Source organism: Theobroma cacao, chromosome 4 (genome assembly GCF_000208745.1).
Source record: "Theobroma cacao cultivar B97-61/B2 chromosome 4, Criollo_cocoa_genome_V2, whole genome shotgun sequence".
Lineage (NCBI taxonomy): Eukaryota > Viridiplantae > Streptophyta > Magnoliopsida > Malvales > Malvaceae > Theobroma > Theobroma cacao.
In genome coordinates this window covers 28,181,349-28,289,935 of record NC_030853.1, presented here as the reverse complement: position 1 = coordinate 28,289,935, position 108,587 = coordinate 28,181,349, and the positions used below count along the sequence as shown (strand labels likewise).

At 35.5% G+C, this 108,587-nt stretch overlaps 18 protein-coding genes and 1 pseudogene across 21 annotated transcripts in view; 7 read left to right on the top strand and 12 right to left on the bottom strand.

Moving 5' to 3' along the window:
* The window catches only part of LOC18603068, a 6,561-nt gene extending 5,568 nt beyond the window's left edge, over positions 1-993 (bottom strand). Inside the window, exon 1 of the mRNA XM_007034819.2 lies at positions 124-993. Within this exon, the coding sequence (XP_007034881.2) occupies positions 124-695 (572 nt within the window). The 5' untranslated portion in view covers positions 696-993. The remainder of the gene's footprint in view (positions 1-123) is intronic.
* LOC18603066 (meiotic recombination protein DMC1 homolog) lies at positions 4,533-8,309 on the top strand. Its single transcript, XM_018119546.1, has 15 exons — positions 4,533-4,617; positions 4,704-4,786; positions 5,382-5,473; positions 5,565-5,636; positions 5,730-5,768; positions 5,869-5,926; positions 6,021-6,066; positions 6,212-6,257; positions 6,724-6,785; positions 6,930-6,996; positions 7,078-7,170; positions 7,254-7,322; positions 7,411-7,489; positions 7,632-7,798; positions 8,040-8,309. The coding sequence occupies exons 1-15, from the start codon at positions 4,601-4,603 to the stop codon at positions 8,082-8,084; spliced, it is 1,035 nt and encodes a 344-aa protein (XP_017975035.1). The 5' UTR covers positions 4,533-4,600; the 3' UTR covers positions 8,085-8,309.
* Positions 8,393-11,451, bottom strand: LOC18603065 (stem-specific protein TSJT1). The gene is made up of 4 exons (XM_007034815.2): positions 10,994-11,451; positions 9,568-9,808; positions 9,327-9,447; positions 8,393-8,843 (listed from the first exon to the last, which is right to left on the bottom strand). The coding sequence occupies exons 1-4, from the start codon at positions 11,194-11,196 to the stop codon at positions 8,653-8,655; spliced, it is 756 nt and encodes a 251-aa protein (XP_007034877.1). The 5' UTR covers positions 11,197-11,451; the 3' UTR covers positions 8,393-8,652.
* On the bottom strand, positions 12,436-15,942 carry LOC18603064 (transmembrane emp24 domain-containing protein p24beta3). The gene is made up of 4 exons (XM_007034813.2): positions 15,594-15,942; positions 14,915-15,101; positions 14,601-14,708; positions 12,436-12,922 (listed from the first exon to the last, which is right to left on the bottom strand). The coding sequence occupies exons 1-4, from the start codon at positions 15,801-15,803 to the stop codon at positions 12,789-12,791; spliced, it is 639 nt and encodes a 212-aa protein (XP_007034875.1). The 5' UTR covers positions 15,804-15,942; the 3' UTR covers positions 12,436-12,788.
* LOC18603063 (perakine reductase) lies at positions 16,059-19,444 on the top strand. Its single transcript, XM_007034811.2, has 7 exons — positions 16,059-16,242; positions 16,991-17,161; positions 17,522-17,725; positions 17,826-17,998; positions 18,114-18,210; positions 18,349-18,502; positions 18,807-19,444. The coding sequence occupies exons 1-7, from the start codon at positions 16,189-16,191 to the stop codon at positions 19,019-19,021; spliced, it is 1,068 nt and encodes a 355-aa protein (XP_007034873.2). The 5' UTR covers positions 16,059-16,188; the 3' UTR covers positions 19,022-19,444.
* Positions 19,631-26,692, top strand: LOC18603062 (annotated as a pseudogene).
* LOC18603061 (perakine reductase) lies at positions 26,820-30,613 on the top strand. Of its 2 annotated transcripts, none has more exons than XM_007034809.2 (8): positions 26,820-27,147; positions 27,294-27,388; positions 28,368-28,538; positions 29,064-29,267; positions 29,366-29,538; positions 29,686-29,782; positions 29,920-30,073; positions 30,200-30,459. In XM_007034809.2, the coding sequence occupies exons 1-8, from the start codon at positions 27,018-27,020 to the stop codon at positions 30,226-30,228; spliced, it is 1,053 nt and encodes a 350-aa protein (XP_007034871.2). In that variant the 5' UTR covers positions 26,820-27,017; the 3' UTR covers positions 30,229-30,459. The 2 variants fall into 2 exon arrangements, with proteins under 2 accessions (XP_007034871.2, XP_017974893.1); XM_018119404.1 differs by having other exon boundaries at positions 26,825-27,147; positions 30,213-30,613.
* LOC18603059 (early light-induced protein 1, chloroplastic) lies at positions 32,802-33,804 on the top strand. The gene is made up of 2 exons (XM_007034806.2): positions 32,802-33,149; positions 33,245-33,804. Exons 1-2 carry the CDS (start codon positions 33,000-33,002, stop codon positions 33,674-33,676), a joined length of 582 nt encoding a protein of 193 aa, XP_007034868.2. The 5' UTR covers positions 32,802-32,999; the 3' UTR covers positions 33,677-33,804.
* LOC18603058 (dymeclin) lies at positions 33,960-40,056 on the bottom strand. Its single transcript, XM_007034805.2, has 18 exons — positions 39,566-40,056; positions 38,838-39,077; positions 38,643-38,706; positions 38,430-38,559; positions 38,205-38,352; positions 37,842-38,090; positions 37,627-37,711; positions 37,139-37,241; positions 36,576-36,701; positions 36,387-36,500; positions 36,035-36,153; positions 35,839-35,920; positions 35,653-35,745; positions 35,465-35,554; positions 35,191-35,310; positions 34,884-34,975; positions 34,605-34,662; positions 33,960-34,302 (listed from the first exon to the last, which is right to left on the bottom strand). Exons 1-18 carry the CDS (start codon positions 39,750-39,752, stop codon positions 34,222-34,224), a joined length of 2,181 nt encoding a protein of 726 aa, XP_007034867.2. The 5' UTR covers positions 39,753-40,056; the 3' UTR covers positions 33,960-34,221.
* On the bottom strand, positions 43,547-45,947 carry LOC18603055 (heat stress transcription factor A-6b). The gene is made up of 2 exons (XM_007034802.2): positions 45,327-45,947; positions 43,547-44,762 (listed from the first exon to the last, which is right to left on the bottom strand). Exons 1-2 carry the CDS (start codon positions 45,621-45,623, stop codon positions 43,977-43,979), a joined length of 1,083 nt encoding a protein of 360 aa, XP_007034864.2. The 5' UTR covers positions 45,624-45,947; the 3' UTR covers positions 43,547-43,976.
* LOC18603054 (1,2-dihydroxy-3-keto-5-methylthiopentene dioxygenase 2) lies at positions 48,116-51,360 on the bottom strand. The gene is made up of 7 exons (XM_018119550.1): positions 51,196-51,360; positions 50,230-50,341; positions 50,044-50,138; positions 49,347-49,461; positions 49,135-49,259; positions 48,543-48,613; positions 48,116-48,437 (listed from the first exon to the last, which is right to left on the bottom strand). The coding sequence occupies exons 1-7, from the start codon at positions 51,211-51,213 to the stop codon at positions 48,371-48,373; spliced, it is 603 nt and encodes a 200-aa protein (XP_017975039.1). The 5' UTR covers positions 51,214-51,360; the 3' UTR covers positions 48,116-48,370.
* LOC18603053 (1,2-dihydroxy-3-keto-5-methylthiopentene dioxygenase 1) lies at positions 52,131-53,990 on the bottom strand. The gene is made up of 5 exons (XM_007034800.2): positions 53,751-53,990; positions 53,548-53,635; positions 53,372-53,466; positions 52,575-52,814; positions 52,131-52,473 (listed from the first exon to the last, which is right to left on the bottom strand). The coding sequence occupies exons 1-5, from the start codon at positions 53,760-53,762 to the stop codon at positions 52,345-52,347; spliced, it is 564 nt and encodes a 187-aa protein (XP_007034862.2). The 5' UTR covers positions 53,763-53,990; the 3' UTR covers positions 52,131-52,344.
* Positions 54,158-58,335, bottom strand: LOC18603052 (protein TIFY 4B). 2 transcript variants are annotated; one of them, XM_018119549.1, is made up of 9 exons: positions 58,037-58,335; positions 57,712-57,872; positions 57,485-57,636; positions 56,915-57,005; positions 56,664-56,829; positions 56,087-56,146; positions 55,417-55,480; positions 55,099-55,313; positions 54,158-54,654 (listed from the first exon to the last, which is right to left on the bottom strand). In XM_018119549.1, the coding sequence occupies exons 1-9, from the start codon at positions 58,173-58,175 to the stop codon at positions 54,638-54,640; spliced, it is 1,065 nt and encodes a 354-aa protein (XP_017975038.1). In that variant the 5' UTR covers positions 58,176-58,335; the 3' UTR covers positions 54,158-54,637. The 2 variants fall into 2 exon arrangements, with proteins under 2 accessions (XP_017975038.1, XP_007034861.1); XM_007034799.2 differs by having other exon boundaries at positions 55,417-55,474.
* Positions 62,462-63,487, top strand: LOC18603051 (EPIDERMAL PATTERNING FACTOR-like protein 5). Its single transcript, XM_007034797.2, has 2 exons — positions 62,462-62,724; positions 62,836-63,487. Exons 1-2 carry the CDS (start codon positions 62,631-62,633, stop codon positions 63,078-63,080), a joined length of 339 nt encoding a protein of 112 aa, XP_007034859.2. The 5' UTR covers positions 62,462-62,630; the 3' UTR covers positions 63,081-63,487.
* LOC18603050 (DNA-directed RNA polymerase III subunit RPC9) lies at positions 66,656-68,955 on the bottom strand. Its single transcript, XM_018118810.1, has 5 exons — positions 68,800-68,955; positions 67,831-67,927; positions 67,558-67,675; positions 67,308-67,460; positions 66,656-67,121 (listed from the first exon to the last, which is right to left on the bottom strand). The coding sequence occupies exons 2-5, from the start codon at positions 67,836-67,838 to the stop codon at positions 66,888-66,890; spliced, it is 513 nt and encodes a 170-aa protein (XP_017974299.1). The 5' UTR covers positions 67,839-67,927; positions 68,800-68,955; the 3' UTR covers positions 66,656-66,887.
* Positions 73,687-75,838, bottom strand: LOC18603049 (chlorophyllase-2, chloroplastic). Its single transcript, XM_007034794.2, has 2 exons — positions 75,417-75,838; positions 73,687-74,480 (listed from the first exon to the last, which is right to left on the bottom strand). Exons 1-2 carry the CDS (start codon positions 75,669-75,671, stop codon positions 73,803-73,805), a joined length of 933 nt encoding a protein of 310 aa, XP_007034856.2. The 5' UTR covers positions 75,672-75,838; the 3' UTR covers positions 73,687-73,802.
* LOC18603048 (VAN3-binding protein) lies at positions 77,576-81,580 on the bottom strand. 2 transcript variants are annotated; one of them, XM_007034790.2, is made up of 7 exons: positions 81,149-81,580; positions 80,666-80,785; positions 79,425-79,866; positions 79,098-79,313; positions 78,854-78,903; positions 78,556-78,613; positions 77,576-78,383 (listed from the first exon to the last, which is right to left on the bottom strand). In XM_007034790.2, exons 1-7 carry the CDS (start codon positions 81,473-81,475, stop codon positions 78,169-78,171), a joined length of 1,428 nt encoding a protein of 475 aa, XP_007034852.2. In that variant the 5' UTR covers positions 81,476-81,580; the 3' UTR covers positions 77,576-78,168. The 2 variants fall into 2 exon arrangements, with proteins under 2 accessions (XP_007034852.2, XP_007034851.2); XM_007034789.2 differs by having other exon boundaries at positions 80,666-80,782; positions 81,149-81,579.
* LOC18603046 lies at positions 93,075-96,043 on the bottom strand. The gene is made up of 6 exons (XM_007034787.2): positions 95,723-96,043; positions 95,399-95,557; positions 94,574-94,654; positions 94,363-94,488; positions 94,107-94,202; positions 93,075-93,514 (listed from the first exon to the last, which is right to left on the bottom strand). Exons 1-6 carry the CDS (start codon positions 95,823-95,825, stop codon positions 93,444-93,446), a joined length of 636 nt encoding a protein of 211 aa, XP_007034849.1. The 5' UTR covers positions 95,826-96,043; the 3' UTR covers positions 93,075-93,443.
* Positions 104,375-107,037, top strand: LOC18603043 (protein IQ-DOMAIN 14). The gene is made up of 4 exons (XM_007034784.2): positions 104,375-105,133; positions 105,251-105,487; positions 105,832-106,521; positions 106,637-107,037. Exons 1-4 carry the CDS (start codon positions 104,681-104,683, stop codon positions 106,655-106,657), a joined length of 1,401 nt encoding a protein of 466 aa, XP_007034846.2. The 5' UTR covers positions 104,375-104,680; the 3' UTR covers positions 106,658-107,037.

Genomic DNA, 108,587 nt, shown 5'->3' with positions numbered 1-108,587 from the left:
AAACCAAAAATATAATATAGCATGCACATAAAAACATATAAGAAAAAAACTGAAAATTTTCCTAACCCAAAGGATTATAGAATTATAAATTCAAAAAAGATAAATTGTTGATAAAACACATACCTAATGGAAAAATAACAAACAGAAAGCTTGGTCAACCACTTAAGCCCGGCAATCTCACTCAACAGAGTCAAAACCGAAGGCCGAGGCGGAACCCTACTAAGTTCCAGCTCTTTCAACCCTTTTAACTTTCTTAAAGCCATTCCATTAAATCCCGGCAACGATATCTTCACCTGCAAACATTCTAATCCTACCAAACCCCCAACCTCTGCCGGAAACAAATTAATTTCGTTTCCAAAAAACTTCAAATTCCTTAACCGACTAAACGCCCCGACTGATTTCGGAATCAAATTGAACACGTTTTTGTATAAATAAAGCCCGTCCACGGACTCCCCCGACTCTTCCAATATCGAAAACTCCACGCTTTTCCCGGAAACATCGAGAACCGAGTCTTCAACCGTACCACTACTACTATGGTTGTTGTTGCTGTCAGCTCCGCCGTCGACAGCGGAGGTGACGGCGGTGCTGTTGGTGTCATTTTCATTGTCGTCGTTTTCCTCCTTTTGTTGGTTGGGTTTTGGGTCCGGGTTTTCCGGTAGGGTGTCAACGACATCGGTAGAATGAGGGAGCTGCATTGGGGTTAGGGGGCAAAGTTATACTCTTAGAGAGGGGAAACGGGGAGGGGAATGAAGAAATAGGGATTTGCTAGGGAAAAGAGGGTTGGGGATAGGCTTTGAACAGGAGATCTGTTTGGTAAGGAGGAAAGACTTGTGAAAATTGGAGAGAAAGTTACAGGGAAATTGAAGAGAAGGAGCGGAGAGGGAAAAAGTTCGAAAGGTACCCCTCCCCTGGCCTTTTTCGTTGAAAGAAAGAGAAACCCTAGAATCTAGAGGAACCGTAGTACTTCTACAGTTGTTTTTTTTTATTATTATTCTTTTTAGAAAGAAGATGATATGTAATTTCTTATGATTTAATTTGATTTTAGTGGGATTTTTCGGAATGACAAAAATAACCTTCAGCTGAAAGTGGAGCAGTCTATATTGGTGGCCACGTGAAATATAAATTGGAAGGTTTTTTTTAGTCTTTTACACACAGTCTACTTGCAGATTTATTTGAGGTATTTTAGATTCGAACTAAATATTTTTAAATTAATATTTTAAATTTTAATTATTGAGATATTTTAAAGTAAAATTTATTTTAATGACCGAAGCTTCTCGTTATTAAAATAAAAAAGAAAGTAAAATGAAGGAAATTGGTAAGAGGATGAACAAAAAAACAAAGCAATCAACAAATATGGCATATGTTTTGTCATTTTTTTTTGTTAAGGATATTAATTCGATTCGTTTTGTTTTTTAATAAGGTAAATTTGAATTTTTCAAATTTCAAAATTTTAATACTTATCTTATTGAATTGACCATTTGTACATTTTCATGTTCTGATCATTAAGACACATGTGTATGTAAAAAAAGTAAGAATATAAAATTATAATTAAATTTTTTATATATTCTCTTAATAAATAAGGGCGGATCCACCTTGTTTATTACTAAAAAAGAATTTTATCCTAAATCTTAAATAAAAAATAACAAATGACTTGTATGTTTTATTAATTTTTTCACTCTTTAACTTTTTTAAGTTTCTTTACATTATTGCCTTTGTTTATTTTCTGGTTCTTATGGGTTGATAGGAATGATGCAAAGCATAAGGACCTAGGCATGAATCCTGATCGAGTTATTTGGCGAATTATGAAAATATTGAGACAGCTTTTTCAAGGAGGTTTATTATGTAAATGACAGTGGAAAGGAGACCTTGACATTGCTATACACTGGGGATTTAAATTTGCACAAGACAACCAGGCCCTGATCAAAAATTATTCATTGGATTAAACCATTGATAGGCGAACTTAAGTTGAATGTCAATAGTAGTTCTAAGGACGATTATCAGAATGTTGCTGAGGGAGATGTTTTGAGGGACCATATAGGTAATCTTATTTTGGATTTTTCAAAAAACTTTGGCTCACAAAATTAATTGCAGGCGGAATTAATGGCACTTCATAGAGGCCTACGTTTATGCATGGAACATAATGTGTCAAGAGTGTGAATAGAGATAGTTGTGTAGGTTGTCAACAAATGATACAGGATAATCATAAAGGCTCATACAAAATTCGTTATTTGCTATAGTCTATTAGAAAATGTTTGCAAGTCATGTCTTTTCGTATATCACATATTCATAGGGAGGGAAATCAAGCTGCTGATTATTTGTCGAATTGCGATCATACTCTTCAAAATCTCCATGTCTTCACACATGCGCAAGGTGAGCTCCAAGGTATTCTGTGATTAGATAAAACAAATTTACCTTATGTCATATTTAAATAAATGTAAAGGAGTAGTACTCATAATTTAACTTTGTTATATTTATTTATTTATTTTAATTATTTAAAATCTTGTAAAATGGAAGTGTTTTGATTTTATGATTGCATTCACAAATATGCACACAAAATGAAACTCTCCATTTTAGGTACTTTTCGAAATTCTTCTCGATCTAATGTAATTCTGAAGGTTCAGTTTATGTCCCCCTCCCTAATGTATTTAATTTTTTCTATTATTAATAAAATAATTACAGGATAACTGGGCCTTGCGAAAATTTTCAGCATAAAAAAAAAAAGTTTCTTCACATCTCTTTCACTCTTTTTTTTTTCTTTTTTCATTTTTACTTTACTCTCTTGTATGTAACTCATTATCGAAACACATTTAATTCTTTATGAGGGATTTATGAACTTGACAATTTAAACAAAAAGGGATGGGGACTACTCAACACCATAATGTGAAATTAAAAAAATGTAAAGTTTTCTTTTGTCTTCTCATTTCAATTTATATTATTATTTTTATTTTTATTTATTTTTTTTCATTTTAATTTTATTTGTTTATATGTTCTAAGTTTTTATAAATTTTTTTCTCTAAATTTTTACTCTTTTTTTATTATGACATATGTGGATTTTATTTTCTACATGTCATGTTTTTTTTTCTGTTATCTTAATTTTATTTTTTATGAGTTTAATTTTAAAAAATTAAAAAATTATTATATAATTTTTAAATATAAGTTCTAATGTTGTATTGTTACTTAAAATTTCATCAATAGATCATTTTTTATTATTTTTAATAATATAAGAGAAAATTATTAATCTTGTATATTGTATTTAATTATTTATATTTTATGCATTATAGTTTTGTATTTAGTATTATAAGTTTAAATAAAAATATTGCATGTTGACTGCATTATTTTTTTTCTCAAGTTTAATTAAGGTATGAATAAGTTGAAAATAATTGACAAAATTTTTAAAATAAATATACAAATTGTTTAAATAAATCTCCTACGCTTGAGCTAGTAAACTTTAATGCTTTAGCTCATAAACAAGAGTAATGTGAATCAAAATATCCAAAATTTAATCTCGAATAGATGAATGTTCTTCAATACAGAGTTAATAATTGATGAATTTAAATCCAAAATAATCGATGCGCACAACTTTATTAAAAAATTATTGTAAGTATTTTTTTATTAATTTACATGTGATATCAAATTATTTTTTATTATGAACTTTTTGATTATTGGTTAATTTAAATATATTAGTTTTTAAAAGTTTTAGTTCTTATTTTTTCTGTCTTTGACCCGTCAACAAAAATTGACTAATTTCATTGTTATAGTAAATTTCAACAATTAAAAATTTATAAAATCAAATTTTAGTATCTAAATAAACGGACTTTTAAATTTATCCACAAACAGGTAACGCTAATCAAATTTCCCATAGAAACATAAAAATCCGCAAATTAAGTATAGGATTATTCAACATTATTGGTCATTTCCAAATTCTTGGTCTAAGGCTAGATATGGTATTTTAAATTTTTAATTACATACTAAAATTGTCAAAATGAACCATAATTTTTCAGATTGTAAATTGATCCATCCTTCTTAATGATTGACTCTAGGGTTAATATTATGCCCACTCTTAAAATCTTGTAATCTAAAAAAAATAAAAATTTATTTTTAATATATATAAATACATATATATATATAGTACTTTATTTGGTTCAAAGGTTGAATATTAGGATTAATCCATCACTATAGATTCGATGACCATCATCATATTAACACATATTCATTGACCCAATATCAACTTTTTTTTTCGTTCTTTAAGAAATAAGGAATTTGATTTGACCAATAAATAGATTTCAAGTTATGCTAGTTTACTTAAAAATCATGTATTATTACGGGGACGATGGTTGACATGGCAACATCAGCGGCTCATTGTATCCATCGTATAGATCATAACCGGCTCTGAACTCTCAAACCAAACGGCTAACAAAGTCGTTCTCATCTCACACATGCAAACGCGGATCTCAGGCGTCGTTTAGAGGACATTCCATTGCACAAATATAATATAAATAATGTCCTTCGTTAATTCAGTCCCATTCAAATAAAAAATCTCCCTCTCTTTTTCTCTCTCTCTCTCTCGGAAAACAAAGAGCAATTATCTACTGCAACGAAGATGATCGCTACTCTCAAGTAAGTTAGACATTCCTTTTGCATTATTGTTCTTCCTTTTTCTTTTGCTTGTTTGGATCGTAAACGAGAATTTGCATGAAAATCAGAGCTGAAGAAGCAAGCCAGCTGCAGCTGGTGGAGCGAGAAGATATCGATGACGAAGACGATCTGTTTGAAGCCATCGACAAATGTAAACTATTCTGATCCTTCAGATTCTCGTTTTGTCCTATTCACTCTTCGTCATTCTATGTTTTTCTGCTATTGTTTTTCTTTGACGTATTAAGTAATATTCGCATTGATTTCGTTTTGAAGATTTTTGAATCATTTCTATTGTCTACGATTCTTCATGTTCTCGCTTTAGCTTGTTCGCTTTTTCAGTCTACACTTTGATCGTCTTTTTTTTGGATAATTTTGATCGTATATTTGCGATTTAAGTTTTAGACTTAGTTGTTGTTTTGAAGATCTATGAGTTGTTACGATTTTCAGGAGTATTCTAGAAATTCTATTTCTTTCTCCGTTCGTTTGAGATTAATTTTTGAGCCTCGGATCTGCGTTCCGTTTTTCTTTGTTTCAACACAGTTGTAAATCTAAGCATGTTTCGTCGACATCGCTTGAAAAATTGTCGTTGAAGTAGATGGATTTGAACATCTCTCTTTGCTATGTCATCAAATTTCATTATACATAGAAGATCATTTAGATTTTTAGTATTTTTCCATGCTTTAATAAGATGGTCAACAAGCTGTTCAGTCTATTGGATTTGAACTGCAATTTTTTTTTTTGTGCAGTGATATCTGCAGGAATCAATGCCGGAGACGTGAAGAAGCTTCAAGATGCAGGAATCTACACCTGCAACGGCTTGATGATGCACACTAAGAAGGTAAATTTAAATTTCAAAATAATTGGAGTTTTTAATTTTATGGCGGTTATTTTTTAAAAATTTATTATTTATCTTCAATTTTCTTTTGCAGCACTTGACTGGAATCAAAGGTTTATCTGAAGCTAAGGTTGATAAGATCTGTGAAGCTGCTGAGAAAATAGTGGTTAGTTAAATTAATTATTTCATTGATTTGTTTCTCTTTTTTGCCCTTTATCAAATTCCTGACTTCTAGCTTTTCCACGTTTTATTGCCTCAGAATTATGGTTATATCACTGGAAGCGATGCTTTACTAAGAGTAAGTTCAAATTGTATGTTTTCTTTTTAATTTATTTATGTTTTACGGTTTACGGTGAAACTAAATGCGATTTGGGTATTTATTGTTTTTGGCTTTGTAGAGAAAATCCGTGATTCGCATCACAACTGGAAGCCAAGCCCTTGATGAACTCTTAGGGGGTAACTTTTGCCTTTTGGGAGATGTTATATTGCTGTTAAATGATTTCTTGATTAGAGTTCTCTGTAAATGATTTTTTTGCCTAAACCTTCAAAGGTGGCATAGAAACTCTGGCTATCACAGAAGCTTTTGGAGAATTTAGGTAAGGAAAACAGCACATAGTTTACTGCTTTCTTCATATGGACATTAAATACTACTATATCATTTGCTTGTTAAAATCTTTCCTGCTGGTTCATGTCTACCCTAATGCATGATTAAATTGCCTTCTAATCCCAATGTTGATTTAGGTCTGGCAAAACACAGCTGGCACATACTCTATGTGTTTCTACACAGGTTCCTTTCTCACCTTTGTGATCCATAATTGTGAGATTTTTATAAATCCTTGGGAATTGGGAATGAAAGAAGATATTTAATTTTCACTTTGTTAAATAAACTTCAAACTACGTTTGTTATACGGTTTGATTTGGAGGAGATTCGATTTGTCCCAAATTGACTCTTGGAGTGAGAAAACCCCTGGATATGCCACATGTCTGAAACATAAAAATACATAATAAATCACGTTTGTTCATTGATTTTTGGATTTGTTTTCAGCAGTAGGCAGGAGTGCAGGAGTATATCATAATTGAGAATTTATTTGCCGACCAAATGAATTGTTTTCAAGAGCAGGTTTAGAGAACATAAATTAATATTGCTAAATTGTCATGCTCCGTGGATGGTATAGCTTTAGTTCAATTAGCTGACTATATTTACCATCTCCATGTTGAACTTTGTTGATCTGGTATTTATATTGCCTTTGCAGCTCCCTACAAATATGCGAGGTGGGAATGGGAAAGTGGCTTACATTGATACTGAAGGAACTTTGTATCCGTTCTGTTCTTACTTTTAATATTTTAAGTTACGTATTATAGTTTCTCTTGCGTGAGAAGCTAACAAAAATAAGAGTATTATCTACAAAGAATTCCAAACTAGAGTCACTATGTTTTCTTCAACTTCACACACTTGCAGCCGGCCTGATAGAATTATACCCATAGCCGAAAGATTTGGGATGGACCCAGGAGCTGTCCTTGACAATGTAAGCATTAATATCCGTATAACCTCAATTGAATTGTAGAAACAGATGTCGCGTATTGCTTATTTTCTTTGAATGTCAAAGATCGTTTATGCTCGTGCGTACACATATGAGCATCAGTACAACCTGCTTCTTGGTTTGGCAGCAAAAATGTCTGAAGAACCATTCAGACTTCTGGTGAGTCTCGTTGATAGAATCATTCTATAATGTTGATATTACGGAGTCTGTTTGATCCTGTTTGTTTACGCTCATATTTTCAGATTGTGGATTCTGTCATTGCTCTATTTCGAGTGGATTTCACTGGGAGAGGAGAACTGGCAGAGCGCCAGGTAGAAAAAGCCTATTACAACTTACATATGTAAAACCTTGGTTTTGAGTCTGTTCTCTTTCATCATATGAACCGTTTGTCATTTGCAGCAAAAATTGGCTCAGATGCTCTCCCGATTAACAAAAATAGCTGAAGAATTCAATGTTGCAGTCTACATGACTAACCAAGGTACTTTTAACTCCGATCGGTCCGGTTAACCTCTTTAATTTTTGATCCTTTCCAGAGGCAGCAAATTCGCTACCTAATTCTACCAACTGGGCCCCAAGTAGAGGTCCATTTCTAAATTATATTTTTGGATTGTTTGTTGCAGTTATCGCCGACCCTGGTGGTGGAGTGTTCATATCAGATCCAAAGAAACCAGCCGGAGGGCACGTGCTTGCCCACGCAGCCACAATAAGGTTGATGTTCAGGAAAGGCAAAGGTGAACAGCGGGTCTGCAAGGTGTTTGACGCCCCAAATCTTCCTGAAGCTGAAGCAATATCCTTACCTGACCACTGTTACTGTTTTAAATTCGTTCAGATATTTTTTCAAGTCCTGATTGCCCATATGACTAACTCCAAATAGTATGGATAAACCCAAAATGGCTCACCAGCAAGGTTCATCATGATCAGCAACCTTAATAAAGCCTCCTCATATAAAGGATGTGAAGAAATCTTACCTTGCAAAGCAACATTTAAGTTTAGTACCACTGTTGTTTAGTTATCCTTGACAAAAGAACGTCTTTCAGATAACGCCAGGGGGCATTGCAGATGCAAAGGACTAAACTTAGAGGTGAGACCAAGATTGCTCTCTACACCAGACAGGGCAAAGTAATGTACTGACATTTTCTTACTATCGACAAAACAGTTTTTTTGATTGACTGTTTATAGTCCCTCCTTTAGAACTTTAAGTAGCAGGAAAGGATTTGCCTTTCCTTGTATAATCTACCCATACACTGAGTTCTTTTATATGTGCGGACAAGATGGAATACCTAGCAAAGTTTTCCTTTCGCAAAGAAGTGCACAATGTGAGCAGCAGAACATCAATCTTCCAAAAGCTACTAGAGAGGAAAAACCAGTTAGACAAAAGAGATTTGCAGCCTTTATGAGAAGAAATATTATTCCATGTTATGTACCACGTCAAGCTCAGTTATGATGGTAAGCAAACATGTACAGCTGCATAAAATGCTGTCTTAGTTTTAAAAAAGCTGACAACAATTTAGAGTTTGAATATCCACTAGCTCAGCCAAGTCATTGAGATAGGATATTAGGAATTGAAGACTAAGAAAGATGGATACAACCAGGAGGCTCACTAATAACAAAAGCCTTGCTAAACAGGAGACATTTCTAAGCTCAGTAGTGTGAGGACCAGTTTGCAGCACTTCCAACTTTTTTCATTCCAGTTGGTTCCTTTTTTGTCTCTACATCCACACTGAAAGTTGCACCACAAACCTGACCTGAACTGTCCACCCTTGGCACAGGCTTCAACTCATTAAGGGGATGCTCAAAGCTCCTTAACCCACCAGAGGATGTAAAGAAGCACCCTGAAAGAAATAATAAAAAAAAATCAGCAATAAAACTCTCATACTCCTGAATTCAGAAAATAATCATAGTTAGGGATAACAAAGAAGAAGCTAAAAGACATGCATGAAGATAAGGAAATAGACAGATGATCCCCAATATTAAACTAATGTTGGCATATAAAAGAACATGGAATAATTGTGACAGAATAACAATAAAGGAAATGTATGCAAAGAGTTATATCATATGCTAATTTATGCATAGAAATCTGTATGCCATCCCAGTTTCCATTCCACCTCGACTTTCATCCAATTTCCAATTCACCTTGATTTTCGCTATGTCATTGTACACTAGTCTCAAAATCCACTTCAAACATGCTTTAATCTTTACCCAAGTCTATTCCCCCATTTTGTCCAATCAGATTACTTAAAAAAGTACGAGAGCCTAAGCATGTCAAATAACTTACTAATTGACAATAAATTTAGCATATGTCCATGAAGTCTTACCTTTGGGGAATGGGGCAAAAGACTTCCCACAGCCCTTCTTCACAGTCTCCACATCATCAGCAAGAACAAGATGGCCTTCAGCATCTGTTCCCCAGAAGAAAGGTACACTTCCATCAGCATCCTGCACAAGACAAAGGTAAAAAACTGAATCATATTGGAGACTAAACTTGATGAAAAAAATCAAATAAGCAACATCCATAGCATTAGATGACAAAAATTATGGACAGAAAGGTTTACTTACAGAAGCTATAAATGTGACCTTGGAAGAGCTATCATAGAGAATAAAAGCAAACTTTCCCTGGATATCTCTTACAACCTGGTCAGGAGGGTAAGGGCCTCTATCTCTGAGGGTCCTGTAAGCTTCAATGACAATGATCCCCTCATTTGCAGTTTTGTTCAAGCCATATTGTTGCTTAAGAAGAGCAACGTTCTCAATGTGGCCTTGAAACAGGCAGAAAATGTCATCCACAACTGCAAAAAGTCTGGAAACAAAAAAGGAAGAATATGAAAAGGTCAATTTCTCAATCTCCACGTGAAAACAATAAAAGAACAGAACAACCTTATAACTTTTTTATAATAAATTCTGATATAGGAAATAATTAAGTCATGAAGTTATTAAGTATGATCATACGATTTTAAACTGGCTTCTCAGGGAAGTTGAGTTAAATAAACTAAACAAATTATGCAAAATCCAAAAACATGTTCAGTTCAAGAAGGAGAACAGCGTAGATAAGATGATCATGTTCAATGAAATAATTAATCCAAAAAGAATATAGAATAGAATAGATCCAATCAAGTCAATCTATCTTCTGTGTCTCTCCAAACCATAATATTAGATCTTTAATTTTGGACTATACTCAATGTCTACATCCCATGGTAAAACAATATCATCTAATAAAACAAATCATGCCTGGTAAGGCATTGAATTAAAAGAAAACAAAGAAACAAAAAAAATTGTTATATTAAAAGTTTATCACAAAAGAACTTATGTTGTGCATGATTAAATGACACCCTACTCAAGGGTTTCACCAGCAGAATTTTCTCAAGCTGCATTCTCATCACATAATACTAGAAAACAGAAGACAACTCAAAAGATAAGTCATCAATGACTAGCAGACAGCCATTGATGCCAATTATTCTTTTCTTTAGATATTTCATTTTCTTTTTCCCTTTTCGGTAAGAAAACAATCAACTAACAATTGCATCTATAAATCACAAATCTCATACTGCCTGTAAATAACAGAACAACCAACAAAATATCAAGTAATGTGAAAAAAGATCTAAGAAGCAAATCAAACCAACAAGAACTTGGATTACTCCAATTATATAATCACATAAAATCTTTGTATCACATTATAAGCCATACAAAAAAAAAGCACTATCACAAGTACAACTCATCTACATAGCATGATTAGATTAAAGTAAAACAAACGAAAAAAGAAAACGGAGAAAACAAGAGCAAAAACGCAAGAGAACAAAAGGCGAAAAAAGACGAACTTTCTACAAATTTTCACCGCGCCATGAACCAATAAGCAGAGAAACAAAACAACCCAGAAACGATCGGGACTAGATCAATCAAAAACCACCAAGCAAGAAGAGAAAAAAAGAACCCAAAAATGAAACCTTGTGCATCATGAAGAAGATGAAAAGAGAGAGAAAATTCTTACCTTGGGAGAAGTGGGTTCTGCTTTTCAAGAGAGTAAGCCATGACACCAGCAGAGCCAAGATTGACGGTAACAGAACCAGGGTGAATAGAGCCAAAGTGGTTAGCCAAGAAGCCATTTTGGAGAGCAGACACTGCCTCGGAGTGATCAGGAGCATTAAGAGCATCTGGGCTCTTGGCAACCGATTTGTCAAAAACTGCCAGCATTTTTTTCCCCTTTGTTTGCAAAGATCCAAAGCTCCCACAGAAGCAAAACCCAAAAAAGGACTCTTGATCTTTCTTTGATTGATGGGTATCGAATGATAGAAAATCTGTGACGTTGTACCAAAAATTGGGAATGTGGAGTTTTGTGGGAGAAATTTCGGGGAATTATATAAGCATTTTAGGGCAGTTTTCCATTTCCCATACAGCCCTTGTCTGGCGAAGATTTATAAGAACTATAAGAAAAAAAGATACAATATTCTCAAAGTTTCCGTGAACGGGGTATTTTATCTAGAAAAATCAATGGATATTCTCAAAAAAGAAAAATTGTATTAAATGTAAAATTTAGTTATGACTAGGGTGATTTTAATCTATTTGATTAAGATATCCTTTTATAGTAATAATAAATTAAATAAGTATATTAAAAGCACTTGAAATAAAAATTATAAATTTATTTGAAAATAAAACCATTAAGTTACAGGATTAAACGTGCTTATGGTCCCGTGATTTATGGTTAACTTTTCATGGTAAGTATCATTAATCAGTGATTTTTGCAAGTGCAAAATAACAATTCAATTAATTGTACACAAAATATAAAAAAAAAAAGTCTTTGACTAAATCATAGTTAAAGAATGAAAGGGTAGTTTCGGAACTTAGGATTCATAAATGATTTTTAGTACAGAAATTGTCAGAACCTATCCACCAAAAATTGGTGGAGTGGCAAGTGGCGGTGGTGGACACAGCTGTAGAATATCATAAAAACTATAAAAAATAATAAAGAAAAAGCCTTCTTTTTGAGAAAGTAGATGCCTAATGGGAACAGAAAAAAAATACAAACAAAAGATTTGATACAAACAGAAAGCAGACACGAGAAAGTCAATGATTTGAGGAATGGGTACAAATTTGTAGTCAATTCTCTACTAATTTCCAGAAAATTTCAGAATTAAATGTCCACATTCTTTTTGGCCCTTTTAATGGGTCCCATTTTCTAGTCAGCAAAATATTTTTTTAATAAAAAAATAATTCGATATCTTGGGGCTAACAAGGTTCTGAAAATCTGTTCCCCCACCTGTCACTTGCTAAATACATCATATGTGTCACCAAGATCTCTGACATTTTTGTAAGCTTGCACATGTAAACTGACAATGGTCGGTGGAATGCTGGCTAAATCTTTTATACAATCCTTTTTACTGTATTGACAGTTTTGAGGGTTTTTCCCTGAAGTAATGGTAGCTTTGCAATAGAAGCAAGAAACCAAACTTGGCAAATTCTTCTATTATTCATGACAGCCATTATTAATATTAACTATTAAGCCAGCCCTCCATCAGACTGGATGGAAGCATTGTACAGCTGCTAATGAGGCTCAGGATAAGGAAAAAAAAAACAAAAGGTAGCTCAAATTTGATAATAGTTAGTCTAAAACATTTAGGGTCGAAAAGCTACATTGTAATTGAAATACAAGACTCGAATAACATAAAACACCAAAAATGATCTGTTACACGAATCGGATTTTTGGTGAACTCGTGACTCATCTATAGGATTTGTCCCTGTGACTCTCTGGTTAATGGAACAGAGAACTAAAAGTATAATCAGGTGGCTCAAACTCGGTTGTATGCAACTGATTTGCTGAAGAGCTGGCGGATATAGATGACTTGAAGTGCACTAGCAAGAGCTAGCAGAACGTACTCTCCAACTGTGTAGCCTATAACACGCTTTCTGGTGCTCTCATTTGCTGCAAGCAAATGTCAATCATATGGTATATAAGGAACTATTGCAAAGTTTGCCATATTCACAGACATTACAGCATGGCATTGGTATTCTACAAATGTGATACAGTCATATAGATGCCAGTGACTTCCAAAAAAAAATATAGATGCCAGTGAATCAAATAGGAGAAAACCATCAATCACACAGTTATCCTGTACAGTAGACATTTCTTGCTGCACTAAGGTCTCTTTGAGCTTAGCTTCCATGAATAAAGTGGGGTGCAACTCTCCAAAATAAAGTAAGAACAAAAGGATAAGAAAGTCTACAATTCCTATTAGCTCCAACAATTTGCAAACACATAGAGGTTCCGCTGTTTGAGTGTTCGTATGTTAGTTTCACAACTCAACAAGGCCCTAATAATAAACTTGTTGAAGCATTCATAGGCTACTACTGGAAATTTCGGTGTAGAAATAAAAAATAATAACAATGTTATCAGAGGATACCACAAAGAATGAACACAAACAAAGATCCAAACGAAACTACCATTACACTTGTAATAAATACACATAATCTCTTGGAGTATATCATGTACTTTCTAGAACCTGAGACTTCAATCTCTATTTTCTCCAGAATAATAAATAGATGCCTAAGAAGTTTCATATTGATTACCGCAGATAATTTATTGATCCTCATACATACACACATTCATAAATATGTTGTGAATATCGCAGGAAATCGCAAACCATAGAATTAAGTACCAAAAAGAAATAAAATAAAGCAAACAAATCTGCATATTCATAGACATCTAAGTTGAGTGCAATGCCTGACAAACTTCTGATATCACAAGGCACTGGGAAATTGTATCAAACAGCTTATATTGGATGCACTGTCAATGTATAGTATCTATACCATCACTTAACCACATAGTGCTATCTCATAAATGTAGAAAGGTAAAGTTCAAAAGTCATCCAAAGTAAATATTTTTAAAATTATGAGTATTTATTTTTGAGGGTTCCTAACTATTAAATTTACTATTAACGAGATAGCAACATTTGGTTCACTGATAGTGTATAAAATCCATATGATGACAATGCATCAAATATAAACCCTAAATCATATATGCATTGGTCTGCAAGTTTTTTGTCACTCTAGATCTCTTAGCAATCTGACTATTTATTACATAGGAAAATTTCTCCTTTCATGAGTCTAATGCTAATTAGGCCAAGATTTCTTTCAAATTTTGGAACCATGCAGCCAGTGGCTATCTCGTTAGTTTCACCAAACTGTACTTAGCACTAAAAAGACACATTTCATGGAATTTACTGTCAACTTAACATATCTCCTCATATCCATGCTTATTAGTAAGAATTTCTCATAAAATCAAGCAGGGTAACAAACTATGGGTGGCTGAAAAGAATCTAAATGCTTATAATGGCAAAATTGTTGAGATGGTAGGTGTCTTGTTGGTTCAGATCAAGATTGTAGGCAGTCACATTGTCTGAGAAAGAGATAGAAGAATGAAAAACGAACCAAAATAAAAACATATAAAGAGGCAACTCTTAAATGACAAAACCACCCCAGTAGCCAAAAACAAAGGGAACTTTCTGCATAGATAATATCTGCTGGCGGCTCACAGACTAAAACTAATAAATAGTAATCCCTAATTATCAACTCAACGGATAAGCAGGATAGTAGCAACTTACTATTACGATGCCGAGCATCACGTGCTTTCAAGTACTTTTGTTCTGCTGTTACAGACTCCAAAGCCTCTCTCAGCTCAGCAATTTTCACATTAATTGGGTCCAAATGTTCTGTAACAAAGAAAATCATTAAAGACAAATTATCAACTGTGAAGGAAAATAACAATAACATGCAATGTATTCTACAAACAGGGTACAAAAAACAACTCAAATGTTAAAGAGTCAAAATTAAATGCCAATGATAACAGCGATTCACAGCTTGCACTACAAAGAAAGAGATATAGGCTTCAAAATACGCCAAGGAAAAAATAACGAACCATCTTTGGCAAGATCATGCTCAGTGGGAATATGGCCAACGTGAATATAGAAAGAAACAGTCTCTGGTGTAGAGTAGGGATTGTGAAAACAAAATTTGTACATTCCACTTCGTGGGGCCTTAAATTCAAACTTGTCCCCAGATGTCCCCTTCAAATTCTGAACTGTATTACCCCCAGGAGAAGTCACCTGTATGAAGCAAGAGGTTAGACAGACTATAATCAGCTCCTTTTCAAGGAAAATCAAAAGCAAGCATTCCAAAAGACTCCTTAAACAATACTAGCAACAACAAACTAATATTCGACAAAATTAGATATCCTATAGATCCAATCAAGTCAATTCAAATGCATGACCCTAAACAAGAAATCCCCTTTTCAACACACTACAAAAGTTTACATTAACCTTAAACCCAATAAAATCAATCACCTGGGGATCAAAATTTCACTGATTAAAACCCACCCAAAATGATTCATCAAAGAAAGTCCCCATGATTCCAGCAAAAACAAGATATCAAAACTCTTAAAATATCACAAAAAAAAAACCTGTAATCAATTCAACGCCCAAGCATAAAAAAATAAAACAGAACGTGACCTTTACTGTAAGGAATCCAATACCCAGACATCAAATCAACCAAAATTCACGAAAAAGACATCGCATTTAGAGATCAGGTAATAAACTCACAGTGAAATCAATGCCGGGGTGATCAGAGCTCCAGAAAATATCGTGGTCGACGACGACAAAGTTGCCTGAAACCGTGTCCCCTTCGTAAAGCACGTATTCATACACGCACTCGACTTCGTTTACGGTCACCGAAAGGGAGGAGACGTTACTCACCCAATTCAAAAGAAGCAAAACCATCAAAGCCCACATCTTTCCCCATCCCTTTTCCATCTTTTTGGATTTCGATTTGGAGTTTTTTTTTTTTACTTTTTTTTCCCTGATTTGATTTGGTTCAATTTCACGAAGAAGCCAGATGTTTGGACTTTTCACATTTATTTGAGCTTCCACTACCGAACAGTTAATTACTTCCGTATATAAGATTTAAAACGGCACCGTTTCGCTTGGCTGCATTGTGGCGACGTCGTTTGCCAAACCTTGGCTGCATATTGGCTCAGTTAATAATAGACCGGACAAGTCGTTTGGGTCGGGCCGGGCTTGCAACTGCCAAAATTTGGCAATGGCAGATGAAATAAAAGGTTGTGGGCGTGTTCCATTCAATTAGTAAAGAAAGCATCTTCAAAGTGAAACTGAGCATTGGAGTTTTGGCTGTCTGAAAATGGAAGAGAGGGTCCAGATGCCAAGAGTAAAACTAGGCAATCAAGGCTTGGAGGTAAACAAAACTCAGATTATACTTGCTCAACCAACAACTCAAGATTTAAAATTCAACTATTTACCAATAACTTCAATGATAGGATGATAATACTTTAGTCTGCCTGTTTCTTCGTTTCCTTTTCTGGGTTTTATTTCTTCTTCATGTCTCATGTTTATGAAACTTAAAATTACTAAACTTGGGCAGGAAAGAATTGGAAAAAGGGAAACTTTCTTTTGCTTTCATTCCAAACTACAGTATGAGTGGAAACATGGATAATTGGTAAAGTCATTTGAATCCTATGAAGGAGTTCATGGTCAAAAAAATTGGTAAGAAAAAGAAAAAAGGACTGGTGTATACTCCCTCTAGCTATTTCCCAATTAACGTTCTTAGTCCTTCTCAGCAAACTTACTTCATACTATAAAAAAACTCATTAGTCAATTTCAATTTGGTCTTTACTGTTTTTTGCATCCTATTCTAAGTTTGGACACACCTTGATATGGAAATGTTTTTGATTATTACTTGTTCTATGCCAGAACAAGATCATATGGACAATAACCAATCAAAAATAGGATTCAGATTCTAAAGTTTCATTTGACAGCTCAATTTATAAACAACTTAATAGAATTGGTAGTGTTATTGAATGGTACAAACATAAAATTTTATTTTATTTTGCTATCTTATTAACTGCTATAATTTGTATTTGTAGTATTTTTGTTGAATGATGACTAAAGTCTTTTCCCTCATCGTGTTACCTTCTGGCCTGCAGGTTTCTAGACTAGGTTTTGGATGTGGAGGGCTTTCTGGAATGTTAAATGCCCCTCTCTCGCATGAAGATGGATGTTCAGTTATAAAGGAAGCTTTTTACAGAGGTATCACCTTCTTTGATACAGCAGATGTCTATGGAGAAAACCATGATAATGAGATCATGGTTGGCAAGGTACACTCTCACCATTTCCTCCCCTCCTCCTTTTACTTGTTAAGCTATTACATCTCTTCATTTAAATGATAGATAAAATGATTTACTATACATCAACTTAAATAACCAATACAGAGTAAGTATGAGGAGATGCACCAAAGCAAATTGGAATATGGAATAAAACTGTGAATCAAGCTTCTGCTTCGCTTATATGGAAGGACTTTGATTGTGAATATATAATATTTTTAATGTTTTCTGTCCAAAATCTTTTTATGGTGAAATAGCCTGAGAAACATGTGGAGTCCATCTAACTTTCAAAAAAAAAAAAAAACATGTGGAGTCTAGCACACATAAACAAAATTAATTTTCTTTTACTTTTAGGCCTTGAAGCAGCTTCCCCGAGATCAAATTCAACTAGCAACAAAATTTGGTATTATTGTTTTAGAGGGGCTTCAATTTGAGATCAAGGGTACTCCTGAATATGTTCGGTACTGCTGTGAATCTAGTCTTAAGCGGCTTGATGTGGATTATATTGATCTCTACTATCAGCACCGTGTGGACACTTCAGTGCCAATAGAGGAGACGGTAAGTATCAAGAGACCTTTAATCATCTTACTGATAATCAATTTAATTTGACTCATTAGATCTTGTAACTGTTAGCCTTGATATGCTTTTCACAAGGCAGATGGGGGAGCTTAAGAAGCTGGTGGAGGAAGGAAAAATAAAATATATTGGGTTGTCAGAAGCTAGTGTTGACACAATAAGGAGAGCCCATGCAGTTCATCCCATCACTGCCTTACAAATGGAGTATTCTCTTTGGACCCGTGAAATTGAAGATGAGATAATTCCACTTTGCCGGTTTGTCAGATGCTTACATTGGTGAAAGATTTTTTTTCCTTTCTTGGACTTGATTTTGGAGAGGCATTATTTATCTCACCATGCTTTCAACCGACCCTCAAATCTATTTGTACAGAGAGCTTGGGATTGGGATAGTAGCATATAGTCCTCTAGGTCATGGCTTCTTTGGTGGGAAGGCAGTTGTGGAGAGTTTGCCCAGTGGGAGTTTGATTGTAAGTGACCAGAAACAAACTCTTAATAATGCTTCAATATTTTGTTCGTATGTTGGAGTTTATTTACTTGTGCAATAAGTACATGGCTAAATTTGACTCTTGTTCAACTTACACCAATGTGTGGCATCCCTGGAACAGGGGATGCATCCAAGGTTCTATGGGGAGAATTTAGAGAACAACAAAATCATATATAATCGGCTTTCCAATCTGGCGACAAAGCATGCCTGCACAGTTGCTCAACTTGCTCTAGCATGGCTTCTACACCAGGGAGACGACATGATCCCTATACCTGGTATATCTGAGTTCTCTCACTGTACATAATCTTCATACTTATGGAATTTAATCCACAAGCCTCCCCTCACAGAAGCTACAGGAATGTTGTTAGTTAAGTCCGCTTTAAGGGCTTTGCTCTATATTGCAAATGAATTGCTACTTTTCATAGTGGTGCACATATTAAGCCTTACTTGATGGCTGCTGACCTTCGTTCTCAGCTGCCTAAATTGCACTGCAAAATTTCTTCATGAACATGGTTTGCAGCTTCATTTGAGGTTATAATAGTTTGATGAATCTTTGTTTTTCTACTTTGAATTACACAGGGACAACTAAATTTAAGAACATTAAAGAAAATATTGGTTCCTTGGCACTGAAGCTTACACAAGAGGATTTGATAGAAATATGTAACGCTGTGCCTATTGATGAGGTGAGTGGCCCTAGAGAAGTGGCCAGTTTATCTAAATATGCCTGCAAGTTTGCTGATACCCCATCAAATATGAAGAATGTTACACAAAAAGATAGAGTTCGTCTGGAGTAAAACATACTTGTTGAAAAGGAATGAGAAAAGCTGAACTTGCTTGTAACTGAGAGCAGATCTCTTGGAGAAGCGCTGTACATTTGTGAAGAATAAGAAGTGTTCTAACACCATCATTACTGCATCAGGAATTGCACGCTGTGCCTTTGTGGATATGAAAATTCTCCTCTGTTGTTATCAAGGTAGCTTGTTCTTGGAGAAAATAATGCATGTCATGTTGATAACACAAGGAGGCAAAATCTCCTTTGTGATTGAATTTGTAATGTACTGTATAGAGTTGATCTGCTCAGAACTGTCCTAGTTGCTTCAGGGAACTCTCTCAAAGAAAGGTACAACTAAATAAAATGTTACCTAGTTCTTAAATTAAGAGACTACCTGTGCTACAAGGCACAAGACTCAATTTTCTATAGATTGTTTTTCAGCTAACTCTGTAGATTTCACGGTGCATTCAGAGTTTACAATCCCACACAATGTACCATATGTACCAAGAAAGAACATTTGTTGCTTACCAAATGGTTTCTGGATCCATGATACTTTAAAGTCTGGAAAGTTCAGGTTGCCAGTTGAAACCTATCTTTAAATAAAAAGGATCATGATATACATGTTGCTCTTGTTACAATCAAGGATGATATTTTGGCCAAGCATTCTCGAAGGGAAATGCTCTTGTCATATAAACAAACTAAGTGGGCACCAATCCCTTTATCTCCTCCATCAATATAAAAATGGTTGGGGTCTGGCTGATTTGTTTAAAAATAAAAGGAAAAGTTGGTAAGTCAAACAAGAGAAATTGCTATGGTATTTGAAAGCGGTGAGTCTTCACATTACTTTCCAACTAGAGCTGCTAGCCAGTATCTTAAGACTTCAATCAAGTCCTTTTTTTACTGAAGGCGACTTCAATCAAGTTCTATTTTCTTTCAAAATGGAGAAGGAACCCCAAATTCAATTTTCAAGAGTGAAATTAGGCAGTCAGGGATTGGAGGTAAGCTTAGTTTTTACTCTTTCACAGAATTGGATTAAGTCAATGCTTAGACAAGTATCCTTAAATTTGTTGTACAAAAACATCTATTATATTGGTCAGTTTCCCTTCTTCATCGACATTATCATCCAGCTTTTCTGATAGATTTGGACCTTGTATCAACTGGTTCATGCTAGGATACAGTTTCAGTGAAGTAGTAATTCGATTTCTGATGATTTCTAAACTGCATTAAGTTTTTAACAGGACTTTGGATCTGGTAAATTTAGTTTGGAGTGGTTAACCTACAGAGTTAGGAGCTGGATTTTCTTGGACTAGCAACTTTTGGTATAGCTTCAGTAACTTTGATCGGCTGGAATATCTGGAAGTAGTTTACTCCAGTAGACTGGTATGTAAAATGATGTGTCATATGGATGAAGGTCAGATGAAAATTAAGTAATTTCATGGTGCTTGAACTAAATGAAATAGAGTCCTCCAAGTTCCAAGATAGTTTTTGCATATTCCATTCATTATAGCCATCAGTGATGTTGGAGAAATTTTATTTTCTTATAATATTCCTTTCAACCCTGCAGGTTTCCAGATTGGGACTTGGATGTGCAGGACTTTCAGGAATATATAATGCTCCTGTCTCCCATGAAGATGGATGTTCAGTCATCAAAGAAGCTTTCAATAGGGGTATCACCTTCTTTGATACAGCTGACGTTTATGGTGAAAAACATGATAATGAGATCATGGTGGGCAAGGTACAATTCATCATATCCTCCTCCAGAGTCCAGATTAACCTTCCCAGCTACGATTTCTATATAGAACAATGATATAAAGAATGATTATACAGCAAAACAAATGGGACAAAAGTCAAAGAAAATGCTCCAAAACAAATGATAATACTGATATGAAAAAGTTTACATGGGAAACTTTTGATTCAATTAGATGGAGTATCTTCAATGTGATCTGTCGAAGATACATGTTCTACAGCCCAAGCAACATTTAGATTCTGACATTCATCAGCAAATTTCTTTTATTTGCATTGTTAGGCCCTGAAGCAGCTTCCTTGAGAAAAAATTCAACTGGCAACAAAATTTGGTATCATCAAATCAGAATCAAAGGGGCGTCGTCTAGTTGAGGTCAAGGGTACCCCTGAACATGTTCGGGCTTGCTGTGAAGCTAGTCTTAAGAGGCTTGATGTGGAATATATTGATCTGTACTATCAACACCGTGTGGATACTTCAGTACCAATTGAAGAGACAGTAAGTGTTGGGAAATTGCGGAATTGTCTCTAAAGAATTGCCCAAGATCTAACCCAATCAATAGAATAAAGAAAGAAAGAAATCAAGCACACCCACAAGAACACAAGAATTTACGTGGTTCGGTCTTTGATGACCTACGTCCACAGGCACAACAACAGAGAAAAATTCACTAAGAGAAAAATCAGGAGATTACGAGAACAGTCTCAAACTCATAACCCTTATCCCACGTACACCTAAATCACTCTCTCTAAATCTAGGTGATAATTATTCTTTAACTCATAGGGTCCTTTTATAGTATCAAATACAATAACCTTATCCTAATTTAATTAGAAATCTTATCCTAATAGAATTAGAAATTGTTATTCTAATCTAACTAGATTTAAAGACTATTTATAAGGTATACTAATTTAATTAGAATTAAACAATCCTAATTAAATCACAATTCAAGACTATNACATTAATTGGTAGAAGATCTTGTGGGGTGGCTACAGTCATTAAATTGCTTCTGCTCGAACCCAGTTAACATAATTTGGTGATATGAAATGAAGGCACAAAGGACATAGAAATCAGAAAAATTGTAGTAGTTTTTCTCACCTGTAGTAGTTTGATGGACGTGCAAAGTGAATTGAAAGTTGCAACCCCATTTATGAAAGAAGAAAATAGATGGGTTTCCTTCAAAAATGTGAGATCAGATTAAGAAATCCATATGAACCATGGAGCAACACTTTGTAAGTTCCAAAAGCTTCATACTGGAAACCAAAATTCTAGACAAGAAAGCATTTGTGCAAGGAGCATTTAGAAAGGCCTAGTTTTCTAAAAGCTAAAGTCTGTTAGAAGTTAAAATATTTCACAATTAAATGCAAAAAAATTCAATGTTGGCTAATGTCATGGTTGTGTAGATATATTTGTACATAAAAAAATCAATTAAAATAGTAATTAGTTGTAGGATTAAAATACCTAAGTTGACATGCTCTGATTCTTCCTCTTGATCATTCGTAGATGAATCTACCATCAATTGTTACTTCAGGTATGTGGGCGATGTTGGACCATTGTTTTCCTTCGTCCCTTTTGCACCTTTTCTTTAGCACCGGACATTCCCAAATATGTAGTTGCAAAAGCGAGGGAAGCATTTCCTTTCGGGGAATGGATTTGAGCTTTGGGCAATTGCCGATCCATAAATATTGAAGAGAGGTGAGGTTTTGAAAGCCATTGGAGGATAGCTTTCTTATGTTTTTGAAATTTCTGACAGAAAGATCGATGAGAGAAAGGGGTAGCTTCATTCCTATCTCTTCTTGAGGAAACGACACCACATCGGTACAATTACTACCATCAATGATGAGTTTTGTAAGAGAGGTGAGTCTATGCAATCCCCACTGCATTATTGCCTTACTGATATTGGGATCAAAGAGTGAAAGGGAAGTTAGGTTGGTACGGAAGCCCCCTCCTCCGATGGAATTTTGCACCCTTGGACATTCCCCTATAATCAAATGTTGAAGATGGTGGAGGTTGGGCAGAGCTTCTGGGAGACGAACCAGATTTGGACAGTATAAATTAATCTCTTGAAGACGGCTGAGCTTGTCCAGTCCTTGGGGTAAATATTTAATATTTCTACAATCCCAGAGTGAAATAGATTCAAGACAAGCATTATCCCCAATTTTCTGTGCTAAACATTCAATCTCTGGACACATCAAAATAAGCAAGCTTTTAAGCCCCACGGGTAACTTACAACTCCATGATAATGATTTAAGAGCTTCACAGTTTGAAATATTAAGAGATTGAAGAAGAGATGTGCTACTAAAATTGATATCCTCCTTGTCGTCCAGTAAACATTGCAAATTGTCACAATCCCAAATCTCCAAAGTCCTTAGAGTTGGAGGCAAGTTGTCCGTCGAAAGTGAAACCAATTTCAGGCACTTTACAATCCTTAACTTTGTAAGACATGTAAGGTTGGGAAAGGTTTTTGATAATCTCTCTAACCTTTGACAATTTTGTAATCTCACATATTCAATGTTGCACGGTATTTCTAATTGCAAAAGCTCTTCTTTTTCCTCCTCCTTTACCCCTCCTCCTATACACACAAGTTGCGGGCAATTTTCAAACTTTATAGTACGAAGAGATCTCAAAGGCGCCAACCACCCCCACTTTGTTTGGCACAAAGATGTTAGCTCCTTACAATTATTAATTTGGAGATCTTCTACTTTCATCCACTCTACCATCTTCATTTCTTTTGTTACACATTCAAACTTTGAAATGTTTGAAAGACTGATTTTTTTAACTAACCATAGATCATCATAACTCCTAAGCATTACTTCTTTGCATCCATCAATTTCAAGTTCACATAGCATTGGAAGATTCGAAACTGAAACTACCAATTCTTGGCACCTACGAATTACAAGTTTCTCCAAAGAATAAAGTTGATCAGGCAAAGTTTTTTCTAATTTAGGACAATTCTCAATAAAGAGCTTTCGAAGGCAACAGAATTTCTTACCTTGTTCGTCAACTTCATAAAGTTTCCATTCTTTCCATTCTGGCATATCTTTAAAGTGCAAGGTCTCTAATGATGGAAATACCTTTGGCCCATTCACTCCATGGAACTCATTGCCAACACTAATCACACTTTTCATCCCCTTGACATAGAGATGTTTCAAAACTGGTAATTTTCCAACTGTTGGTAAGAATGTGCAATTTTCACAATATTCAAGGCTTAAAACTTGCAAATTTTTGAATGAATCATCTTCCACCCAACCCGGAAATTCTATTCCACCATAATACTTGATGGCAAGCTCTTTAATATCTCTATGAGGTTGAAGCGAGTTCAACACTTCTTTCTCAACTTCTTTCTTTCTAAGATTTTCATTGAAATCTGCACTCCACTTCAACTCTAAATTATCAAGGTCACACTTACTAGATAGCTTAGCTTCACATGCATATTGAGCTTCATCCACATTATGCAATTCAGAAATACAAAGCTGGCCTTTGAGATTTACAAGATTCTGTATCTCTTTTATATTTAATCCATCACCTTGACCCACAATAAAATTAGACAACACTTGAAGATTTGTTAATTTTCCAATTCCACTTGGCATTTCCTTTATTGAATTTGCACTAGTCATATCAAGATGACATAAGTTGTCTAAAATTCCTATTTTTAAGGGTAATTTTTCAAAATTCTCACAAAACCTTAATAAAAGAGTCTCCAAATTATAAAGAGTGTATATCGAATCAGGGAGACTTTTTATTTTGGTATAAGAGAAATCTAGATAACGTAAATGCTTCAAATTTCCAATAGAAGAAGGAATTTCTGTGATGTAGTACCTTTTCAAAGAGAGCACCCTTAAGCAGTTCAATGCCGACAATAAATCATTGAGAACGTTAATGCTTAAGTAGCATCTCCATTGCTGCATCATCTCAAAGGGCAAGTAGGTTCGTAGAGACTTTGCTTCTGTTGGGAAATTGCGGAATTGTCTCTAAAGAATTGCCCAAGATCTAACCCAATCAATAGAATAAAGAAAGAAAGAAATCAAGCACACCCACAAGAACACAAGAATTTACGTGGTTCGGTCTTTTGATGACCTACGTCCACGGGCACAACAACAGAGAAAAATTCACTAAGAGAAAAATCAGGAGATTACAAGAACAGTCTCAAACTCATAACCCTTATCCCACTTACACCTAAATCACTCTCTCTAAATCTAGGTGATAATCATTCTTTAACCCATAGGGTCCTTTTATAGTACCAAATACAATAACCTTATCCTAAAATAATTAGGAATCTTCTCCTAATAGAATTAGGAATTGTTATTCTAATCTAACTAGATTTAAAGACTATTTATAAGGTATACTAATTTAATTAGAATTAAACAATCCTAATTAAATCACAATTCAAGACTATCCTAACAGTAAGTATCAAGAGACCATTTGTTTTATGTTCTGTTAGCTTAACTGCAGTAGAACTTATAGCTCCAAGGATTGCTTTACTTTGCTTCTTGTAAAGATGGGAGAGCTCAAGAAGCTGGTTGAGGAAGGAAAAATAAAATACATTGGGCTATCCGAAGCTAGTGTTGATACAATAAAGAGAGCACATACAGTTCATCCCATCACCGCCTTACAAATGGAATATTCTCTCTGGACCCGTGAAATTGAAGATGAAATAATTCCACTTTGCCGGTATGCTGATATTTTGCCATGAAGTTTACAGAACAAGTTTGCGAGACACTCTATATCGCTGATAGCTTTATGTTCTTTATTGGAATTTGTTTTAGGCATTGAGGCCTACGATACTTTAGATAAGTTTTCTAAGTAATTTCAACCTTTTCTTGCATCTACTCATACAGAGAGCTTGGAATTGGAATACTGGCATACAGTCCTCTTGGTAAGGGCTTCTTTGGTGGGAAGGTAGTTGTGGAGACTTTAGCCAATGGGAGTCAGTTGGTATGAGACTAAAACCAAATTCTCAGTAACTGCATTTTTCTTTCTACATATAAGAGTTATTACTTTTGCAGTAACTATATAAAGAATGTTAGCTACAGAAATTGGGTTATTCCTGGAACAGGCAATTCATCCAAGGTTCACTGGGGAGAATCTAGAGAAGAACAAACTTCTATATACCCGACTTTCCAACCTAGCTATAAAGCATGCCTGCACAGTTCCTCAACTTGCTTTGGCTTGGCTTCTCCATCAGGGTGATGATATAATCCCAATCCCTGGTATGCTTGGGTCTTTTTTCCACAAATAATGTCTTCATACTGATATGGATTTGATTCCAAACCCCTCCTCCTCTGGAGGTTCAGGGCATTTGCTAGTTCATTCAATAGATTTTCTTGATACTTTCTAAATGAAATGCTTCCTTTTAATAGCGTTGCACGTATTTTGAGTACAATGCTTCTGCATCAACATGGTTTGCAGCATGGTGATGGGATTAATCTTCCTCTTTATTTTTTCTTTATTATTGCTTTGAATTTATGCGGGGACAACTAAAGTTAAGAACATTATAGACAATATTGGAACCCTGGCATTGAAGCTTAGGCAAGAGGATTCGAAAGAAATTTGTGATGCTGTGCCTCTTGATGAAGTAAGTGGCGAAAATGATTTAGGCGTCTTATCTAAATATGCCTGGAAGTTTGCCAATACTCCATCAAAGTGGAAAAGTTTACATGAAAGAAATAAATGAGGCCAGAAGGAATCTCCATCAAACTGAATAAAATTACAGAAGTTTAAAGCAAGTTGCCGTTTTTCCTATGTAGTTCAATTTTCTTGCTCATAATTAGGCAGAAGAAATCTCCATGGAAAAGAGAAATCCATGTGTGATGCCTAAGTTATTATGCTAAAATTAACGGTGTTTCTTTTTTCCTTTTGGCAAATAAAATGCATGTCCAGGCAGTGATTCTGGATATGATAATCTCCCTTGTGATTGTATTGGTGCTTTGTGATAATCGAGTTGATTTTTTTTAGTAATTTATTCTTGCTTCTGGGCACTGTCTCTCTCAGAGACATATTAAGTATTCCAAAGAAAGTGTAAATAAAGTCTTATCACCTTGGAAGAAGTATAATTCCAAAGAAGCTTTGAGGGTTAGTTGACAACTTGAAAGATAAGAAGCTGATATCAACTACATTGTCATTCAACAACTACCAAGGAAGGTAGAATCAAAATGTCAAGCCCTTAAATCCAAGAGAGTAACAAGAATGTGGCACAGCCTTCTCACATTCTTGTACTGCATCAAAAGGCATTTTCTAAATAATGAAGAACCATGATATTTGTTGAATCTTCTCAAAATAGAGGATGGCATGTCGATTCAGGATTTCCATGGGGTTACTTCCAGCATTCAGCAGACCAAGATGCTTCTTTTTTAATACACGAATAAAGTGGAAAGTCACGTCTGGAAGTGGCTCCCTCCATCAATATAATAAAGGTTGGTGGCATATCATTGATTTTTTGAAAGAAAATAAAAGAATAAAAAAAATGAAAGGTTGGTAAGTACGGAGGTATGATTAACAATTGAAGAAGATTTAATTTCTTTACTAGCTAGGAGTTTGACACTTTACAATTTTCCTCCAGCTAGCATCTTCCACCAAGATCAGGTTGCTCTGAAAATGGAGAAGGAAAGCCAAGTTCAAATCCCAAGGGTGAAACTGGGAAGTCAAGGATTGGAGGTAAGCCTTAGTTTTTGTTTTCCTTTTTCACCCCTCTCATTGAGCTGGATTAAGTCAATACTCAAATACCATAAACGGGTGTTCTTTGCTATACGAAGCATATCATATCGAGCAAAATTTATTTGTTCACCATGACAAAAAGAATCACCCTTTAATGGTCAGCACCATTTTTCAGCAGCCCAGAACATCCAGCAGATATGATGTGACAGTAAAGTCTGATTGTTTGAATTTCCAATCATGCATTTTTTTTATGGCAATTACTTCCAGTGATCGTATAAAGGGGCTTCACAGTTCTTTGAATAAAATTTGTTAATTATTCCAGAGAGTTGGGGACTTGGGGTTCCCTGGGGATACATCTGTCTGATGACTGTTGTAACAGTGCAGTGCTCTTGGCCTCTTGATAATTTTCAGAATCAGGATTTGTTGCTAAGATTTGTGTGGATGACCTTGAATCTTGATAAACAGTTTGGAATGCTTTTTTCCTTGAAAACAAGGGTAAGAAATGGGCAACAGAAATGTCTTAGCTTTGTGGCCAACCAGAAAAAAGTTCCAAGCTTTGACTTCCCAACCATTTGTCTTTCTTTTTCTTTTGTTTTTTCTTCATGTGAAACAAATCTAAAGCTGTACTTTGAAGACCAGCCGTTTAAAGTTGACCTTTGATGCTAGATATAGATTAAATGACAACTATTACTACAGTGAACCGTATATAACAAGGACATCCTGGTAGAAAAACCCCTAAAAATTATGGGAATTAAGGACTGCCTGTCAGCTGTAATTGCCATTGTGATCATATTGCCATGGAAATTAGTTGCATCAGTGACTTGAAAAGTTCTTTAAGGAATTATGGCTTTTCTTGGTTATTCTCATGGTATTGTTATTGGCATATATCCAACCCCCTCCACCCCCAATAAAAGAAAAGAACCACCAATAAAAGAAAAGAAAGAAATATTTCTAATAATAGCATCCATATCTATTTCAGGTATCTAGATTGGGCTTTGGTTGTGGAGGATTGTCTGGAATATATAATGCTCCTCTCTCCCATGAAGAAGGGTGTTCTGTTATAAAGGAGGCTTTTTCCAAGGGCATCACCTTCTTTGACACATCTGATCTTTATGGCGATGATCACCATAACGAGATTATGGTTGGAAAGGTATCTTTCTTACTTCAACTCCAAACAAAGAACCTCAACCTTTTTGGTAATATCAAGTCCAAAAATAAAACTAGCAAATTTAACAAATTGTATAGAAAGAAGGGGCAGGGGCACTCACCATGAGCATCAGGGAGAGGAATGTGAAGCACTCAATTTATACTTATCAAAGAATGCAGGTTAGGGAAACTGGTCAGAATACACAGTAAGGCTTAACAGCACCAATTTGTTCAAGAACTGCACTGATCAAACTTAAATTGAATTTCTGTTTTGATAAAGATATAATTTTCTTTTGTAATACAGTCAAGGGTATCTCAGGCTTTATTTGGACCTAATCTCCCCCTGGGACAATTTTAAGGGTGCACTCACCTACATCAATCTAGTGCATTCAAGATTTTAGTTAACCGAGTGCTCTCCACAAGGATCAAACCCTGATTGACAAGGAAAAGAAACTCCTCTCTTTACCAACTAGAGTAAGATATGTAGGGTCTCCTGAACACATATTGATACATTTTTTCCATTTCTCAGGCTTTAAAGCAGCTTCCACGGGATAAAGTGCAATTAGCAACAAAATTTGGAATTATTAGGTTTGAGGGATTTAGCTTTGGCGTCAAGGGGACCCCTGAATATGTGCGAAAATGCTGTGAAGCTAGCCTTAAGCGGCTTGGTGTGGACTATATTGATCTTTACTACCAGCATCGTGTAGATACTTCAGTGCCAATAGAGGATACTGTAAGCAATACCATGTCGCCAACTCTTCCTTTACATTGATTATAGTTCATGACTTTGCTTAATGTATCAAACATTTGAATTGGCATTTGCAAAGACAGATGGGGGAACTCAAGAAGCTGGTAGAGGAGGGAAAGATAAAGTACATTGGGCTATCTGAACCTAGTGTTGACACCATAAGGAGAGCTCATGCTGTTCATCCTATTACAGCTTTAGAGATGGAGTATTCCCTGTGGACTCGTGAAATTGAAGAGGATATAATTCCACTTTGCAGGTTTGTTAGCATTTAGCTATGATGTTGCACTCGATTAAGTAGATATGTAGGTTTCTTTCACTCATAAAGAACTCTGATCTTCTAATCTTTATTGTAGCTTTTTGTTAATGCTCACTGTTTTCAAAATTCAACCGCCTCTTTCCTCAGAGAGCTTGGAATTGGGATAGTGGCATATAGTCCTCTTGGTCGAGGTTTCTTTGGTGGGAAGGCAACCGTTGAGAGCTTGCCTACTGAAAGTCTTTTGGTACATCAAATGCATATGAGTTAAAGATTCCAAATTTCAGTTGTTATCTCAGAATTTTTTTACGAAAACCATATTCATCTTATATCTCTCTTATGAAAGATCTCCTTTTTTAATTCACATTGATATTCTTGTCACAGGCTATGCATCCAAGATTCACAGGGGATAATTTAGAGAAGAACAAACTTGTATATGCCCGTTTTGAAGACTTGTCTCGAAAGCGTGGACGCACCCCTCCTCAGTTAGCTCTGGCATGGCTACTTCATCAAGGAGAAGACATAATTCCAATCCCTGGTTTGTCAGCCTCTCATTTTTCTTTCAAAGTACCATCTCAGCATGGTTAAACAATGAAATTTCTTTCAAAGTTACAATCCCAATTTCTGCCCATGCCTAAATTAATGCTGCTTATCATTTTTTTACTTGTATTTTACAGGGACAACAAAGATTAAAAACCTTGAAAACAACATAGGATCCTTGGCATTGAGGCTTACACAAGATGATCTGAAAGAAATCGGTGATGCAGTGCCCGTTGAAGAAGTGAGTGGCCTAAGAGATTATGATGTTTTTGCTGACTATTGTTATAAGCTTGCAAATACCCCAAAAAAGTGATTGCAAATGTAAGAGAATTGCCAAAGTCAGAGCCTCTCGAAGTGAAACTTTCTTTGGGTTTCTTCTATGCTGGTGTCGATGCTAGCAAACTATGAAGGTGACATGAAATGCTTCATTGTGATTTGAAATTACTTTTATAGTCTGAACCATTTCTACTTTGAACTCTGATACACATTGCTGTCTATGGAATTCTAAAACAAATGTCTGTAGATTTTTTTTTATACATCTGATGCTTTAGCGAGGGTTTCTAGAGATAAAGAATCATTGCACATGGCAACTACAATCTTTCAGAATAAAACTTTTAAGTCAAAGAAAAGTTTATACTGTACCAGGAAAAATCACACTCCTGATCTATCCATAAGAAGAGAAACTCATTCCAAATAGGCCAAGCCCCAGTCAAAGAGGCTCGCAAGCATGTCCAATAACCTGGAACAGCTAATGGGCTCTGATCTGATTCCTGCAAAAGTAAAGCCCACTTCACAAACGTCTCCTTCATGTGAAAGCAAACAAGCCTACATGATTCAGTCCCTGTTGAAAGTTAGATTTGAAAATGACGTGGACCCAAAATTTAGCCTCACCCTTTTTTCTCACTTGCCACTCTATATAATGGCAATGCTAACTAACCTTACAGCCTTACGTCAATGCAATGAACTAGTTATATTAGTAGTAATTAAACTGCATTGAGTTGCTTAAATTACTACTGCATTGAGTTGCTTAAAGCTTTATATCAGTAATAACAAGTTCTTGGCCTCATGCTTTTTATCATAGTTTTCATCATTTCAATTACTAACTTATTGTTCAAAGCAAAAATGGCTGCATCAGTTGCCATGCAATTGCTCCTGGCAAGTCCTCTGAGTACAAACCTCACCAAAAGAAGTAGGGCCATTCAGTTTTTTCCTGTAAAACTAAATCTGTGCCTCGTTTACAAAGGAACGCCGATGCTTGCGTACGCTGCTTGGCAGAGGTACGTTCATTGATTTGCTAGTTTCCCTGGTCATTTGAACATGCATGATGCAGGGTTTTGATATTTACGTAAACCCCCTTTTTTGCACTTTCAGGACGAGGAGGAGGAGCATTTAATAGGAGCACCGAAAGCGGCAAAAACTTTTCTGGTGTGTTATTTAGTGGAGCAGTAGCGGACAGGATCAATGGCAGGGTGGAGATGATTGGCTTTGTTGCAACCATGGCAGTCGAGTTATCCAAGGGCCAGGACCTGTTTTCTCAGATATCCGACGGTGGGATCCATGGTTACTTGGAAGCAGCATTGTGATAACTGTTGCATCTTTGATCCCGTTGTTTGATGGGGTCAAAGTGGAGTCCTGTTCGGTGGGGTTCTTCACCTCCGACGCTGAGCTGTGGAATGGGAGATTTGCCATGTTTTTATTTTCTTGCTTTGGCATTCATTGAATGTTTCAAGGGTCAACATGTGAAGATCTTATGTACTTGTTTATCTCCATCAAATGGAAGTGAAATCTAGTTAGAACTAGTTAGAATACTCTTAATAAAACTGATCTGTTGGAAAGAGAAATTAAAAATAGAAGTATATCTGGTGCATATACAATCTGGTAATCTAAAAATCCTTCATTAGTCATTACAGACCTAATCAGCTTTTACCATCAAGCACTAAAAGTCGAAGCCAATACGGGGAAAGGGCCGTGAACATTTCCTGTTTATGGATCAAACTGAATCATTTGTTTTTGTTCATTCAACTGCCCTTTTCTTTCGATTTGTATTGGGTTCCCTTCCATAGTAAAATTAATTGTTTCTGCAGACTATAGTAAATGAAAGGTCAGGACTCCTGACATCAGAACAGTTGGGAATTAAGGAAGCAGAAAAAGCCACACTACTATGCAACTTTATCTGTTTCATTACTACAGTGTCTTCAACATATTTGACTTTAATGTACTTTAAAACCTCTTATACTGACTTTCAAAAAAACTTTATCTAGTGTTCACCTAACAATTTAAATGAAATGGTAACTAGAGGTTTGTTATCTTCTATTGTTGCCACCCTAGTTTTACATGGTAGAACAGTTAACTAGTTTACTTGTCCCTGAACATGATCCATCACCCACGTCTTGAAATCAAGGCCCAAAACATCTGATGTTCCGCCCCAGCATCTTGGGAGGAACGTGTATGCATGTCTTGATCAACACCCAAGAGCCTAGAACCTTCTTGCGAGAATCGAGAAAAGGATTAAGGCCCCATCCTAAAAGACCAGAATGTCCTAGATGTTACGGAACCAACAACCTAGAATGCCAATGACCTCAGATTCACTGCTCTCACTTTCTGGTCATTAAGAAGCCCACGTCACCAAACTCCATCATGTGTGGACAAACAAGCCCACGTGACGCACTCGCTTTTGAAAATTAGATGCACAATGACGTGGACCCAAAACTATCCACTAACCCTTTTTCCCTTGGCCCTGCTCTATAAGTTTAATGCTGCGAACCCTCATTCATTGCTACGAGCTAGTAGCTATAGTAAACTGCATTCTCTTGATTAAGCTATAGGTTAATAAAGTTCTTGGCTTCTTGCTTTATACCTCCTCAAAGATCTTCCCTAGCTTTTGCTATTCTTGTTCAGGTCAGAAATTATAGGCGTGCTAGAAAATGGCTGCATCAAGTGCCATGCAATCCCTCCTGTTGGCTGGTCCTGTGACTGGCCTTGCTAATAGGGGTAGGGTGATCCAATTTTTTCCTGTAAAATCTGTGCCTCGTTTTCAGAGGAATGCCAATCTTCATGTTCGATGCTTAGCAGAGGTAAGTATCTGAAACTCATGTTTTCTTACTTCCGGGTTTTAAGATTTGAAATATGGGAATAAACCGGTTAAATGATTCGACTTTTGCACTTGCAGGAAGAACCGACGGAGCAACCGACAAAGCCGGTAACAAGTGCACCCCCACAAGTACCTAAGCCGAACCCTTCTCCAGCCGCTCCAAAAGTGAGCATGAAATTCTCTGATGTGTTGGCATTTAGTGGACCAGCACCGGAGAGGATCAACGGCAGGCTGGCGATGGTTGGGTTTGTCGCAGCCCTGGCAATGGAGCTGTCCAAGGGCCAAGATGTGTTCACCCAGATATCCGACGGTGGGATCCCACTGTTCCTTGGAACCAGCATTTTGGTATCGCTTGCATCCCTGATCCCATTGTTTCGAGGTGTCACAGTAGAGTCCAAGTCTGGGGGGTTCATGACTTCAGATGCTGAGCTGTGGAACGGGAGATTTGCCATGCTGGGACTTGTTGCCTTGGCCTTCACTGAATATGTGAAGGGCGGAACCCTTGTGTAACTTTGTTTTCCTTTTTAGGTTATGCATATAATGCAGATATGTATGTGGAGATATTATCAATCAGTTATGTAACTTCGCAAAATGGAAAGGAAATGAGGTTTCATTCTGTTAAAACTCTCTTTGATTGACATTTGGATTATATTTATTGTTATGGTTAAGATCAACGATGGAGGTGAAGGTAATTATTTCCCAACAACATCGTGATAAACTAAAACTCCTTCAAAACTAAGTACAAAACTAAGTACAAACTTAATCAACCTCAGCATGAAGCACTAATCTGAAGTCAAGTGGATAAGGAGGGGATCAATTTTCTTTTCTTTTTTTTTTTCCTGAGAATTATATTATAGAAATGGAATCACCGATCCTCTCTTATTTCATACAAGGATTCGAAAAATATATCTACCTCAAAAAGGCCTCTACAGTGTTTCAAACATATAAACAGAAAAGAATGAGAAGAATACATTTGCTGCTATTTTCTTTTATATATTTACAAATACACCGAGAACCATACACGCATAGAAGAAGCCTCAGTTATATCATACCCTCTATGGATCGAGCTGAACTTCGTGTTCATTCAACTCTCCATTTTGATTTGTAGTGGGTTCTCCTCCATAGTAAATTTGTCTCTGCAGGAAAGCAAATGAAAAATCACGAGTCAGGAATCAAAAAGAAGGCTGACTAATTTTCCCCTGCAACTTTATCAAAATTTACAACAGAGTACAAATTAAACATCTTTGATTCAGATGACAAGCAAATAAAAGAAAAACCATCACATGCTGTACCAGAGTATGCCTCTACCATCCTCAGAAACTAGATTCGAAGGTGTGAAATAAGTTTAATACAGTGTGAACGAATTATATTAAGGAAACTCTAAAATGTAAATCCTATATTAGCTTTCATGAAACTTAGAGGAGATTCGTATGCTTACATCAGCCTGCAGATCAACAGGGAACAAATTTATAGCACTTGCATTAAAACTGAATCCACTGTAAGAAAAAAAAAAAGGCAGAGTGGGGTAGATATCAGTGAGAAAGTGACAATCATGTGTAGAGTATAAATTAAGAACTAAAACAGTGTCAAAAGGGTAGGTCACATAGAGACAGTTTAGCAGTACGAGTTATTAAACCAAGTATTGACAATAACCTGAACAACAACATTTTTCCCTCCACATTACAATTTATACTTCTTTTAAGGTGTAGAATGTTACCAGCGGGATAGGACGAGCTGCCACACATATGGAATAAAGAACTCCTCTGGATGACTCTCTTGTTCATATGAGAAGTGTAACTGAGTAAACATCTGTCAATTAGAAAAAATTCTACATTAGGTGAAGAAAACTGCAGAATAAGAGAGAGGGAGAGAGAGGAAGAACACCAATTTGTCCACATTTGAGGAAAAAAAATCGCATTGAAATGGTAGCAGCTGTGCTAGATAACAAAAGGGTTTAGTGTGTGTGTGTGTGTGTAGAACTTCACTATTTCCAAATTAAGCAATATACTTTCGCTTAGTTCTACCTTCATCCCTTCACCTCGCCAAGATCGACAATTATTAATTATGAACAGCAGAACTTTTTCTACAGACCATTCACCATCCAACCTCTGGGCATCCATTCGACTGTTGAAAAAATCTAATACCTATAAAAGCCAAAGAGGTCAAAACAATCAAAAGGCATGCAGAAAAACATTAGGAAATCTTAATGTTCAATGAATTCCAGAACAGTTTCTCTGATAAAAACCAAGTATAGGAGATTAAACAATGAGATTCATCACATAAAGTCATAGAGCATACATTGTAAATATTTTCAAGCAGCTCTGTAAAGCGAGGATGGTTCTTGAATGGCTGAAAGACTTCCTGCCTGTGCATAATGGCATATACAACCTGCCCAAATGCATAAAAATTCACTTTCAGATCCATGTTCGTAAGTGTTGGTGAGAACGAAAAAAAATTATCTCATACAGCTTTATTAAAAGATATACCTCAGGATTCCGTGGCAGTGCATAAGTCAAAATTGCATTTAATATTTCAAGGACGATTCTCAAGAAGTCAGTATAAATTTGCAATTCTGCTGACTGCAACAAGGGGAAGAAATATTACTTAAGGATACCCAGATAGTATAAACTTTTAGAAAGTGCTAGATTACATGTAAGAACAAGGACAACTACCATATCTTCCACAAGACCGTCCCCTGTTGAGATGGCTTTGGTTTGCAGTTTATCATCTCTTAGCTCTACCAATTTGTTGTACCTAATATCAAAAACACATTTGCAAAGACAGTTAAAAAGACAGTGCAAACATAACAATATATGTAAGATTTGCCAAATGATTAATTAAAAATTAATATATACATAGATGACTTACTTGCGTGAAAGCATATAAAAAAGGCTGACAAGTCTCTGAGAAGCATATGCACTCAGACGATGGACATGAGGAGCCATATTTGCCAAAGTTGCAAGGCAAGTGGTATGGAGATAGACATCCTGTGCGTTTAGTTAAAAAGAAGAAAAATTAACCGTCCCTTATGGTAACCAAATTAACACATTATTAACAGACGTAGAGTCCATCTCATCGATTCACTGCCATTCAGTTAAAACACTCATTATCGCTAGCAACGCATGAAGAGAGAAGTTCAGCCTATTCAATAAAATTATTTAGGATCCTCCTTCAGTAAACATTCATTGTCACGTAAGAGTTAAGACATTCTGAGCCATACCCGCAACTTAGACAAGTTATATTGTACTGTCCTTATCAGTATTATGACCATCAGGGAACCAAGAGATGTCTGATGAAGGAGGTGCTCTTTATACCATGGAACACCAGGCAGTATCTGTCCATATATATAACACATCAAGATAATACTCATGCATCAAAATCAAAAGTTGCTAACAGATGAGATGCTTACCATCTTGTGAACACTTGCATTGAATGAAGAATCTTGACTAAGTATGAGGAGAATAATCAGTAACATGTATATTTGATTCGAAGTCCTCCTTGAAGCATTATATAATGTTTCCAAGATGGGCATCAACTGTTAATTTTCATAGTGCAAACAGATTAAGACCATGCGATATGCTACATAATATACTTAGGCTTAGGTGTGGCTATAAGCCACATAAACTGTAAAAACAACACACCAGCCCATATCAAAAAATTATTAGGAACAATTATGGCTCAACTCAGTAAAAGAATGAACCAACAAACTAAATAAAAGAATGGACTGAATCTCATGCAATTTATTGACCTGAGTGCCTGACATAAATTCTACAAACACTCAAGCTCATTCTTTCTTCCCTTCATTTTTTTGGCAGAATGGGTGAAGGAGAGGCCAAAAAACCTTTTAAATGTATCAACCAGACACCTGCCCAAATTTATGTCTTGCTGCACATAGATTTGAAGGTAGTTTTGCAAAGGAAATTGCTTAGCGCTACATATGAAATGCAGATAATGTAAGCTGCAGATTCTTACCAACGTATCCAAATCAGTTCGCACTAGTACATACTCCAAAAAGTCAGAGTTTCCTTGCACCAAAGAGTAAAGTAAAAGGACAGCAGTCTCATCAGCCAAGCACCTGCAGATGTGCGCCTGTTATGAAATACTCCACAAGAAAGAGAGAGGAGCCATGAAAGATAGAAAAGTGGTTTCAAAGATATTTACAGGTAGCACAGCATTCGCTTATGCTTAAGTCAAATGTTCTTGGAACAACAAATTTGAAAAAATCATTAGCTGAGAAAGAAAAAGAAGAGGCAAAAAAGAAAGCCAACAACCATTACCAAGGAAATAGAACCCATTTTGGCAAAATGATAGTGAAAACTAACAGGAATAAAGAATCAATCATACAAACTTATTGCCAAAGTTGCCCACTATGAATACCAAAGGAAAAGGAAAGCCTTAATAATTTCATAAAGGAAATTTTATTCATTCACATATTGATATTAGAGTGGAAAGACACTCACATGCCAAGGGTATCAAATAGGGATGCAAAAGGTAATCTCACGACTGGTCCATTTTGTGCATTCCCCTCAACATCAAGACGATCAACTGCAAGCAGAGTACTTATAGATTCACCAACAATGTCTAACATGCCATCACAATGACATGCATGCACAAAAGTAGAAAGAGAAAATTACATATAAAATCCTACTATCATAAAAAGGAAATGTTATCTCACATTCAATATCTCTTGCATTTTCTAAGGCCTTGCTGTAGGGGTTGACAGTAAAATATGTATTCACTTTTGAAACAGAATCTGAGGCGGCACTGTCATCACTTCTATCTGTTATAGACTCATCGCTTACAACGCATTTATGGTAATGAATAAGAATAAGTAGCACACGGAGACTGCAGTCTGCCAGTTGATTTCTAGAGCCTTCACCATTTGAACTGACCCAATAATTGAATGGCAACAACACAATGGTTGCTGCAAGCATAACATATAAATGTTATCATAAACGTTTTATAGTACAAGAAGCCTGCAGTATTGCACACAGATTAGGAAACGAAATTAATGAGAGCATCAAGGAAAACACCATACCAGCAGCAGAACCAACTCTTTGTAAAACACCAGGTTGACTTTCTTCAGAAAAAATAGAGTAAGAAGCAGCACTGCTCGAGGGAACATGAGGTCGCATTATATAGTTGAGCAGCAATCTACGAACCACCAGAGAAACCAGCAAACTTTCCTGCAAAGCAAAGAATGAGTATGCAAAATTTGAAAATTTTGGCACAAAAATTTCAACTTAAGGTTTAAATTTGTAACCTGAGACATTGCTGCATCAATAAAAGGATTCACATCCTTTGGCCCTGGCGATGGTCCAGAAAGAAGTTGAGTTGACATCCCAACAAGCATGAAGTTAAGCAGCTCCTGATGTAGAAGGGACGTAGTTGGACTTGCGAGGCAAATAATGTAATATTAGGAGAAAAATTAAATAGAAATGTCAATGTTAGAATACATTATTAAGCCATGGTGTACCTTACATCTATTGAACCAATAAAGGTAAGCACATTATGCATTACAAGATTCTCGATGCTTTGATCTGCACATTAGAAATAAAAGCTTCAGTTCATGATGCTATTTGCCGGTAAAATAACAATTTGCAAGATCCATAGTTACAAACTTTAATTTCAAAACTGGTAAACAAATGATGATGAAGAGTCAAATATTTACCTGCCACAAAATCCTTAGGCACCGGTTCATTTTCATTAAGAGACAAACATAAATCCTCAATGGTCTCACTCTGAGAATTTTCAATTATGTACTTCAAAAACACAGATGAAATGTACACTGCATTAACAGCCTTCATATAAACCGGGGATGGAGCACCAGAAGTTTGAATTGCCTCTTGTAAACACCATGACAAGTGAATCAGAATCTTTGCAAGGTGCCTGGTATGGCGGTTGTTTTGTGCTGCACATGAAAGATCCAGAACACAGCAACAAAATCAGTATCATCATAAACACTTAAAATAAAATTAGCTATTCAAAATTAATAATGACCGAAATGAAGTTGTTAAGAGTTATGGGTTCGCAAATGCATTTCACAAGATAATCGTTCAATTTGGAATTTGATCAATATAATTCAGTTAGCTCAGTTTTGCTAAGTTTGGAAGTTGAGTATAGTTTCATAATAGAAAGTATATGCCTTCAACTTAGTAAGATGAAATATCAAAAGATAAAAACAAATATGTTATATAACATTGAGATATTTTGAGATAATCTAATTTTTAGCCAATAAAATTCCTAGCACGATAAGATTCAAGCAGAAGCTCTAAAGACAGACTCTCTAAATGGTTGAATTTTGCGCATTATAGAAAAGTAAGCAACAAATTACTCCACTAAGTATTCCAAAAAAATGATAATTAAAATGTTTACGAAATTCGGAGAGAAAGCACGGACCGAAGAGCTGGCAAGCTTGGCGAACACGGTGAGGGGCCCAGCCGAGAGTGAGAGGAAGTTCCAAAAGCTTCTGCCAGAAATCGGAAGCCAAAGGAAACGATTTCTTGCCGACGAAGGAGCCGATTAGGTACTCCGCCGTTTCGATGGTGGTGCTGGTGTGGCGCGGCGTCGAAGGCACCGCCCCCATTCTTCGGCTCCCTTCGTATAAAAAGTCGAGGAATGGCAGTTTGACTCAGTGAGTCGAGAAACAAAACGGATTTGATCAAACGGAGGAACAGAGTTAGGGGATCTTGCACTCGGAATCAATAGACATTGCAGAGAGAAGAGCGATCCGGTTGGTGTGTTCGGAGAGTAAACGAGCGAGAGAGAGAGAGAGAGATTTGAGATTCCGAAAGCGAAATTTCAAAAATGGAAATGAATTTTCAATTGGCGAGCGAGCTTAGAGAAGAAGATTTTGAAGCGCTGAGAAGAGAGGGATAAATCGAGGGTGACTTTGTTTTTTCTTTTATATATATTTTTATCAGGAAAATTGTATATTTAGACGATGATGCCGTCATTCTTTTTCTGATTTGACGAGGTTGCCCTCGTACCTTTCTTCAATTTATGGGTTCTTAGTTGGAGATAAACTAGTGCTGATTTCTTATACTAAAAATATAATACGAGGAAGGTTAGAAGGATTATAAATAATAAATCTCATTTAATAATGGGATTAGGCAGGGTTTTTCTCAATAACAACCTAACAATTGTACGGAATGCTTATCATTTCTTTTTATATCGTTTACAGCACTAAAAAGTAATCATTAAACATCATTGTTTTTTATTTTTCTTTTTATTTATTGTCACAAAAATAAAAAATTAAAAACAAAAGTATCATTCAATCAGATTCTTAATGAGGAATAAAACATAATTATCTGTAAAATGAAGAGGAAACACATGCCACTAAATGGTATATTCCAACTTTTAGATATTGAATTTTAACCTCTCAAGAAAATTAGCAATTTCAACATTATAAAGGAGGTTAATTTAGTCTTTTCATGTCTTATAAGGTAAGAGGTTCTTTATTAAATTACAGACTCGTTGTCATTTGCAGACTATATTTTGCTTCGTCGGCAAGAGCCCACCTGGAAATTAGTGACATATTTTTTTCCATCTTTATTCCATTTGATACCCCTATATTTCTTTCAAACTACCACAAAATAATTAAAATATCATATCAATTAAACAAATCAATGTCCAATGACAATTCTCTTCTCCACACACATTTCATATTTTTATAAAATTCCCGTCTATAAATGATTTTTTTTTAATTAATTGAGCTAATAAATTTGATCCCATGTTGGCGTGACGTGCCATCAATGAACGTGCGCCATCCGTTTGTTGACTTTGGGAGATTTCTGAGTCTCTGTTGACCAAAACTTTTTATTCAATAATTTAACGTGTGGAAAGGTGCAGTACGTTGCTGCCCATCGAAATCTAAATCTAATGTTGTACACTGACTTCCAAACAAAATCATTTAGAATTAAAAACGTTGTTACTTAGTGATTGTAGGTTCCTTGAAGTATAAAAAAAGGGAGAAGCCTAGTGTTAATGGCATCTGATTAGGTTTTGTTTATGTCCTCCATTGATACTACTTTTCCTTTGAACTTCAAGATTTTATGCAAAAATTAGACAATGTTTAGTAACATATGATTCTATGAAAGAGAAGTAAATGTACGTACTAGAGTTTTAAACATTGATAGAGAGCCGGTAATGACTTCTTTTCAAGTATGTCGTAGGAATGAGAGGGACAAAGCTTTGTGGATAATTACGAAGGAATATTAAAGGGATAAGATTTCTCATAACTAAAAAGATTGAGACTTGAGGGTTGGGCTGTGTCGGTGGGTAGTAAAGGTAGTCCATTGAGGCTGAGGTAATCCTTTGGCCCTTGGCTGGGTCCTTTTCTTGACACCATCGCAGAGGAGCCTTCGAATAAAACCTTGTCATTGGCCCGGCTCCAGTTTTGGATATGCTTTAAAATGCTTGTGTGATGGTTACAATTTCACAATTTGAATAGAAAAAATACTGGTTTTGGCTTGGCATCTTCAATGATGTTGAGGAGGAAACTTGCTGAACCAATAGAAACCTCTGTTAAGATGAGCATGGGTTTTGGCCTAAAGTTAGGTATTTTTTGGTTCTACACCGAAAACTAACCTAAGAAGTCAATTGCAAAGTGCCAAAATGAAGTTAAAAACTTTGGGAATGTTTGGGAAAGTAGAAAGTGGTAGGTTTCCACCAAACTTGATGCTGCTGGGAAACATCTTGGCAGAGCTTTTGGTAATGATATAATGTGGAAATTTTCAAGTTTAGTGTTGGATACACCATGGAAGAGAATTAAGAGAGCAGACGAATTCAACCTACCCATGAGAATGACACCACCCAGTTCAGGTTTTGGACCAACTCAACCTTCCAAGCTCAAGTCAAACACTCTGGTTTTACACCAGTTCTAAGAAGTCATTGTTAATCAGTGACCAAAGATAATGGTTTTAATAATACTCATATTGTATATAGAATTGACTTATTGAAAATATACACTTACATTTTCTGTAAAGCCTAATGCTAAATTGGCTCCCGGGCTTTGAAACCTTCCGAATGATCTCTGTACCTTAGTGTTGTTTTGAGCCTTTGCATGAGAAGTTGAAGTGTTGGTTGAGTAAATGTTTGCTTCAAGTTTTAAACTAAGCTAAAGAAGCCTTTTGGGTCTGATGGGGTCGTTCGTAGCAAGCCCCAATTTGAATAAAAAGGTGTGACAGGCCTCCTTTCGTTATCAGGATCACAATATAAGAGTGTGAATTTATTTTCTTTTCCCTCTTTTCTCTTTTTGTTTTTTTGTTTTTTTTTTTTGACATTGTAATAGAATTTCTTTACAAAAATCTTGACTCCACCTCCTAATCTTGACAATGGGAAAATGGTGAAAAGTTATCAGTATTCAAGATTGGGCTTTCGGAAAGTGATGATGGAGTAATTCCCATACTTTTGTTGGCTACTCACACACATGCCAACTACACATCTCATGCGCAGCATGTGCAATTCTATCTCTCCAGCAGACAATTGAGAAAGGTTTCATGAGAGCCAACTCAATTCTTGTGGTGGCCAAAAAACCATAGTCAAATTTCTCGTTCAAGTTTGGGAAGTTCATGATCTACCTTCCCCTCTTTGTCCATGAAAAAAGAGGCAAAAAAGAGGGATGATAAGACCCAAACCCTTTCTGTAAGAGCAACGCATGTTCCATATTAGCCCAACGGTCTTCTGGGCTGTGTTTGCTTGTTCCCGGCCTCGAAACTCAAGATGATGCTGATGATCATTACACCCAAAATTAGTTCTAATCTTTAAAGCTTTATATAAAACACACCCATCACCCATGGATTAGCCGTAGGCACATGCACATGTCATTTTGGTTACACTGTCAGCTGTCTTATGTAAAATTATGTGACATCTTGACCTCGTCAATTGTCATTGCAAAATCCAATGCAAGGCAGACCAACCTTTGTAATGCAGGTTGATGTTGAGAAGAAAAGGATTTCAAATTTGCAAATTTGTCTCAAAAAACACACAATCACAAGAACAGCAGTCATATATAAATAAGCACTAACGCTATGACCAAAGTTGTTTCAGGCCGCAAGAACAGATTCCAATCCACTATGACAATCGAGTTTCTTTCCTCATAATTATTATTAAATTGTCAAATTTTGTTCCATAGGAAAGTGTAGGAGTTTTAGATGACCGACAACACAGTCAGAGACAAAATGCAACATGATTTCAAGGCAGCATGATTACGGTATTTGCCGTCTGCCAATAGTCTTTTTCTATTTTTTTTCTTCTTTTTGTGTGCGTGTGTGTGTGTGTTTGAGCCAAAAACCTAACGTGAAGCTGCTTAATTACAAGTTTACATTCCATTCCATGCACCCTGGAGTTTAAAGTATCAAGATGTGTGAAACTTAGAACTAAAAATTTTAAGTTGAATGATGTTATAATCAATGAGGGTCTTCCCAAGTTCCAAGAATGGCCTAAAATGGCTTAAAAACAATGGATTTAAGAAAGCACATGAAGGGGTGAAATGAGCACTACAACAACACCAAGAATAGTAAATTAACTTGTCTTTGTTTGAATATCCCAGAGCATATAAGCTAAATATTTTGCCAGTTGCACATTGGTCGAGTCTTGCTGATCTCTTCTGAGCACATTCTTTCAATATTGTAAATCTACAGCATTAATTCTCTATTGTCAATGTCAAGAAACAAACCTGAAAGTTTTACTTGGTTTTGGCATCACCGTGACCCGTCATGAAGGCAGAAATGAAACGGTTAGATAGCTGGGGATCTGCGTCTAACTAAGCTCATTGATATGAAACTTAACGATATAATTAGCTTCTTCTCTATTTGGGACTAGAACCCAAGTATCCCAGCTGCTCAACCAACATATCTACATCGTCCCCATCTTCATCTTCAGCATCCAAAACTGATATTTCTTGCTCAATTCCATCATTCAGCAAATCATCCCAAAACCACTTATCAAGATATTTATCTTTACTTCCACGTTCTTCTCTTTCCTCTATATGCTCAAGCTCTATGTTGTTTTCACTCCCAGTTAGTCCCATGTCCATAGCAAGTTTGCCTAGCTCTGAAACTTCAAACTCAGCAATATCATCATAGTCTTCAGCCTCAGTCTTGACAAAAGTTCCTCCTCCCTCACCCTGGCCTAATTCAATATTTCCAACACTGCTGGACCATTGATCAATCCGCCGCCTTCTCTTCTTGGTGATTGCTTCCTCAAGCTCTTTTCTCATATCTTTCTGTTGGACTAGTTGCTGAACAAAGTTCGGGTTCTGCATTGCTTTGGCCAAGAAGTTCATCATTTGTTGCTGCTTCATCTCAGTCTTCCTTAGTCTTTCCTCCATCACTTGGAGGCAAGTTCTAGTGTTCTGCTGTTGCTGTCTAAGTTTCACCAATTCCACCATTAAAACCTCCTTGTCACGCCTTAACCGATCAACCTCTCCATCAAGTCCAAACCTCCCAACTTCAACACAAGGATCTAAAGCATATTGTGAAGCCTGAGTTGGATGTGTCTTTCTCCTCCTAATATTCTTAAGCAGATGCCTTTGCCCTCTAAGAAACTTTTCATTGGCAAACTCCCATCTATCTGGATCAACCTTTCTAAACCCCTACATGAATCAAATCTTTTTTCTTCATGATCAAATTCAAAACATGAGAGAAGGAAAGAGGAAAAGAAAAGCAGGCTATAGTATTGAATTAATAGCATTACTCAACATTCTCTTGGAAGAAAATTAAACTGACGCACCTAAATCCCATAAAATGTAACAATTCTAATGTGACAGCAATGCCCCAACAGATGCCAAAGCAACATAATAATAATGAATGAAATCTATGTTTCTTATATTCTGATTTCTGCAGTTTCCACTTCCAAAACTAGTAAACTAACAGAAAAATGTCCACAATAAATAACCCCATTAATCAAAAAGGAAAAAAAGGGTCCCGTTAAATATATAAATAAAATAAATAATCTAGCTCTTTCATGAATATGAATGAATATGGATTAAGTCAAATCTAGAGAAACTTATACAGTTTCAAACTCTAATCAAAGCAATTTTTATTTCTTTTATTGATAAAGTTTTCATCTTTGTAATAAAGAAGTAGTAAAAGGTCAATCCAAGAGGACATAAAATCATTGGCTACTCAAAGAAAGAAAAACTATTAGTAATACTTACATAGGTATTGAGCTGCCTGACAAAGCTTGAGAAATTGTTGTGCTTGAAATATGTAGGCAAAAGACTCATTGAAAATGCCTGGGGATCCCAAACAACGAAACTATTGTTGCCTCCACTCCAAGAGATGATGTGATTGGTGCTTGTATCATCAATAATATCATATGTCTTTGTGAGAAAAGGAGGAGGACCTGCATCATGGAGTCCTTTCATTGGTTGAGGGTTAGCCATGGAAGGCATACCAGCATATGATGAGCTTTCTCCCGGAAACTCTTCTTTAACTCTGCCATAAGGATTCATGTTTGTTTACTCACCAGGGAACAAAAAAAATTTTGAAAACTTGATCTGGGTTAGCTTCTTTTTCTTTGTATATCAATGTGATTGTAAATGAATACACAATGCAGTTGAGGAAGCTGTTGAACTTTTCTGCAGAGCTTTTGGATGATAGAAAGAGCCTTCAGAATGGGTTCGTGAAATGCAGGTTAAGCCTTTCAAAAGAGGTGAAATTGAATTCTGGTTATGGATGGAGCCAAAGATCAATGGTTAGATAGAGAGACTAAGAAGCAGGAAAAACACGGAAGAATTGAGAAGCAAGAGACAGATGTGAACATGGGTGTCATTAGTTTATATAAATAGCCTCAATAAAAAAATGGTTGTTTGTTTCTTTATATTTTTACTCCTTGCCTTTTCCTAGTGGTTGGTTGGGAGACTGATGAGGCAAAAAGAAACCAGAACGGCAATGAGATATTTTGCGCTCTCCCCCACAGTTTACTCCTTTGGGAAAGTCATTTGGCATTGCTTTTGTAGCTTTGTATTATCTGTCACAGGCCAGGGACAAAGATTTTTGAAAGGGTAAAAGAGTACAAATATGCAAACAAATAGCATTTATTTATTTATTTATGTATTTATGATTTTACCAGCAAAAATGGATCTGAAAAATTATGAAATTTCAGACAACGAAGATTCTAAAGAAACTGAGGACTTTTGCTTTTTAGCCCCCTCCTGTCTCTACGGCAATCAAATTGTGGGTTAGAAAGTTCTGCTACTCCCATTTACCGCAAGTTGTGCTGCACCCTTTTGAGTGGATTTCAGACTATTCATAATTTTCATTTTTGTTCCTGGGAAAAAGGGAAAATAGCATTTTGCTTTCTGCTCTTTTTGGGTTTTTTTGGGGTCCCCTGAAAAAATAGTTAGGAAACTTTTTTCTCCTTTCAGTTTCTGTGTTATATATACATACGTATTGGGGGACCCCTGAAAAAACAGAGGGTAACCTCAGTAACTATAAACAACTTCGGTTAGGGTACAGTTACAGAATCTTGGAGGCTTGTAGACTTGCACCCGGAAAGTGCCTCTGGTTTGGAGGATTTAGGGGAGAAAAGGGGGAAAAGATTTGGGTTTCCCAGAAATATCTTGGTGCTGCTTCTTTTTTTTTATTGGAAAATATCTTAACTGATGTAGTATTATTATACGCACTCATCAAATTGAGTACGAGTTTGGACCCTGCTATCTTTTATATTTTCATTCACCGGATTTTCTTGATGGTGATATGTGGATGCCCCACCCTTCTGATTAGGTCTTTAATATTGAATTTGATTATCATTGATGTGGTGTACTTTTCTTTTGATGTCGGTAATTTCAAATTTGGTTGTGTGGCACAATGTGATTCGTTTGCACTTCCATGCTCTAATCAGCTGCTGAAAAGTGTACAGGTTGGATTAGTCTAATGAAGTCAAAAAGATAATCACATGCCCTGTTTCTTTCTTTGTTGTCCTTTTTACCTTCTCACCCTGTTTTTCCGTCTTAATCCAATGCTTAACCTGTTGAATCTTCTCTTTTTAAGTATTAATATTAGAACAACAAGAATTGAAGCAATATACCTCTTGCAAGGTCAATTACTAAGAAAGAGAGTGATAATGACTGTTATACTTGAGTAACACTAATGAATATTTGCTGTATATTGATACAGTACAAAAATTGAACTCTATGAACCTAAACAAGGGGTTTAATTAACAAATTGTTTAGTTAAGATATTTATGAAGTTGGGGTTCATTGTCCTTGACCCTAATTCCCTAAACAAGGAAAAAGGCAAAAGTGGCATCAAAAGGTATGGGGCACGTGGCCCTTAGCGTCAGACAACAGCCGACGTGATGAAAGATTCACTTCGCTTCTTTCATTCAACTCTACAGAGACACAAGTGGCAGTGTTCCAAGCAGACACGATAGCCAGAGACAATTACACTCGATAAGGGAGGGGCCTGTGGCAATAAATAAATAGTACGAGCAACAGCTTAATGAAGATTAGTGTAGAACTTATCCGAATATACCCGACAGAGGCAAATCTGACAAGAATTTCCGAAGGCAAGTTGAGAGGTTAAAAGGAGTTGTTGGTGTTCAATTTGTTTTTAGCTTTGGGACTTTTTTACCTGTCTGGTTGGTTATTAGCTTATGAATTATTGCAATGAATTATTGAAGGCATTAAGATGCCGCACTCCTCTCTCAAATGAACAGAAGTCAGCAGTATTGTGTACGACGTGCTAGTATGGTACATAACACAGGCTAACTACAAAGAAAATCGAGGTCTCCTCATCTTCCCCCGCGCATGGTTCGCACATAACGCCTCTCAAGAGGGTCCTGCATTCAAGATTTATATGGCCAAATGGTAAACAATTTCAAGATTTATAGCTTGTTTCATACACAAACCACATGCTAAACATAATGGGCAATGGTAAATCTAGATTTAGACCAAAGCATGTTTAGAGGAGAGAAGTTGACAACTTATTCAAGACCCAAACATTTTGAGGCAGAAAACACAACCAGCAATGTACAATGTACTTGATCATTACGAGACTGTAGCAAATAACATGCCAGTTCTTGGTATGGAATAGTAATGTAGCAAGCTACATATAACAAGCCATACAGGTAAGTAAAATGACCCACACATAACCACGCAGTACAAGCACACAAGCCTACACTTGTTTGGTACAACCAATTCCAGGGTTTCCTATTTATAGTAGTTTTGAAGACCCAATACAGAGGCAAATGCTAATTTCATGCTGCGGCATCAACAGCTTGACCACCACCTTCCTTCTGCAAAAAGTTTTCAATATACTCCTTCCTGCAACAGAAATCAAATGTTTAAGAATAAGCCCCTCAAATGCTTTTCGCCAGCAACATGCAGACAATGTAGAGATTTCCATCGCATTAGAAGAAAGAAGCATACCTTGCAGGAAGATGATCATGAGGACGATTGTAAGGAGTCCATACTGGATCACCAACAAAGAGCCGCATTGCCTGCGTGAATAAATTTGTGAGGAAATCTCTTGGCTTAGAATTCATACTAGAGAAGTATTTGTAAATATCTTTAAAAATCTCTTAAGATTCAAAGTCATGCTAGAAATACTATAACAAAGTTCCATAGACAACATTGAGCCCATGCAAATAAACAGAAGCATGATGGAAGACAAAAAAGAACTTTTGCAGTAGTTAATGAGGCGGGTAGAAGAAAGCAACCATCCTTCCAAAAATAAAATCAACCTCTCACATCCATTGATCTGATTAAACAAGGACACCCACATTGACAATCATCATTCAGGCAAAGAAAACAAGAGCCAGTTGTGCAATTGATGAGGTGGAAGTGGTGGCAGAAGTTTAATAATGTTTGAATAGTCATCCTTGTCTAAGTAGCAAACATTCACACTCATTCATAAAATGAAAGTCAAATTACAAGAATGAGGAGAACCCCCTATAACAATGTGTTCAACGGAAGTCCACTTTATGGGAGAATAGACAGGGGAAGGAGGACTAGTTTGTACCTTAATATAGTTGTCTGTATCAAGTGTAAAGCGATGATAAATCCCAGCAGGTAGCACAATCATGCCTCCTTTCTTCACCCACACACGAATCCATTGATCATTGTGATCCCTGACATCAAAATAACCTTCACCAGGAAGCGGACATTAGACAGCCAGAAATTAGTAAGAAATGTGACTACCATTTAAACCAAAAGGTTAGCAAAAGATCTTACCGCTTCCTGCCACACAGTAACGAATCTCCTCATCAGTATGAAGATGTTCTTCAAAGAAATTTTTTATCTTCTCTTCATAATTTGGCAGCTTCTCTGGGCAAACCTCACAGAAGTCCTGAAGAAAAAGAGTATCTTGTCAATGCAAACATGTAGTACAATCTGATTAAACGTTACTTTGAGGAAGTATATAGAAACTGGAAGCATTAAACCAAAACAGCTCATGTGACACAGAGAAAGAACATGGAAGAAAAACTACTAAGTCATGATCCAATGGTATCAGTACAGAACAAAACTGATGGAAAATAATAATCTTTGATGGTTAACAAACCTTAGTTATGAGCATTTGAAAAACTCTTTATATAAGGCTTTAGGCCAAAAATGATTAATTTGTTTGCATTGGAATCAAAGGGGAAAATAATGGTATCCGTACAGAACCAAAACTGCTTATGTGACACAGAGAAAGAAAATAGAAGAAAAACTAATAAGTCCTTTTTTTGAATCTACTATAGTCCTAATGGTAAATGATCCAATGGTATCAGTACAGAATAAAACAACTGGAAAATAATAATCTTTTGATGGATAACAAACCTTACTTATGAGCATTTAAAAAACTCTTTGTACAAGGCTTAAGGCCACATATGATTCATTTGTTTGCATTGGAATTAAAGGGGAAAAAAAACAAAATTACGGTACAGACCATGTAGGAGTAACCACGATCATCACGAATTTTCTTCAATTCCTCATCAGTTTCATAGTTATCAGCATCCAATCTCCAACTGAGTACTCCAAGTACTGCAACATAAACATGACTGCATACAATGAGTACAATGTCTAAAATCTTTTGGTCATCTAATGACAATTACTTCTTATTTAAGATCGTTACCAGCAAGTTGATCCAAAGATACAAATTCCTTAGGTTCACGGTGATGGGGAAGCCTCTGATCTGCATCACTATCATCCATGTACCATGCTTGAATCACTTCCTCCCTCAAATCCTACAGAACTCAAAAGTTAGAGACACAACAGGCAACCTCAACCTCATTTTTTTTCAATCTTTCTCGGAAATGAAGAATATCATATACAGCACATTCAACCAAAGAAAACCAATAATCAATGTTAACTATTTTTAGGCACCTTTCACCAAGAACTCATTCCTGACTCCACACAGCAGCACATCATAAACAAGAATGGGAAGACAGCAGAATGAATGAAGCCAGCAAGGTTTAGCATGTTCAATATCACATCTAGTCCTTACAACAATGCAGTGTAAGCAAACATTAAGAAAATTTTAAGACACAACAGAACAAGCCTATCCATCAAACCCTCAATTGGAGAACTTGATTATCCTTAATTCATTTCTTCAAACATGACCCAGAAAATTGGCTTTTCGTAATCTTTAAAGTAAAAGATTAAGGCAATATATCTACAAGCGTCAATGTCAACAGAACATGAAGATAAAAATCATTATTAAAATAAGACCAAAGTATTTTTAACAACCAAATCCAAATTGAGCCCACCAATCAAAAGGAGCAAAATACTATAGATATCCAATAAAACTTCAATGTCCAAGTCATGCCAACAGCTTCTAAAAAGTTAATACTAGTTTTTTCAATTCCATGGCTTTTTCTTTTTAAACAAAAATCCCTCTTTCAGTTCACCATATTTAAAAAAAAAGAAAAACCTCAAATTCATCAGCTTCTGAACAAAGAAACACTAAAATCGAATCCCAAACGGTTAACATAACACTATCCTCATAAACAGATACATACAAACACTGATCATAGCAAAAATTTCTCGGGAAAATTAGTGATGAAAGACACAGTTTTTTCCTATGAAACAAACAGATTACCTTATCGGAAGCACCCATGTTTCTCAGCTCCTTTTTTAGTTCCTGTCAAAGGAATAAAAAAATATCTCTGTTCTTCCAAAACGCCTTAAGGTAACGCCACAAGGAGGAGAAGGAGAATCTGAGGACGGGTTTAAAAAATGCCCAATAGTAAATATGGAAAGACCACTATGCCCTTAAATTTGTTGGGGCGTGCGGTATGTCCAGGTTAATTGAATCTCTTTGGAAGCGCGAGAGGGGCTTTATGGTCATTTAGACGGGGAAGGTGGTGACTGGTCCGTCTGCGTACTTGACAATTCCATTACGCGAGTCAAGGCTTACATAGGCGCTCGGGTCATCCTTCCCATCCCACGCCGGCTTATTGATGCTTATTTACCTGGTTTCCTAGTTTCCGGTCAACGTGTTATGATGTTTTTGCCTGTAAACCAAGCAGCGATGAAGTTGGTTTTCCCGGTTCAAGAAGGGAAGTCAGCTTTTATCTCCAGTGAAAATCTTACAGAAGTGGGTCAACTGTAAGAATTCTATGTTCCTCAGTTCTGCTCCACCTGTTTTGAATGTGTCCAAGGGAATGCAAAAAAGATTTCAATAATGCCTCAGACCTCATTTTCGGAGACTAACTAACAAACCAAATCTGTATGACCAAAATTTTCACTTGGGAGAAGATGCAGACGAGAAGCACCAATCTTCATTTCCCAACAAAGATGAAATGATGAATCATAGCAGGCATTACATCATATTAGAAAATCTCTTAACATAATTACGACCCCCCTCTGCTTCGCATTACCCTCACGATTGATTTCTAACCGCGCTAGACGTGGTGCCATTCGTAAATCAACTAATCAGAGATAAGGTAATAAGGTTGTAACATCCATCCTCTGTACCAAGGGTCGTGTCTCGTTCTCATGCCAATTCACTTTAAGAGAAGCAGAACAATAAAATGAAGACACAGCAGGTAGTTACACGTTCGAATCATAATAAGAAGTACATCAATAGTCGATACATTATTAGATGAAGTTTGATGTTTGATATACAGCTATATAAGGTTTTACTACGTTTTGTATATGAGAAACTTACCAAACTATGCATATCAGCTAACGTATACAGACAATAAAAGCAGAGACATAACAGCATAAACTCTAGTACTCAATAGCTCTAATGAGCTGCAAGTGGCACCCCAACTCTCTCAGTCAAACTTTTAACGTACTCTTTCCTTGCTGGGTGATCCTCCTGTGGCCGATTATGTGCTGTCCACACTGGTTCTCCCACAAACAACCTCATCAACTGCACATTGAAACACACAAATCGATCAAGCACAGCTCCTCAATATCCACATTCACTAATAAATTTCATTCTAAAGCATGAGAAGCTGCAGATTTCCTTACCCTGACATAATTGCTGGTGTCAAGAGTGAACCTGTGATAGATTCCAGCAGGCAATATAATGAGATCACCTGCTTTGATCCAAATTCGAATCCAGCGGTCCTCCTTGTCCCTAACATCAAAGTATGCACTGCCTTCCAAGCAGTAGCGTATCTCTTCATCAGCATGTATGTGCTCAGTATAAAAGTTCCTCAGCTTCTCCTCAAAGTTAGCAACATTCTCTGGGCGTAAATCAAGCATATCCTATACATACAACAATGACCTATTCAAATGAAGGTTCTTATACCTAGAAATTACTTAGTAACTTATGTTCTGCTTTAGCTGATAGACTACCTATGGTCACACTAGATCCTATTTTCAGAACTCGAAAAATTCTCGATGAAGTAACTCATATATTCACAACTTTAACTACTTCTCGCTTGTTTGCTTTCCTTATCTAAAAAGTCAAAATTTCATTTTTACTTGAAGGATATGTATGTATTGACTCCTGGTCTAGTGGATGTTATCAATCAATACTAAGATGCCAAAAAAAAACAAAAAGCTGCTACACTTTTGAATATGCCAAGTATAAGCTCAATGATAGGTGCAACTATTCTATTGCTCAAAGAGCCGAATTCGAATCTCACTTTCTCCAATCAGAAAAACAAGAAAAGGCTTCTATTAAAGCACACTAAAGTACCATAAACGACCAGACAAAGCATAGATAGAAAAAGCTGATTGGGCAGAGAACTTAAACAGAATGTTAGCAGTGACTTTAATCTTAAAAGTAAAAACACAAGTTAAAAATTAAACAAAAGTACCATGTAATTGTAACCTCTGGCTTCTCTAATCTTCTTCAATTCCACATCATTCTCGTAAACCTTAGGGTTCAAATGCCAATACAGCACTCCCAACTCTGCCATTTATGAACATCATTTTCATTAACCTAAAAAAAAAAAGCAGAAAACCTAAGAGCAGAGAGAGAAATGGAACTGACCAGCCAAGTGGTCCAACGAAACAGGCTCGTTGGGTTTGCGTTGATGAGGTAACCTTTGGTCTTCATTGCTTTCATCCATAAACCAAGCCTGGTTTTTCCATTTAAAGAAAAACCAATATCAGTTAACTCATACTTTCAAGGTTATTGCAAAAGCTCTAATTTTGATTGAGGTTAGAGATGTAATTGGCATTGAAGAAACCTACCTCGATAGCCATGGATGATGATGATGATGATTCGGTGTTGGAACTCAGTGACTCGGATTCAACGTTGAAGTTGAGTGAGTTCTAGTTTCGTATTTAACGATGTGGAGATTTCTGTCGTGTTAGACTTTTGGTTCTGATTAATTGCAGGTTTGCCACGTGTGGGGTTTGGTTTTCTCTTGTTGTTTTTGTGGTGCTTGCCTCTGCAATCCGAATAATATCGTTTTTGGCGTCAATTGAAACCCTTTCCCCGGTATTTTTTTTTTCTCAACTTTCTGGTCTAAAATTATGAATGGGATTTTAGAGAAATTGCCTTCTTTTTTAAATTTTATGGGAAAATTAAATATATGAACTGGGAAAGAAAATCTGTCTTAAAGCTTATCTCCAAGGAATCATGTCAGCACTCACGATAACCCAAATTGAGTCGGAATCTGAAATTGAAAGTAACAAGCACGATATAGATATGATGACAGTGGTTAATAGGAAATAGAGCTAGTTCAAGTGGTACAATAAGCTTTAGCTATTAGCATATAGCCAAAGGTAAGTCAAAAAATTTACATATAACGAAGAAAAGCGCTGCCGCTACAAGTGGCTCTATAACTCAAGCCAAAGAGATCCGAACATCCGAAACAAGTTGTTCCCGAAGATGGTCCTAAGCTTCACAAGGTACAAAATTGATCAGAGGATTGTGAAAACTCGTACCATTCAAAAGAGGATTCTCCGTGTGAGAATCTCAACCCCTTACAAAGCCAAATCATATATTAGGCAGCAATGTAGAAGGCTCTCAGGTTAATTTTTCTTCCCTTCTATGTCTGCTATGGTAATGCACCTAAAGATCATATCTCTTTCCTTAAGTCCACATATATTCTGACGTATAAAGCACATTAAATTCAGTGTTCTTGAACACCTGCATGGAAATCACACCACAAATAAGATTCCACCCATGCATACTTACAAGGTTGACTTTGGATGATACGGACGACCAATGGGTAACTATGTTGAATTAGGTTCACTTGGTACAAACATTATGCAAGTAAAACTCCAGAATGAACTATTTCATATAGTTAACAATATTATAGGCAGTTGTCAACTAAATATCTAACAGAATTTAGTACTTGCAAAATTATTAGATTGTTCCTCACATATCTGACAATCTATGCACACAAAGATTGCCAAAACAGTTCCTCAGCAATTATGTATATCAGTATATATGCATCCTTCCACCACATTTCTTACTAGAACCAGAATTTACCCAATACATGATCAAGTATCCTGAACTACTCGTTGTGAATACCAACCAAAAAGCATATTTACATCATAAAAAATGTAAAGAAGATATTTGATAGCTTACTTTTGTCATTGAGATCTACAGAAAGATTCACAAGTTTTGCTTGGTTGTCAGCTGAGCTACAAAATGCATGTGGCAATCCAGACTGTGGTGGAGAACCCGTGCTGCTCCGGCTTGATTGTCCATTTGAGTTGTGAGTTCTTATCTGATGGTTCAGGTACATCTCCAAGCTAGAGGAAGCTTGTCCTGTATTCTTCCTGCCCTTAAAAAATCTTCCCCTAATAAAAGAATAGACCGACAAGAAATTTAAAATTGGAAATGTTTAGTGCTTTGAAGGTGTTGTAGTAAGTCGAGATTAGTGGTATACATTACAATAGATACCTGTCTTTTCGCTTTTCACGATATCTCTGCAATGATACTTTTCTGTTCACCTGCCCATCTACATCTTAAGACCAACCATCAATTGTTAAGAAAGCATATAAAGAGCCATGAATTATCATATGTTATCAAGCAGAAAAGATTTTTAGTTCCCCAGTCGTCAATAAGTTATCATGAATGTCCTTTCAGGAACCATTCAGATATGCTTTTCAAGAGCATCTCATTTAGCTATGATAACTAATATGATCAAGCACTTGCTTTTTTGTGTTGCACAAATAGCGATATTGCTCCACATTTGCTTTACCTATAATTAGTAGCATGAGGTTCCATAATAATCTATGGTCAGGAATTCGCTTTAGACTTTATCTATAACCAACTCTATAGCTCAGATGATGGGTATGGTTTTTGGTAGACAAACCCCTATGCATGATCTCCTTAGGGATCTCTCCACAGTTAAATTAATGATCATCATGATAAAGGGTTCTGCCTGCTTAGCTAAATCTAGCATTTCGGCTGGAGAATAAAGCCACTGAAATTCAAAACTCTTTTCCTTTTATTCAAGTTACTTATGTATAGAATCATCACTTCACCAAACAAGAGTTACGTTAACATTTGCACATTATAGAACACTGTACAAGAACAATAAATGGAAAAGGAGAAACAAATATCATACCAGCGTCACGAGCGATATTTCCTTTTTCCCTAAACTGATGCTGATATTCTGTCAACTTCTCTGCAAAGTTAATTGCAATCACTGTCACTAGACTATCACCAAGCTACTATATCCAGCAATAAGATTTTAAAAACATTGTCAACCATGCAATATTATTGGAAGCAAGACTTTCATGCCAATACTGTCAAATGATTAATTATGAATAGTAGAAGACCTAAAATGTTTAAACTGCACCTAGCTCTATTTTGGTTCTACAACTGCAACTGAACTAACGCATGAGATGCACGTATCCAATTCAAAAGAAGATACACAGCTACATAAAGTGTAACTGCCACCAATAAACATGGCGAAAGTTAGTTTCCTTCTATTTAGATAACAAATAGATATGTTTCAAGCACAAACCCAGTCATGTTATTCTGCTCCAAACATCAGAAACAACCATTTCCTGATTTTTCTTTTCCATTAACTAAAAATGTAGCTACTGTTCAAGTGTAGCTTAGATAACCTTTTCAAACACAATAATTTCCTTCCTGACAGTAGCCAAACAAAACAGTTCATTTATCCTTGCAAACCTAACCTGTTTGCATGGTATGAGAGTTCAAGGCAGTAGAAGCAACAAGGCCATTTTTGTCACCGACTGCTTGGACATGGCACATAAAGGACCTAAGGGCTGCATTTCCACTACATTGATTGTCCTGAGGAAAATCAATAGGAGTCGCTGCCAGATGCATGATTGCCCGTGCCTGCAAACCCATATTTGGATGCATTGGAAGGCCAACATGCTATCATTGTTCTCCAGGTATCCACAGAAAGAAGAAGCCTCATTACCTTATCAAGTGGTACTCCATCATACACATTGACCTTTCCACAGTAGAAAATTGTCATTTGCCCACCCAACTCATTTGATTCACATGGACTTCTGTCAAACAGTTATGAATAATCCCATTGAGAACTTAAAGTCAAGGATACAAACAAAAGCATACAATTATACATCACCCTATCTAACTTGAACATCATGCAGCCTATCTGCACATACAAAAATCACACATTCAAGTTGTTAACTGTTAGCCTTGACTATATTACCAGTGTTATGGTATGCTCTCAACACTAACATTCTAGAGTCCACCTAAATCAATGGAAGAAAAAGGCAATAGCATGACAGAATTTCACATAAAACATGAACTATTGTAAATTGGAAGAAATATATAGAGAGCCCATCCATATCATCCCTTCTGAAAGCCCAATTATTGAATTGCATTGCTTTGTAAAAAGTTAAAAGGACTCCAAAAATCAAGTAAAACTTTAGATCGACCAAGGGAATCGGATAAAACCCTGAATGCAAAATACACTAACACAACATTAACTTTAAAAAATTACTAGTAAGGGAAAAAAATAAACCTAGGAGAGAGATTCTTGTTATCCGTGTCACCGCCAAGGCAATTTATCTCCCCCACCGGAGAAGGTTTCAAAGGAGGATCTTTTCGCCGATACGGGCTTCCTTCTTCTCCGACAACCGCTTCTTTTACTGAATCACATGAATTGGAAGCCACCTAAACAGAGCATTCCAAAATTATTACTCTAGTTCTCTAAATAATAAAATGAAGCAAAAAGGACCGTGAACTGACACGCGCCGCTGCATTTTGCGGAGGCACTGACGGTGATGGTGGAGAAACGAGGATCTTCCGGATAGCTCCGGCGCCGGAATCTTCGTTGCTCTCCAACAACGCCTTGAGTGAAATTACTTGCTGGATCGCCTGCGATTTGTTCCACGACGGCCTCCGCATTCCTGTTACGCCACGTGTCAATATAATTTCTTTTTTATTATTACATATTTTTCCTATCTCTCCATGTTTCCCGGGATTCTGGATACAGTTAAGAAAATACGGAGACCATGAAAGGGCAAAAGTGGAAAACAAAAATGAAAAAGGAAAACCCAAAAATCTAAAGAACCTTTTTCCTTGAGGAATTTTCGACAATCTTCCCGAGTGAGCTGAGAAATGTCTTCTTCTGTTAGTTGGCTGAGGGGTTTATCAAGTATCGACCTAAACGACTCCGTCGTTGTCGTCGTCGTCGCTACCCCCGCCTCCATCTATCCGTCGCCGGAAACCCACCACAGTGGCAGCGCTAGTAAATACAAGTACTTAGAAGGCCCAATTTTGTCTACTAAAAGAGAGGCCGCGGCATTAAGCAATCTTATGGGAGAAGGCTGGGGTGGGATGGGGGGACTTTGTTTTTTATTTTTTATTTTCTTTTTTTCGGGGGTGGGGGGTGATTTTGAGGAGCTGCGAAGCACCCTAGGCTGCCACGTAAGCTGGGGGTTTGTTGTTATTATGTGGTAATAATGAGATTTTAGGGAGAGTAAATGTGGGCTTAATCATGTCAGAAATTGCGGTTCTGCCATTTTAGGAGAGACGTGGCGAACGTTAATGGGAGTTGAAAACTATCTCACGTTCCTGTTGACAAGTGTTAATATGTCATTGTAGCGAGGAAATTAAGGTATCTTTGTCCTTAGATTCTCCCTGTTCAATTTTTTTATTACTTTTAAAATTAGAACGGATAATTCTTTCTTGCCTTTACTTTGGTTTAAGGTTAATAAATGATAAATATTATAACTTTATTTTAATATTTTCTTTTGTGGTTAGGCGCTCAATTAAATGTTGGTACACAAGTTAACAATACTTATAGATGTTCTTAATTTAGGTGAACCTTTTGGCTAGTAACATTAAGCTCTTTTTTTATTATTTTAATGGAATTATTAGAAGGAAAAATTAGCAACAACCTATGTTATTCAAACACGTGGCAAGGGATCAGATAATTGAATTGAAAATATATATTATTTTAATAAATTGGCCAAGGAAGTAAATTATTGTTCCTTTGTCTGCTCAAGTTCCAGCCCAGAATGACTTTTGACTACTAATTCGACTATTCGAGTTTGTCAGCACCAAAAGGTATGAATATTAAAAGTTGCTGTAACCTTTTTCATGTTTTTTTCTTTTGAGCATTATCCCTCCTTTTTTTTTTTCTGTTCAGAAATAGGTAAAAGTTTAATTTACCAATAGGGAAAGTGGGGTTTTCTTTCTCTCTCTTGTGGGCGTTTCGGTATTTTCCTTAGCATTTGACCCAAAAAATTGAAAAAAAAAAAAGAAAATTCATCTTCGTCTCTGATTTAAACTTTTTTTATGATATTTTTATAAATTTGTTCAACTAATGTTTTTGTAGATATTTTTTGTTTTCATAAAAATTAAGTTATTAATTTTGTCTAATAAAATTATCAAAATTAGTCACTTTTGTTCAAATTTAGGAGTTTTTTTTTTAATTTTATTGGATAAATTTTATATTTTATCATCTTGTGAGAATATAAATTATTCACAAACTACTAATTTTAAAAAAATCAAAATGAAAATTTGTTTAAAAAATTATAAAATATCTAGAGAGAAAAGTTGTAAAAAATAACTTCACTACTGAAAGCTTCCATGGTAAGGACCAAACAGGTTTCTGCAGATCTCTTTGGTGTGTTTTTTTTTTTTTCTAATTTATCATAATTTAGTATCACAAAAAGGGCCCAGTTTTATGAAGTGTCCCTTTCTAGTTTCTACACCCAATGAATGTATATAGTGCTGAAGCTTGGAAGTAATGGTAGCTGTCTGGCATGACTGTCCCTCTTGTAGGGACACTGTTCAAAACATGGCCCTTCTCATGCTAGAATCTTCAAAGGCCCTATCAAGGGTTCATGGCTTGGCCTTTTGGTCCTTCAATAGGCCCACTTGCTTTCCCTATTTGTCTCATAAGTCATATTCCATGATCATGCTCTCACAGTATTTACCCTCAACCAAACAGTAGAAATTGGAAAAACTAGAAAGTTTGGATATTCAATTCAAATCCTCCAAACAGTCCAATACTTCTTTATTGCTTTGTTAATATCTTCTTTCATTTTCCCTGTCCTATTTTGAATTACTACTATCATTTTCACAGCATAGTGTAAAAGAAGACAAAAAAAAAAAAAGGAAGAATATAGGACTATGTTTTCAAAATAAGTGCATTATAAGTATTGTTCATGATGTCAGACAATCTAATAGGTCTATTAGGCAAACTCTTTCTGACAAGAAAAGTACCAAAAGTTTTAATTAAATGATTAATGTTAAAAGGGTTGCTTTATTGTGTAAAATTTATTAACTTATAAGTTACACGTTTTTATTTAATTATTATATTATTTTTTTAATTTAATCTAATGGATATGATATTATGAACTAATTATCTTATAGATACCATCATTTTTATATCATTTTAGTTCCTTATGTTCGTTAGTAATTGCATAGTATANGTGTAGACTATATATATATATATATATATATAAACTAAAATAAACTTACCACAGAGACCTAAAATGATCGGATAGAGTATAGACTCCACAAGGAATTATAGCGTTTACAGTTAGACTGAGAAGTAGCATCATGAAATGTCGATGGGTTACCTAATGGGACCCGAACCAGAAAAATAATGACCCTAGCCAACCGATCAAGAGCCCTGAGCCACCCTACTCAATTTTGCCTTAAATGCTTCTGTAAGTCTCAACCCCACCCAAACCAAACCCAAGGATCACTGACCAAACCCCAGTGGCAGGCAGCAGTAGGTCCAGGTCCTCACTTACAAAAAGGGTCATGTTCATTTATTAAACCTTCTCCCCTTGTAACTATCTCATCCTAAGAATACATATTTCACATGTTACAAAAATAATATATGGATACAAATAATACTCGTATCATAATAATCTTACGTACGTCACATCTTACAAAAATCGTATATTCAAACATTAACATCGAGATAGATGAAATTAGAAATTAAACACCATTTATTATCAAATTTGACCATTTTATTTGGTGAGCCAAGACCCTACTAATATTTTGTCACAAACAAAAAACAAAAATTTATTGTGATTTATTCGCTTGATCTCTTTGAATTTGATGCTTCCCCTCTTTATCCGTCTCTGTCAACAACATTTTTTTGGTTTTTGGCCTTGGGTTCCCACCTCAAATTTAATAGGGTGATAAGAGTACCACTAAGACTCACCATGAGAAGGGCTTCTAAAAGGAAGGGAGTTAAATAATGGTGGCTTAAGGCTAAGGGGCTTGACTCAGATGTTCATCCCGTACGGGGACAGATCAGAGGCCCCTAGTCTCTCACACACGTACGCAACCACACGGGTGCCTGCTGCCTGCTGCCTGCTGCCTGCTGCTTCCATCCAACTCAACACCCACTTTTTTTGGGAAATTTACGTTTTAAGCCTCTCCTCTGTTTTCTTTCTCCACAATTATTATGGCTATACAGGTACCAATATTCCCATAATTATCCCGGTGATAATTGAAATGAGGGTGCTATTTTTGTTAAGTTTAGGGATTCAATCGAACCTGGGAAAGGTAGGTCCAATGGTAAAATATCCAACTTGAAACTTGCCAAAAAGTTTACCTTAAAAAAGGATCATTGTATTCAATCAAGTATTTCCATTCTTTAATCTCCAACAGGTTAAGGGCCCAATGTTGCAAACCATTGGATTTTGACTGAAACTAGGGTAGGATTTTCATAACTTGTTGACATTTTCTTTGTCAAAATAAATGTTTGTGAACAATATATAAGAGTACAAATACAAGTAGAAATTTTCATAGAGAGCGTAAGGACTAAGGTGCTATTCACAAACCGAAACATGATGAATATCTGTCACATCAACTTGCACGTGAACAGAAACCTTTTCACTTTTTGGTGCATAGTTATGAACATAACCCAAAAGGATCTAGAGCTGGAGCCAGCCTGAGGCTCTCAATGTGAAACACTCTATTACCATCGATCCGTAAAAATTTTCTTCACAAGTACCATAGCATACTGGTACCATTTGAAAGCTTGCAATCCCAGGCTCTCTTAACTCTACTCTTATCAATTCTAGATCCAACAAATCATAAGGTATCACATTATAAAATTTTTTTATCTAGCATTCGAGTATTTAATTTAATAATAAATATTAAATAATATATATATATATATATATGTATATATGGATCGTAATGTATAGGAAGAGCTTATATAGTAATGGATCCAACTAGCACACAGTTTACGATTTTGGCAAAATTTAGCAAGTCGAAAAGTATCAACGAGAAAATAGCTGACATTATGAAGTAAAAGTATAGTGGTAATGTGCTTTTAGTTACCATCTAATGTTTGGGTTTTTTAACGTACAATGGTAATAAGTCACCCACTATAAAGGCACAGTAGAAAACACCATCACAATCATTCAGGGTACTGGTAGACCCCAGCCACACCCATTTGGCCAAACAATAAAACAAAAAGATATCCCTTCTCTCTTATAATCTTCCTTGTGTATTTGTGTCTTTGACTTGGACTCTCACGCAACAGAAGAAAAGAAGGGAAAAAAAAAACCCTTCAATAATAGCAACTCCCCTTCCCTTTCTCAAAAGAAAACAATCTTCTTCCTCCCTGAGTCCTTAACTCTTTGAGCTGAGTTTTGTAACCTCCCCTCCGCCAGCTCTTCCTCGGCATGGGCGTATCCTGCCACCGCCACCACCACACCGTCGTTGCCTTCACCTTTCTCTTATTTGCTTCTGCTTCAGTCATCACTCTTTCTCAACTCGGTAACTTAAATTAATTCCATTTTGTTCTTAGGACTTTCGACCTTGAATATATGTATATGTAACCGTTCGACTCGGTCTTAACTCAGTGCGGTTTTGTGTTTCTTTGTGCAGGCAGCGGGTTCCAGGAGAGAGAGGGTAGTAAGAAGAGAAGTGGGTCAGGGGTGTTGGACTGGTTCTTGGCTCAGAAACGACTCGGTGGCCCTGGTTCATCACCACCTTCTTGTAGATCCAAGTGTGGAAGTTGCTCACCTTGTAAACCGGTTCACGTGCCGATTCAACCAGGGTTTAGTATGCCACTTGAGTACTATCCTGAAGCTTGGCGTTGCAAGTGTGGCAACAAGCTTTTTATGCCCTAAAAGGAAAAGAAGAGAACAAAGCAAACACATTAAAATTCTAAGACCTTTTTCAAAAAAGAAGAAAAAAAAAATTTTTATTAGTACTTACTATATATTATTGCTATTTTGGTAACTTACACTGTTGGTTCTTTCTATGTTTATATAATGATTTTGCGTTTCCTGTGAGAGACAGGAAAGCTTTGGGAATGTAAGTTATTTGTAGGTGAGATTACCAAGAGAGATCTCTCTCTTTTCTTTTCTTTAGTTCTTCTTCAGCTGCTCTCTCTTTTGCGTATGATCTTTTTCCTTTTTCACTTGCATTAAAGCAAGTTTGTATGAGACAGATTGGGAGTTAAAGACTGTAATTAAGATTATGTTTTATGAGAAACAGAAGTTGCGAGTGTAATGTTAACTTGTAGTATCATGCATATTGTTCTTCTTACTTTTTTTTGAGCACTTATTGTTAGCTTTAAATTGCAGTAATTGATACTGACACTGAATATGAGATCTGTTTCAAGCTACATATCGTCAGTTAACAGGTTTTTTTAGTACTGTCAATTGTCATGATGGTTTACATCTGATATGAAGCCGTATGTACCCAGATTTAGCTCTATTTAGTTCAGCCCCATCTTTGTTATTTTTACCATATTTTATTATGACGAAATATCTTTTGGGGCCAAATATCGATATTGCGGTACTCTGTCCTTAAGTATCATTTGAAGTAGGATTTAGTAGAGTTAAGAGTTAATTAACAAGTACACACAACGTGGCAAAATTGCATGCGCCATCTTCTATATAACATTATTTTATTGAAAATTCAATGGATTGTACATAAAAAATACTTTCACCTAAAAAGTATCCTGTGACATCTCTATCTCTAGGTATTTGAATGAGGAACTGAAAACAAAAATCATAATGGGTCTATTTAGTTCTGGTTCGATATAATACTCAATGCTGTAGGATCCATCATGCTGAAATAATATCAAGAATTTTAAGAGTAAAATGCTAGAGGAAGCCAGTGAGATGGGGGAAGTTCAAGTTCGGAAAATGGGGGGATGTGTTTTCAAGTTTTGTTAGTTGAACAGTAACAATCATCTCAGCAATGTTCTTAATTCAAAGAAAGAGTAGATAGGGAAGAAAAAGTGCATGTGAATGATCAATAAGATGGGGTTCCATTATTTTCTATTCTGAATAGAATTGGAACCTACAGAGATAGAGCAGCAAAGGCGAACAATGATGGGGACATCTTGTTTGTTTCGCTTTCTCATCTGCAAACCTGGTTGGTTGGTTGGTTGGTTGTTTGTTTCCTTTCTTCTAATACTACACACACATTTTCTTCTCTTCTTTCTCTCTTTCTTCCCCTTTCCCTTCCCTCTCTATCCATAATCTCTTTCGCTGTTTGAAGGATACGTACAGCATTCATTGTACCCTGCTCTCAAAGGGTCTCTTTTATTATTTCTATTTCCCCACAGCTACCCTCACTGAATCCCTCGAATTCCCTCTACCTTCGTTTAGGGCCATTAGGGTAGTTTTAATGCTTCTGGTCTACTTGTCAAGTTGTCGTATGTCTTTACTACAGTAACCTTTTTTTACTTGAGTTTGGGAGACATGTTTCGTAAGTTAAGACCATTAGCTCGATTTTGCTGCTCAGGAAGAGTGCAAATGGACAGCAGGAATGTGCCTTGTGTTGGGAAGTGGTGATCATCAAGACAAAGTCAAATGAGTTTATGTTATCATTGTCTTGAATTTTACGGAAAACTCTTCCAAATTAAATAATCTTATTTTCGAATTCAGATCATTTCTTTGTATCATCACCATTGAATCATGGAAAAATTTATGATAATTCATTACGAGTCAACAGTCTTTGGTCAGAAGTTGTGTGCAAAGAGTGAGTTTCTCTCGGTTTTGCTCATATATTTACTCCCAGGCTGATGTTAACTTGAGGGAAAAGAAAAATCCATAGCATGTGGAATGTTTGCTAACGAGGGAACAAGTTTGCTTTCTAAGCTCATTTCAAAGTCTTTCGATTAGATTTTGAATTTAATGTTAGTACATCAGTTTTTTTCATATGTTTGAGGTACATTCTTGAGAAAAAAAAACCTTATCCCCAGGACCCCACCCCCCCTCCTCCGCCTCTCTTCCATTATTGTTGTTCTGATGCAAATCAATGTAGTTTCAACAATGTTAGGCTTATATTTATCTCAAACAGATGCATGAACACTATTTTCTCTTTGCTTCCAATTGATAGGAAGCAGGAATAAGCTTTCCTTTCTCATCATTATGATGGAAAAATAGTTGTATTCTCCACTCCTTCAACAATCCATGGAAGGAGAAAAAAGAAGTCAGCAGTTTATTGCTGGAGAGGGGGAAACAGTGAGAGCTCACGTAATAAATTCAGTAGACTGTAGACACACGAGGGGGTTGGCTTCCTTGTGTTTTTCTTATAGGATTGGAATTGGAACATACATATCTGTTTGCTTCCATGTGGCAGTGTTGTTTATCTAAAATAAGGTATGAGAAAAGAAGGGAATTTCAAAAAGCAAAAAAAGGCCTGTTAAAAAGCCAAAAAAAAAAAGAAAAATAGTAAAAGAAGGGCACAGCCTTCGCTGTTAAAGGGTCCCTACTCGCTACGAACCTTTATATCAATCAAAGAGGGACGATTATTTGTAGATGTAGTCAGAGAATTCCTCTCCCAATTTCTTTATTATGTCTTGTTCAACTGTCCTTTCACCAGACCTGACATATTTATCTTTTCATAAATTAATACTGCAATCTTTTTTTTTTTACAATAAATTCTCTCTATTTTTATTTTTTATTACAAAATCACTTCTATAAAATTCCAGTATTACTATCTTAATTCTTTAAAATATATAATTTTTAACTCGAAACAAAATACAAATACGGATAAGTTATAACGTCAATTTGGAATCATGGTATTCGAGTATAAGATAACTTAAAATCTGAGATCGATGAATCAATTCTTAGTTATTACAATAAGGTAGAATTTCTTCCTTTAAAATTATTAGTAAGTGCTTAAGTAAGACTATTAGGGGTTTTTTGTAATTCACAATATTCATAAGGAAAAAGTAGTGAGTTATTTTTCTGGATTCGGTGAGACAGCTTGACAAAAAGAAGAGAGAAGGTGGAGTGGTGGGGGGAGGGGCAGGGCCTTTGGTGGCTCCAAAATATATTCAAATCCCAAAGGAGAGTGTTGGTCAGGTTTGCCCATCTTGTTCACCAGTCATCAGTCACCACCTTCACCAACTGTGGGCAATTTTCAGGGCAAAGAGAGAGAGAGAATTGACATTTGGAAGTGATGTTTGATTTGACCAGAATGGTTGGGGATGCTGGTGGACTAGATGGTTGAATTATCTACGAGTGCTCTTTTTTCTGAAATCCAACATCCTCGTTCACACCCTCATCTCAAAGTACAAACATTTCAATCTTATGCAATTATTATTATGTCCTTAATAAGGGTTTCCTAATTGGATTCCCCTTTCAATCCTTGTTTAGGGGCAGGTTCACGCTAAAGCCTGATTTAGGTTGAGCCACAAATTGAATGGTTTGCCTTGAGCGCCCACGAAAATAACAGGGTATAGTACTAGAATTTCAGTTGTACACCTCACTTGATTCATAGGAAAAAAATAATAATAATCTCATGCCATGATTAAAGCCTATAGCAACCTACTTCTGATGAACTTGTCAACTATACAAGAATGAGGTTTCCAAATGCATTAACTGAAGTTCATAAGATCAGCAAACCGGTTTTCCCCTGTTTATATATCCAGGAGCAGGATTGCTATTGGAATTATCCCTGCATAGAGGGATTTAACTATCCTCCATTTTCTCACCATCTTCAGTTTGTTCTGCTTGATCCTCATCACCATTTGTAGTTTCCCTTTCACCCTCATCCATGTCTTTCCTGTCTATAGTTTCTTCTTTATCCTCACTGTTCCCTTGTTCAGCATTCTTTTGTGTAGGAGGCTCTGGCAACACCTCCACCACCAAATTAACCAACTCTTCTAGTTGTTTTCCAAAACGCTTCTCAGACTGCTCAATTATCTGGGAAAACAAATAAAATTCAGCAATGCAAGTGTCAAAGAAAGACCCTTCTTCACCAAATCAAATTGGCTATTTAATAAATGCACCATAGCAATAAAAAACAGGAATGATCATGGATGACAGTATATGATTGACGGTGCTCAAGGAATATTACTAAAATAGAAACATTGAACAGAAGAGTTTTACCGGGTCGATTTCAACTAAAGCAGATGGTCTCAGATTGATGATATTGAGAACCTCAGCTTTTGCAAGTTTATAATTTTTACACCTTTCCAAGAAGTCATTGATGTGTTCTTTTGTTTGATTGCAAGCGGCACTCTCCACCAAATAATCATAGACCTAGAACATACCAAGACAACTGAGCAACAAATACATTTTCACTTCTTCAATACCATAGGAACATATATAGGTAAAAAGATCAGTATAAAAAATAAACCTTGAATTCAGATGGTGCTATTGGAACAATAACTCTTGTAGGATCCTTTGAAGCCCCTCTAGATCGTAGAAAGTCAAGTACTTCAAAATTGGTAAGCGCACCAGCATTAGCTTCTTTTCTGCAAAAGACTCCACCTTCTTACACTTTTTAAGAGAAACCTCAAGGCAAATGAATAAGAAAAAAAATGAAAGAAAGTCCCCAACAAATTGACCAAAGAAGCTAAAGCATTTAATTTAAAGCAACAAACTAAACAACATGAAGGGAAGCACATACATCTTCATCCTGCAGGGTAACGGAGATGAAACTGATCGTTGTAAAGTATACGAGTTGTACACAGTGCACAAGCAGTTTTCAGCTGGGTGGCTAGATCCTGCAAATGTGAAAACAAAATCAAATATATAAGAAAAACAAAACCACCATTATGTCCAGTAGTTTTCCACTTGTATTCCTAGACAGCTGCAATGTTCTCCATAAGTAATCAAAAGTATAGATAACAATGAAACCTTGTTTTGAATAGCCTTTTGCTTATACTGATAACCAATAGATATCAAGATGCCAAATTTTATATTGGCAAGTGATGAAACACCTTGGAAAATGAACAATTGGAACTGAGAAATCAGAACAAGATCAATATTTCCTGGTTTGGAAGTAAAGTAACCGGTAACAGTTTGGTTTATATCAATAATATTCACAAAGACGAGAAAAACAAACTTCTTCTTCATGCTGCCATAGACAAACCAATGCACAAAAATCAAAGCCCCTTCAATTAAAGTTTTATTCTAGCATTACATGAAAGAAAAGGGGTAGCTTGAAATTTTAAAATTTCTCTTAGAAAGAAAATAAAAAAGACATCAGATGTAGAAAAATAACTAGAACATGTAACGATTTTAGCTTTGGCTTCTTAATCATTTCTCTTTGAAAAATATAAGCAAACACTTCAATTGCACCTGAGCACAGGACGTTAAACAACTTAAATTAATCACAAAAACAACAACTTGAAACTAAAAAAAAAAAAGCCCCTCAAAATTGATATAAATTCATACATATTAGAATATGAAAAAAAAAAGAAAAAGAGAAATACCCTTAAACGAAACTAAAGAGAAAAACTAAACAAAATTTGAAATACCCAAAATTTTATATGCCTATGGAGTCTATTTTAGATTAAAAGAAGATAATTGTAACACAAATATTTTACTGAAATGTAGAATAGTCAGCAATAGGGAAAAAAGGATTTTCTGGTACCTTTACAAAAGTTGAAACCATGAACAAAACGTCCTCATCAGTGGTGGTCGGCGTGATGAGTGGTGGTGCTAGCGCCGCCTACAACGACGGCGGAGAAGCTCCTCATACAACGCGGAGCAAAACAGGGTTGGCTCTGTTTTAGCTGCTATTGGACTGTTGGGACTAAAGAATAAAAGAATTGGGCTCGATTAGTGGCCCATGGTTAGTTAACATTGGGCTTAACAAACTAATAAAATAATGAAAAAATAGTCGAATTTACCTCTGTGTTATATTGGGGGCTTCGTATTTATGGGTTTCCTTTTGGTTTTAGTGTAATTTTAATAGTATATTGCATTTTCTGGTGCAAGTTTAATAGTGTATGGATGAAAATAGAATATTTTTACTAAATAATTTTTAATATATATCAAATAGTATATCGACAGAAGAAATCAATAAATAAATCAAACAAAATCAATATAATATTAGACTAAACCCATTAATATGATTAAGGGGTGCACAAATTTAAAGGTTCTATTCTATTAAAACCCTCCAGTTATGTCATACATGGAACAACCCATTAATAAAATTTTGGTTGGGTGATTAGCTTCCCTAACATCATCTAAACCCATTAATATATAACAGAGAATGAAGCAGAGCCCAGTGTGGCTAGTTGTTGTGATTCTTCATATATTTGTACTTGAGAGGGTTTAAGTACTAACGTTCTCCAAGACAATGTGCAACAAGGTTTGGCCATGGCTTGGATTAATCCTTTTAGACTAGCAAATGCATTCATGTTCTCGTTAAACTCAAGAAGGGATCACGTCTTTAATATTAAATTACAGTAAAATCTCAATAAATTAATAATTTTGATCAAACAATATTTTTAATCGGTCTCGATTTGAAATTAACGTAATAAATTAATAATTCATCAAATTTATAAGATAATACAATTAAAAAAAATATATAAGTCTCTCTTGATATATAAATTAATAATATTTTTATATTTCAAAATTATATATCTATCTGACTAAATTAAGAGACTTTTACAAAATATAACTCCAATATTATTTGTTCCTTTTTAAAATTGATGTCTTATTAGACCTCATTTATAACTTTTCATAATGGATTAAGAAGCTTCAGTGTAGTGTTCTGGTATTGTAAGAGAAAATTATAGAATGTGATTGTTGCATTTTGATTGTATTGATATTATTACTTGACTTATTTGCAAGTTAAACTTTTTTTACATCTATTGTTACGATTGCTTTTGGGTACAATTTAGATTTTCTATATATGCTTGACGCATTTTATCCATCGTTGTTGATTTTTTTACATCACAAGAGGTTATTGTGTTTAGTTTTACAGTTTGTGATATTGTATATTCTTTTTATAGATGTTTTTGCTTTACTTAATGTTCATTAAGTATATTAATTAAGTATATATCAAATGTAATTTTAGTTTGTTGCAAAAATAGATAAATTCATAATTTCTGTTTAATAAGATTAATTACATTCATGAACTTATTTTGATTAAACAAACACATAAAATAATGATCATTCATAATTTGATAATTACGTAATATTCGTATAATTACAATACACAAATATGTATTAAGTTAAATATTTTAAAAAATAAAAAATACCTTGATAAATTAATTTTTTAATAATTAATATAGAAATTATTAATTTATTAATTAAATAATATCTCGATTAATTAATAAATTTTAATAGTTTCAAGGGTATTTTTTTTTAGAGATTTTACTGTAATTTAATAGAGAAGAGTTTAATTAGATTTAAAAAAAAAAAAACATAAGACTTTAATTAGGGCTCTTTGGTTATAAAACAGAGAAGAAAGCAAAACCATAATTTCCTCCATGCAGAGCAACTGGAAAGAACACAAGCGTTCTCTCTTGACCATAATTCAATTTATTTGAAAGCTGAAACGGGATATGACTAACTCTAACCAGCTTTGCCCGTGACATGGATACATTTACAGACCAGAGCAATAAGCAAGGAGATAGCGGAGATAGCCCAAATGGTGTACTTGAGGCCAGGTGAAATTGGGATTGCGACAATGTAGCAGAACGCAGCTGCGGCAAGGAGGATGGCCACTTTCTCCAACACTTGGGAAATCTTGGTAAACGTCCCATCCATTAGCTTTACAACCAAAAGAAGAAGAAAGGTGAACAAACTAGCCAAAGATATAAAAATGGAAGAATATTGGGTCTGATTGGTTTGTGAAGATTGCTGGTGTAGGGATACTTCAATAGCTAACGTGAAGCAAAATGTTAAGATTACATTTTGCCATTGGAGATTCTGCTGAAGAGCTACAAAAGTAGTGAGCTGCTGGAGATCTTGGTTTCTTGCAGCAGAAGCGTGCACCGGCAGCTCAAGTACTGCTGCTTCAATGTCATCAACAGGGGAGGCAGCTGGCTGTGGCAATGCCGGTGGCTCATAATTGCCAAGCTTTTGGCCAATGAATAGGACGATTGAAAGGAAAATGCCTTGACATTGTCCAATATTCCCATGCTTGAAGAAAATGTTCCGAGCTTGGCTGCCACAAGCTTAAGCATGGGAGATATTTATAGACTTTATTCTTGTATAATAACACTGGACCTAGAGCGTAGGTTGCTGGAAGTTGCTGAGACAGAGTTGGCCAGTTTGTTTTAACGATTCAAGTTCCAAAAATGGGTTCAAAAATGCATTGCGCGTTTCAATATTAGTTCTAAAATTTTTGACTGCACGAGTTTTTTCCTATTTATGTTTGTAAACATTCAGTCGCAGCAATGTTGGGCGGTCCCGAGGTAATAATGTTCACTATTAATTCCAATCAGCCTTGGCCCTTCGAGATAGTTGCAAATTAACAGCAACTTAAATTGTTGGTATATACCTTTAAGTCAATTAGATTGGTCAAAGAATATATACTGTTATTTAATACATATTTAATCACATAACTATATGTAATAGAGGTTTTTTTTTCATGTTAGTATAATAATAAAGAGTTATTAAGTATTAATTGGATAAAACTCATGAAACATAAAAACCTTACAAGGGAATTGTAAAGTTATTACAATTATGAGATCACTATACATTAAAGCCATGTTCTTAAAATTTTTCTTGATCATTGTATTGTTAAGATAGGGCATTGACAATACTCAAACACTAGTACATGTTAAGCCTCTTTACTTAGAAAATAAATAGTCGATATCATAAATTGAAATATATGAGATACTTGAGGATAACATGTAGATATTTGTTAAAGAGCAAGTTCATTGAATATGACCCACTATGAGAATTTTATTTGATATTTTACTCAAATGTCTATGAAATATATTCTCATGTGATTGTTGTGCAACTAGTCCTAGGATTTGAGATACTAAGTCAACTTGTATGGAAAATAACATACTTTGATTTCATCTCTACGGGCCTGGAGGCAACCAAATGCCTAAACAAGATATTTTTGGAAATGCCATGAAACATGTGAAGGTGAATGAGTGGTTAAAAGAAATTCATCACTCCAAGTGATATGAGGGAATGTATATCACTTGTTTTCAATTTTTTATTAACTTATATAAAGTCTTTGATCAAAGCATGATGAATTTGAGGAAAATTAGTTTCTTAAAATCATAAGGTTAATCATAAATTATGAGAACCAATATGGAATGTTATAAGTAGATACTGAGTCATGCTTTATGACATATCTGGGATATTTGATGAAAATACTGTATTGCACTAAAAGACTTATCACTAAAAGACTTTGTTAAATTCTTTAATTAACTCTCTAACATTTGAGTGCCGCTCATGATCTATAAATATAAATTAATTATCAAATTGATATTTAATTAGGATTTATATTTATTGTCAACATGTTAGAAGGTTAATGGATCACACACATTAAGTGACATGATTAAGATTAAATAAAGATAATTAATTAAGTTGGACTTAATTGAAAAGAATCAAAATAAAATGAGAAATTAATTAAGTTCATAGAGACTTAGTTAAATTAAGAGCTTTTGATCTTGTTGTTTTAGAAACAAAAACTTACTAGCACAAGTAAAATCTTACTTTTGAAAACGCCTTATTCGGTCACATTGTGTGGATTATTGTTAAAAGTCAAACACTTGGGTGATTGAAGATTTGATAAATCCTAAGAAGCAAAGATTTTGATTTAATTGACTCTTAATTACGATATCTAGAACAAGGTATATTACTTTTAAATTTATGAGTATTTATAATTAATTAAATAATTATATGAAAAATATAAATATTAATCTCGTAAGATTCGACTGTTTTTGTATTATATTTTTAATTTATTAATTAATTTTATATTTGAGCATAAAGTCGAATCTCAGTACGAATTATGTCAATATCTCATCAAACAGGCAGTGTTGACTTTATGATTAAATGTGTTATTGTTAATAATAAAACAACAGGTAATTTTGATTTCTATTATGCAGAGTGGTAATAATTTTGTTGGAGGAGCAGAAAGAGTAGCAGGATGTTGGGAATGAAGATTTCCATTCGGGTTGAACTGAACTGAGCCTAAATCTTCAAAATCTTTGCTCAAGGTGTCCAACCCAGTTACAAGGTTGGGCTAGCTCCGATGCTTTAACTTACTGACTCTTCCATTGAAAATTTTCAACAAAATTACGGTCGGGATGGCTGGAACAACATCAATATCATCAGAATTTACTTTGGTAGTGAAAATCGAAATCCTTCAAGTTGATGGAAGGTTTGGGTCATAGAGTAGTGATTATTAATGTGAGTAATTTGGTATTACACTTTTTCTTTGATCTGAATGACCTTCGTTTGGGTGGGCAAAGACCCTGTTAGCTATCAAAAGATGGTATTGGGTTGAGCTTTGGAGTTTGAACTGTGAAAGAATTCCAGACTCGTAATTATCACAAATTCCTAAGGAGAAAGAAAAGATTTTGACCATATAATACTGTCATCAAAGGGCAATTAGCAATATTGATACTACATATTGGTTGCTAGTATGGTTAACTCCTTAACCAACCTATTTAAGTGTTAAACAAGAAATTCAACAGTTTTAAGCTCCACAGGTGCAGTTTCATACCCATCTCTTATAGCAATCAAGTCAGTTTGATCTCCATTTAGATAAGCTTCCATGAAAGCAACGACAACTCCTCCAACAAACCTCCTCATGGGCTCCCTAGCCTTCCCATTTTTGCACAAACAATACGATGAGCGTCCTCTGATCCCTTTAGTATCATCATCCAACATATCAAGATGACCATAGTCCTTTGCAACGAAATAACAAGCCGGTTTCCTACATTCTTTGAAGAAATCTTCATGGTTGACTCCCTTAGGGGCACAAGGGGGGAACAAAGAATTTCTTTTCACTTCACCAAGGCCTGAACCAATAACCATCACTGCCATATCAAGATTGAATGAATAAGGAACATAGGTTAGTACTGGAGGAGGCGTTTGTTTCCCTTTATCCATTCCATCGACGGGGTCTACACCTATTAAGGCTGAAAACTTTAATGTAGTCATTGCTTTCTCCAGAGCTAGTGCAAAAGCAACTTTGCCTCCTCGACTGTGGCCAGCGAGTCCGAGCTTGCTTAAATTTGGCTGAACATACGGTGGAAGCAAGCCTTGCAGTACTTCTTTGGATAACCAACTTGTTATTGCAGCTGTGGACTTAATCTCATCAGTTGCATCTGCTCCAGCCACGGTGTACAACTGTTGAGTATGAATTAAGCAGAAATTTGCTATGAGCCAAAGACAGAGTAGCAATTATAAGTGATTAGATTCTTGATTTTGTGTTGGTTTTTGTTTCTCTATATTATTCATTGAAGTCCCTTTTCAGCTCTGGCCTTAGAAAATGGAACACAAACTAATAGCAGAATACACCATATGGTCCATATCAGACAATATCAACATTAAGAAAACCAAAAATCATCAAAGTATATAGGATTCAACATTCAAGAAAACCAAAAATCATCGAAGTATATAGCATTCAACATCCTCTTGAATGAGAACGAATTAGTACTACTACTGAACTATAACAGCAGCTTTTAATCTGAAGGGACATAGCTGGGAGAATTATATGCACAGGAGAGTCTAAAGAAGGGGGTAAAACAGAATTATATTAGCATAATCAATTATCTTTACCCCTCTGGCTCACCTAGTACCAATCACGTCATTACCATTTTTTTGGCCAAACATAATCATCGGTGGCCTTAGTGCTTCCAGAATTCCCTTGGAACACTGAGCATAATAAACAGCCCAAGCTTTTCACACTTGCTTGTTTTGCCTTATTGGCTAAGTTAACTAGGATAGGTGTCATCTTTGACTGCTTGGGTGGTAACACTAGGGAATTCATGCTGACTTGTGGACCATAATAACTCCAAAGAAATTCGGGACCTCATCAAATTACAATACACGCATAGGGGCATCTAAATTTCTTTTCCGTCATGCAGGTCATGGCTGTCAAAGCTTGAGCTACTTTCCCAATTTTAGAAAAAAAAAAATCAAGGTTATCAGTGGGAAAACTAAAATAATCATAATTTTCTTCCACAACTATGTACAACAACAGCAAAAATGCGTTGAGATAACACACAATTATGCTTATGCATGGCATAAGGGAAAAGGAAACAGATTAGCATTTAGGGCTACCTGAGGAGCAATGACAATGAAGCCATGGGAAGCAACATGTTGGAGAAGCTGAGAGTAGAAAGTGTTGTACAGAAGGTAACCATGGAGGAAAATGATTAGTGGGAATTCTCCTGCTTCACAAGGCGTGGCAATCAGAAGCGGCTTTGGAGGTGGAACAGGAAGCGAAGAAGTGGTAACTGAGTCCACCTTCTGAAGCATGGTGGTGAAGCTTCCGAACCCAAAAACATTTGTAGCAGAAGTTGTGGGAGCAGACATGTCTTTCACTCTTTAGCTTGTTGCTTCTGCTTCCTCCTTTTTTTCAGATCTTTACTAAGTTTGTTTGTTGCTTTAGATTTATGGCATTAATGGGATTAATGGGATAAGTTTCTGGTGCGTATGACACCCTCTATAGCCACGCCAATGGCCTAAGGAATTGACTTCATATCAAGCAGGTAGATATTTTGATCGGAGCGAGTAATTCAAAAGCTGGTTAAGGGTTAAACTTTGGGCCTAAATATCTAGACCCAAGTGTGTTTCTTGGGCCAAAGTTTTCTTGACAATAAAATAGGTTGGAGGGGCCTGGCTTTGCGTAAATTGCCTTTTGACCCAAAAGGTTTTTCCTTATTTGGTTATTATATTTACTTTACCTCCCCTAAAAACTTTAAATTTATCATTTAACTCATTTCTTTAATTCATTTTTTACTAACTCTTACTTAGCCTCTTAACTTTCTTAATTTGTAGGGAGGGTTGTATTGGAGGCTGTAGTTCTGACAAGTGTTATGGTCGGAATCCTTAACACTCTACACATTTTGAGGCAGCTAACAAAGGCTATGATTGTAGCTTCCTTGGAGACCCTTCTTGTCTGCTCTGTGGTTTTGCTCTCATGCAGGTTTATTTTGCGCTTCCATACCTTCATTTTCCTATACTTGAGATTCCTCCCTCTCTTCCAGTTTTTTTATATTTTGCTTGTTTCTCTCCTACTTCCTAAATTCTGATTTATGGACTTTTTTTTCTCCAATGGACAGTTCTTTTTGCCTCTTGGAAAGCTAGCATTGCTGCAATCATCTTCTATGGTTTTATAGTATATGACACTGGTAAGTTGACTCAAGCATTACAGCTATGATGAATATGTTTCGGCCTCAGTCTCTCTTTATCTGGACATTATCAACCTTTTCATTTGAATACTCGGGGCATCTGAGGGCTAAGCACCTTCATGGCGCCTCTGCTCTATCCATCCTTCTGTAGCTTCCTGACTCCTTTATTAGCAGGACAATTACTGCCCAAATATAAAACCTTAAGCATGTAAATCTTGTCAAAATACAGGTGAATAGGACATGTACATATTATTACTATATTTGATTTTGGTATCATAATATGATTTCTGTTAATTTGCTCTTCCCTTTGGCGACAGTAACCGTTCTTTTTCGGGTTTTTCTTTCCCTATTAGTGTTCCCTTATCTATCTTCACCCTCCTCTCATTATAAAGCTGGCAGGGACATTCTTCAATTCCTCTTTCCTGCAGGGTATCACGCTTTTCTTGTTTTGCAATTACAAATTCTTTTTGCTTCTTAAATTTTGATCGTTTTCATTCTGTATCCTACTGTATATGAATTTGAAGACAGACATTAAATAGTTGGAAAGCCCACAATGAGTTAAATTGGCTAAACCATTTTCTCAATGATCAAATGCAGTTAGATGGCAGGCCCAGGTAGCACAGGCTGACCCTTTGAGCCTTGCTTACAAGTTACAAGTTGGGCAGCTCCTCCAACAAATTCGTGTCAGCTTTTGCATAGAGCCCAGCTCTCCCACCCACATCCACCAATCAAAACTTGAAACAGTGTGCAGAATTAAGAAGGTAGAAGGCAGATTTCTAGTGGTCCCCCAGAACAGAGAAGACAGTTTCACAAGTCATTCATTGGAGCAACCCAAACTCCTAAACTCACAACAGTCCAAAAAGAATAATTGTCATTAACAAAGCAAACAATTATACAATTTAATTAAGATAATATAATATATATATATATATGTATATAAAAGCAAGAATCTATCAGAGAGTGCTCATTCATCCAAGTCTGAAAGCATCATTTGAGACAGTTTCTAAGAAATTGTTAAATTTCAAACATTCCTCTGACAACTAAGATCTGGGTTCTCATCCTCTCTTAGCTATCACAAATAAGATATTTTCACCAAACTCTTTTGATTGACTTAGTCCAAGCCAGATTATTATCATATATTAAAATGAAACATACAAATCAAAGACAATCATAGTCCCACTACATACAACACCTAAAACTAAGAGCCCAAAGGGTAATTTAAAAGAAACAAAAAGCTCAGCTCACTTGAATAAATAATAAAGCACATAGAATCGGGGGTGTCTTTATCATCTTCAAATATTATTCCTTCATCAAAATGGGATTCCTTTCTCCCTCTTTTTGACCATCCCCGGTCCAAGATACTCAAACTTTTCTTTCCTCAACAGTGAAAGAACAAGAGAGTTGGATCACATGGATTTGGGTACTTTGATTCAAATTACTTCACTCTTTTCCAGTTCAAAAATAAGAACAACAGCCCACAAACTCATTTGGATAACTTTTTCTTTAATTTCAACTTTTGTTACAGTAGAAAACACCCAAAAATCACAGCCCCATCAAATCTTTCCAAAAATCTGATATGCTCATAAGAGGCATTTGATCCTATAATCCCCAATATGTATATATACCCCCAACCCCGCTTTTGTTTTGCTAGATTTCTTCCCCCAATGTACCCCAAAGCTTCAAATTTTATTTCTGCTGTTCTTCTCTGCAGCAATGGAGAGGAGCCTTGACACACCCTGAGTCCAAATATCATACTCTCTCTGGTTCCTGCACTCGAATTCTACAACCCCGCGCATTATGGTCTTCAATCCGAAGTATCTCCGGTTCTCTCCACCCTCAAGCAAGTGGCGGCCAGGCCATGCTGGCATATCTTTAATCACCTCCAAGACCACATCTGCAGAAAAATTCAAAAAAGTGATGAAGATTAAAGGTTAAAGCCAACCCCTTTTGATCTTCTTTTACTTTAGTGCCTCTAGCTTTCTCAAATCCCCAAATGGAACAAAGAAAGACCCACATCCATTTCTGAATTTTCACATTATTAGAGAAAGACAAAAGTAATCACTTACTCTTTTTCTTTTTTGTGATGGTCCCAGCAACATGTCTACTCTTCATCTTCAGCATAACCTGAACAAAAAGAAGTTTCAAAAGAGTTAAAAGAATGTAACAAAGAAGAAAAAGAAAGCAAACGGATCAATTTATCTCATCACGCTTTTAAGAATTTTCACTTTTGTTCAGGGCCTTTTTACCCTCTCAGGTTCACACTCATTTCTGTAATCTAAAGCACAATCGATTCCCCAATAATTGAGCAATTTGATCTTTCATTAAAATATCAAAGAAACAAGGCGGTGAACCAGATAGCCGTACCTGGTTCATTCTGTTTATATAAACAGAGACAATCTTCCAGTGAAGGTCACCTGCAACAATCAGATTTAACCAAAGCGGTCACCATCTGAAACTAATCTAACTAACCAAAACAAAAATGGAGAAAGGATAATCAAACAACATGTCGTATAATAATGTCTTCAAATACAGCAACCAGATAAATCAAACAAAATTGTTCTCCTCAGTTTATCCCAAGAAACAAAGCACATGTATCAATGAAATTTACCTTTTCGTGTGCGCTTGAGAAGCTCACAACCTCTAGCAAGCAATTCCCTACTGCATATTCCCAAGAAATTCTCTTCGGGAACAAGCTCCCCACTAAAACTGCCATTAGAGCTACCATTGCTCCCATTGCCACCACCTTTATCCACAGGAATAACAGCTGCTATGTTCCATACCTCCTTCAGCGCCCTTGCCTTCAGGGTGGCGGCCCCTCTTAATGCTACCATGACACCCCAAAAAATTTTTAACCATTTCATTTAAGAAATGAAACACAATCGCATTGGACAATGCTAAATTTTGTTTCCTTAAACGTTGGATAATCTTTATATACCTGTTGCTGCCCCAGCAGTTAAGGTCATGATATCTCCAGCAGACCGGACATTGACAGCGGAGCCGATCACGGAGGCCAAATGCTCACGCTCAGCCCCCATGACTTCTGCCGCCTCCACACATTGCGCAGCTACAAGGGTGGCAGCTGATGCCACCGCCATATCCGTCTTTGCCATCTGCTCATCCTTTCCGGCACTCGAGGAGGCGGCGGTGGCGGCCGCAATAGCAGCCACGGCTGCCGCAACCCCTGCAACAGAAATAGCAGCATGCAGCTGAGCATTATGAGCCCGGGTTTCTTCCTTCTTCTTCTCCCTCCTATCCTTCAGCCATCGTCCCACCGTCTTTCCGCCACCTGTCACGGCAGTTGTAGCGGGGGTCGCCGCAGCAACCGCAGCGGTTGTACGAAACTGCGAATTGAGGGAATTATTGACGCGGCAAAATTGCTGCAAAGGTGAATGGGCGTCGGTCATTCGCTGGAGTGAATTGTCTAAATTGGGACTCTTTCCGTTAATGAAAAAAAAAAGTTCTTTTCATCTATATTAAGAATTCAACATGAAAATATTTTTAAAACAAAAAAGAAAAAGCCTGTTAACATAATAACTATTAACCATCACCATCGAAAGGCGGGTTTTCTTTGGGGTCTAGTAAATTAAACCTTTAGACCATTAAATGAAACCTTTCAATTTTGTGAATGGTAACGAATACCTTAGGGGACCAACGCGTCCCGCGTACTTACTCCTATCAAAAGGACAGTGAATATTTCGGGACAGAACTAAACACCAAACAAGGGTAACTTTGGTAATCCAAAAACAAAATATTTAGTACTAGACGAAGCAGAATCACTCGAGTGAAAGGAAGTAGATTTCTTTCCTACAAGTAAAAAAAAAATTCCCTTTTTTTTTGCATAGAAGAAAGTGAAGCATAAACACATGCTACACTCTCACTTTCTTTTCTATGTGGCTCAGGGGTCTGTTACTCTGTTAAATAAAAGAGGGCTTTGGTTACAGTGAAAGCCTGAGAATTATATTTCTGAGTCAGTGACTCAGAAGCTCAAATCGGTGCTTTGTTGCCTAAAATTGTTCCCAAACAAAACAGAAACAAACACTTGCCCACAAAATTTTGATTCCTTTAAAGTTAAAACCCACATAATTCCCCAAATGTTCTTTCTTTCGATTTTCTTTCACTAAATTATTGAATGTCTTCATGTTTTCCAGGGGCAGTTGTGGGTTAAATAAAACCAACCTTAACATCATCAATCTCTGAAGGAGAAACTGGAGGACTATCTGTTAAGGAACCACCTCCGGTTAATGGCCCACTGCTATGAGATAGCCTCCCTGAAGTTCTTGGAGATACTTCTTGCTGCTAATACAAAGGAGACAACAGAAGAAACCTTTAACAAGAGATTTTCTTAAAGAAAAAAATAAAATGGAACTTTAAAGAGATTGAATGATTGAATTATTGCACAAGTCCGTAAATGTTCCTATAAACAAACAAGGCAAAACAAGAATATTTTGTTTTAAACGAAACAGAACAATCCAAAACAAAGAAAATGAAAAGTACCCAGACGTTGAAAACTAAAAAGAAAAACATTAAGGAAAAAACCCCATTTAGAAACAACAAAACAAAAAATGAAAAGTGAAAACGTTAAACTAAAAACCAAAACCTCAACAAGAATGAAAAAATTGCTTTGTCTTGACATATGGGGGGTTGTCTTGCTATGCGTACCGACTGTGACATGATCCTTTCCATGACCATCTGGGAAGTTTCAGAAGAAGCAAAAGAGAAAGGGTTGCCTGAAACTATGCCGCTGTCTTCGAGCTCACCCGCGACGTCTTCTTGTATGACAACGTTACCACTCGAAGAACCTTTCAAAGACACTTGATGAGAAGCAGCAGCTTGGGAAGATGGAGGAGCTAAAGCTCTTGAAACCTCTAAAGCTGAAACACTCCATGAACGTGACAAGAACTCCATTGGTTCACGTGGCGTCTCCGGTGGCCTGAAGGGCACCGGCACCGGTTCTGGCCTCCACGGTTCGACAATGGGTTTTTCCATTTCCTTTTCTTTTCTTTTTTTCTTTTTTATTTAAGTTCCTGGGAGAGAAGGAATTGAGCTGAGGTTTATAGAGGGTGACAGTGTCCGATGTAGAAGAAATGGAAATGGCTGTACTTTTTATTGAGGATGTTAAAAGTTGTAATTTGAATAACTAGGGAAGGATAAAAGTGGAAAGTATAACTTTATGTTATAAGTATGCAAATTTCGGAGGGGATTCGAGTGTGCTCACGCGCTGGAAGAAGAAAGTACGTTGTGGTAAGAAATCGAACGGCTGAATTTAATCAGTGAGAGAGCATCAGTAATCCTCAGGGTTTTCTTCATGCCACTTTTCGGTATTTTATTGGCTGTAGCCTTTTATGGACATATTATTATATGTTACGTTTAATTCTTATTTTATCAATCATTACAAAAAATTAAAACAAAGGTTCTCATCACAAAAAACAAAAAAAAAAGAAATTAAGATTAAACATGTCATTAAACATCATTATATATCCATATAAAATCATCCTTATTATTAACTTATAGATTCATTTTTTGTTAATATAAAATAAATTTTAATATCCGAAGTTATGTTTTAAAAACAATTCAATTATATAAAAAATAAATAAATCCTTTATTATTTTATTATGTTTAATTAAATTTTTTATATATTTTTTATCAAATAAATCTTATAACTAACAATTCACTAACTACAATTAAACAAAATATCATTTTGTATCCATATAACATTAATATGATATTAACATGTAGTGTGAAAAGTACCATGTTATCATAATACTTTAACACCAGGTAACAAAAAATAACAAGTAATTATTGTAGACCATGTGACCATAAAATCATAACACTTCAATATCACTACTTGACATAAAATAATAAATAATTATTATTAGTCAATTATTAATTTTAAAAATTTATTTGACTCAAATTAATAACATAAAAATTTAATTAAAAATATTAAAAATTGACAACTGAATTTATTACATTACTTTTTGGGTACAGAAATTTGTTGCATTTTAATAAAGTGAATGTAGTGAATAGTAAACTTAGCAAGGTCCAAAGCCTGCAGCATATAACTTTTGTACAATGTGGGAGTAGGGTGTTAGTTAATTTCATTTATAAGGGACTTGACAATGCATCATCCTTTGCCATTGGTGTAATTTTAATTATTATTGACCATGTGCAACTACTTTAGGTTTTTTTATTTTTCCTTAACGAGTATATTTTACTCTTGTTCCTCATTGGTTAGCTTTCCCCTAATGAGGTGACAAGTTTTCAATCTAAAACACACAAGGGATGCATGCCATCATGTTAGGTTATAGGCTTTTTTAGCAATGAATGGAGGTAGGGCAACTATTTTTTCTAATTGTTTGGCAAACTTGGAGTTGGGATTTTTCCCTTTATGGTTGACATCCTCCACCTTGAATTTATTTGGAGGGAGAAGATATATGAATTTCAAATTCAGTACAAATTAAAATTGCTATATATAATTGATAAGTTTTGAAATGTCTAAACAAAATATAGATTTAAATTTTATCTTCCTAGATTCAATCAAATATATAAATATATTGAATTTTCTAATTAATTTTACATGATTTATGCTTTCATTATAATTTATATATTAATAACAAACCAAATCTAAGTACAATGCCTCAAACATATCATAGAATTTATGCAATGGAAACAGAGAAGAAAAAAAAGTGAAATCAATCATATTTGATAATTATGGCATGAATTTTCTCATGAAATTCTTTGTAAAGTTTATATTTGATAAATTATCAGTGTATAGATTCTATACACTAATAATTAACTTAAGGTTCCTGTCTGGTTAGTAAATAAATTTAAAAGCTTGAAACTCTCAAAAACAAAAATCCATGATTTTAAAAATTTTTAATAAACTTTAAACTTTACACATTTATGAAAAGACAAATTGTAATTATATATTGATAATTTATCAAATATAAATCTTTAGGATTATTACCTCCTTTTTGTTGGAAAAAAATTCGAAGCTCTCAAAAAAAAATGATGAAAAAACAAAACATGAAAAATTTCAATCATAAATTTGTAAGTTTCAACTACTGATTCTACCTTTGTTTCTTCAACAAAAAGCAGATTACTCACCGTATGAATGAAGACGGAAGGCCGTATTTATGAACCATTGCAAGTTAATAGGTTAGGTCAAGTCAAAAAAATGCGTATCATGTCAAGTTGTAACCTAAATAATTCCATCCCAGCCAGCATATCTGGTTAAAAAACAGAGGACAGATAAGATAAGGAACTGTTTTTCATGAACAGAAACCTGGAAAAACAGGATAATTTAATAAAACAAGTATGAATTCTGAAGGAAGGAAAAAAAAAGAACGAGGAAAACATTCAAAACAGAAAATGCTGGCAGGAGGGGCCCTGGAGGGAGAACTGAATCACGCTTTGTTATCTGTATCCATCTGGAACAATTTAATGAAATGGGCCTCTTTTTAATGTAAAGATTATTATTAGTATTATTATTGTTATGAATATTATCCTGCGATGGAAGTAAAAGGCCTCGAGCAACCATTGAATGGTTAACATCAATCATTAGGGAATGGGGATGACTACGAGCATTGCTTTTTAATGAAAAATGTCCTTACGGATTGCATTCTTCTGCTCCGGATTATGGCTTCTTTTTTATAGGGTTTGCTCTTTAATATGCTATTAAAAATATCTCGAAAATTTTGAAATTTCGAGTTTGAGTTTCAAAATTCAGTCACAGATATATATTTTCTACATTTCATCTGTTGAAAATTTTTTTTTTTTTTGAGATTTCGTATTTCTATTTTTAATGAAAGATCGAAAATATATTAAAATGGTTTCAATTAAAAATTTAATTACTGCATTTTACTATCTTTCTTCATGTTAGTTGCTGAGTACTTTAATTGTAAGGTTTCTATGGTTGTTCGTGCTTTTAATATTTAGGGTCTGAAGTCTGAACCTGAAGATGGGAAGCACCACTCTCTAGTTACATTACATATAGCAAAATGTTCCCATCAGGCAAGGATGGTGACATAGAGGAATCAAAGCATTCCTACCATAAATATTATGCCACCATTAATGGCCTCCCTTTCCTTTTCATTTTCTTTCATTTTGATAACCCTTGCATAATTTTTACCAAAAAAAAAAAGAGAAAGAATCTATTTTTTTTTAAATCAAGAGAAAGAAACAATTGAGTTCGATTATAAGTCGATTTCACTTGAACAATTAAAAAATCCCACCGACATGGGGAAAAATGCTCACATCTCAATAATTATATATTCCATCAAATCTATGCAATTTATAATTTAATAGGAAAGAATTATTTGGTTCCTGTAGTAAGTACTAGTGCTACATTTTTTTCAATAGAAAAGCTATGCACTTTGTCCTATTGTCGATGGAATTTTGGCACATTAAAAAAATTTGTCAACCAATAAATTTTGGGACCTTAACTTGCTGAGGACCATTGAGGAGTCAAAGTCTTAAACCAATTTAAATCAGTACCAGTCTTCCTTATTGGCATTTGGCTTTCCTGTTATTGTCACAAGAAATCATGGGGGGCTTTAGAGTACCTAAAACCAGAGACTGCCAGTGGTGAATGTTCTTTTGTAGTATTTTGATATGAAACCAAGCCAGCCTTGCAGCCAATGGTTCATGTGATCCAATTATAGATTTTGCATGCCTCAAGGCGAGACAAGAAACCGCAACTAAAGCTGGCTGGTGTTTGCAAGTCTTTCTTCGAGGGGAAACAGTTTGATAATGGGGTCCTAATTGCAACACTGTTTCATCCACTGCCTATCAGTTTCAGTCCTATCGTTCTAGATTGCTTACTCAGTTCCAACAAGGCACCCATCGGCCATCAATAAAACTAGATGACATTTGCTTGCTGAAAACAAGTAGAAATTCAGACTCGTATACATGTAATCAGATGTTAATAAAGCACTAAAACGAGAGGTATGGATGAAAACAGAGGATCATACATATACGTACTTGTGTATAGTAATGATGAAGATTAGTAGTAATGGTATGCAAGTTTATGTCCCCCATGCCAACTTATATTTTAAGATGAAGATCGGGGTGATTTTCCAAACTTAGGCTACCGACTTGAACAACTTGTGATAGTAAAAGACAAGGAAAGTACCTCGGTAAGTAAGCAGTGGTTAGCTAATTCAGTGTTCTAGTCCAAGCTTGTTCTGGTGGGAGAAGACCGAAGAGGGAGGAGGGACCCCAACGTGTACATGGGCACAAATCTTGAGCCTCACATTCCTTAATTTTCTCAATCAAGTTAGGGCCCCATCAAAACTCCTGTGGGTCCAACCAGTACTTCCCCAAGAGATAACTGCCACGTAATAGTAATACAAAATAATAGAGGACATCCGCAGGTGACTCAGCTGATCCTGTCCCTTGGCTTTCAGCAAGACAGACAAGCATAGAGAGAAACCTGACAGAACCAGCATTTCTTTTGGTCATTTTAGCAGTAAACTCTGTGGAGTTAATAGAGAGGTTTTGGCAGAGATTTTTGGGGTCGGCTTATGGCTCTGTGGCTGGGAGGAGGGGGCTAGGGTCGGAGGCTTAGCCAAGGACACCCCTTCTGCAGAAAAATTGCGCGTGTAGGCGTGCCTGGCTGCGTCATCATCTCCCTCTTTTGATTTCATCTTGGGACCAAAAGGCTTGAAAGTGTAAAAACACAACAGGCTTTTACTTTAAAAAAATTTTTTTTTGCCCCTTTCTACCTTCTCTTTTGACATTCTGTTTCTTATCCATGGAACGAGGGAGACCAGCAAGAGGACTCTGTCTCACTGATTGTTGCTTTGTTTTTCTTTTTTTCTTCAAACGAGCAGCTTTCCTTTATAAACTTAGGATGATTAGATATTCAAGTACACAAACAGCCACCTGATCAGTGCAGCTAACATGACAAAGTGCACGAGTTAAAATGACCTTGATTTACAAATCACTATTTCTTTGGTTTAAATGATTCAAAATCCAAAGTGGAAGAGACCCAAATAATCACTCTGTGTATCACTAATATTTTCAAATTTTAATGAGATGAAAGTAATATCCTAAGAACATATTAAAACTCCAATGCTATTTCCCTACCAGGATTTTGTTTTTGATCTTCATATTCTGACTTCAATGGTGCTATTAATTTAATATGGGACAGATCACAGACAGTGTTCCCTTATGGTCAAATAAATGGGCTTGAACAGTAGGGGTTGTTTGATGTAAATGAAGAATGTTTGTACTTCTTTAATGCGAAGTGATTAAAACATTCCTTTTTCCAATAAAACCCAACAAGAAAGAGAGTTTAATTTCAGCTTAAGCAAGTTTATTGAGGTTTGTGTCAACTAAAATCATGTTCCTGGGAGAAAATGACAGGAAAATCAAAATGGTAGTATTTATTTTATCAATTGGGAAGCCAATCATAGACCAAGCAACTCACTAAAACTTCATAAAACCTTAATTTCAGTTAAGTGGGCGTGAACTCTCATTTTTATGAGTGGGGGAGTGGGAACATGTCTTGAAACTTGGTACCTTAAAGACAAAACTACAAGGACTATTATGCTTGTCCTTGATGTCAAAAGGAGGGGAAGAGCGATGGAGAAAACTGAAAAAGCTTTGGGCTAGTGTGACCCAAGGTAATAATGGCATCTAACATTTGAAATAATGTATATGTCACATTTAAGTAATTCTCATGCTTAATCATATTTAAGATAAATGAATTTATATCTTAATTGATCACTTAAAAACAATACAGTGACAGAAGAGAGTTGAACAGGCACATTGGGATAGCTAGACAACCGATTATTAATGGTGATGTTGATGCAGTGGGGGTGGTAAGGGCCATCGAGAGGAGTATATCCATTAGGTCAGGTGCTTCTCCTTTTATGCAAAAATTGATTTTGGCCATTCACCCAAAGGCCAAAAAAGGGCACATTTCTTTCATTCAAGTTCTTTTGTGACTTCTCAGGAAAAGGGCATGTGCAAATTGATAGCTACCATCTACCCGAAAAATAATGGTGTCTATTCCCTTGTTTACTTCTGTTCTCATATGCCTAAGGTGGATGTTTCTTAGCTTGTCACGTTAAAATTAAATGAACATGGGCCAATACTTTGCTATATTTATATTCATCCAAAAACCACATCTCATCCATAAAAAGAGACTCAATGGTTTGCAGAAGAAAGGGAAGTTTTTTTTTTTTTCTCTCTCAAATAATTTGACTTGTCTTCCATATGTACATGGTGAAAATTGGAGATGCATTTTCGATTATTATGTTTTGCATCCCATTTTTACGTGTTACTATGACTAACTCTATAATCTTTTTTTTTCAATCGTAGGAAAAGCTTTGGTGACAGATTGAAGGAAGACAACTATTGCTCATTTTAACTGTAGACTTCATTAGCTAAAAATGGGAAAGAAAACAAGAGAATCATTATCATTACATTTAGGAACAATCCTGAGAATCAAAGAGAATAATAATAAAACATTCTAAGGAATCGAGGGAAAACATCTGTACACTGCTGTAACTTTTGAGCCAAACAACTGCAGCATTTTCTTCATCATTCACCTTGGCCCCCAAAGCAAAAAAAATATTGGCACTATACACATAAGTAATGCACCAAAAATATTGTTGGCTTCCCCTTTATCCTTTTCTAAACCTTCATTAAGCATGATAGGCTTTATGATTGGAGCCGTGTGTTATATATACAAATATCATAAACTTAAGCTACATGAAAGTCTGCCAGAGAACACTTTCCTTTTTGTTCCTTCTTCTCTTTTTTTCCAATGGTTGCTCTCATTAAATATCAAGAGACAGGGACAGATAGAGTGATAAGAAACAGATTAAAGTGGGGAGTGAATGAGTTGGTAGGACAGAGGGATCTCGTTGTCATCATTAAGACTCGATACTACGTGTTTCTTTGGAGACCTATAAACCCCTATATGGCTCCAAAGATCAGTTAACCGTGACTCAGACTCGTAACCCCCTGAGCCTGAACCTGGGGGGGGTTTCCTGGCTGGACCCAAAAATGACCGTTGGTCTTTTTCTTTCTTTAGCCATCACCCACATTTGGGTAAAACCCATCTTATTTTGATTATCATGGAAATATCTTACCAAATCCATAATAATCTCGATTTTGATAATTGTAAGGTGTAATGTTCATATATCACGTCCGTTACAAAAGTCAAGGAATGAAATATGACATGTTTGTATGATATTGAACTTTTTATAATCTAATTTTCTTCTATTATTCAATTGCTTTTTCATAATGATGTGAAGCAACTCTATTCGAATCTTTAACTTATTTGGTTAATTCGACTAAAATTTTGAATTTGAAATCTCAAATTGATGTCAATATAATATGAATATAGAACTAATTTATTAAGATATTATGTTATATAATAAGTTCATTGCTTTTTTTTTAAAGAAATATTGAAGTGATGATAAAAGAAACTTTATATGAATTAAATTTAAAATATTTTAAAAACTTAAATATAAAAAAGACATTCAATTTTTAATATTATGTGATAAGTTTATTATTTTTATATGTAAAAAAATAAAATAATAATAATAATTTTAAATTAAATATTTATTTTAAATATTTAAAACGGCTCAATTTTACCAGAGTATTAAAATCAATAATGCTGAAATTGGGGAAATAGAGTAAAGAATCCATATAGATATGATGAGATGGGACAGTGCCCTAACAAAGGATAAGCAAAAAGAGGAAAGGGAGGATTAAATGGGAGATTAAAACCCACCACCAACTTCCAAGGTCAAGGAAGGTGATGTGAGCCACTGAAGTTGCTTCACAGAATTCCATGTCTGTAGAGAAACTTTTATTTGTGGATGACAAGGAGACCCTACTGTTTCTTTTTGCATTGCTGAAACCAATATCTTGCTCTATGATCCCACTTGGCCGAATAACCCATCCTTCAATTTCAATTTCAATATCAGTGGAATCTTTGATTAAGGGCACCATACATGTATGTTCTTATTTTTGGTCAGCAACCATGCTCAATTTACATTATGAAAGCGCTTAAAATGACTGGAGATGCACCTAAACATTTGGTTTAAATGATTCCATGATAAGTATATACATCCCATTCACAAAATCAAAATCAAATTTATTTTTTCGAAAATAAATCAGTATATAGATATATATATATATATATATATCAATTATCCAAGCTGTCTAGAACCTAAAGTTTGAGCCCACAAAGGAGTGGTCCAGTTCTTAATTAAGGCCCATACCAACATCGCGGAGATCTGATATGGATGCCGGGCAATGGAGAGCACATATCACATTCTCGGTCACACATCCCATCTCCGTAATTGATTTTTCCTCTGTGAAACTCAAAATCTTTTTCTGCAGTTTTGCATCAAAACAGTGCTATTAATTTCATGCATATCTCTTACACGTTCATTTAAGGTGGACCAACCATTCATTTTCACCAAAAGTCTTCTCAATAATTCCCCCTGCAACAAATGATTGAAAAGGAAACATCGGCATGCCCAAACATCAAAATTTTAACTTATATTTTCTTTCCTTACATTATATGAATGGAAAAACCAACGTCTCAAGTACTTGAATTTGATTTGGAAGATAAGATTTGGATAGATTAGAAAGCTTACTCAGTTCTAGTTTTCAGGTCTGATACTTGGATCCCAAGGAGATTGTTTTGGCCACTGGTTCAAGAAGATTGAGAAACGGACAATGCCTAAATTCAACTGGATGGCCCATAGGGGGACTTAGAACTTGTCTGCAGATAAGGAATAAAACCAGTAGAGGGAATCCAACTTTAGACGATTCCTTAAAGAAGGAAGTGGAAGCTAGGCCATCCCCACTAAAAACAATGCATTTTACATTATGTTATAAGTTTTTTTCAATGATGATTACACATAACGAACCAAAATAAATTCGATGTTTGTACTTATTAAGCCTTCTAATTTATGTACAACTTGCTAGATTGCGTGGCATAATCTATAGTTTTCACTTTGCATTAATCATAAATCATTGTCACATAATGAGGAAAGGTAATAGCCCGAAGGTAAATCATTTATTTGTAGTAGCTTTTTTCCTTTGGAAACTCTCTTCTTCTTCTTCTTCTAGCAACATGCATCGTTTTCAAAATAGTTATATTATTATTTGCTTCTATTGATTTTCTCCCCAGCTCTTACTGTGTAACGCAACCCGAGAAGTGGTTTTTGTGTTAGCATTTAAAAGAAAAGGGAATTGGTTTTTTAATTAAGTTGCAAACATGAATTTGGTAAAAACCAAATTAGTAGTTAGTAGCTATTTATGCACCAACTAGGTGAAAGAGCACCGTCACAATAATGGACACATCTGTCACCATCAATGCATAGCATTAATCACATAAATGAGATTGAAAACATGGTGGCCAGTCGCTCCAATTTCCAAAGACCATGATTTAGTACCAACAACATTTAACCCCCCAGCAGGCCAGCAGTTCTCCACACTGATAGATTTAGCCGTCATTCAGCTCTCCTCTCTCACAAAAAATTTGTGAAACAAAACAAAGAAGAAAAAAGTATGGTAAAAAAGAAAAGGTGGGGTCTGGAAGGAAAACCAAAGGGGTCCTTTTATTTGCATGGGAGGCACTAGGCATGGGCAGGAACCACCGCGATGAAGAAACACTTGAAGGAAAATCAAAAAGCATCGAGTGAAACGAAATCGAAGAATGGGTAGGGAAGAAAAGCATAGGCAAAGAAGGGAACAAAGGTCCACTAATAATTCAGACGCGAATATCAAAAAATAAAAGAAAGAAGTGAAAGAAATGGTTCAAATCAATCAGAATAAACCTGTGTAGAGAGGGGGGAGTTACTATCAAAAATGGGTAGAAAAAAAATTTTAATTTTTAAATTTAATTAAAATAATATAAAATTTTATTTTAAAAAATATTATTAGTTAGATATATAGATTTAGTTGTTAATTAATCGTTAATATTTTAATTAATTTCTTAACCTGATAAATATTAAAAAATAATTTTATTCTTAATTAATTTTTATAATAATAATTATATAATTTTATTAGTTTTTTATTAATTAAAAAAAACTTTCTATTGAGGAGCACGGAGCTCCTTTGGAGAGCCCAGGTCGGGCTCCTCAAGGGAGCACCGATGCTCCCTTAAGGAGCCTCGATCGAGCTCCCCAAGGAGAGTGTGGAAGGACCAGATCAAATTCTCCCTTTCTTGGAGAGTAGGGAGCATCGATTTATTTTTTTTAATTTTTAAAATATAGTAATAATTTTTTAAATTAATAAAAATAAATTTATTTTTTATTTTTATTAATAGCGCATTTAATTTTGAAATAGAATATTTATTTTAAAAATTAATAAATTTTTATATAATTTTGATTAAAATTTAAAAAATCAAAAATTTTTAAAAAATATATATGAGGGGTTCTGTAAGCCGCCGACGCAGAGAGAGATTTTTTTTATCGATTTGTTTGTCGGAAATGGGACAGGTAATTGGACTAGTTGGGATCGTAGAGGTTGGAATAGGTGTAGGGCTATGCTGAATGAGATTGGATTTAGTTTCTTGCTTTTTCAAGAAGGGGAGAGATTGATTGGTTGAATGACAAGCTGCAGAGACCTATACGTAGTAATTAGGCTTCGTGACAGACTAGGATGTATGTTACTCAGCTGCCTTTCTATTACTACTCCATCATTCACCGCAAAAGTATGCTGTGTTGTATTCCCTCATTTGCTTTCTTTTTGTTCTTTTGGGTTAAATACAGACTCCTGTTGCTGATTTGTAGTACCATTATTTTGTACGGGCAAAAAGCAAAGGATAAAAGATGAGATCCAATTGCTTAACGCCTATATAGGAAGTGCAACCATCTTTTATTAGCATAAAATTTGTCTTTCTTTGTGTTGTTCTTTTGATGAGAAAACAGAGTTGTTCTTATCTTTTTAGATTAAACACTTCTCTATCCTTTGAAGGGAATTAGGAACCACCAAGCCAAGCCTAGCCTTGGGATCCAATAGGATCAAGATTTGATATCTTAGGAATTGCCTCAAGTTTAATCGACCTGGAAATCTTAAATGGTGAATAATTTGGGAATATGTTCAGCATAGTGGCTAGTTGGTCCCAAAAAACAAACACAAGTTACTACCTTAGAAAAACAATTCTACTGCATGCTTGCAACCTGCACTATTAGTGGTGATTACACAGGCCCACTAGCCCCAAGTGCCAAGTTTTGTTGGAAGTTTTGGCACTTCAAGACTTTGACCAGGTCCTTGAGTTGGGCCTGAAAGAGAATGGGTTTTGTTCATTACTACTCTCGAGGCTTGATATCAATTACCCACATCATCAAACAATTCTCTTTGATACCAGATGGTATTGGGTGATGGGGATGGGGTTGCTTGGGTTCCAACCCAAACCTACAAGCCTCACAAATCGTCCTGAGACCTGATACTTGGTAAATTCAGGCTATAGTTTTTCCTCTTGGAACACCCAAGAAATAAAAGTACCCATCCAGAAAATGCCTTAGATTCTAACTAGAATGGGCCATGGTCATACATTTATTTTGCACACACTTTCATAATGGAAGAGTATCAGTTAATGGGGACTAAGTAAAAGGAATTATAAATTACACAAACCAACACCAAGCTCAGAATCTCTTAAATGGATAACAAGAAATAATACAATCATGGCAATGATGTTCTACACACAACCTGTAAATAACTGCCATCATCCATAAGTGAACTCCAAAAAGTCTCCTCCTACATCATATGCAAGCACTGGCTACAATAACTAATTCCTCCTAAACTGTACAGCAAAGCAGACTTACTGATATGAGATGAAAAATTTACATAGAAAGCATAACATCTAACTATAATCGCCATAACACAACAAACAATGCTGCTGCTTGATGCTAGAATTTCCATGTCCTATCTGGATCATGAAACTGGAAACCCTGAGCATCAGCTTCATCTATATGAATCAAGCAACCATAGCCATCAACAACACTGAGATTATCACCCAATGACCATTTCCTAGAAGCTTCAAGCCAGCTGAGAAAAATAGAAAGCAATTATTTAAAATTATTGATATAGCAATTTATGTATATCCCAAAATAAAAAACGATATGGAGAATTTATTTCAATCATTAAATCAGAACTGTGAAAACAGACCTACACTAAGTAAATTAGTCCTTAAGTGGCTTGTGTCTTTAGAAAGAAAATCTTTGCATGATGGGTGAAATTATGATAAAATGTTCTTAAAATTCAGAAAAAGAAGTATTTTTTTCTCCAGTTCTTAAAACTCAGGAGATGGAGAGTGCAAAGATGCTGCTTTCTAAGATGACCATGAAATTCCCATATCTTTAAAAGGAGAAGTAAAGGGTTTTTTGGGTTTTTTTTTTGTTTTTTTGATTGGGGGAAGGAGATTCAAGTCTTGCTTTTTAGGCAGGGGATCATGCACCAACCAATAAATTAAATGCTTGGATACAGAGAGAAGTAAAAGGTTGAACTACATCATTGTTGCCCGACTATTATTCTTTCAGAAAGCATTTGAAACACATTTAAATCTATATAAGAGCATCATTATATGATGATTTTGTTTTGGCAACAGAAAAAGGAAAAAAATCTATGTGCCTGGTTTTACCTTGATTCAAATCACTTTGAGACAATGTTGGTGCAGTGGAAGTAGACTTATTTGACATTGAGATCCCAAGGTTTGAGCAATCCACTCCAATTGCACCTAAAATCACAAGTTCAAACTCAATTAGCAATTTCTTTCAGAAAACCAAATGGAACATAGTACTTTACCAACGTAATTAACACTACATCAAAACAAGAAATCCTATATTTTACAGCCACCTCCAGATTCAACTTAACTATTCATAGGAGTGTGTTCTTACATTCTCTGTAGCATGGGAAGGCAGAGACATTAAAAAGATTAAAATAACCCTCCGAACATTTGCAATCATATGTAAATGGTGATGTCTTGTTGCATGACCCGCCTCCGCAGTTAGTCCAGCTGCAGACTGTGAAACCATGACAAAGTGCATTAGCATTAACAAAATGATATCAAATGACCAAATAGAAAGCTTAAATGGTACATATTCTTACTATCAAGGATAGACTCATTCGCTTTGGCTGCCTTTTCTTGCACAGGGGAGGTAGCTGCTGCACAAGCAGAATTTAGTGTGCCTAAAAACACCGAATTGTCAGCATCATCAAAATGCAAAGCAATGAAATGATTTAATAACTCTTATTTAACAAATGTAAAATCTTAATCGATCACATCTTCAGATCAGCAATCTAACTTTTTCAAAAGAAGATTAAACTTTTCAATCTTTGACTCAGCTAAGATATTAAAATCACATATTGACAAGTGTTTAGTACCCTTTGTTCAAGAAAGGTCCTCACCACGACATAATCTTGAGAGGATTTGGGTGTGATTAGCATCCATCACCAAATTGAATTAAAATATTCATTTTCTATCTTCCTTCTATTTGTTCACATCATATTTTATTGCTTTTCTCATTGTCAAATCTAATCTAGCTTTTGTCTCCTTAGCAAGACATCTAGTCCAAAATTAAAGCTACCACTATTCTTAGCCACAAAGAAGGAAGAGCAAAGAAAGGGGGGTGAATCGATGGCTCTAAAACAACAACCTAACCGCCTTCACATGATGTAGCTGGGGGTTAATCTATGGTTCTATCCAATCTTTCTGAGTTCCCCACAACAACCCCAAGACCACTTCTAATGTCCAAAAAGCTCCTTAGATAGCCTGACCAAGTTAATGCAAAAGTCACAAAACATTCATGATTTGATTATATGTACAAACCATGACCAATAACTTAAAAACAGAGTACATGTATGAATGAAAAGAGGTAATTTTCAAAGATGAACATGTGCCTTAAAAGCAAGAGAAAGGCAGAGCTTAATTACAGTTAGGAACAATGCAGGGGAGAAACTTGAGATGATCATCATTGTCAGCCCGAGTTTGTTTCCAATTAAGATCACAGTCACACCTATAATAAGGAAATGTTCCATTTAAAGACGGCCTGCATTTTCCTCTTCCACATTCCACTTCTTTGCATACATCATCTGCAGCAAGGGAAAAAAAAAAAAAACCCAAACAAAACATGCTCAAAACTCTTAAAAATCACAAACAAGAAACACCAAAGTTAATAACAAAGCTCAAAGATCTCAAAACCATTAGTTTGTAAGCCAAAAGCAAAAGACCAAAGACTACAAGGGAAAGTAACAAACCAAACACGGGAGACAAAAGTGGAGATAAAAAGTCACTTTCAGCAATCTTAAGATGCAGAACAAGAAGGATTGCAATAAAAGCAACGGTTCTAAGAGAAGCCATGTCTAGAGCATGCAAGGATAGAAGATGATGATGATAGAAAGATGGAAAGAAAGAGAGATAGAGAGAGAGAGTGAGACTGGGTGGTCGGGTTTTTTTATTGAGTTCCAAGCAGCCGGAAGAGTTTGAAAAATATAAGTGGACGGTGCTTTGATTGTTGGAGGCTGAAGTGTTTTACGTGGCGTGGACTCAGCTAAACTCAGTTGTTGTTAGTTGGAGGTTCGAAGCTTGATTTATCTACGGCAGTTTTCATTTTGCAATGGGAAAGATTTGAAAATATAGCCGTCCATTCATTTATAAAAATTTTAGACATGATATTTAAAAGTATAAAAATCTTTTTATTTAAAATAAAATTATAAAACTTTAATTAAATGTAATAAAAGATTTTATTTAAAAATTTTTAAAAAATATTATGCCAAAATTTATTTTCAAATTTTAAACTAGTATTGTTCATGAATTTGAGTCATTATTGGACTTATTTTCTAGACCCTTTAATTAACATAGTTCTTTTTAATATTTGTCACACTGATTTATGATGTTTTTAATAATACGATATTCCATGATTTTTTTATTAAAAAACTAATACTAGAATGTGGCGTGTGGCTTGAGTTGGTATTTTTCGTAAAGAATTATATATTAATTAATGAGTCAATTGTTCATGTGTGTATCCTCAATGCTATTTATCTTAAATGAAAATATTGTTTTTTTTTTAAAAAACTCTAATGCTAGTGTTTAATTTAATATTCTTTGTCAATATTTGAATTTCATGATTTTTGATAATAAGGTTTAATTTTAACCTTTTGTGAGGTTATAGTGCAAGCCAAGGCTTGACTTCATAACTACTAATCATCATTATCGCAATTCCAAATCATAGAATGTGACATCAAATTCATCTTGTTCAAAAAAAAAAAATTGTTATTCAATAATAACCAAAAATAAATTTTCCAAATTTCGTTTTAGAGATGTTTGTTCAATTTCATGAGAATATAAATATTTTTTTATTTTACTCTTTTTTCTAAAAAAAATAAAGAATTGAGATTGAATTGGGAATCTCATATTAAATAAATACGGGTCATTAAATAATTTATTTTTTTTACTTGAGACAGACGTAAGTTTTTTTATATATATATATAAGAAAGAATAAAAATTTATCATTTTATTGTCGAGTTTGAATTTTTTTTTATATTACTTGCAAAAGAAGATACAAAGAATCATAATTTTGTTTGAACTTTGAATATAGAAAAGCATTGTCTTCAATCATCTGCCTAATAAATGACTTTCGGCTGCCCAACCGAAGAGAGCAGAATGGGAAGGGTCTTGAAGACATGTGCATGATTCACAGGTGAACTGCATTTATCGATAGGATTAGCCATTTTGGGTTTTGAAGGTATGACTTTCTGCTGCCCAACCTAAGAGAGCTAAATGGGAAGGTCTGTCTTGAAGACATGTGCATGATGATTCACAGATGAACTGCATTTATCAATGGAATCAGCCATTTCGGTTCTGAAGGTATGGTTTCTGGAAAGATGCCATCTAAAATGTGGGTGCAACCTTACCAATAAATACCCTTTTGTCATAGACTTTGGATCAGACTCTCTTCAATGCTTATTAATTGTGTTCCCATTATCAGTATGCTTAGCAGCTAACACTAGTCACGATCTGTTTTGGTACTCTTCAATGAATGATTCACGCCACCCACAAAAAGTCAAAGGAAATAACTAAATATCCTTTTGCCTCTCTGTATTTGGATTCTTCTTCTTGATAGGTCAGAAAGTTCATTTCATTTCCGTAGTTAACTTCCCTCAGGCATTGGGGATTTAGAATAACCGGGCCTCATGAACATTTTGATTTGCAGGAGTCAGCCCAATACATAGTGGGGCTAATTAGCTCGTGTCTAGGGCTCTAACCTCTAGGATATTCAATACATATTTGGGGCAACGAAAACAGTGTTGTGGCCTTTGGGTTCAGTGTAAGGCCGGACATAGCCTGATGCAGCTGCAGACTGATTGCCACGCTTTCCAACTATGTACATTCATTGTGGGTCTTTGATGAAACAGTTTGCATGTATTCCTAGCTGAAAAGGTGTGAAAGTAACACTCGTCCAATCCATTTGGTTAGAAACTTTCTTGGGAATTACTTAATTGGTTTTTGTAGACTAGTTCAACACGGTTCATGTTGGGATTGTGAAGGCCAAAATGCAATTGCATTGGAAATTGAAGGACAATGAAAGATTTTCGGGGACCACAGGCTTCCTGTTAAGCGGAACAGTGAGCACTCAGTGAATGTGGTAATAAAGAAGTAGCTGAAGAATCCAATCTCACTGATGACAGATCTGAATTTGTACTTTCCCTCAAGGCCTATTTGGACAGGCTTAGTTGATTTGGTACAAAACGCGTGCAATTTAATTGATTGATGGGCTCATAGCAAATGCAAGTTGGTAGGAAGGTGCAGCAAATATGAAGACCATTTTAAACTGGACCACAAGTTTTGTACACGGTTACCATTTTCTCAGCCCAAGGTTAAAATCCAAACGGTCCAAAACCTTGATGTTGCTGCTATTCTTCCTTAGAATTCAACAATATTTATTTATATATTTTTTTAATTAAAGAAAGAGATTTAAATTTTACTTTTTAGGTAGGACATCATGCATTAATTAATTACTTAAATATTCTAATACAATTTTTATTTATGTACTTGTTTTGAGAGTTGTGACATTTGATAAGATTAATTAGGGAACTCTTATTGCCCTTTACAAGATTGTGGATGGGCACGGAAAATATTGTTGTCTTTTACTTGATAATTCAAGGTAAAAAAAAAAAAATTACTGCATTCAAAGTCAGAAAATGGCTTTAGCTTTGGGATCAACAATGTTCACCTCGAGGATTGTGGGATATTTGAAGGTAAATAAGTTGTATAGTAAATTTGGGCCTTTGGAGTCAAAATCCGACATGATCCAAGCGCATCGGAATATAAGGATCAATGGTGCAAGATGTTGACCTCTCAGCACAATCCTCATACAAAAACATTTCCTGGAATTCATTTTCATACCTACTGTGGTCCATGAACAGAGCAAGCATGACAGACGGATGCCAAGAGGTTGAAAACACAACCTTTCCAACAAGAAAAATTCCTATCATTCCAACAACAATATGATGTCAAACTAGTACAAAGATTTTCATGAGATTATATGTACAAGTAAAAATTATATTGATCTATTTAATATAAATATATATATATATATATGACATATTAAGTAGAAAATATCAACTAATAAATTAAATAAATCAACATAAAATTAAATATTATGTAAAATTCAACGATAAAAATTTGAAGCTTATTTTATTATTCAATATGCCATTCATTTCCATTAATTTGTGTACTAATATATTTTTAGTGTACAAGAACTTTGTATTTGACTAATTTTTTTTATTATAAACTAAAAAGAACTAGTATTCCAATTTTTTTTTAGTAACAAAATTGCTAGTGAATTAGAATAAGGAAGTTCACTTGAATTAATTATGAGTTTACATGATATCTAGTTAAAATGAACACATGATACATTTATATAAATTCTATTGTCAGTGTATAAGATAATAATATTTAAATTTAAAAAGCTGGATCAAGTATAAGAATAGAGATCTTTCTGAGAAAAGAAATTTGACCACTTGAGGGTTCTCCCCAGTTAGGAAGGCCACATGAAAATGAAGAGGACAAGCTCAATGGTGAAATAGGAAAAATATGGTTCCTCATGCCGGAAATGCCCAAAGTGCACATGAGAAGGAACCATCCTATAGACAGTGAGAAAATGCAAACAAAAAGGAGAAGAGTACCTATCCTCAATCAATGAATCTTTTCACATGCATGTTGAAATCTTTTTATTCTTTTCCCCAGTCCATGTGATTGAGAACTTAAACAATGTAAGCATGCAACACTCACATTTTAATAATGGATTCTCCTTACCACTTTGATATATATATATATATATATATCTTTCACTGTACATATGTAAACAATTCATAGTGTAATTTAAGACAGATAACACAATCAATAATTTGATTCATATTGCCTGATCTGACAGAATATCTTTAAATGGATTTGGATTAACTTCTTGTTCATAATTTATGAAATTGAGATAGGATCTTAAATAATTACATATCTTTGCTGGTTCTCATGTTTCACATCTTCTAAAATAATAAATACATAAATCAGGATTATCATAAATTTTAAAGACAATTTGTCATAGATGTTTCACCATATTATTTATCCCATACCTTCCATCGCTCCCAAGCCCAAAGAGGAAAAGAAAACCAAATCTTTTATCTTTCATGTTTTTTGTACTGCTAAATCTTTATCCTTCAATGTGGGGTATCCCGAAATTATTTTTGGGACGCCCTAAATATGAGTTTCGGTTCATGAATCATGATTCTTTGTTTTGTTCCGATTAATGGTAAAGGTGCGGGCCTACAAAAATTGGATGCTAATTTCTAATAATGTGCTTATACACATCTTCAAATTTAAACCATATTAAGCTAAAATCAGTTCCTAGTGAAATAAAGTTTCTTTGTTTTTAGTTACTTCCTTGATGTGAAAAAATAGAAAGTTTGTTTAGCTTTGCTTAATATGTATAATAGTTTATTATTAATAAAGGTTGTTAAAGCAAGCAGATATGAGCCAGAGTTACCTCTTTTTCGCAGATGATAGTTTATTATTTGCTACAGTTGACAGTAGGGAAAGAGAAAGGTTGAAGCACATGCTGGAGAAATAATGGAATGGCTTCGGGCAGAAGATCAAGCTTGTTTATCAATAGTAACAAAGGTGAATTGCACAAAAAAGACGTCAAGAATGCGATCTCCTTGCTAATTGAAAAATAACTTATTAAAAAAAAATTGTGTAAAATTTTTTTTCGTAAAATATTGTATAAAAAATTTAATATTTTTAACTATTTAGATAAACTGTTGAAAACATTTTTTATTGTTTGGATCATTGGTGAAATATATTTTTCATCATTAGTGATGAGTTATTTGGGTATTAAAATGATAAATAGAAAAAATTAGGAATGAAAATGAAAATAAGAAAAATTAATAATGATATTTTCTAAATATTTAACCACATATTGTAATGAAAGTACGTTCTAATTTTTAAAAAGATTTTCGTCTCATTATTTTTTTACCATAACATTATAAAAATATCAACATTCATCAATTTGAGTAAAACATTCAAAATCTATATTTGTAAATATGTATTTATCAAATAACGATTATTAAATATTTTTTGTTATAATTATTAGTAAGATTTATTTATTTATAAATAAAAATATTAAATTGTATTGAGTGATTTTATTAAAAAATATTTTTTTAATTGTAATAGTATTGAATAGTTTAAATATTAATATTTTAATTAAAATTAAATATTAATATTTTTAATATTTTAATATTTTAAATTAAATATTAACATTCATGAAATCTATATTATTTAATATAAGAACATTTTTTTATTTTTTGAAAAATGTCTTACAACTCTCAAAAGTGTTAAGACATTTTACGTGATTAATGGATATTTTTCTATTAACTGATAAAATATTTTACATTTGAAATCAATTTTTCATTACAAATCTTAAAAATGCTTTCCAAAAATATTTTATGTGAGAACAAAACTGACCCTATATCATGTATTCCAATCCAGAGAAATAGTTAAAGCTACTACACCGGTGGGAAAGGGTCTGAAATGTGCTTATAGGGTTCTATGGGACAAGATCAATATAAAGCAGCAAGGATAAAGCCAAAAGTCTTCATCAAGTTGATTCTACAAGCAATCCCAACTTGTGCTATGAACTGCTTCTTGCTGCCAAAATCGTTGTGTCAGGAATTTAACAGCATGTTAAGCAATTATTGGTGTACTCAAGGCCATTTATGCTCTGCCACTTAATAAACTTGGATACCTAGATATACTAGTTTAGCACTACGGCTTCAAAGGGATACATTGAATACAAATTACTTGGTAATGAAGGAAATTTTACTTGTGAGAAGTGACCTGGAAAAGAGAAAGTTAAATGTGGAGAAAAGTTGCCTTCAGTATGGAGAAGAAGAGGAATCAATGATGCATGCCATAGAAGATTGTTCTTTAGCGAACGCAGTGTGGGAGCAACTAAACTTCAAATGGAGCAGCGACAGCAACGGTTTTTTGAATGTTGCAGAACTGGTTGCATTAGGTGGCATGTAAAGGACAGCAAAACCGCTTTGATTTATTTCTTGTAGCTGCTTGGGATATTTGGTCCAGCCGAATTGGTGAACTGCAATGGTGATCAGTGGAAAGGCCCTCACACAGCAACAAATTTTGCCAAGAATTACTTGAAATGAAGCTGCTCATGCATTAGCTAAGTGTGGGATGAATGAGGGGGAAGATGTCTACTGCAAAGAAGATTGCCCTCATCTTCTGTTGTCCATTATTATTGATAATTGTAATCTAATTTCTTGAATTAATGAAATTATTTTATCTTAAGAAAGTGGGTAAATTTTACATAATAATTACATATCATTTTTTTAAAAAATTTCAGAATATTTGCATCATTTTTACAAATAATATCTCTAACATACTTAAAAAAAAAGCTTTAAAGGGACTTTCTCGTTTAACCACGTGTCAATTTTAGAAAATATTTAAAAAGGTTGAACAACACTATTAAAAGAGATCTGAAATTGTTCACAAAGATTGTAAGGTATGGACTCTGCACGAATCGCATGCGTGAGTGTCTTATATTTAACTTGTGTAAAACGCACGAGTCATATTCTAATATAAGTGAATGCAAATTCCCTACGCCGACCTTGTGTTTCCTTTTCTGCATTCTATATTAAGTTAGTAATTAGAAATATCAATTAAAAAGAAGTAATTTGTCTTTATTTATTATTTATAGAAACAAACACAAGTTTCTATCGATTACAAGAACTAAAATTATTATTACCTCTTTTCTGTACGAGAATAACAATTGTTAATATCCCCAAAAAACAAAAGGGAACCATGCATGCTTGTGATCTTCTAATAATTGAACGAAGAGGGATTGAGAGACTGGAATTGAAAAACTGAGGATCCCACAGTGTTTCCCTGGATACAGGACCTAGTCAAAATGGGGGATCATATAAACACACCATGTGAGTGCCAACTAATCCTTCCATATTATAAAAGTATATTTCTATATAAACTGTACATTAATTGTGCATGTACAGTGGCTAAGATTGGTCCAAATCACATTATTTCATTGTTCATATATGAGCCCCCAGAGAGGTTTGGACAACTGTTTTTGTTGTACTTGTATACTAGTATGTCTTACTATTTTTTGACTCATAAAAGTTTGTTATTTTTTTTGCAATTTTAAATGGCATATATGCAGATAATAAATTAATTTTATAATTATTTTTCTTTTTAATGAGGTCAACAGAAAATTTTCCTTGCAATGTTTTTCATGATCCCATTGAGTAGGATAGACTTTCCACATTGAGTTTCTGATTTCTATGGGTTTTGCTTCTGCAGCAGCAATGTTTGTTCATTTTTTTAACTACCTAAAGGTAACAGACTCCCCAAAACAGAAATCTATTACTTGTGGAGTAAATAATAAGACTCACCATGATTAATTTCCTTGAGGGGGTTGGGGGGGGGGTCATAAATTAATGGACACAATCAGCAATTTTCAAAACATTCTGAAAGCTTTAAACACTTGAATCCACAGAAATATATTGATGGGAACTACATAAAGAAACACACTTCAGTTTTTGATTGTTGTGCAGAGAGATAGGCTGGCAGCTAGTTAATTTTCTTACAGCAGCTTTAATGTTGTTATGGTAAGAGCTCTCAGTGTCAGTAAACACCCCAAATAAAATTCCTAATCAATCAGCTACACCTATTTAGTGGTCCTCTACAGTGGGAAAATTCAAATTCCAAGCTAAACAGGACAGTTATTTGCAAACTACCCCTTGTCTCCCCAACAACTGTTTTATCAAGCCTCGATCACATCCCAATGTCTCCAGTGCAGTGGTATAAATCTATTGGACCCACAGCTTTCTGGAATGAGGAAAGGATAAAAAGAGCTGGTGAGAAGATGACTTCTTACAGGGTCTTGGTATCAACAAGGTTAAATTCACTTGCCTAGGGACCATGACAGAAAACTTGATGCAAAAGACGAGAGGATACTGCAACCGCTGGGATGTAAATAAGCATGTGCTCATCCAACAAGCAATCCAAGCTACTCTACTCTGTACATTTTCTCAGTGGAGCCCACAATCCCCACAAAGGTTTTCCAGGTTCTAAAAATCCAAGACCCCAAAAATAGACCTCAAGTGGACAGATCTCCCACCCTGAAACGAGTATTTTACACGGATTCTGCATGTTCTCGACCCATTTTCACATGGTTTCTGAGATGTCCCATTCCATGTTAACCAGGACATAGTTACCATAACACCCTTGAAAATTATATCAGAAAGTTTTTAACTGCAAGGACAAAATGGGTTGCTGAAGAAGTTTAAACAGCTAAGGAATCTCACCATTAATCTTCCAGGATGGTGGCAAGTGGCTTGCCAAGGCAGCTTCCTCCTTCCTTCTTTACCCATCATTGAGGGCTTACCTAATGAGCATTACCCAATCATCCTCCGAAAGTGGTAGTTACATCACTGAAGGAATAATGAAGCAGTAAGATTAGGCTGTCAAAAAAGACAAAAAAAACTGCAATTAAGATCTGCTTTAACAAGAAAGCCCATTACATGTTGAAAGCTACTTATCCGATATAGCCTAGGGGATCTATATATCACTTGTTGCTGTCTTCTTTCTATGATCCTCTGTGATGCAATGGTGGACTAGAAGAGTCTTATACAGGGATGGGGAAGACAGGAAAATGGCTTAAAAGCTTCTTGACAGGCAAGAAAGATAAGGAGAAAGAAAAAGGAAAATACACAAGCAATCAGAATTCTTCAGTTGCCCCCGAGAATCCAACTACTCCCATTTCAATCCCACCAACAACTCCTAAAGAAAAAAGAAGATGGAGTTTTCGGAGATCTTCAGCTGGAGCAACCCCTACAAAGGACTTGAATTCTACAGAACAAGTTGCCACTCCACCACCTTCAGTGGAGGCCACCTTGGACAATGAGGATGAACAGAAAAAGCATGCCATGGCTGTGGCAGTGGCTACAGCAGCTGCTGCTGACGCTGCTGTGGCAGCTGCACAGGCTGCAGCGGCTGTGATCCGCTTAACTGCTGCTGCCAATGAGAAAGCCAGCGCAGCTGAAGAGGCTGCTGCCATAAAAATTCAATCTGTCTTTCGATCATATTTGGTATGTAACTTCTGAAGTGTCCACGAATTTTTTTTGTAGCTAATGTATCTAATTTCAAGTTAAAAGACATATTATGAGATATGATATTTGCAAGTCGTTTCATTGGTGTTATAACAGGCTAGAAAAGCTTTGAATGCATTAAAAGGACTAGTAAAGTTACAGGCGCTGGTAAGGGGTCACCTGGTGAGAAAACAGGCCACAGCTACTCTCCGATGCATGCAGGCATTGGTTACAGCACAAGCCAGAGCTCGAGCTCAGAGGATTCGGATGGTTGAAGAATCAAATCCTGCTAGCCAGAGACAATCACCCCACAGAAGGTCAACACCAGATCACAGGTTCAGGCATGCATATCATGTACGTTTCTCCTTTGCCTTTCAAGGAGTTTTCTTGCTATCATCTGATATTGAATATCTCAAAAAGAACTTGTTTCGTTTCTTCTTTCTATCCTGGAATATATTCCATCAACAATTGTGGCAAAAAGTATGCCAAACTTACCAGGGATTTCATCAATTTCAATTTTGAAAGAGCAGTCATAGTTGATTAGTACTAATGCCAAAACCAAAAGCCAAACAAAACAGTTTACTACTGGCTCCGGGCGTAAAAGAGAAGCAGCAGAGGAGTATTTCATTTCACCTGTTAAACGACCGTTTTTGATTCTTATACAATTTGATTTGCAACATGGGTTTTTCTGCATGTAGGAGATTGATAGAGGAATGGAAGAAAACATTAAGATTGTAGAGATGGATCTTGGTGATTCAAAGGGAAGTTTGAAGAGTAGAAATAGCTATTCACACCATCCTCAAGCAGAACGAGTAGTGGAACATAGATTCTCAACTCATTATTCCTCAAATCATGCATACTCGAAGCAAGACAATTATCAGGTATCTCCAGCACCATCAGCTTTGACTGACATGAGCCCCAGGGCCTGCAGTGGTCATTTTGAGGACTATTCTTTCAGCACAGCACAAAGCAGCCCCCCATACTATTCAGCTATCTCAAAACCTGATCCATCAAAACTTCCTTTTGCATTTCCAAGGCCTGAATATGCAGAGTCTGTGTCATATGACTACCCCTTATTCCCCAATTACATGGCTAACACAGAATCTTCAAGAGCCAAAGTCAGATCACAAAGTGCACCAAAGTCAAGGCCAGATTCATTCGAAAGGCAACCAAGCAGGCGAAGGGCATCGATTGAAGGCAGAAATGTCCCAAGGGCGGTAAGGATGCAGCGGTCATCTTCACACGTTGGAGCCACTGCTCAAAACTACCAATACCCCTGGTCAATAAAACTTGATAGATCAGCAGTATCCCTTAAAGACAGTGAGTGTGGATCCACCAGTACAGTACTCACAAACACCAACTACTGCAGATCCCTCGTTGCATATGATGTGAGTATGAAATTACAAAACAATATTAACAGAATTTCAGATTTAAGTAAATATAAAGAATGCGTGAATTCAGCTTCATTTACATTATTAATTTGGTTGATTTCTGTGGCTGCAGCCTCATGGAGATAGGTACTAATAGCATATCTCTCTTACCATTGGGACAGACATAGAGTGTGGCTCAACTCAACTGAAAAAAAGTAGATCTAAATCAAATAAATAGTGCAAGCTGCGATGGGAGAAGCCAAAGAAACTGACATCTACGATTAATGTAGAAGCTGCTATGATGGCCTGACAAATTTTCACTCCTGATTTCAAAGTTGAGCACTGTTTGAACACCCCTCCCCTCCCCTTTCCCCTGTGTAGAAACGTTTTTGTTCTTTGCTTTTGATGTTTCGAACATGAGTTGATTGAATGTCTTCCTTTGGCAAACCATTGAGGAAACTGACCTGCAAGAATTGCAGGGCTCAGCTTTACTGATTTAGTAATGATATGTCAATAGAAATTCATGGTGTGATTTATTCCCTCATAATTACTTATTACTCTAATTTAGTTCAATCAGAGATTTACTACTTCTTTCCCACAAAAATCCAGGATCCCCCTTTATCTCTTTTTCTGAGAATTAAACCTAAACTTCCACCCTATATACTCTCGAACGTCATTTAAGAGATTGCCTGCAGATTTTCTGTTCCCCACAATGATAGTAAGTTTCCAGAAGCACCAGCTTCATGTTATGCTTTAAATAAGAATTTCTTTTTTTGAAGAACAAACATACACCTTCGTATAACTTCAACAGCTCAATCCATACAAGGAGTTCTATAACTGAACAAAATCTTCAAAAATATGAACATTAAATACCGTCCTGTACTACTAAATGCCAAATGGATCAAGCACTACTTTCTGCGCTTGCTAGATGCAGTCCTGTACCCACGCTTACAAGGCTCGCCCCAAGGTGTACGCGAAGTCTTGTCATAACTCCCACTACTTTTACTTCGACCCATTCATCGCCACTCACCTTAAAAACACACCCTGATGATGTTGCTGTTGCACTAACTGCGATGCCCTTAATGGCTCTTTCTTCCAAAAACTTCGATGGTTTTATAGAAGCAACCATACATTTCTGACCATTTCTTTAGACTTATATACATGATTTCCCCAATTGCATCTGCCCAAAATACTATACCATCACTGCCAAAATCGAGGTAAATCACTGTCAGATGTGGGAGAACAACTATGGGTCTAAATAATAATTAGAGAAAAAGAATACCCAAATAGATTGCATAAATGAACTTCCTTAAAGTGCAGGTACAAATGACTCTAAACAATACTGTAAATCAGATAATGCAGTATAATCCACAAAACCTCCCATAATAAAGTTATTCGCCTCCTACATATTTATTAAGGTAAGGTGTACACAAGAATTTAACCAACAAACTATTATGCATGCAACTTAGATGTAAGCAACCATCCATAAGTAAGAACTCAACCCACAAATAAATATGGATTTCCAGGCATTACTGCAGAATTGACAGTCCAATGAAACCCATCAAAATGACCATGCCATTGATGAAAAATTATGTCTAGTACTCCATATAGGATAAACTTTGTAATGACATAAGGCAATTATCAAATTAGCTATTAATAAAATAAAATAAAGAATGCCCCTGAAATTTCCTTTCCTCAACCCAAAAAAAGAATGAAAGAAAGGCTGCCCTTAAAAGCACTTATCTGTAAGATGAGAATCTCATTCCAAGAACAGATGCCCCCAACAGCATGTGCATGCCTCATTGACTAGAAGGATCGGGTTTTGGCTTGCTTCCCTTATCGTAAATATAGTACCGTTACCATTGCTATATGCCACTACTTCCGCACAGCGAGACCAAGGCGGCATGGAGATGGGATGGCAAGATGGTTTCTTGAATCGTTTTCACGATTCTGTTGACCGGTTTTCCAAAAACCGGTTCAAGGGTTTAAAAATTCTAGGGTTTTGGAAAACTGGGGGGTTGTTAAAAAACCGGTTTTAAAAAAACGGTTAAAGGGTTTTTGAGAAACCGGTTTAAAGCTTTTGA

Bases quoted from the DNA above. Each gene is read 5' to 3' on its own strand.
- LOC18603066 (XM_018119546.1), top strand. The intron at 7,171-7,253 runs GTGAGTCTCGTT...TCATATTTTCAG, and splicing joins AAGAACCATTCAGACTTCTG to ATTGTGGATTCTGTCATTGC. The intron at 7,490-7,631 runs GTACTTTTAACT...TGTTTGTTGCAG, and splicing joins AGTCTACATGACTAACCAAG to TTATCGCCGACCCTGGTGGT.
- LOC18603065 (XM_007034815.2), bottom strand. From the start codon at position 11,196: ATGCTGGCAGTTTTTGACAAATCGGTTGCCAAGAGCCCAGATGCTCTT. The intron at 9,809-10,993 runs GTAAGAATTTTC...TTTTGTTTCCAG, and splicing joins CAGAACCCACTTCTCCCAAG to ACTTTTTGCAGTTGTGGATG. The intron at 9,448-9,567 runs GTAAGTAAACCT...TGTCTTGTGCAG, and splicing joins AGGTCACATTTATAGCTTCT to GATGCTGATGGAAGTGTACC.
- LOC18603064 (XM_007034813.2), bottom strand. From the start codon at position 15,803: ATGGAAAAGGGATGGGGAAAGATGTGGGCTTTGATGGTTTTGCTTCTT. The intron at 15,102-15,593 runs GTGAGTTTATTA...TGCTTCATACAG, and splicing joins ACCCCGGCATTGATTTCACT to GTGACTTCTCCTGGGGGTAA. The intron at 12,923-14,600 runs GTAAGTTGCTAC...ATTTGCTTGCAG, and splicing joins TGATGCTCGGCATCGTAATA to CAAATGAGAGCACCAGAAAG.
- LOC18603063 (XM_007034811.2), top strand. From the start codon at position 16,189: ATGGAAGAGAGGGTCCAGATGCCAAGAGTAAAACTAGGCAATCAAGGC. The intron at 17,162-17,521 runs GTACACTCTCAC...TTTTACTTTTAG, and splicing joins ATGAGATCATGGTTGGCAAG to GCCTTGAAGCAGCTTCCCCG. The intron at 17,999-18,113 runs GTTTGTCAGATG...CTATTTGTACAG, and splicing joins GAGATAATTCCACTTTGCCG to AGAGCTTGGGATTGGGATAG.
- LOC18603061 (XM_018119404.1), top strand. From the start codon at position 27,018: ATGGCATGTCGATTCAGGATTTCCATGGGGTTACTTCCAGCATTCAGC. The intron at 27,148-27,293 runs GTTGGTGGCATA...ATTTTCCTCCAG, and splicing joins CCTCCATCAATATAATAAAG to CTAGCATCTTCCACCAAGAT. The intron at 29,539-29,685 runs GTTTGTTAGCAT...CTCTTTCCTCAG, and splicing joins GATATAATTCCACTTTGCAG to AGAGCTTGGAATTGGGATAG.
- LOC18603059 (XM_007034806.2), top strand. From the start codon at position 33,000: ATGGCTGCATCAAGTGCCATGCAATCCCTCCTGTTGGCTGGTCCTGTG. The intron at 33,150-33,244 runs GTAAGTATCTGA...TTGCACTTGCAG, and splicing joins ATGTTCGATGCTTAGCAGAG to GAAGAACCGACGGAGCAACC.
- LOC18603058 (XM_007034805.2), bottom strand. From the start codon at position 39,752: ATGGGGGCGGTGCCTTCGACGCCGCGCCACACCAGCACCACCATCGAA. The intron at 36,702-37,138 runs GTAAGAATCTGC...GAAAATTAACAG, and splicing joins GAACTGATTTGGATACGTTG to TTGATGCCCATCTTGGAAAC. The intron at 35,921-36,034 runs GTAAGTCATCTA...TTTTGATATTAG, and splicing joins TTTTATATGCTTTCACGCAA to GTACAACAAATTGGTAGAGC.
- LOC18603055 (XM_007034802.2), bottom strand. From the start codon at position 45,623: ATGAATCCTTATGGCAGAGTTAAAGAAGAGTTTCCGGGAGAAAGCTCA. The intron at 44,763-45,326 runs GTAAGTATTACT...TGATTCATGTAG, and splicing joins TCAGGCAGCTCAATACCTAT to GGGTTTAGAAAGGTTGATCC.
- LOC18603054 (XM_018119550.1), bottom strand. The intron at 48,614-49,134 runs GTACAAACTAGT...TTATTCACGCAG, and splicing joins ATACAGACAACTATATTAAG to GCAATGCGGCTCTTTGTTGG. The intron at 48,438-48,542 runs GTATGCTTCTTT...TTTCTGTTGCAG, and splicing joins CATGATCATCTTCCTGCAAG to GAAGGAGTATATTGAAAACT.
- LOC18603053 (XM_007034800.2), bottom strand. The intron at 53,467-53,547 runs GTCAGTTCCATT...CATAAATGGCAG, and splicing joins TTCGTTGGACCACTTGGCTG to AGTTGGGAGTGCTGTATTGG. The intron at 52,474-52,574 runs GTAAGGAAATCT...TTCAATGTGCAG, and splicing joins ACACCAGCAATTATGTCAGG to TTGATGAGGTTGTTTGTGGG.
- LOC18603052 (XM_018119549.1), bottom strand. From the start codon at position 58,175: ATGGAGGCGGGGGTAGCGACGACGACGACAACGACGGAGTCGTTTAGG. The intron at 57,873-58,036 runs GTTCTTTAGATT...GTGGCGTAACAG, and splicing joins AAAATTCCTCAAGGAAAAAG to GAATGCGGAGGCCGTCGTGG. The intron at 56,147-56,663 runs GTTAGGTTTGCA...TTAACTTTGCAG, and splicing joins CTCTCATACCATGCAAACAG to AGAAGTTGACAGAATATCAG.
- LOC18603051 (XM_007034797.2), top strand. From the start codon at position 62,631: ATGGGCGTATCCTGCCACCGCCACCACCACACCGTCGTTGCCTTCACC. The intron at 62,725-62,835 runs GTAACTTAAATT...TTCTTTGTGCAG, and splicing joins CATCACTCTTTCTCAACTCG to GCAGCGGGTTCCAGGAGAGA.
- LOC18603050 (XM_018118810.1), bottom strand. The intron at 67,461-67,557 runs GTTTATTTTTTA...GGTATGTTCTAG, and splicing joins TAGCACCATCTGAATTCAAG to GTCTATGATTATTTGGTGGA. The intron at 67,122-67,307 runs GTAAAACTCTTC...TTGTTTTCCCAG, and splicing joins CTTTAGTTGAAATCGACCCG to ATAATTGAGCAGTCTGAGAA.
- LOC18603049 (XM_007034794.2), bottom strand. From the start codon at position 75,671: ATGTCTGCTCCCACAACTTCTGCTACAAATGTTTTTGGGTTCGGAAGC. The intron at 74,481-75,416 runs GTAGCCCTAAAT...CATACTCAACAG, and splicing joins TCATTGTCATTGCTCCTCAG to TTGTACACCGTGGCTGGAGC.
- LOC18603048 (XM_007034790.2), bottom strand. From the start codon at position 81,475: ATGGAAAAACCCATTGTCGAACCGTGGAGGCCAGAACCGGTGCCGGTG. The intron at 79,867-80,665 runs GTTGGTTTTATT...TCACCTTTGCAG, and splicing joins CAGAGATTGATGATGTTAAG to CAATTTTGCCGCGTCAATAA. The intron at 79,314-79,424 runs GTATATAAAGAT...GTGTCATGGTAG, and splicing joins AACTGCTGGGGCAGCAACAG to CATTAAGAGGGGCCGCCACC.
- LOC18603046 (XM_007034787.2), bottom strand. From the start codon at position 95,825: ATGGCTTCTCTTAGAACCGTTGCTTTTATTGCAATCCTTCTTGTTCTG. The intron at 94,489-94,573 runs GTAAGAATATGT...ATGGTTTCACAG, and splicing joins GAATGAGTCTATCCTTGATA to TCTGCAGCTGGACTAACTGC. The intron at 93,515-94,106 runs GTAAAACCAGGC...TATTTTTCTCAG, and splicing joins TCAAAGTGATTTGAATCAAG to CTGGCTTGAAGCTTCTAGGA.
- LOC18603043 (XM_007034784.2), top strand. From the start codon at position 104,681: ATGGGGAAGACAGGAAAATGGCTTAAAAGCTTCTTGACAGGCAAGAAA. The intron at 105,488-105,831 runs GTACGTTTCTCC...TTCTGCATGTAG, and splicing joins GGTTCAGGCATGCATATCAT to GAGATTGATAGAGGAATGGA. The intron at 106,522-106,636 runs GTGAGTATGAAA...CTGTGGCTGCAG, and splicing joins GATCCCTCGTTGCATATGAT to CCTCATGGAGATAGGTACTA.